Source organism: Rhinolophus hipposideros, assembly GCF_964194185.1.
Source record: "Rhinolophus hipposideros genome assembly, chromosome: 18".
NCBI classification, from domain to species: domain Eukaryota; kingdom Metazoa; phylum Chordata; class Mammalia; order Chiroptera; family Rhinolophidae; genus Rhinolophus; species Rhinolophus hipposideros.
In genome coordinates this window covers 19287493-19431671 of record NC_138064.1, presented here as the reverse complement: position 1 = coordinate 19431671, position 144179 = coordinate 19287493, and the positions used below count along the sequence as shown (strand labels likewise).

The window sequence follows — 144179 nt, the reverse complement described above, 5'->3', positions numbered from 1 at the left end:
CTTTCCTGACTCTTTTCTGTTCTAGTTTTTCAGTCACTTCTCTAAGCATTCCTCATTGAATTCTCAGCATACCTCTTAAATGTTAGTGGCTCCCGGAGCTCTGCCTGTGTCTACTCTCCTTCTGTGCACTCTTTTCGAAAACCCCTCTCTACTGCCATTACTTCACCCACCCCTGCTGTACAATGACTGCCCAGTCTATAAACCTCAACCGGCAACACTCCCAAGTTTCAAAACAAGATTTTCCTTTGCCCCTCAAGTATCTCCACTTCAATGAACTATAGATACATGAATATCAATGTGCTCTTCCTCCAGTTATTTATGGATGACATTATACCACACAAGCAGGGAACAGGTAAGGCTGCTAGACTAAATATCATGGGGCTCAAAGCTCTCTTTTCCATCTGCATGGTTGCTTACTTACACACTAATTATTTCTCACTTGAATTATTGCAATCACCATCCAGGCCAAATAGCCAATACTCTCCCTTTACATCTTTATATTTTATACTCACACCTCTTTTCTTTCTGAATATTCAAGATACATAATATTTGATAAAACTTTTTAGAAATCTGAAAACCACCGAATATAAAATTTAAGAGGATACTGTCTCCTTTTAAACTGACAACAAATTTCAGTACTGCTCTTATTGGTTAATGAAAACCACATTTGTGACACAAGCCTCCTTCTATTATTCTAGTCTAAAGGAATCATTTCAGCAAAGGTCATTAGAAAATCACTTTAGAAGCCACAAGATCATTAGTACAGTTTTAAAACAAATAAATTCAAGAATGTCATAATATTGATTGATCTAACCAAACTGGAATCCTAACAATAGAAAAGGTGTTTCTAAAATAATGGTCAAGTTTATGGTGAGTTAGTGGTATAAGCAGAACATCTCCCATTAGCCCATGCAGTTCCATTACCCATTCTTCTCCACTGTTTCATCCTGGATGGCTATCAGGCCAAAGGAAAAAGAGAGGGAAGAAAAAGAAGTTGGACTACTTCTCCTCTAATTCTGCCCTGTGTGATGGTTAATTTTATGTGTCAGTTTGGCTGGGCCACAGTACCCAGATATGTGGTCAAACATTATTCTGGATGTTTCTGTAAGAGGGAGTTTTAGATGAGATTTAACTTTTAAATGGTGTACTTGAGTAAAGCAGATTGTCCTTCATCCAACCAGTTAAATGTTTGAATAGAACAAAAGGCTGACCTCCCCTGAATTGGGAGATTCAGCCAGCAAATAGCCTTGAGACTTGAATTGCAACATGTGCTCTTCTTGGTCTCCAGCCTGCAGCCTACAGCCCAACCCTGCAGAATTTGGGATTACCTCCATAATCACATGAACCAATTCTTTAATCTCTCTCTCTCTCTCTCTCTCTCTCTCTCTCTCTCTCTCTCTCTCTCTCTCTTTCTCTCTCTCTCTCTCTCCCTCTCCCTCTCCCTCTCCCTTTCTTTCTCCCTCTCTCTCTCCATATAGTTTCTCTGGAAAATCCTGACAATCATACCCTGCTTCAGAACTAAGTGTCTGGAAGCAGCTGCATTCCCCGCAATACTACAGCGCTGGTAAAATGGCCTCTCCTCCACTTCTCCTCTGTTCCAGTTCTGAATCAATCCATTGTCTCCTTTGTTCTTTGGCCATAAGGGTAGTACTGTCTACCCCCATTATTAATCTCTGGTGTCTTACCATCCTTTACTTCTTCACAGTAGCAACACATCTGAAAGTAGTCCCTTCATTTGAATCATTTGAGATGAATTTTGTTTCCAGCCACAACCCCAACCAATATGCTGTCATCATCTAAAATCCCCTTCAGTAGTTCCTCTCAAAGTTTAAAGGGGGAAAAAATGTTTCTTGAAAGCCTACAAGCACCTGTATTTTTCATATATTTATTTTCTAAACTGCCAAAGAATATTTTACTTTTAAGACTGCTATTTTACTCCTCTCATTCTTTCCAAATATTCTAATTCATTCATTTGTACTCAAAAACCTGTCTCCCAGCTATTTTTTACACAGATCCCTCTTCCCCCACTTCTTGTAGAATAATCTTTCTAATCAATGAAAGTGTGTGACCTATATGGTAAATTGAAACTTCTTGGTTAGGCATTAAAACCTCTCTACAGTCATCGCAATCTGATATTCGTAATTCTCAACAACCTTCCACCATCCCTGGTCCTTACATCCTACACTCTACCAAACTATTGTCTTCTCCTTTGACTTCCGTTTTTCCCTTCAAGCCTCCACTTCACATTAACAAAGATCAATTTTCCTGCCTGAGACTCCTTCCTGTTCTTCAGCAGCCTGACCCTTCAGTCCTTCAAAACTCAACTCAGATGTCACCTCCTCAATGAAGGCATCTCCAATCTCTCTATAATTCTCAATAAGGGGTAACTATAATTACTTAGCTCTCTTGAGGACTTGGAGAGATTTCCTGAAGGAAGGGACTTATAAACTGGGACTGGAAAAGAGTGAAGGGGCAAGGGATGGGGAGATGGGAAAGAAGGGTTCAGATGGCTTCTATAAAAGCCCAAAGATGAGACAGCACCCATAGCACACGTGTGATGAACTGAAAATATGTCTATATGGATAAACAAAGGAAACTGATAAATAATGAGCCTTATAAGGAGTTTTGTTTTAATCCTGATAGCAATGGAGTGTATAACTTTACAGTCATTCACAAAGCCACAGAGAAAAAAATTGGAGGAAAGAAAATTTAGAGACAGAGACCTCTAGAAGATTGTCACAGAAACCCAGAAGTTCCTCACCTGAGGTAGGTCAGTGGCAGTAAAAAAGAAGACATGTGCCATGTTCTATATTAACCTTAAGTATAAAAATTGTTCATTTGCATGCAGATTTGTTAAGATTCAGAGTAAGAATTGAACACTTCTCAGATTCTTTCGATGTACATAAATATTATATGCAAATGCACATTCCTTTAAAAGTTAGTCAAGTATGTTTAATGGCATATATGTAATAAATCAATTACCATCAGCCATGGAATTAAAAGTCAACCATTTCTTTGTTTTCCTTTAAAAGCAGACAAGAGCTTTTTCTCATTCCAGTACTTTTTTTTTTTTTCTATTTGACAGCCTTCCCGGTCATTTGAGTATATTTGTCTTTATAGGTACACATATAAGTCTTGAAAAATCTTTTTTCAGTGTATAAAATAGATTTTCCATGAATACAGAAAAAAATAAATATCGTTAAAATGTCGGTAACTAGGAATAAGGGTGGACTCTCCATTACTAGCTCTGCTGTTGTCATGGTAGGAGAATATAATTTGACCACAGCATAACTCAGAGTTAGAATTCTATTAAAGGATTTTTCTTTTATATATTGAAAATGTATTTACTACAAAAAAAAATGAAGAACTTAACATTCCTATTTTAAAATAATTCTAGTGAGGATATTACATCATAGGGTGTTATACACGCAGTAACACAAACCACACTCTACACATTGATGGCTGAAATGGCACGCGGTGATGTATAAAGCCAATGTCACCTGAGATAGTCACATACAAAGACCCAAATGAGTCTCATTCAAACCATCGGTTTGAGTTTGATGTGCTAAATCCTCCCTGTGAGGATTATTACCATACCTGAAAATTTCTAAGGGCTTAATTTTTTTAGGTCTCTGTTGTTTCCATTCCTAAATCCAAGCAGTCTGATGTCCTGGCATGAATTTCCATGTCACTTTTCGGGGATCTGCAAAAACCCACTCACAACAAGCATTCTGTGAGTCTAGTAACTTCAGTAGTCATGAGGAAAGTAACACTATCCATAGAACAGCTGTCTTCCATCTCCTATTGCCTCTGCTTTCTTCCCATTCCCATCCCTTCATTCTGTCCTCCTCTGCTCCTTTGTATACAAACAACCTTATCTGTATATCGCACATACACATGTGATTCCTGAACCCCTACTGTGTCCAACATCATATCTGCAAAAACTTACCTCATCTATGAACTTATCTAGAATTTTCCAAATAAAAATTGTGCTCTACATCTACTAAACAAATGAAAATTGCTCTATCTCATCGTGTGTAATACATGTGAATGTGGAAGATAATCTTTGCCTAATGGAGTCTGATATTTTATCCAGATCATAATCCATTTGGTATTTGCCATTATCTGCCACTAGTTCTCATTACTCATCTTCATAGATTTTAACACATTATATTCTATGAAGAAATGAATGACATTGAGAAGAAAATCTTTCTTTCTCTTACAAGCAAGGAAAGGGGGATGAGATGGGAAACTTGGAAAAAACAAACTATATGCTATGTGATGTATGCTATCTGAGGCATTTTACAAGTATCACCACATTCAATAGCTTTTTAGTTGAGTCTTCACAACAAATAAATAAAGGAGATATTATAATCCCTCTTTATTCAAATGAGAATCCTTAGGTTGAAAGAGACTGAGTAACTTTCTCAAGGTCACAACCACTATTAAGTAGGTAGGTGAAGTCCACATTTATTCTGCTAAAATGCTGAATTAAAGATTGGAATAGAGGTTAAGTTTTCTTTAACATCTCTTTTTATAGCTATGACATCACTTTTCAACCTCAATTCTTGTTCCTGTATGTGCAACTGACCAAAAATTAAGCGAGGAGGATGTGCCTTAGCTAGAATTTAGGCTTATTATAGATCCATGGAAGAGAATTTCAGAAACATAAGGCTTGGGATATCACCTGCTAGAAACAGTACCAGGAAATAGTTAAATTTTTATCTACTAAAGCAGTCATTCCTTGATTAATTTATCTTAACAACACCATCACCTTATTTTAAAGTCAAGATGAAATTTGAAACTGAACTTGGATCCTGTACTCTAACAAATCTGTGACCTTAACATATTTACCCAGACTTTTACCACTCACAGTCATCACCCAGACAGGGGAAATGACTCATCTTTTTTAAAAACTGGAAGTGATAAAATTAAGATAAAAATATTGCTTTAAATATGTTATAGGAAGTATATATTGTGTTTTATAAGTCTAATCCATTTGCAGGCTTTCCATTCTTGGGTACGTATGTCAACCTTTCAGTAAAAGGAAACCTATAACTGAAAAATAAATGTATTATCAGCAGAAAGGAGCACCTATTCCTGAATTTAATTCTACCAAAAATTTCATATGAAATTTTAAAACTTATTTTTAAAAGCACGTCTATTACTATACCCCCAAATGTAACAAATTTCCCCAAAATTTTGAAAATGAGAAACCATGAATTACTTCATTTGATTACAAATAATCTATGATGAATTGAAAACATGACTGTGCTAATTTTTACTTAAAGATTTAGCTATCCTAAGACTCAGTTGAAATCAAAAGACAGACTGACCTCGACACAGGCATTGAGCAGGGAAAAGCCATCTTCACAGAGATGGTACCCAGTACACAGCATATATTTTTTGATGTGCTAGAGCACAGCATCTCAGAAGACAGAGAGGATAGCTCCAGATGCATGCCTTAAAGAGAAACTCAAAAGGAAAAGAAATCTATATCAAAAGGAAGAAACAAAGGTTTGAGGTCTTGCTCAAAAAGAGAGATTTTATTTTAAACTACACCAGAAAAGGAAAATGGCTGGCAAACATCAAAAGATGAAGAAAGCTTCGGCATTCCTAATCTTGGATACCTTAATGAATGACACACAAAAAGCCGTATATAGCAAAGTCCTATTACTAAGCCCCTGTGCAAGAGGGAGGAATCACCCTGTGAGAGACAGGGTATATACAAGATAACTTCTAGGGGAAGGGTGCTGGTGTCAGGATCTGAGACACAAGGGTCCAAAATTTGAATGGATATAGTTTTCCAGAAGTGCCCAGAGTGAAACCACTGAAATAAAGACCAAAGAAAATCCTGAAGTTTAAGGTCAAGACCAAAGTACACTAGGAAAGAAAGACATAACCTAGAGTTAATGCCTGGCAGAACAGAAGGTAACCTGAGCACTCTGTAGGTGAAGCAAAGCAGTGAGACGTCAGGTTTTGTAAATAAGGTTGTTTTTAGGGCTTGCTTTTTTTTCGGCTGTATAGTAGAGATTGTGAAGGTTTATTGTGAATGATCTTAAAGTAATGGGATCTTGGAAGACAACAGGTCTAAATAAACTTTGTTGGACATCTGGTAATAATAGATATTCCCTACTCTTCGCTTTTATTCTCCTTCCTTTTGCTCTGGCTATTTTCCTGTAACTCCTATCTCATTCAATGACACTCTCATACCCGTCTTTGAGGAACCCAAAAGCCAGGGAGTCATCTCGACTCTTCTTTTTGTTACTGTACTTATCTGTTTTTAAATAGACTCAGCATTTTAAAAACTTAAGTAAATGTGTTTAAAAGGAAATCCTCATATAATTAATTAAAATGGAAAACTACTATCAGTTACTATAAAAGAAAAACTTTTTTAATAAAGCGATATCATTAAATTTTAGCAGAAATCCACTCCCTCTGTTAAAAAGGTTGATTAGCAAATACCATTTAAGACACAGATTAGTATCAACCTAAGATTTTTTCTCCTAAAATTAATTAAAGGGATTAAAAGATAATTGCCAAAATTATTTTACCTTGTATGACTTAACTATGATTTAAAGCTGCAGCCTTGTACCATCAAAACGTCATCTGTAGATGAGTCCCACAATTTGGGAAACACTAGACTAAGGGACAAAATCCAAACTCCATGGCCTGCTATAATCATACTCCTGAATACCTTTCAATTTCATTTCCTGCCACCCCATAAGCCACATACCCTGACTATATTTAGCCCCATTAATTTCCCCATTGTTTCTGCTAGGAAAATTCTGATGCCTCCCTCAGCAGGTTTCAGATGTGAAGTCCTGAGAGACCTCCCAGGTCCATTTCTCCTTAGCATTGACAACGATTTCTCTGTGACCAAACTAGTCAGCTTCTTCTGAATCCTGTTCCTGACCAGGCTTCAACCTCGGCCTATGAAGACTTCAATAACCTTCAATAAACTTGAATATAGTTTCTTACGGCTCATAACTGCATCCCTACGATGACCCTAACGCCCTTAAAGTACAAGACTGAGAAAACTAAAGGCTGTCCAAAGAATTCACTGTTTATTCTAGTCAACACCTGAAGATAAGACCCTGTCTCCCAGTCTCTTCAGAGAGGAGCCTAACTTTGATAAGTACCAGTTAGTAAACCTGAATGGATTTCACATGGACTAAATCCCCTCTTCCTGCTGTTTGTGATTCTTTTTTTAACTTCCTTGGGAAAATGTATTAAACCCTCACTGGCTCCCTTCCCTACTCCCTCATTCTCCATTTAAAACACCCGCTCACCTTTGTACTACTCAAAGTTGAGTTCACTTCACACTGGACTCTCTTCCCTATTGCAATAATTACCAATTAAGATCCATCACCACTTCCACTCGTGTCTGCCTTTGTTTATCTTTGACAGCACTTCCTACCTGATCCTAATTTACCGCACTGTAATTAATGAACTCTCATCCCTTTTATTTGCTAAGCTGTGCTCATTTTTGTACTCCAAGAGTACAGTACGTGTACAGGGTCTCCTATATTTGAAATAACCTTTTTTTTAATCACAGGTTAGTAAAGTGAAGTGATTAAATAGTATTTTGTCAGATAGATTTTTTGCACTATATGTGTACTATGTGTGAAATAACTAAACTATATTTTGTCACATAGATACCTATCCACCACTGAGGTGTAAATAACTGCAAACAGAAAGGGGAACTAAGTTACCTGACTTCTGTGAACAGGGCCACATGGAGATCTGACCTGTTGCTTTAGCTTTTATTTCAGCTTACAAATCATAAAAGGAACATCACACATCACATTAAATTTTACAGCTTACAATATTTTAAAATCTTTGATCAGCTTATTTTCTTTCTTCCTTAACTTTGTCAGTATCATTTTTTTTTTAATTCCAGTGTTTCCTTTAACCTCACATCTTCCTCTTTTGGATGTCCACTTCCTTTTAAAATAACAATTGTCTACTTCTTTTCATATCTTTTGTTTTCTATTAGTAAGAGCATTTCTATAACTATAGCATGGGGAATTTACATGAAAGTTATGGGAGACGCTGGGTTTTTACCTCAAAATTTGTTTTGTTTTATTTGCTTCTAACTTATAGGCAAAAAAACGTTACTTTATGTAGAGGCCTATTTTATTCCATAAAATTAAATGAACCATAACCCCACAGTGCAATGAGATATACAGAGCATGACCACATTGTTTCAGAAAGCTGATGAGTTGCCATCCGTTGATCCGACTTATGAACCACAGTGCAGGTCAAACTGGTTTCCCGCAGCAGCTTTGAGCTTCTGTCAAACAGCCAACTACAGGACTCTGAAAAGCGCAAGGTAAGGAGATGGCACCTAGATACATGTTATGATAATGTTGACTTTTTTACTGCAGTTTATTTTGTTACTTTTATTGAAGGGATTGGTATCATATCGTACATTTTTCTTACTTAAAGATAATACAGAAATTGTTAGGCTAGCACACTACTGAAAAGGCTAAACTGAAGGTGAGGCCTGTGTGAGTGCCCTCATTTTGCCAATGAACAGCAAATGCTTCTTCCTATACACAACTGTACCAACACCAGACAATAAATGTAGAATTCTTACCGTGGGTTGGATCTTTGGCACATCAAGTCTCTTTTTTGTTTTCAGTCGCTACCTGTTTCAGCATCACCCAGTTGCCTAAAACCTTATTGTTTCAGTTTCTGCCCCACCCCCTCTCTGAGTCAGTTCTAATGCAACCAGGCATTATCGAGTCATGAAATGGAGCCTGGAATTAACCACACATTCCTGGGCCCAGAATCCTGAGTGCCTATGGAGTGTCCCATGCATTCATGCACCCAGTGAACTGCAGCCACTCTCCCACTCATAATTCTGTTGCCTCGTCCTCGTGATTGAATGCCTGTTACTCCCTAGGCTGCAGCTGGTGACCTAAGCTAAACCACCACTGGTTTCACAGGTCAGATTAGAATCTGGCCTGGCACCTCATACCCTGTACCTAGACTGTGGCTGGAGCTCTGCTTCCAACTGAATGAGCTCTTTTGGTCCCTTGCCTAGAGCTAAACCTCTAGCACTGCCAGGAATTCCAGTTGCCATAACCTCTCTCACCAGATTCCAACCCCTTATAAATCACTCGAGGCCCAGAAGCCCAGTCCACCTTCCCTCCGAAATTGTGACTGTAACTGCTGGTCACTCACCCACCTTGGTCCCAGCATCCTTCCCCTCCCACCTTACTTCTCTTCCTTGACCGGAAGCCCGGCACACCTCACAGTAGGTGTGGTGTGGGATAGGACCACGTCAGGGTGCAAAGCACTCATCACATAAAAATATCCCGAAGCCATCTTTTTCTACTCAATGCAAACAATCACTAGAATTAATCTGTTTAGTGGTTTCTATTGTTCAACAAAAAATAAACCTTTACACTTTTTCTAATGAGAAAACAGTATAGTTTCCTTTTGTTCTATTGTTCCAAAATTTGATAAGCCATAGAATCAAATTGTTCTTTTTGAGATGTCATAATATGTTAGAAAGCCCAGCTAGTACTTGCATTAAGTAGTTAACTTTGTGTTGTGAGGAGCTTGATTCTTCCTATAAAGCTTCTGTACTATCTATATTTTGTGCTACTCAGTTTCCATGGCAACATGTTTGTTCCCATGGAGAAACAAAAATGAACACCTGAACAGAGTTAAACTTGAAGATATAAAACTTCACTCAATGGGTAGTTTGCTCAGAGGCTATTAAAGAACAAAACAACAAGACAAATAGGCAGAAAATACATCTAGGTTTCAAGTTCCAGCTCAAGGCTAAGGAACTACTTCTGACTTCTTTTGATCTGGTATCTTAGTATCCTTTAACAACAACTTTAAACAGACTGCTCCTTCCCCCAAAAGCAGTTTTTAAAACTCACTGCCTAGGCAGAGGGCCTTTTTAATGGTGATTTGATGGTTAGTTTTATTTTACAATTTGGTTCTCATAGTGGCGAATTGTATTTACATGTTTCAAGAATTACTGGGATTTTCATAAAACTGCCTCCATTTAAGTCAACTTGGTTTGAAAAAGAAAACCTATACACTAAAGTAATGAGACTGAGAACAAATGAGCATAGGATTATCTTTTAACAAAAAGTCTTTTTCTTTCTTTCTTTAATCTCCAGTATTTTCCAAGCCCATCTATTGCCAATTTATGTCATTTGAATAGAGCTTGCACACTGCAGATGGAGGGCATTTGGGGTGCTTTGGATGACTATGAAGGGAAATTGGTGGCCTCAGTTAAGCCTCACACCACAATGCCAAATTCCTAAGACTGTTACAACAAGACTTTGAATGACACCACTAAAATAATTCCCGCCCGTGTGCAAGCTGCACTGAAGAGGTATAGTCTTCACTTGTCAAAAAACAAAGCAAAATCACTGGGCTCCAGGGCTCCTTGCTCTGCCACTTCCCTCCCTCCTGCCTGCCTACTTTTCCTCCCTCTTGGTAATCTAGACACTGCTCCCTCTCCTTTTGTACCCCACTTCTTTGTTTGCTGTTCTGCAGCCTCCTTTGTGCTTCTTTTGCCCTTAAGTCTTGACCTCCTTTCCCCCAATCTGTTCTGCTTTTCCTCCTCTGCGTTTCCCTCACTTTTTTTCTGGCTTCACTCTTGTTTTACACTCTCTTCCTCCTTCAATCTTTAGCTTTTCTTGTATTATCCTTATTTTCAGTGTCCTTCCCTGCCTTTAGTTTATTTTCATTCTTGCCACCTTTTCCTCTATTTGCAGCCCTTCTCCTGGAAATTCGTGCATTTAGCTCTATCTTATAAAAAAATTCTTATGTCTCGCTTCTGCATGAATTCTTTTTTTCTGTTCTTCCATGTATTATTTTTCCTGATTGTTTGAACCCCAGTCCCACAGACTTTGTGCAAAAGATTTTGACTGGAACAATTTAAAGTATTTCTTTAATATAATAAATGTAAGCAAAAAATCAGCCTTAGAAAACAGAATCTTAAATTGTGGACTTCCTTTTTAAAAATCAGGCTCTGTGTCCCCTCTACAGATTCACAGAGAATAGAATCAATGAGATTTGTCCTCTTCTGCATTTGTCCAGATCAGGCATTATTCACCCTAATCAATCAAAGCAGTGAAGAGCAGGATTCTGAATCAGAAAGTCCAGCATGCTGAGCTGTCACCACTCAAGAGAAAGTGACTTTTGTATATTTTGTGGTCAAGTGACAAGCAGCAGGATAAAGATGTGGCCCAGGATTTATTGTAGTTTTTGAAGTAATAGTTACAAGAAAACAGGACACAAAGGTTTTTCTCTTACTTTTTTTTGTTTGTTTGTTTTTTGGCATAGTGTTTGCGGTGGGGCACTTCCATCATTTTATGTTGTTTATTCCAGAATAGCAGATAGAATAATAAAAATTCCTTGAATACAAGAGCTTTTTTTACTGGTCCCCTATCATCAAATGGGCATGCATTTGGAGTTGCTTTCTTTTTCTTTTTCTCTCTCTCTCTTTTTTTTTTTTTTGTTTTTGTTTTGGGAATTGAATGCTCGTCTTTCTTTTGTAGACTTTCACCTGATTTCCAAAAGCATGCAGTAGTGGATTGAACGTAAAGATAAATGGTCCATTCAGGTTTAAATGCATTGCTTTGAACTATGAGATATACGAGATCCTAATATCTGATTCATTCATAACCATATAGTTATGTAAATTATATGAGAGAACTATATATAACTAAATCCGTTAGCATAAGGCAGATTCTTTATTTATGCTTCAGCATACTTGAAATTAAACTTTAATGTAGATAATATTTATTAAGCACCTAAAAGTCACATTCATCATGATAAACTTTCAGTCTTTGAAATCCATGAGAAAATATTGATGCCCCATAACATCTCCTGGTTTTATAGCACTCAAGGCCTTGGTCACTCATTTTCTCTCACCTTCCTGTTTTCCTCAGTTTATTACTTTTGCATTTAAAGTTTTTATCTTGCTTAAAGACCCAGGTTCTGAAGAAAGACCATGACTGGGAAACTAAACCACTAAAATTTTTAGTGCAGAGGAACTTTCCATATCTTCTTTACTTTTGATCTAATTTTAGAGCAAACACACACAGTCATGCAAGATAAGCAATGCTAGGCAGCCATTCTTGATCTACGTGTGGGGCCCTGTATGGAGTTGGATTTATTTTGCAATTATTACTAAATTATGTCATGATCTTTTCATCTGATGGACAAATTTTTTTACTTTGATAGTGTTGAATTATGCTTTGTTTTATTCTCTAAAAATCCTGAAATTAACACTTCACAGTTAAGAGAAAACTTAGAGATCATCTGGTTCTCCTCTTTCATGTTACAGAGAAGAAAGATACTTCCAGAGAAACGATGTACAGACATATACCTTATTTTATTGCACTTTGCTTTATAGTGCTTCACATATATTGCTTTAAATATATATATACATATATATTGAAGGTTTCTGGCAAACTTGTGTCAAGAAAGTTTATCGGTGCCATGTTTCCAACAGCATTTGCTCATTTCATGTCTCTGAGTCACATTTTGGTAATTCTCACAATATTTCAGACTTTCCATTATCATTATATTTGTTACAGTCATCTGTGATCAATGTCCTTTGCTGCTATTACTGTAATTGTTTTGGGGCTCCACGAACCACACCCATGTAAGACAGTGAACCTACTCCCTAAAGGTTGCATGTGTTCTGACTGCTCCACTGACCGTCCATTCTCCCATCTCTCTCCTCTCCTATCCCTGAGGCCTCCCTATTCCCTGAGACACAACCACATTAAAATTAGGCCAGTTAATGGTTTAGTGGTCTTATAGATGATCAAACCAAGCACAACATTCCCTTCAATCAAAGCCTAATCCAGAGCAAGGCCCTGACTTCTCTTCAATTCTGTGAAGACTGAGAGAGGTGAGGAAGCTGCAGAATAAAAGGTTGAAGCTAGGAGAGGTTGGTTGAGGAGGTTTAAGGAATGAAGCCACCTCCATAACACAGGAGTACAAAGTGAAGAAGTAAGTGACGATGTAGAAGCTGCAGCAAATTATCCAGAAGACCTAGCAAAGAAAATTCATGAAGGTTACACTAAACAACAGGTTTTCAAAGTAAACAAAACAGTCTTCTACTGGAAAAAGATGCCATCTAGGACTTTCATAGCTAAAGAGGAGAAGTTAATGTCTGGCTTCAAAGCTTCAAAGGACAAGTTGACTCTCTTGTTAAAAGCTAATACAGCTGGTGACTTTAAGTTGAAGCCAATTCTCATTTACCACTCCAAAAATCCCAGGGCCCTTAAATTATGCCAAATCTATGCTTCCTGTACTCTATAAATAGCACAAAACAGCCTGGATGATATCATATCAATTTACAACATGGTTCACTGAGTATTTTAAGCCCACTATTGAGACCTAAAGCTCAGGGAAAACAAAATCCTTTCAAAATATTACTGCTCATTGACAATGCACCTCGTCACCCCAGCGCTCTGATGAAGATGGACAATGAGATGAATGTTATTTTCATGCTGCCCATATTCTATGGCTCATGGATCAAGGAGTAATTTCAACTTTCAGGTATTATTATTTAGGAAATACATTTCATAAGGCTAGAGCTACCATAGGTAGTGATTTCTCTGATGGGCAAAGTAACCTGAAAACCTTCTGGAAAGGATTCATCGTTCTAGATGCCATTAAGAACACTCATGATTCATGGGAGGTCAAAATGTAGATATTAACAGGAGTTTGGAAGAAGTGGATTCCAACCCTCATGAATGACTTCTGAGGGATTCAAGATTTCAGTGGAGGAACTAACTGCAAATGTGGTGGAAATAGCTAGAGAACTAGAATTCGACGTGGTGTCTGAAGATGAGACTGATTTTCTGCAATCTCGTGATAAAACTTTAATAGGTGAGGAGTTGCGTCTTATGAATGAGCAAAGAAAGTGGTTCCTTGAGATGGAATCTAGTCCTCGTGAGGATGCTGTGAAGACTATTAAAACAACAACAAAGGATGGAGAATGTTACATAAACTTAGTTGATAAGGCAGCAGCAGAGTTTGAGAGGACTGACTCCAATTTTGAAAGAAGTTCTAATGTGGGTAAATGCTATCAAACAGCATCGCATGCTACAGAGAAATTGTTCATGAAAGGGAGAGTCAACCCATGTGGCAAATGTCACTGCTGTCTTATTTCAAGAAATTGCCTCAGCCATACCAACCTTCTGCAACCAACCACCCTGATCAGTCAGTCACCAGACATCAAAATCAAGGCAAGTCCTTCCAATACCAAAATTATTATAACTTGCTGAAGGCTCAAATGATGGTTCATCAACAAAGTATTTTTTTTAATTAAGGTATGTATATTTTAGATATAAAGCTTTGCACACGTAATAGACTACAGTATCATTTTCATATGCACTAGGAAAACAAAAAAAAATATGTTATTTGCTTTACTGTGATATTTGTTTTATGGCAGTGGTCTGGAACTGAAACCACAATATCTCCAATATCCTGACCACAATTTTATCACTATACACATCATCAAGAGTCAGGGTTACAGGCAGCTCTCCTGATTTCTAACCTCACGAATATCATTTTGAAGAGATTCGTGGTGACATAGAAAATATTACATTCCTACCACATAAATCCCATAGGTACAACTTTCTAGATTTTTAGCCTTACTTTACTCATAGCAATTTTATATTCCAAACTGCTAGAAAACTGAGTAATTTCTGGCTAATTCTCCTTGTGCAGCTTGCTATGTAATACAGCAGCATACTAAATGGTTCTTGAGAAAGCGTGTCACCATCTCCATCGACTAGCATAATGGAGAGTACTTAGAAAAGAAGCTGTTCAATGCTGCTGTGTCATCTATATTACCACAGTATAATTTGGGAATGTTAACACTGAGTAACTGAAATAGAATTTCTTAGGAATTAGGATGTTTACTTTCCCAATAATGTATGGGAAACCACCAGTATATTTATCTTCTCCATGGAACTTTTCTTTATTAATATAGTCAACCCACACTTTTCCTTGTCTTGTTTTTTTATTACTCAACAATAACGTGTGGTTTTGCTATAGTATTTTAATTTGTTTCTGTTCTCTTGTTGCGTCTAGGAAGCCTGTTAACTCCAACAGTATCACGTTTGTCTTTTATTTGTTTTCTCTTCTCCATACAGCTGAGGTTAAATGTGTGCTATTTAAGCAGACAAGAATTGAACTAGAGAAACCATCACAGAAGTCCTGATTAATTGGAAGCAAATATCCAAATTTAGTCTTTGTTGCCAAAAATGTTGTCAAAAGGGTACATCATGAATCTAAATGCTAACAGAAATTAATCATTAATGAAAAAAACTTTTAAATGAAAATTATTATAAAACAATATCTAATAGTGATATTTAAAATTGCTATTCTTCAAGTAGACTAATGTATATTAATGACAAGAACAAGCCGGGAAGAAAAACTAGTGCTACTATCATAAAAACATGATAATTAAAAAACAAAAAAATCCATCTTTCCCTCTTTTTTTAAAACTGAAAGAAGTATATGATGAATTTGATCATAAACTTTCATTTGAGAGCAATGAAAGAAGAGAAGAAAAACACATTAGTACTCTACGAAGCGATAGCTTCTGGCAAATGTTGCAAGAATGAGTTAGATCATTGACCTTTGTTTCTGGGGCCTGTATCAACTTGGAGTGGAGTTTCCAATTGCACAATGAGCATATGGACAATTTTGACATCTTTATTACACTCTCTGAGTTCTTAAAATGCTACCATTTTGTTTAAAGATAGTTTCTGTCAAGATTAAATCAAGTATTTAACTGCCAAGCATAATTAATCTCATGGCTCAATACCAAACAATTATCTTTCCAGATCTGGTTTCCCAATATTCATAATAAGAATACCTGTTATTTAATCTGAATTAAGACTTGATTGGTTGTTTGATGCTATTAACATTCAAATTCATTTCTTTCTGGGCCTAATTCTGTTTCCTGTATTTGCTTTATACTGAAATATTGTGGCTTAAAGAGCCCGTTTAGCATGACCACTGTCAAACAAGATCATAAATTCTCATAAAAGCAGACTAAGGAATTCATAATCACAGCTCTTGGCCGCCACCTAAAGGTTTCTTTCTTGTTTTATTTTATGTAACACATACTGTACATTCTTTTTATAATAACATTGTTGCCTGTATCGTCACGTTTCTAAGTATAGGGTAAAGAGACTTATTTCAGTATGCTTTTTCACTTCTGTATATTTACATTAGCAGCCTATATAATTATAGCCACTTCTCAACCTGTTCCATATACAAAAGCAATTTAAAGTAGGTCCTCTAAGTGGTGTGAAACATTTCTATTCATTCAAGAAATAGCGTGTCCTTAGGTATTATGTACTGCCCTCAATCCTAGGCCAACCTTAGAAATAGAAAAACATTTAAGTCACCGTCTCTGGCTTCAGGAAGCATGTGACAGTTACCAATGTTGTAAGAAACTGACTTCTTCTGTGTCATAATCTGTATAGAATTATCATTAACTGGATGCCAAGGAGTAAATCTAGAAGCCTGAACAAAGACAAACGTTTCTCATTTTCAACTTCCCAAGGTAGTCAATCAAACTTATGTTTATTGAAGCATTGCTGAATGCAATGTATATGCTAAACTCTTCAAATTTCATAGAGAACATTAATAACCGGTGTAATCTCTTGATTATGCTTGAGGGTAAATGGGAAATCAGAATTAATTATTCCCTGCTCCATATCCTACTCACACTCCCTTTATTCTCCTGAAGAAACTCTTGATTAAATCAAACCAAGTATCTCCAGCCCCCTACTTGGATTCTGACAGTCATGTTTGGAGAATGAAATCAATGCAATCTATGAATCGTGGTGCAAAGTTAAATAGGAAACTCCATGAATTTTTCATTCCAAAATCTATGGCTATGAATCACCCAAATTATTATTAAGCATGTTCACATGTTATATTAACATGAACACTTTCCATTTTAGATTCCATTTATTTAGCCCTTGATTTGTTTAAAGGCTACTATTCATTTATTCATTAATTCAAGAAACGTTTATTAGGCACCTACTATGTGCCAGGCATTCACCATTGTCAGTGTTCAATGAAACAGACTGTTCTTTGCCTTCATGAGACTTGTAATGGAAACAGGAAATAAATAAAACATATAATACAAACTACAAAGAAACTTATCACACTGCCCCCTGACAGAGAATAATGTTGAGGAGAAACAGACATACATTAGGTAGGGTAATTAAGAAAGGCCTCTTGGAGGAGAAAATATTCAAACAGACCTGAAGACTAAGGACCCAGCTCTACCAAGATTGTAAAGAGGCAGAGGGAATTGCATGTGCAAAGGCCAAAATACTAAAGGAGGGCCAAGGGATCTAGAGCAGAGTGAGTGAGCAAAGGGGAGTTTCATGAGATAGGATTGGAGAAGTAGGAAGAAATGCAACTGTGCAGGACCTTGAAAGCCAGGGTAAGGACTTTTGATTTTATTTGAAATGAAATGGAAAGCCACCATAGCAGATTAGTAATTTGATCTGATGGAGTTGAGAAGGGATTAGAGACAGCCAAGAGAAGATGGAGACAGAAGTGTAGTATAGAAATACAGATGGGACAGCCGCTGGTGACATGGACAATGGTAGTGGCAGTAGAGGCAAAGAGATGTAAACACATTTGAGATGAATTTTGGAGCTAGACTCAACAGGACTTAGTGGCAGGGCAGTTGACTCTTTGGTTCTGCCCTTTCTTCCCAGGTTGTTAGCATTTGTTGATATGAATATAGTTCTGAAGCGCTGATATAGTTTTCCATATTAAATTTAAATATCTATATTAGATTTTACATCACATCTAAGCTTTTAATTTAGTAAAAAATAATTTTAAGAAAATATCTTAATAGAATGAACTATTTGTACATCAATAATGAAACACTTGTTATCTAACATCTTGTATAAATGAAGCAATCTACAAAAAAAATTATGGATAATGGTAATTTGTCTGCTAAAAGTACCAAAGCTTGTTTAATTTTAACCACTTAGAAGGATTGTTTTTACAATTGTTAAATATTTCCCCAATCTCTTAAACACAATATATTTGAAATAAGTTAAACTTTTCAAAAACTCCGACTCACATGATGAAAAATAGTTGCTGTATTTCTGTAATATAGTGGTACCCCTAAAAATAATGAGAAAAAAGGGTTTTTGCTACTCTGCAAAACTGAAAACTACTCTGCTTTGAAATAATTACATTTTTGTTGATGCTCCAGTTGCTCCTAATTCTCTTTGTGTCAGGCTGTAGCCATCACTCTGACCCTGCAACCATTAGGTTTTTCCTTTGCTGTAAGCTGGAAACCCTGTTATCATATATTCATGCAAGTTAATAGTATGTAGACTCCAAGTAAAGCATCAGCTTTTGCATTTTATTTTGATTACACAGAAGTTTTTTGCGTTGTGTTTTTGTTTTTTTTTACATGCTGTTTTCTCAAGAATATTTCAGGTCATTGATGTTGCTTTGTCAGCAAAATTGAAATCAGGGAGATGTTCTACACTAGCATTTTATTTCCCACATTTTTCATGATGCTCCTTGAAAATGGAATCCACCTTACCATATACATTATCATTTTATGTTTCTACAAAGGATCTGTTCTTATGACACAGCATTATATACAACTACAGCATTATAACTGCTGATTTTTCACTTGATGCCTAAAGTATAGTTTTCAAATATAACATAAAAGTATGTAAAATTTGACCATAAAACTACACCACAAAAAAAATCCCTAGTTTCTTGACTTGTACTATAGTGTTATCCCTTTCCTTTTTTCATTTTGACATGCATGGAAACTAAAACAAATCAAATGTCTACAAAACCCCAATCAGCAACACTACTTTCAAAGTGTCTTTTGACAAGTAACATGTGCATATTACCAACCCAAAGGCATGTTTTCAGCAGCTCTTCCAAATAGCTACATTCCCCAAAGCTCTCTCCATATCACCACCTTGTTTCATGAGAGAAAATGTGCAAATATGTAAATGAAAATGTGTAAATGATTAAAGCATCTGTATAAACAAAGAAAGTCTCAATGCACATAAGAATTATCTTGAGGATTTCTTGAAAAACCAGATACTAGATGCCTAAAGCTGAGCTGCCAAGTAACAATCTTTAAGAGAGAAGTCCAGAAATTGGCATTTGAAACAAGTATTCCCCAGCTTATTGAGATAGGTGATTCTTAGAAAAATCTTTAGATAGCGCTGTTGTAGACTCCAGGTGAGCAATCCTAAATGATCTGCCTTTTCAACTTTGTGGCAGATTGTATTTTCCAAAGATTACTGTACCAATACATACCATCCTATATGTTCTTCCTTTAAGGGGACATTGACATTTCTCCACCAAAAGATAGGGTTTATGTTCCCTCTCCTCACATCTGAGCAGACTTTTGACTACAGTACAAGTGATGTTATGTGACTTCCAAGACCAATGAATAAAATGCAATGCAAGTCCCACCTGGTTTTCTCTGGACACTTGCCCTTTGAATCGAGCGACGAGGCTATGAGACAGCCAAGCAGCCACAAGGCAAGGCCACATGTAGGTCTTTCAGCAATAGCTCCCACTGAAGCCCCCACCGACAGCTAGCCATCGACCACCAGACATGTAAGTGAGTTTTTAGATAATTCTAGCCCCCAGCATTTGGGCAAGCAGAGTAAAGCAAAAACCAAGCTCTCTCACCTAATTATGGCCAAATTTCAGATTTATGAATAAAATCAATGTTGTCACTGTTCTAAGCCACTAAGTTTGAAGCGTTGTTTTTTCTTTACCTAACAATAGATAACTAGAATAAATTCCATATACTTCTGTGGCTTCTTTGGATGAAACATAAAGCCTCAGATTAACCTTCACACATTCCATTTTGCATATAAGGATTTTTACTTCTATCCAGCCAGATTCACACTGGACCCTCTTGTTAGGTCTTCCTTTAGTTTATTGCCTGGATCTGTCATTCTCAACCAGGAGTGATTTTTCCACCCCAATCCCAACCCCTAGTGGATATCTGGCAATATCTGGAGATATTTCATGATTGTCACAACTGAAACGCAATTGGCATCCAGTAGGTAGAAGCTAAGGATGCTGGTAAACACCCTACAAAGCGCAGCACAGCCTCTTCCCCCAACAGCATAGAATTATGAAGCCTAAATAGTGTAGAGGTTGAGAAACTTGCACCTGTATCCCGTCCAGCAGTGAGGAACTCCATTCTTACCCCTGATTTTCTTCACCGAAGTATAGTTCAGAGTTCTGGACCAGAAATTGTGGAAATGGTGTGTGGGAGGGCGGGAAAGGGGGAAGTTAATCTATGAGGATTTTCTACGAGGATTTTCAAACTAAACAAGTAAGCTGTGGTGCTCAACCCTAGTGAAAAATTAGAATAATTTTTCAAGTTTTAATTTTTTCAAAAATTTTGATTTTTACCAAAATGTTTTGGTTGTTTTCAAATACCAACTCTATTTAAGTACCAGCTCAATCCCCAATGCTAGAGATTCTGATTCAAAAACTACTGGATGCCAGTTTTTAAAGGCACCTAGGTGATTCTCATGTCACTAATTAAGCAAGAGATGCAGAGATGCGAGCCCCTTTACCTGGAGATTGTGACTCTTAACTTGGGAAGAAGTGTTGGTGGAATCTGGAGAGCAACGTTGGCAAATCCTCACCCATGATTCTGTTGGCAGCCCTCTCCCCCTTCTGCCACTGAGAACCTTCATCCTACATGCTCCCCTGCACTTAGCATGCCATGTTCTGGGAAGAAAAGGACCTGTGCCAGACTCTTACTTCATTCTTCTGCACGGAAGCAAACCTTAAGGCTTAGTTAATTCTTATGAAGCCATAAACAGCACCATTTAGTAAATGCTGAACAGCCAGCTCTTGTATAATGGGCTCTGTCTGCTATGCTCCTCTCCATCAACAAAATCAGCTCTATTTATTAGACATTCCATTAATTGCTTAAGGTGGATATAAAACATCAGTCAATATGCCTAGAATTTTACCACTGGAGTGTCAAGCAAAATCAAATAATATATATAATTTACATAATCCAACATGCTGACAAAAGTTGTTGAGAGGATGTTATCCTTCTGAGGTTCAGCTCTTTCTAAATAGGACTTACCTCGTCCCCTCTCCCAGCAAAACACAACAACAAACAAAAAAAACAAAACAGTGAGGCAAATACATTGCCATCTGCTTCAGATACTAAGCAAATAAATGTCTGCTCATTAAAAAAAAAAAAATGACTTGGGTGGAGAAGGAAAAAATGTGAAATAGCCTATTATTATAATAATTACCTTGGCAAAAATGTGTTATTTCATCACGACAATAAGCTCTTCTGAACATGTCATTATTACATTTGTGTTAAAAAAAAAAGCTTGATTTTTCTTTTCAAAATGTATTTGTAGAAAAAAAAACATCAATTTAATACATTACATTTTTCAATAATCATCGAGTTGCAACTTTTCTGCTTTGCAATCTTTACCACTAAAGACAAAAACAGAAAGAATCTTTAATGCCATAATTATACTTTCTATCTGTAAGAAAAACCTGAACATCTCTAATGGCTTTGAGTACTAACTGTACAGTGTATGCCTGTATCAGCTAGAAGATCGTCATGATTAAGACAATGAGGTCTTGAGTCAGATTACCTAGGTTTAAATCGAACTCCAGTGTGATCTTGGGCATGTTATCTCATCTCTTGTGATTCAGTTTTCTCTTTTGCAAAATGTTAATAATAATAGCACTCAGCTCATAATTGCTTTTGATGATTAAAAAATAAATAGAAAATGCTTAGCATAGTGCCTGGCCTGTAAGATGTACTCAGTGAATGAAAATAAAATCTGTCAAATCTAACTGATGCTGGCTCTATCACTATTTACTTGAGCAATGTTAAGTCACTTTACCACTCTAATATTCTATTTCTCATTTGTATGAATAAAGCTTTAATTCCTAACATCTAATTCAATGATTATCCATTGTGCCAGGTTCATTCTAACTCTGAATTTCTAAGAATCTGGTCTCTAAAGCAGGTTTGGGCCTATTTTCCCATATCAGAGCTTCTAATCAATGCAAACAAAACATATGTTTTATCTGTTAACTAATGTAGTGCAAAATCAAGTTCCGTAGATTGATTTCACTTCTTAGGGCATCAAGTTAAGTATTTTTTGAAACACTGGGGTGTTTGAATTATCCTGTCAAGTGTTATTATACACATTACTAATTTTCTTTTTTAATTTTTTTAGACTGAAATTTGAAATATCAATTCCTACCCCCAGGTAAATTGTCTTATCGACATGGTTTATGTTGAAATACCAAACAAAAGTCTCCATACTGATCTTACAAAAATATAAAATACGGTGTGGTAGAAGAGAGTAAAGGGGGTCAAATATGTGGTGATGGAAAGAGAACTGACTCTGGGTGGTAAGCACACAATGTGATATATAGATGACGTATTATGGAAATGTACACTTGAAATCTATCTAATTTAACTAACCATTGTCACCCCAATAAATTAAAAAATATGGCAGCATATGTAAAGATTCTTTGAGAGATATAGAAGTCTCACTCTCTCAGGTGATTCTCTAACCCCTTTCATTCTCTTTTCATCTCAGTGTCTCAAAAGATGTCTGCAACTTGTTCTGCACTCTATTTGGATTCTAATGCACCCTTCTTGGAGGAGGCCCTCCCTAGTGGGTTCCAATTCAGTGGGGAATTGGAAGCTCTTGTGGCACTAAATTTTCTGTAGCATTTTACCTTCAAATCACTCCTTCTTTTTAGAAATGTTTCAGCTCTCTTGGTTTCTATCAGCGAGTCTCTACTATCATTGTTCTCTTGCTTCACTGACCATCCTGTTTCAGCTTTCAATTGTGAAGTTTCCCAGATTCCTCTTCTTGGTCACATTCCCATCAATGCCCATGACTTTATGAACCACCTCGAATATTTTACTTCCAAGTTTATAATTATAGTTCATACTTCTCTTTTAAGCTTCAAACATGTATTTCCAACTGCGTTCAGGATACCTCCATCTGAAATTCCTGCAGGCCATTTCTAAATTATCTTCCCCAATATATACTAGTTTTCCTCTTAAAGTTCTTAACTAATCACTAAATATATCTTAAATGTCTCTTTTTACCTCCTAAATATCTCTTGAATGTATTACCTCCTCTCTATCACCAAATACCACTTTCTTGCTCCAGGTCATTTTCACTCCCACCTAAGCCTGCTCCAATCTCATCCTCTCACATTCGTTCTTCACTCTAACACTGGTGTGATGTATCCAAAATGCCAATCTAGCCAAATCATCTGCCTGGGTAGAACTTCTCGACTCTTCTTGATCTACAGGAGAAAGTCTAAGGCCTTCACCAACAGACAGGGTTCTCCAAGGTTTATTTCTACATACTTCTCTGGCCTTATCATTGGCTACTTTCTTCCACAGTCAAACTGAAAACCACTATAAAATGTAATACTTCTGTTTCCTTCTCTTCATTACCCCAGTATCCATTCACTATTCATTCTTCAAAAGTCCAGGCTTCTCTCATGTAAAACCTTTCCTGATTCCCAGATACAGTAAATTTCTTACTCCCCTATACTACTGCACATGTTCCAAGAATATTGCTATCATTGCTCATATAATCCTGTATTGTAGTTATTTTTCAAATGACTGTCTCCCTCAATATTCTACAAAGTCTTAGGACATAGAGACTATGCCTTACATTGTATCATAGCACCAAGGAGAAAGATGGGTATACATCAGAGCTCCATATGTTTCTCAAATTATTAATAGAATAAGGATATAAATTAGTTCAGTAATGACTTAACTAAATATACAATGTATAAAGTCCTAAGATAAATATAGCATACAGTTAAAACTATTTTTCAAATTTCAGCTTTATTGAGGTATATATTTATAAGATGTTATTTATTTGTTTATATTATATACTTAAAGTGAGCATCATGGTGATTTGATGTGGACATACACTGTGAAAGGATCCCCCCATCTAATTAACACATCACCTCACATATTTATCTTTTTTTTTTTGATGAGAACATCTAAGTTCTACTTTCTTAGCAAATTTCAATTATACAAAACAGTGTTATCAACTATCGTCATCATGTTTCACATTAGATCCTCAGACCTTATTCCTCTTACTAAAACTCTGAATTTTAGTCCTTAAGCTTTTCACTCACACCTGGACTCTGCCCCCACACACATCCACCTCACCCCCACTCTGGTACCACCCTCAATCTTCCTGAGCCTGTTCGCTCAGCTGCTCTGTTCTTGTAGGTCTCGGGACGACCGAGCTCTGAGAGAACTTCTTGTGTTACACTTGAAAGACTTTAATCACTTATTTAATCTAATATGTGCTACTAAGAACTTTATCTCTTTGAATCCTGCTTAGTCCTAAGAATCTGTTTCCCGATTAGCAAAAATGATTTTTCACCTTCCTCAAAACATAAATGTATGTGCATTCTAACATGTCCTTGAATCTGCTGTCGTAGGGCCTAAAATAGATAAGAAAAAAGCAATGCAGATTAAGGTTTTGGGAATGATTTTTCAAGCTTTTGTCTCCTCTTAAACGAAAGTCATGGCAATTATGCCTCATATTGCTATTTCTCTCCTTTCTCTAGAGACATATTGCTTGATATCTTGGTAAAATATTTAAAATAAATGTTTAACAGCTTCAAACTCTTGTTACCTGTTATCCTCTCTAATACTCTAAAGAGTATTCATAGTTTCTTAAAGTTGCTAGGTTAATGTCATACTGAACACTTCACATAAATAGTGAAACCTGATGCTGCCCAGTTGTTCTACTGATACATCTTTGCTTGAGCATCATCTAATGGTGTCTTCAGCATTCATGATGGACCGTCATATTATTAAGTAGTTTCAGGACCTAAAACCAACTGGGCAGGGTCAAGTTTCATAAAAGTAAATCTGTTTTAATGGGGGAGAAGCTGCTGTAATTCTAAATGACCTTCTGCAGGCTGAATAAAACACCGAGAAGAGGTACAGCTAAGTGAGAAAGGTCAGGACACAGGACAGGTAATCACTATGGGGTAAAAGGAATTGTGAAAAAAACTATAGTTTTACTTATTCCACATCCCATTGGCTATAGTGTAGTTCCTGCTGCACTGATATTCAGTGTTTAGCTGATTCCAAGGAAACAGAGAACCAGAAGCTGGGCACCGCTCCGCCTTTGTCGGTGAGCCACTAGGGCAGGAATCACAAACTTAAACATCTACAGGACTCTCGCACGTAACATATTTGCGAACCCAACCGAGGCATATGAAAAACAGTAACTTTCATGCATAATGATCGCAGTGAAAAATGGTAACTGCCTTTCAGGAATACAACTGGAAGTGGTGAAGGCTGTGGCAACCTGGAGAGCCTGGCCCCTATGAGGTGGCAGCAGCTCCAGCTCAGTGCCCTGCACAAATACAGCGCCAGTTGTGCCCAATATTGGGATTATGCCAGAGAAGCTGAAAATAGGATTTTATGAAATCTGATTTTAAAACATTTGGCAAAAAATTTCAACAATTTTTTAAACCACTCTACAGGCAGATCACATGAGAACCAAACAAAATGTGTTCATATTTGATTCTGAAACTTACATTTAATAGTCAATGCAATAGATCCAGGAAAGCCAAGCAAACAATTAGAGGTATATTTGAGAGGAAAGGGACCTTAGCTAGCAGCAATACAAATACTTAATAATTAGGCAAAGGTGTAAAATTTAGACTAAGAAACAATTTTTATGTTTCTTTGGCTAATCTTGCCAAGATAGATTATGGCTATCTTCATCAAGCCAATCTCGTTTGCCTTGGCCATCTGATCTCCTTTAAAGCCAAATATGTCGGATGCTTTCCCTTTACCCATCCAGTTCACTTCTCTACCTTCTGTGTGTCCCAGGAAGCTGGCCAGTGTAGATGGCATTAAAGGGTTACTTTATCTCTGGCTTCCACTGGGTTTCACCCATCTGGGGCATTAGCAGGAGTTTGGAGGATAGGAAGAAACTGATGTCAGGGTTTTTATTCGCCCTGCTTTTTCCCTGCTGGTTCACTGTTTGGCTCCCTACTTCCTATCTGGAGGCCCTCTTTATATAGCTCCCCCTGACCCCCCCTTTGTTTGTTTGTGTTCCTTGAAATACTGCCTCTTCTTGACCCTTCAAGCCAGGGTGCTAAAGGCTCCCCCCCACCTCCATTATAAACCCCAGAGGGCCACATCATTTCTTGTTCCCTTCCATAAAACCTGCCCTATAGGCTTCAATTACCCAGCTTAACTCTGCTTTCCATTTCCTGCTGGGAGTCTGCCTTAAAATGCCATTTCGAAGAACACAATCATTCCCCAGGGCTGGGATGGTAACTGGGCAAAGCTTCTCATCAAGTCCTTTAATTCTTCTTTTTCTGGGTCCCTTGGAAAAGCAAAGTTATTTGGCAGGAAGTATCAGAGGCCTTGAGAACATATCTAACCTTTGACTCAGTAACTTCACCTTGAAAATTTTTCCTTAGGAAAGAATCTTAAATATTCAAGAACTTGAATAAAGATTTATACAAATATGTTTATTATTAAAATGGTCAAAAACTATAAACAACCCCCATCCCATCTTAGGTGTATGCCAGGTATCTTTTGTTTCCCCCACCAGCTTACCACTCCACTTTGCTTTCTCTCTGCCCTGAGGCACCAGATTTGCTGGACTCCAGCTATGGCACCACTACCTCTGGCTTAGAGATGGACGTTGCCAATATTGTGTCTTGATAGGAAATCAGAAAAGGGGAAAAGAATGAAGTAGGGATAGTTATTCTTTCTGTCCCTTCCCCGCAGATGACCTCAGGCTGGCTGTGACTCTTGCACCAAGGTGACAGAGCTTGTCAGGTGATATCCACACACTCAGTATCTCTGGTGTTCAGTAATTCACCCTTCTTTAGCCTTTTGAAGCCTAAGGAGAGGGACGCATCTCCCCACTATTTCTAACTCAAGGATACAGCACCATCACTGATACCCTATCCCCATGTTTATAAACAGTCTCTTTATTAACAAATTCTCCTCAACTTACCCAGTTAGAGTATGCCATCTGTTTCACTGCCACGAATCTGGTGGAATCCAGCAGCATATTTAAGTACACTGAACAACAAACTCACTAGGGAATAATATATAACGTAGAAAGATACTCATGAAGAATGCCTATTAACAAAAATGGTAAATCCAGTATGAACAAAGCTACATCAAAATAAAGCAACTGAAATCCACCACGAAAATGCAATATGTGTTTCAAATTTTCTATGATAAAACCACATTAATTTTTAAATGAAAATTTTTTATTTAAAGATTATTTAAAAGTGAAAGACACTGCAGATTATGCCTAGAAGAATTAGGAAAGACTTTACAGAAGTGGCATTATAAATGATTCTTAACAATCAAATAGGGCAAGTGAGAAGGAAAAGGGGGGGAAAAATGTTTAACTGAGGATAAACCCTATGAAAAGGCAAGTAAACATGCTTGTAGAAACTCAGGACTCTGTGCTGTAGAGCATAGAATAGATGGAGTTGGCAAGAGGGAAGGAAGATGTTATAGAAAATGGTACTGGGAATGTGAAGTGGGGCCAGAATAGCCAAGGTTTCATAGTTCATGCTAAGAGTCTTTTCCATGGCCTGGAGAAAGGTTGGGAGATGGCATAAGATGAACCATAGAAGGTGTTTTTTTTTTTTAAAGGATAAGTTCATATTTGTGTTTCGGAGGGAAAGCTTTCATAGTTCTATGGGGATGAGATGGCTGAGAATTTAAGAGAAGGAAGAGAAAAGCCTGAACTAAGGCAGCAGTAAAGACACTAAATAAAAAGGAAAAGACAGCAGATACTTCACTAATGTGGGATTAATATAATTTGTTAACTAATGAAAGACGGAGTTAGGCAGTATACGTCTCTGAGAACAATACCTGGGACACACTTAAAAAGTTGATAATCTTTCTCTACTTCAAACTTCAGTTTGAAAAGGATTTGAATGACTGAAAACATCATTTGCATTTGTTATGTTGTATATCATACTGAAATGGGCATCTTTGTAATTTTCTTGTATTTCCAAATCTTTAGAGGACTAACTTCCCAGACACGAGATTAGTGTTTCAAGTAGTCTAAGGTTTTATTTCATGTTGTCATTTGATTGCAAGAAAGTTTGAGACAATTTACCATTCTACCACATATGAGTTCCTATTTCAACCATCTATTGTTAGCATTAGGTATTGTCATTTTTAAGTCTTTGAGCATTTAATGGGTAGAAATGGCATCTCCCTTTTTAAATTGTTATTGTTTGATAACTGACAAAGCTGAACTTTTCTCATGTTTTAAGCATCTGTACTCCCTATTCTTGAATTGTATGCTGATGTTCTTTGCACATTCAACTATTATAAACTAAACGTTTTCTGATTTGTATGGACATATTCTATGGTATGTATTTTTACCCATTTCTGAGATGTTTATAAACATCAAGCTTAAAAGAAATCATCATCAAATTTGCTGATTTGTTCTTTTTAAACTGGATGTTATTTTTACATTTAGAAGAAAACTTTTTATCACTAATACTAGAAAACAAATGATATATATAGTTTTGCACTAAGCCCTTTAATCGATCAGAAATGTATTTTGGTACAAAGTAAGTTTCTAAGTTAATATTGTTTTTTTCCAAATAGCTAACAATTGTCCCAACACCATTTATTATTTCTTCCCTATCCATTGATTTCAAAGCATATTTTGTACTATATTAAATTATTGATATTAGTATATATTTCTGAGCTATTCTATTTACCAACTCAGTCATTTTTTATTATTATTGCATATTATTTCCAAATCAGATTATATCTTTGAGAAAAGAATTGGGTTTTACTAATGCTCATATTTTCCATAGGACACATACTAAATGTTCAATAAATATTTACTTATTTATTAAATGAATGTTGAAATTAAATATCCTGTGCCTAATTTACCAAGAATTTCCTCGCTATGTTAAAAGGTCACATTCTTCAAGGTGAAACATGAAGTAATTTTGAAATGGGAGAAGGGGGCTGAGAATGGAAGCATTCCAAGCATTAAAATGCCATGTGAATTTGATTAGAATAATTTAAATTTTGTAGTGATTTCATTCTCCAGAGGCGATGTGATCATGAGAAAATGCTGAAAGGGAGATGTTTAGTCGTGGGCTCACTCTGAGTTACTGAAGTTCGGAAAGGCCTTTAGCTGTGCGATGATGTGCATGCCAGTCCACACACCACTGTGACTCAACAGATGAACTATGTCAACCGTGGAATGTCTTTATAAATGTCTGCTGGTACCTTTATTTGGGAGAACCAGCCGTGGACCCTTACCATCATCATACACTTAAGAGTACGGAGCAATAAAGCAACAATATTTATAACTTATTATATATGCATTTACCCTCCTCAATATGTATGTGTTTAAACATGTTCAATTTTAAATAAAAGGCAGTATAAAGTATTTGTCACTGTCATGAACAAGTAAGTGAAGCTTTCATATAGTTTTATGTCAAACTGTACAAGGATGACAGCAGGCTGAAAATGATGTGGAACAGTTTTGTTTGATTGAGACATAAAACTAGGCTGTAATAAAGAATGCTAGGATCACAGGCTTCTATATAAAGATATGCTTGCTACATCTATTAATGTGGGTAAAGAATTGTATAGTTACCAGGAAAGGAAAGTTATGTATTCAGCAAAACCAAAGACATTTGATGTTATTTTTATGGCAAATATGCAAGTCTTGAAATAAGCATTTATGTGTATTCAATGTTGTTTGTATTGTGAAATTAAAATAATCTAAATTACCATTGCAAAAACCCTTGGGATAATATATGGTGATTTCTAAAATGTTTCATTCATGATCTCCTTTGATTCTCACGATAATCTTAGTGTGTGTGTGTGTGTGTGTGTGTGTGTGTGTGCGCGTCTGTGTTATAGACTTTATTTTTCAGAGGAGCTTTAGGTTCTAGCAAAACTGAATGGAAGTAGAGTGTTCCTATATGCCTCCTATTCCCCCCCACACACACAGCCTCTTCCACAGTCAAGATCCCATACAAGCAGTACACTTGTAGCAACAGGTGAAGCTACACGAAACATCATTATCACTCAAAGGCCATAGTTTACATTACAGTTCAGTCTCAGTGTTGTACATTCTATGGGTTTTGATAAATGTACAGTGACATATATCCACCATTGTAATATTACAGAGTAGTTTCACTGCCCTAAAAATTCCCTGTGCTCCATTAATTTATCCTTCCCTCCCCACTTACCCTGGCAACCATCTTTTTACTATCTCCATACTTTTGCCTTTTCCAGAATGTCATATAACTGGAATCACATAGCATGTAGCCATTTCATGGTGGGTTCTTTTCCTTAGCAATAGGCATTTGAGTTTTCTCCATGTCTTTTCCTGGCTTGCTAAGTCATTTCTTTTTAATGCTGAATAATATTCCATCGTCTGGATGTACATTTATTTATCCATTCACCTATGGAAGGACATCTCAGTTGCTTCCAAGTTTTGGCAATTGTGAATAAAGCTGCCATCAACATCCACATGAAGATTTTTGTGTGGACAAAGTTTTCAATTCCTTTGGGTAAACACCAAGGAGAGCAACTGCTAGATTATTACATGGGAGAGTGTTTATTTTTATAATAAACCACCAAACTCTTCCAAAGTGACATTACTATTCTGCATTCCCGCCAGCAATGAATGAGGGTCCTGCTGTTCCACATCCTCACCAGTATTTGGTGTAGCCAGTATTTTGAATCTTGGCCATCCTAATTGAAATGTAGTGGTACTTAGTTTAATTTGCAATTTTGGTAGCTATTTTAATTTCATCATTGCATAAATGAATAGTAGAAGGATCAAGGAAGTTAAATAACTTGCCCATGATTTCACAGTTACTGAGTAGCGGATCCAAACTTAGTTTTTTTCAGGCTCCAGAGCCTTAGTGCTTTATATTCTGTGGGTTGCCTTATGGTTAGACAAGAATAAAGTTCAAATTCACACATGTAGGAGACCAGGGAGTAGTTTCCGGGATTCTTCAGTCCTTGTCTTAGGGAGATGCCTCCAGAAGAGGACCCTGAGACAAGGAAATACCAGGAAGCAGTGGAGATATGAGAGAGGGAAAGGTGGCCAGTGAAGGATATGTTTGAATACGGTTATCATTGTGGGCAAGTGCACTTACTCCTACAGTGAACCTGGGACAGAGATGCTCAGTATTACTCAAACTATGGTGTGTGACAGTACCAGTCCTTGAACTATATGAGACTGGTTCAGGATAAAGAATGCATAAAAAGTAAAAGTAAGTATTTAGAAATTTTTATAACAATTCAATATTTTTGTATCCATTTTTTAAAGTAACTCATTTTATTTTTTAAAGTACAAATCCATGATGGATTGAAATTAAAAAAAAAACTTGTCCAAAAATAGTTTGAGAAGCACTGATGAGAACACAAGGCCCAATGTGATTCCACACACAGAGCAGGGAGCTGGGGTACTTACACCTGACCTCCCATCAGGTCAGTCCTTAGTTGAGAAGTGTTCAATCTCCAGCACTCTGGCTGTGTGGAATGCAACATTGTGTCTGGAGGGACACAGGAAGGTCAACAAAGCATCTGTTACACACTTGGTCAACAGAGAATTTCATAAAGCTAAGGCATTCATTCAAACACCACATCTCTATCATCATTTTGATAATGAGTTAAAGGCTAAAGAAGCAGTAGTTTGCTGCATGCTATCGAGGATAACAGAAAGCTAAGATGAAACTATGCACAGGCAAAATATCTCATTCAAAAGTACCCATGAAGATAACTAACACTGCCAACCGAAGCAGTGATTAGTGGGCAGGGGAGCTAAATTAAAGCTTCACCATTACCCAAAATCCAATGGTAATGAAAAGCAGGAGCCCATGAAAGTCAGGATATGTGAGTAATGAGCATGTGACACTCTTCAGGACTCCCTTGGTCAACCTAAGACAACTTTACGTCATCTTGTTGGGAAACAATATTAGACTTTCCACTAACAAAGCCAAAGGCAAGGGATCCTCCTCCCTGCCCTCCAACCCCAGAAAGCCAGGGGACTGACAGGTGACTAAAGTTCTGAAAGTTAGACATTCCTAACCAGATTCTGTATTTTGAGCCAGTGGTCGCAAGATGAAGGGATGATTACAAAGTCTTCTCCTTTGCTGACCACTGCTACTGCTTAATGCCTCCCATTGTTTCTGGCCCATTCAGTCCTGGTCCCTCAGCCTCCTGCTGATTCTGTAAACCCTCAATTTCCTTCCAATAAATTGCCTATTCACTTATGACAGTCACAGTGTGACTCTGTTACTTGAAACCAAAAGTCATCATGCACATGAGGTGGTAGAGAAGAATCAGAGCTCTGATTCATGCCTGCTCAGTGATTCTCTTGAAGTGAGGTCAGTCTCCTCATGGACCTGGTTCTTAGTTTCCACGTTTGTAAAACAGGATTAGTTCAGCAGTGGGCTTTGTGGAAAATAAGTCTGTGAGATGTTCCCCGAATAAAGGGTTCTTCCTTTGGAGAATCCAATTGTATGCAGGCCTATTTAAGTGTCTGGAAAATCCTCCAGTAAAGGATTTAACTTAATTTTAACCCAGCATTTTCCAAACCTCATTGTGGAAGACCTTTCTCTTGAAAACATTAACATTTCACTGAATTAAGCATCCATAGAATACCTGGGAAAGAGACATTGGCTCCAGCAGTTCATTTTTCTTTGACTTTGCATTTGATACTGGAGTTTGTCAATAAGCCCACATGCGGTCTCTGAGGAATCTCTGTATTAATCCATTATGGTTTATGTTCTTTGTCATTGGTAGAAGCTAGGTGTCATAGTCACCATAATACATCCGACTGGCTGGGCCACTCATCATCTCTTAAGAGCTATACATGAAGCGAGCTCATAGACAACCTGTGAACATCTACTTAAGATCTATGGAATATCTCCAATACCAACTTCAGAAAGATATGCAGCCGGTTCTGACTTACAAAGGCGCGAATTACAGTAATTTTACTTTATGAGGGTGTGAAAGCAATATGAATTTAGAAACCGTACTTCCAAGTCTGAACTTTGATCTTTTCTTTGACTAGTGATATATGGTGTGATACTCTCTCGTGATGCTGGGCAGCAGAAGTGATCCTCAGCTACCGGTCAGCCATGTGATCACAAGGGTAAACAACTGGTATTCTATAGTGTATTCATTGTGTTAGACGATTTTGCACAACTGTAGGCTAGTATAAGTGTTCTGAGCATGTTTAAAATAGACTAGGCTAAGCTATGATGTTCAGCAGGTTAGCTGTGCGAAATGCATTTTCAACTTATGGTATTTTCAATGTATGCTGGTTTTATCGAGATATAACTCTATCATAAATTGAGGAGCATCTCTAATATTAAAATGTGAATATGATTTTAGCGGTAACTATGAGGTCAATAATTTGGACAAAATAGAGTTAAAAGGCTGAATACACAATAAGAGGAGCAGTCTCTCAGATGTCTCTCTCATTCTTGCTTTCTATAGCTTATTCATTTCTCACCATAAACCGAGTTAGTGAGAAATTGAGGTTAAAGGAATAGAAAAGAAACTTAATTTATCTAATTTTATGTCTTGTTAGCAACTAAAAGACTCTAATGATAAAAGGCTGGAATGAATGTTATTTTTAGATGATCTGTAAATTTCATTTGCTCTGATTACCATAAATGATGAAAAATTAACTGTCAGATATTTCAAAGCAAGACAGCAGAATATGACAAAAACAGGAATTAATCAAGTCACCATCTTCAGGAACATTTTTTTTTTCCTGTTAGAATTCTTCAGGTAATATGAGGAAGATAATACCACATTTCTTCACAATATGCTGTACATCTTCTTACAGGAAAGAGAATGAGGTGTGGTGACCAATGACATTTATTGGAAACAAGGAAACTTTTTGTTCCTAGGCTCCTAATTATATTTACTGTAAGAAAACTACAGATGATTTGCAGGGCTCAAGAGAATTCACTTTTATCTTTATAGCCCAAAATGTACAGATAACTTATTTGTAAATAACTTAACAAGGATCACAGCGTCTCCGCTGGGATATTTTGTCTTATTTTATTTTGATCACCAGAATTATAACTTCTTTTCAACTGCGAAGTGATGATAAATGGTGCTGTGCTTATTCCTCAATAACTCCATAAAACTGGCATCCTGACATATCAGCCTGGGCTTCATAAAACAAAATGTGGGAAGTCTTTCTTTCCACACATCCTTATTGGTATTATGGATTGACTTTTTTTCCTTTATTGTAGCACTGCACTTTCTCGAGGGTGGCTGCATTCCTTTGGACTGTGAAATAATCTCTGGAAAATATACATGCTGCTTTATTGAAGAGTCACTAATCAGAGCTTGAATATGTTCATTTTATGCTTTAATGTCCAGTCTTCATCCCCACCCAACCACTTTTCAGGCCTTTTCTTTAAGACCACAGAAAGCAAAACTACGGTTATTCAAACTTGGAACTAAGGAAAGAAAATAAATAATGAAGCTGAGCTGGATTTCATTCTACCTTGTGTACATTGCCTATAGTGGTATTTACAAGGTGTTTTCAAGTGCCAGCTTTTCACATTCGGATCATTCATTTGGTCTCAGAAGAAGAAAAAAACAAACCTGCTTTGTAGATCCAGGGCACTTGTAATTTTCCAACTGGGTTCCCGGTTAGCTTAGCTAATTCTGTGGGCTTCAATGTGCAGTCCACACCTGAAAAGGGGGAGTTTTCAATGTTGTGGTTTATTAAACAGGTACTTTCCATTCACTCAGTTAACAATTAGAAAACAGAAAGAAAAAAGAGAGAGAAAGCCTCCTACTTGTTTTTTTATTCCAAATATGGAGATGGAAACTATTGAACAAGTAAGGAGGGAAACTCCCGCATATTTCACCTTGACCTGGCTGGACTGGTCTGATGCCTGTAAGAGGAGGCAGTTCTATGAACGAGGTCAGGCAGGCTGCTAGTGGAATAAGGAGAGGTCAGATTTTACCAGCAGGAATCACTTCTGCCCCTAGAGGGAAAAAAGAAGCATCACCGTGTGTTTCGGATTGGCAACGGCCTCGTTTTCAATCCGGGGGACTGGTTTCCCTCCCTCGGCCTAGCGTGGTAGTGACAGGACCCAAGGAGGCGTGCGGCTTCCCTGACCGTTGCTCAGCAAAACACCCGCTCCCTGCTTGCACCTAAATTTCCGATCTACATGCAGGCAAAACTGCCCTCCCACCTCCTTTCCTCGCTTCTCTCCTTGTTTCACTGCGCATTGTAACTTCTTTGTTCCGTTTATTAGGAAGGTGATGCTTAAGGTCAAAAGACTCACTGTAACTAGCAAAATCCCGGAGTCACCACCGGACCCTGGAAAGAGCAGAGCTGTTCAGCCCAGGGCTGAGGCTCCGAGTGGGGAAGCAGCGAGAAATTTCGTCCAGCAACTCTGAGTACAGCCTTTGTGGACTGGCCCAACTCTCCAAGGGTCGGGGAGACGCTGCACGGTCTTGGGGTGGGGCAAAGGGTGAACTCCTAACTCTGCAAGTAAAGTGGGCAGTGCGCTCCCGCGGATCAGAGGGTGTTGGGGGCGGGGAGAGGCCCGTGGACTCCACTTTGCACGCGGCAGCTGCCGAGCAGTGAGTCTCTGAACAAAGGAGCGCGCAGCGCCTGGGTGAAAGGCTGGGGTTTGCGCGCAGCTGCCACTCGCGCTGAGCGACTCTCTACACCCGCTAGGCGAGCGTTGGGGTGCAGGAATTCGGGGGTGGGGGGCGGACAGGGCTGCGATTCCTGTTGCGGGGCTACGCCTCAGGAGTTCTTGTGAACGACAGGAATGGCAACTATCAGAGTCAAGGGGGAGAAAACGAGCTGGAGTGAGCAAAACAAAGAGCGAGTGTGGGCCGCGGTGACTTCATGCCTCACCAATGTCCCGCCCACGCTGATCCGAGCAATGGCTGTTGCTGCCACCCCCTCGCTCGAGAGCGGCCAGAGCAAAGCGCTCGGTAGCGTGGGGCGGTTTCCTAGCAACTCCGGGCCCGGAGCGCTCCCAGCTATCGGCACTTGGAGAGCCCACCGCCCCTCCCCACCCGGGGCCAGGGCAGGACCACTCCTCCCCGCCCCCCACCGTCCGCGCAGGGTGCACCCCAGAGCGCGCCTGCAGCCTGGGCTCTGGACTGTCGGACGCCTAAGCCGAACACCGGGGCCAATAGAACGAGGGCACGAAGCTGCCGCCGGGCGAAACCGGGGTCCTGCACCCCGCGGAACCTCCCCTCCTGCGCTCGCCCCGGTGCGCTCCACTCCTAGCCAAGCAGGGAGCTGGGATGCCCAGCTCTGTGTCCGTCGGCGCCAGCGGGGGCTTCTAGGGCGCTCACGGAGCCGCCTCCCCCGGCTGCTGGCACCCGGAGCTTCCTTCCTCGCCAACCGGGACGCTGCCACTTTGACTTTGCCCGCTGTTCAGCTAACGAGGCTGCAAAGCAACTAAGTGGAGTTGGCCTCCCTGCCCACCTGTGGAAGAAGCTCGAGCTGATTGATGCCCCATCGACTTTTTTTTTTCCCCTTCAGCCTCGCCAGCGTCCCCTCCCACAGATACAGCATCACCCAGTGAATGCACCATTAGGCTGGTTTTTCCCCCTAGCTTCGGGCTTTGTTTGGGTTTGATTGTGTTTGGCTCTTCGTTAAGCTGATTTATGCAGCAGAATTCCCATCGGCTGGGGAGAAACAAAAGCTCTTTTCTTTGTCCCAGAGCGGGCTGCGGAGCCATCGCTCGCGTCGCCGCCCCAGGCCATTGGCCGTCGGAGGAGGTGCTTCTCGCGGAGATTTCGGGACCCTCTGTGCCGAACTTGGAGGGCCAAGGGGCCCTGAAATGCCGAGCGGTGCCCGGGCCAGCGTACTTGCACCGCTTGCTCCGAGCCGCGGGGTCCGCCTGCCAGGCCTCCTGGAAACGTCCTAGCGACACTTGGTCCGCGGGCCCCGAGGTGCGCCCGGGAGGCGCAAGCGCGCATCCGGAGGGCAGCCAGTTGGCGGGCGCGGTGCGGGCTGCTTTGCATTATGTGTCGCTCGGCCCTGGCTTTTTTTACTGCCGCATTTGTCTGCCTGCAAAACTGCCGGCCAGGTCCTGCCCCATTTCTCCGGGCGGCCTGGGTATTTTCAGTTGTTCTTGGACTGAGCCAAAGTGGTAAGTTTTTTGTTTTTGTATGTTTGTTTTTTTTTTTTTTCCCTTTTGTTTGTTTCTCTTCCCAAAGGTCTTGGGATGTCACGAAGAGCATCCTGACCAGGTAAGTGGCCCAGTGTCAGCCTCCCTCCATCTGTCCCGAGAACTTCAGAGGGCGGTGTGTGGCAGCGTCCACCACCGTATGTGGCCTGAGGGAGGCCAGGTGTCAAGCATTTTCCGCCCCTTAGTGACAGCAATAACTAATTAAACGAGGAGATACCGTGTTGCTCCCTGGTGTTGGGGAAGCAGTAATAGACCGGAAGTTAAGAAGGGTGGGCGCTCATAATTACAGAAGCCAGTGTAGGGGTTCTGCCCGTCTTTGAAGCCACCCTCCTTGCCGCATCCTTAAAGATGCTCCCCATCTTGCTAGCATGTAGGTCTAACCACTGGCTTGCATTTGATTCAAGGCTGACGATAAATGGGTGTAGTGGGAGTGAGTCTTCTGTTTCTGAGTTGATGGAAGAAAAGGATGATAGCATAGAAGTTTCTTCTATTCCAGTGTTCAGCCTGAATGAATTGAAGTGCAAAACTGTTTTGCATCTTTTCAATCACATGTAAATGTAAGATAGCTCTGCTGGATTGTTAGCAAACAGTAAAACATACAGTAATAGTAATAACCATCAATTTAGGATGACTTCGTATTGGTTTCATATATAAGCCAAGCACTTATTTTTGCCAAGGCAATGATTATTGCCATAGTTTTTATTTTATTTTTTTAATTTTATGTACTTTACCAATGTTTGCCCCTCCAGCCCTTAAATTCTACTAGAGACTTGCTTGCACTGACCTCTCCTGTTGAAGGAGAATTGTGATTGTTCTGTAGACTAAAATTTTCTCCTATGCTTTGAGTTGATGTGCCAAGTTTCTGCCTGCAGCTAATTAAAATGGTCAAATCATAATCTTATAAATAAGGGTTTATAATGGAAACATCCAGCTAGCTTCACTTACTTGTTGCATGTATAGTTGTTTAATATTTATTTCAAAAGGAGATTTACCTAACAGTTATGTGAAATGAGAGCAAGTAGAGTAAATTTTTACCTTGTGGTTATTTTTTGACTTATATGTTGATCTCAAAGTAAGTGAAACTTAAGGCGAAGGAAAAAGTAACATTCATTATCAATTATCTCTTAAGTGGAACGTGCACATATTTTGCAGCAGATTTTCCACTGAGCATAATTCCATTCTTTGTTAATAAATGACAAAATATTTTTCTAGATTTGGTAAACACATAAACACACATAATAGTAAAATAACCAAAACTGTCAACAGAGTATATTTTGTCTCCAATACGAAGGCAAATGAACAAGTCCTACTTGCCTCTGGAATATACTAAAAATAGTAATAATTTTAAAATAGTCATTATGCTTGTAAAGATTAGTCAAGTTCTCATGTAACATCATTGTGTTTCCATCTGGTGACTGTAACTGAGTTAAAGCAAGTATTATGAATGGGCTCCCTTGCACCTGCAGTAGTGAAAAGGGAATGCTTATCTAAAATCAGAACAAGCCATCCTTTTCCCAGTCTCTGTCAATATAGAGAGGTTTCTGATGTATAATGGTTTGCATTGCAGTTAAAACATGCAAAAAATTTAAATTATAGCCAGCATAACTCAGAAAATTAGAGATCAGCATAAACTGTTGTATTTTTGTGATATAGCTACAAGTCTCAAATTATGTGTCTTTACAGTGCAAATTAGACGCTTAAAGCAGAATAGAAATTGAGGTTATCAGTTACAAAGGAAATCTTGTTCCCTTGCTCAGTAGTTTACACCAAGGAAATGTTGAGGGCAATAAAGCTATACAAAAGAAACTATAAACTGCATAAACAACAACATAACTTTGGGTTTAATTTTTGAAGTAGAATTTAGGTCCCAAATACATAGTGAGCAAGAAGGATGTTATTAAAATCTGAATTTTTTCTGATCTAGGAAAAAAGTTACTGGAGTTCATTATTCAACTTTCCCTGCTGGAAATTACCAACAATTAGAGCAGTAACACTAAAAAATGGTTAATGAGTAACTGGAAAAGACTTAAGAATACCTAGTGGTTAATATTTACATTTGTGGTTAATATCTACATAGTGGTTATTTTTATGTTATTTAATATGTTAATATCTACATAGTGGTTATTTTTACATTTGCTAGTTTTGAATGGTTAAAAATATTTTTAACTAAATTTTTATACAACAGTATAAGAGTGGCAAATTTCAAAAATTCCTATTTCTTTTAAAAACATGGTGACTATTATTGCAATGAAATTTTATCTTCTGTGCATAATTCTTTATTTTTTAAATAACAACCAACTGGATTAGCATTGTTTTTTAACTGTAGTATTATTTGCCTGTGTATTCCATAACGTAAGTGTTCTCAGATTTCCTTATAATTACCTAGAGGATATTTAAGAGAGCCAAGCCTTCCTTTTTAGAAATCCAGTCTTACAAATTATTTGCACAATAAGCATCCAAATGAATTCTATCTTTAAGCAACTGAGACACTTTCTGATTTAAAAAAAAAAAAAAGTTTGTGTTGTATATGAAAGCAAAGTAACTGATAAGATTTGGAAAATGCCATAAAAATTCCTGTGCTCCCAAATATTCACCTGTTACAAAATTATTTGAAATTTCACCACTTAATGGATTTCTTTGGAATAAGCATGGCATTGACACTATGTTTCTTTTAATTTTTAACTTTATATTATTTTCAAATACATACAAAAGCAGAGAGAATGATTTAAGGAGTCATAACCATCACCCAGCTTCATCAACCATCAGCTCAAGGCCAGCTTCTTTCATCTCTCTCCCCACCCAGTTCATCTCTTTCCCCAACTAGATTATTTTGAAGCAAATCTCTCATATCATTTATCCTAAATATTTCAGTAAATTAAAATAATACTGGAGGAGAAACACAGTCATTAATCCCACAGCATGAATTTTTTAGCTGAACTTTAGGGCCACAAGAATGTTCAGTATCTTTGATGGGAAGAATGCGGAAGTGAGGGAGGGTAGCAAAGACAGTTTCAACCATTTACTTTTCAATGGTTCTATTATGACTCCATTAAAATTATTTTTTTCTTAAAAATATGCATATGTCAGTTTTTTGGTATGCATGTATATGAAGGATACATCTATTTCCCTAGACAAAAGTATACCTTGAGTTTGTTGGAAGGACTGCTACCTGTGTCTTGAATCATCAGTTTTTCTCCTCTCTACTGGATCACTTACAGCATTTGCATATCCATACATGCTGTAATACCTCTCCTCTATTTCTTGCTCTTCTGTATAGCCAAAATCCTTGAAAGACTTGTCCATACTGCTGCCTCCAATTCTCCTCACCTGCTCTTTGAATGCATTACCATCAGGCTGTCTTTAGCACGTCTGCAATTGTACTACTCTGTTAAAATTGCAGTGACTTCCCTATTGCTGAATCTGATGGCCAATTCAGTCTTCACCCTGCTTCATCCATTATCTGTCAGCAAGTTGGCACTGTTGACCACACCCTCCTTCAAAACACTTCTTTCCTTGGCTCCTGGACCCACATTCTCTCGGGTTAAGCTCTTTGTCCATCTCTGATATCAGTTCTTCCTCATGTTCCAAACTCTGAAAGAAGTGCCTCTGGACTCAGTCCTCGGACTTTCCTTTCCGGCTCTATACTAAGTCCTCAGGTGGACCGATCCAGGGTTGGCTGTTAAGTACCATTCTATGCTGGCAACTCCAGTCCTGATCCCTTGTCTGATCTCCAGAAGGTATAGCAAACTGCCTAGTCAACATCTCCACTGTATGTCTAGTCTAAAAGAAAAATTAACCCTAACATATTCAAAAACAGACTTCCAATTTTCTCTCTCAAGCTTACTCCTGTCATACTCTTCCTCACCTAAGTGGTAAATCAGACTTCCCGTAGTTCAGGGAAAAACTCAGGCAGCATCCTTGATGTCTCTGCTTCTCTCCTCACTAGAAATTGAACTTTAAGAAATACAGTTTTCTTTTAAAAGTGGGTTCTACACTATACAAGCTTGAACACTGTAAGACACTTGTTTCTGCCACCTCAGTCCACCTCAGAAAGCAGTCTCGTCTCTTGACCTTATAGGCAAATCTTGAGCAAAGATCAAAACAGAGACTTAGTAATTTTTAATCTACTTTTTACAAATTTGTTCTGCTTTCAAATTCTCTGTGATAATTATTTTCATTATTGGTAATTAAGTATGAAAAGTAATTCTGATCCTTTACCTCAATCTATGTTTTAAAACTGATTTCTATTTAGGCTTTACAGACTGGAATTTGCAGTCCTTTTTAACCAAACACTAAAAAAAGGTAATGAAAAGGCAAATTATTCTAATCCATTTAATTAACTATTATTCATTCAGATTTTCTTAAAAGCACCTACAGCCTTGTGTCGGGCACGGTTCTGGGTTCTACAGTTAAAATAATAACAAAAGTTAATATTTGTGAAGTATTTGCAATATGCCAGACACCCTGCTGGACATACGGTATGAAAATAAATTCTTTAATGCCCGCAACCCTCTGAGGTATACACTCTCATTATTCCCATTTTATAGGTAAGTAACTTAATTAAAGTGATGTTGAATAATGTTTTCAAGATCTCTTAGCTAATAAGTAATGGAACCAGAAGTCAGACCTGCACGGGTTTGGCTCTGGACTCGCCATCACTATTATCTTCCAGGGTAGAGGAGTCTCTACCCTGCTCTGGCCCTCCCACAGGCAAGGAATCCATGGGGCATGCCTACCCAGAGTCTTCAATCCACTTCTAGGTCATCTCCAGAAGTCTCTGTCCAAAGAACTTTCAGGGCCATCCTCTGGAATGACTATGTAGCCACCTATATGCCATCTATATGTCAAACCCTAGGAGAAGGGAAGTAAACAGAGCTTGGACATGCAGGCTGGAGAGCCCATGCAGGTAACTGACAGGCTACCTGCAATGCAGAATAAAACTAGAAGTGAGAGTAAAGAGGGCAGGTCAAGGGCTGCAGGGGCAACCCTTCACACACTGCCACGTTCCCAACCAAAAATCGAAAGAGTGTGAAATTCTAAATTCAGACCTAGCCCTCTAGGGCATTATAAATATATACTTATCAAATTAGGAAAAGGGAACTTATTTTACTTAATAATTTCTTAGCCTGGATTCTAACAGTTAAATATTTTGTCTTGTTATGTCCACCACCATTTGTACTCTTGCTTTTGGCTCTGAAAAATTAGGGATACACTTACATATTAATTTAAATATTATTGGGGGTGGGCAACAGTGAAAGCACCAGAGATCACTGCATAAGGAGAACTACCTCATGTCAAGGTGCTTTTATACGTTAGTAACTGAATGTCTTTTGGTAAACTCTAAGATGTGTACAGATTACACTGAATTCTATTTTCTTGCAAACGGTGTTATAGTGAGAGTCTAGTACAGAAATATTTTTAATATAGCTTTACTTTTTATTTCCCCTTTTTAACTTAAAACAAGTCACAGAAAATAATATTGTACTGACGTGAATTAGCCAAATTTGGTTTAATTATTTGGCTGATACATATTTAATACCTATAAGTGAATGAATATATAGAAAAAAAACACTGCCGTAATGCCTTCATGGACTAAAAGGACTTTTCCATTTAAAAACCAGTCTTAATGTGACCTCCTTTCTGTTTTCACAGTAAATTAGTATAATTTGCATATCAAAGAAAAACGTAATGAAAGTCAAAATGGTTTCCACTGGAATTTCATAATTTAATTAAAACTGTCCTACCTATCAATATTTTCTAGGAAATACTAATATTAAACATATATTAAAATTATCTTTCCTGAGTTATTTAAAAAGTTTCCCAACTAAAATTAGTTTGGGAATAAGATCATTAAATTAAAATTGCAATGTTAAATTAGGTGGTCTTATTGGCTATATACTCTTAAGATGATTTTAAAAGATGATTTCATTTTGAGTGCTATTATTCAAAGTACTAAGTGTTCATATGTTAATAGCATACAAGGTCTCAAAGAGTGGCCTTTCATGGTGACCTTATCAATAAGCCAAACATCATACTCCAGTGATTTTAGTGATGTATTGTCTCTCTTTCTCAGGTATTTTTGTTGTTTTGTTTTAATCAACAAATACTGTTACATTTGTCAAAGACAGAGTCTGTTGCCATTCCAGATCAATATTGGTGCACTTTGATTCTAGAGAATTGCCCCCCAAAAAAATCACAGTCTCCAGGTAAGGAACCAGTGTAGCTGCCAAAGGCTAGTTTACACCAAAGCCCATGGACGTAACTGAGTTTCGAAGTGTTGGGAAAAGCTAGTAATGAAGACAGGAGGATGAAGATTAGAAATATGTCAGTGCTGAAGAAATGTGCCAAATATGTGTTAAAGTACGTGAGGTATGCAGTGGCTTTTGGCAAGAGATGTTTCGATGTTTTGCGTGGTTTGGGACCTAACTTCCTTTAGAACAAAAAAAAGTTGGTATTTCAAGATACGCATATGCTGATGGTAAAATGCAGCCACAGTTGAGGTACTGTTGTTCCACATGTACGTGGGATACTAGAGTCCTTAGAACTGAACCACATTTTCCCAGGTACAAGAATTTTTTTCTGATTTCAGTGAGGGCCATATATTTAGTATAATTTCCTAGGAACTGTTACAGATACTGGGTAGGGAAGGAGGCTAGGTGGAAAGCTTCATCCTTATGAAATGAGATACTACGATTATGCTACAAATGAGCATTTGAATATTATGAGGTCAAACGAAGAAAATAATTAAAAGAAAAATTCAAAATTCTACATGATTAGGTTAACAGGAGGTTCCCTAAGGAGTGCCTCTAGGGAATGTCTTTCCTAATTGCCTGCTCAAGTGGGGCTAGGAGGCTGGCAATGCCTAGTATGTAAAGGTATTCATTAACTGCAGTAGAACAAAGAATGCAGGAAAGTTTGGGGTGTGTAGAAAATGCTGTAGAACTGGCTGTTCTAGTTGGAAACAAAGAACTCATTGTAGCAGAACTGTATTACTGGCAGAAAAATGACCTCCCTGGTTTCTTTCTTTGTACAAGGCATACCTCCCAAGGTATTGCTCTATTGTCTTTGTGTGCATTTGGTTTGGATTTTATGGTGAATTGAAGACACATAGGCCACAATTTGCAAAAGAAAATTCTCTATAAATGATATATGGGGCTCAAGTTCCAAGATAATTTATCTGGAAGACGGTAACACTGAAAAAGACGCTCAAGGAGGGAGTCAGTTTCAGGCGTCCTGAATTTTGGTTAAAAACGTCCCTTTGGATGAGTGTTTCAACCACATATAATCATAAAAGCAGAACACTAAGGTGAGGGCCAGTGTATATAGTCACAGTGCCTGACCTCTGAGGTTGGTAATGGAAATAGGACTAAATTAGCACCGTCCCTAATTACGAGGCTGTAGCATGTTTGATGCCTCTTAAGGAATCTCAGGCCACATGATGCTTGGTGGCATCTGATGACTAAGATGAGGTGGGAGAGCGGAGGGAGTTTTTGAGCAGGTACCTGTGCCCTGCTGAAGGCAGCACAACAGCTGGAGAATAAGGCCCAGAGCCCGTTTGGGTGCACGTGGTGCTGATACTCATGTCCAAGGCTGACCCTAGGCTGCTTGGAGGTCAGTACAGCATTGATGCCAGAGGTCACTGTTCTCTGAGAACAAGGTTGCAGACGAGATTATGTGGGTATAGACTTGTTGAGATAGAAACTGATTTATGGGCATTATGAAAATTCAGATATAAGGGCTTTGGGGACAAATGATGCTTCCCAGAAATGTTTGAATTTGATACTGGAAAAAAAAAAATTCCTAGTGCTACTTCCTTGAGGAATTTCCCAGGTCCTTTTATTGCATGACTGCTTCTCTATTTGGTCTGGCTCCCAAATATATGCTGTATGTTAGAAATCACACAGTATTGTTAGGTTGCCATTGAGAGTCAGCCCATTCAGCTGGATCACTAAAAGTTGGGAAAACAGCCACAACCCATTCAGAGAAATGAAATCATCCCCCAACATCCAATTGTCCAGGTCTAATCTTTGATACCTGAAGCCCTGTTTTCTATTCAGCTTCCCCTTGGACCTCAGATCTCTTTTGACTACCAACACTTCATTACCCTTTTCATGTTCACCTTCTACACTTCTGCTAAAGTCACCCAGGCTGCCTTTTTAAATATACAATCAAGTAGGATTCTCTCTGAACAGGTAAATGGGCTACTCGCTCTCCATGACTGAGGCTACAGGGTGCCTTTGTACACATGTTACAGACCCACTGAGGATGCAGAGATGGGCCAGATGGTGAGTAAAGAGTGCGGAACAGGGAGGTGTGGACACTCCTTACTTCCCCGCTGGTTTTGTTTTTCTCTACAGAAGGTGCTAGACATAAGAACCTTCCAGCCTGCTACCCATTTTATTGATTTTGTCTATGATCTCCCTTGTCCCATTAGAATGTGGAATCTGAGCCAAGTCCCTAAACCTAGAGAGAAACATGCACAGGATGGCATCTGCCCCAATGATACATTATTTTAAAGGAAGAGAGTGGCACTGAAACATATTACAATCTAATGGATTCTGTAACTTAAACTAAAATCCAATAAGTACTAATCATTAAACAAATATTTTTTCCACCAATGACTTGTGTGGAAAGCAATGTTCAAGTTATGTGAAAGACATCAGGAAACAAAAGAACAAAAACTTGTCCTCATAAATTTTATATCTTGGGGGAGGAGAAACAAAATAAAAAGTAAAAATGATTATAAGTAATTATATTGTAGGTTAAAAAGTGATAAATGCTATCGGAAGTACTGTGTTTCCCCAAAAATAAGACCTAGCCGGACAATCAGCTTTAATGCGTCTTTCGGAGCAAAAATTAATATAAGACCTGGTATTACATTATATTATATTAATTATATTACATTAATTATATTAATTAGATTAGATTCGATTAGATAGATTAGATCGGGTCTTATAGTAAAATAAGACCGGGTCTTATATTAATTTTTGCTCCAAAAGACGCATTAGAGATGACTGTCCGGTTCTGTCTTATTTTGGGGGAAACACGATAATATAGCAGGATTGGGGGAATAGGCAGGAGTTGCCATTTTAAATGGATTAGATGGGGTTGACCTCAGTAAGAAGGGATATTTGAGCAATGTTTTGAAGGAAGTGACAGTTAGCATTGTGGATAATTGAAGAAGGGATCAAGAAAAGTTAGGACATCAAGGGATGTAAGAGATGTGCCACAGATGGGAGGGCTGGAAGTGGCCGACTATTGGATCCTAGAAGTGAGTGAGGCTGGAAGACATGAGGTGGTGGGCCGGGAGGGTGATGTGGGCTGCAGTTACTGGTAATTATAAGGTCTAAAGCTATGACTGTGGAAGCGAGTAGGTAAATCAGAGTGGAGGACAACATAATTGGAGAAGAGAACAAGGAAGTGAGGCATCCAGGTATTGTGAAGATGATCTGCATATGTACTAAATTGCCAAGAACTGAAGCAGTAGTCCTGTTAGGGAGAATGATGATACACAAGGAGTCAAAATGCTCTAGAAATGAGAAGGCATCACCCAGGAGTCAGTAAATGCCTGCTGTTATTCAGGGTTCTATGTGATATAACCTGAGTTCAGAGTATGAAGGCTGAGACGGGGTTAGGGATGGGGGGAGGGGGAGAATGCTCTGGAAGTGGCAATGAGAACAGAAAGGGCAGCTCTGCCTCGAGGCTCAGCATCATGACAGCTGTGGGAGAAATATCAGCCAGTGTTCATGAACTCAGCGAGGGAAGCCCCACCCTCCGGGGAGACCCAGGTTTCCTCAGAGCGAGAAGGAAAGGGAAAAAATAATAGAATATTATATACTATTCTATACAGGGAATTCTTCTGGAAATGGACTGTGAATTTTGGACAGACAAGGAGAGTGTTTCTGGAGCTGTAAAGGAGTGCAGATGGGAAAAGAAGAGAGGTTGTGTAGAGCCTCACAGGGATTAGAGCGTCGGGGGGAAATGAGGGACATCTGCCAGTCAGACTCCTTGAAGGGGCTGGCATAAGCAGGGACAAGTGAGATGAGCCTCTGTGTACTCAGGTAGATAGGAGTAGTGAGGCTGTGAGTGGTGAGCGGAGGTGGAGGTTCTGGGCTTGCTCCTGATTGCTATGGAAGTTCTGAGGAAACCTGACTCAGGTCTGGCGTGAACTGAGGGGTTCACTTTATCCTATCTTCTGCTAAGTGGGAGACGGACTTTCTTTGTATGCCTTGGGATACCCTTGAGCCCAGATTATGAAGTTGATTGCCTGAGGAAGTGTACAGCACCTGAGAATTATACCTGAAGGTGGTACAAACAATGTTTGGAAGTGAAAGGGTTTAACAAAAGACTTTCCAAACTACCTAACATCACCTCCTCCCTGGGGATTTGCTTCTTGCTAAGTATATTTTCATATGTGTAATGTGTAAATTATATACACACTTGCAAAACACACAGCTAACTAAACACAACACAAATGACTAAAGAACATACATAATAAATAACTAATTCAATGCAGAGTGTAAGGGCCACAATGCAAATTTAATAAGGATTCGAAAGTGGAGAGATCACTCACATCTGAAGTGAACAGGAAGGAATTGATAGCAGAAATGTGTCAGATAAGTGTCTACATTAACTAAAGGACTGGAAGGATTACAGAGGGAAATGCCTGGGATGACTACTCAGGCAGAGAGAGGAAGCATACAAATTGGTCCTGACATAGGGCATGAGGGGAGAAGTGAAAGAGAGCATAGAGCAGGTATAGGTAGATTTGTTTGAACTTTACTACTCAGGTGGCAGGAAATAAATCAGTGAAAGCTTTTTATTCGATTGTTCGGTAGGGTAGTAAAGTATTACATTGAGGACAATGTATCAGGAAGTGAATCTGGCAATAATGTACAGGAAGAATCTTAGTGGTAGATGCCCAAGGAAAACGACTATGAGAAAGTTATGACAATATAGCAAATGATAAATAATGGACCTACACTAGGGTTGAAGTCCACTAAGGGAGAGACCAATGCTGAAGATACCTAGGTAAAGGCAGAGACATCGTGGTGACTGACAGGTGGGATTGTGGTAGAGAGAGGAGTCAAGGTTGAGCACAAAGACTTAAAGCAAAATAACCAGGAAAAAAATGTAAGTAACATAAATAAATCAGTCAAGTCAAGAAGAGCTATTGGTGGATAGGAAGATGATTTTTACTTGAGACTTGCAGATTTTGAAGTTCTAACAGGAGTCTAAGTGGGAAGTCCAACAGATTGTTGAAAACTCAAGACAGAAACTTGGAAGAGAGTTTGGAACTGCAGATACTATTTGGTGATCACGTGCAGGGAGGTGAGACTTAGAGTCATGTTAGTTCGTGAAGCCATCCAGGTGTAGTTTAGAGAGATGTAAAAATAGCCAAAGATGTAAAAAGGTAATTAGTTGTGAGAATGGAAGAAGTGATAGGGTGCCTACTCACTGTTAAAAGATGGAGGACATTTAAACACTGCTAAATACTAGTTGCTAAATAAAATTAGGAAATTATTGTTTGCCTTTGAGTGAGCAAGTCACTACACAGATAAAGGGAATGGTCCTGGTAAAGAGGACGCGTCTCCCTCCAAAAAGAGAAGACAATTTTGAGTTAAAAAAGGTAACTTAGATATGCTAGGTCATATAAAGGTAAGCTTAGGGTCACGTCTTAAGTATGAGGACTTTGTAGAAGTGTTTGGGGATTTGAAGAGAGAGAATTAGAATAGTGAATGTGAGGAACAATGATGGAAAGTCAACAAGAGATGAATAAAAGTAAGGTCCAGGGCTAGGTGACCTAAAAAAGGAATTTGGAAGAGACCTAATCCTTTCTACAGCACAACAGTGCCCCATAAAGGCAGCTTCAGATGTTAAGATGTAAGCTGTTGCTTAGGATACATCCCTCCGTTTGAGTCTGACCTACTTCTGTTTTTCAATTTCATGTTTAGAACTACTAGCTCAGGAGCCTGCCTTCGTCCCATCCTGTGGCTCCTCCTGAATTTGTCATTCATTCTCCTTCTCACTGGTCTTCGGGCCTAAAAACTCTTTCTTGGATTCATGATCCAGTGGCCTCTTTAGCTCATGAGAATTCCCTGCGGCAGTGCCTGGCCCCAGGGATTCCCACTGACTCTGTCCAAGGTGGATGTGGGGATGATTTGGGTGATTACATAATAATCTGGTAAGGCAGAAACCCATCAGCAAGGTGGTGAATACCTTGTAAAATTTAGAAGAGTGTCTGGTGATGATAACAAAGATGGGGAGGGGCATATTAAATAAGAGCTGTGAACTTTGAAAGAACAGAGGACAATACTGTTTGGAGGTGGGGGATGGGACCAAACTCTATAAACAGCCAGTGAAAGTGAGCAGATTAGAGTGTTGGTTGAAGATTTGCCCAAAGAATGATGAACTCTGATAAAGCTCAGTTTTGATGAAGGAGGAATAGTAGCTGGACCATTCTGAAAAGTATGAAGAATATGGAACAAGAATTTCATAGTATAATATGGACTATAAATTAGTTCATGACATGGTATCAATATTAAATGTCCTAATTAACCAACTCTATGATGATTCGTAAGAGAATATCCTTGCTTGTAGGAGCAGGATGACTGGTTATATATATATATATATATATATATATATATATATATATATATGATGCATGTATTAGGTTGGTGCAAAAGTAATTGCAGTTTAAAAGATTAAAAATAATTACAAAAACCACAATTACTTTTGCACCAACCTAATATAAAGAAGTACCTAGTCAAATTCCAACCAATGAAATTAAACTGGGCAATTATTAATTGAAACAGTTTAAGGTAATTAAAGTATTGTAGAAGATTAAATTTCTATCCTATAAGATAGTTAGGTGAAAGTCTTTTGATTATAATATAGAATTCCCCTTGCCTGAGCCCAAAAGTATAATTTATAATGCTAATTTAAATCAAGTGTATTGATATAACTTACATCAATAAACTGCATCCATTAAAAGTGTCAATAGGTGGATTTTGACAGATGTGTAGAACCTGTGAAACTACCACTATAGTCAGCATACTGAACACTTCCATCCCCCAAAAGTTTGCTTGTGCCTCTGCTGACTATGTTAAAACATGAAACAGCAAATGATTCTGCATTACTAGGCAACTGGTATACTTAACAGATAGGTTTTGGATAGCCTTGAAAAGAAATCTTTCATATAATAATATATTACACCTTAAAATATTCCCATATATTAACAGAATAATGCATGCTATGAAGCAAATGTTCTCCACCCATCATGTCATTTTAACTCATACTCTACTTTTTAAAGTGCTTTTACAGCTCAGTGGATGAATACAGCACATAAAAAGGAGGATCATTTTCCCTACCTCATCAGCAAGGAAGCAAAACCTCAGCAGAGTTACATTATGAACCCAAGGTCAGAGGATAGGCAGAGAACAGAACAAGTTGCCTGCTTCCCTAGTCCAGATTTGGCTTCCAGTGCAGAACTGGACATTCACAAGTGAAAACAGCAACTACAAATACCATTTCAAGTGCTTCTGCCTAATTAGCATGCATCCTAGAACCATTCCCTGCCAAGAGGTTGGGGAAACACAGTTGTGAAAGGAGAAGCACTCCCCCACGGTGAGACAATGCCAACCAATCTGATTCAGGCACTTGGTGCAATGTTCAGGCTGGGGCTTTGGTGTCTGGTGTTCAAACTCAGAGTTTCCTCGTGCATGGAAATAAAATGAGTTTTAAAAAAGGTACTGAAGTATTTAGGGAGGTCTTTGGCACTGGGAATAGAAAATAATTCTACCAGGGAGAATCCAACATCGTCATCTGTAAAGTGGGACTAATGATGGGAAAATAATGACATACTATTAGGTTGGTGCAAAAGTAATTGTGGTTTAAAAGGTTAAAAATAATTGCAAAAATGCAATTACTTTTGCACAAACCTAATACTTATATGATAGAATTATCTTGGCCTACATGGGAATTATTATTCAGCCATCACTTAAGGACAAATAATAGTACAATTAGCAAGGGTTTTAAATCATACTTTGGTATAATTTTTTTTATGGTATTCTCTATTGAATATATGACAGTGTTTAAGAGAAAAGATTCTCTAGTCAGCACGGGGTTAAAACTTGGTGTCTGTACTGACTAGCTGTTTGACTTTGGGATGATACCTAGCCTAAGCTTTAGTTTCCCATCTGTAAAGTGGCAGAGTCAAATATAAATATCTTTTTAGTGTTTGAAATGTAAATACAGGAAAACCAAATGCTAAGAGTGAACTAAAATTCACTTTGGGTTTTATTTTTTCATTTAGAACAAAAGTCTTTACAATACGACGTGTCTCTTTACAGCTCTAATCGCGTGCACACCTGTAATGTGACTTCAGGTTTAAAAACTATAATGTAGAAAATTCTTTCCTACTGTCCTAAGGCATCTTTTTTTACCTCCTTATCTATGGCATTTGAAGTTTTGACATGAATTGCAGTGTGATTTTTTTTTTTTTTTAGAGGGAAAGGAAATTCATACCTGCCAAGAGTTGGAGAGGAAAATAGGAAGAGCCCCTGGAACTCCAGTGTATTAGATTAAAAACATTATTTAGAGGAACAGAATGGGAAACCGGTGAATATTTTGGCTTTTATAAAAAGGGAGTGTGCCTCATAAACAGGACAGTTGGAATGTATGGAAAAGTTCCAGTTAAAACAAGACACAAAGCACATGACTAATATTGCTTTTCCAAGTTAGACAAATGCAGCTTTAACCAGAATTTGCCTCAGAGGGGCCTCGGGAGCCCTCCCCGAATCTTGAGATGTGGATACTTTTTGAAGTTCCACGTCTGAAGTAGGAAAGCTATACTGAGAGATGGTGTGTTTTGACCTCTTCTTTTTTCCTGAGTTTCTCTAGCTTTCTCACAAATTCCCACCAGGTGAGTGAGTGTCAGAAGATACACTGATGTGCTCAGGTAAAGGAGCAACTGCAAAATTAGATGTGATCCTTGTCAGGAATGATTCTTGTTTGTATGCTGAATACCTGTTTGGCCCACCAAGAAAAACTTCACTGTCTAGGAAATAACATGAACTGCAAAGTCATTTTCAAGTGCAAATGACAAATATTCTTTAGACTCTTTCATCTCTTTCGCAAATCAAAGAATATATATCAAGATGTAGATGGCATGTAATCTATTTGACCTATCTTTTAAAACCTGTCAGGCCCTCCTTAACGTGAAGAGTCCTTCATCACTCACTCACAGCATTCACTTTGTCCTTTCACATTTCCTGTCACCTCAACATGGATTGTGTGGTTTATTGTTTTTATTTCTTGTTCTACACCACCAAACTACTGTGCACTCAGGACCTCAGCTTACCTGAGGAGTTCCAGTTTATACCTGTGGCACCAGTGTAATTAATAGTGCCCTCTTTCAGGTTAAAAAGTGTTCTGATGTAGAGTGTAAGTTACACAATCATCCAACACATGCTGCAATCAGAACTTTTTCAAAGCAAAGTTGATTAAAATGTGTGTAAATGAGTAACAATGAAAGCTGTGATATGACCCCACCAGATCAGCCTCGTAATAGTCTGTTTCAACACAAATGAGTGTCATCAGTGGCTTCATGATGGTTCTTCCTGTAAACTCCATCATGAGCTATTTTTGATTTATGCCATCCAGCACACCTTAAACTCTGACTCATGTCAGATTGCCCCAAACAGGGCAGGGCAGACTAATGGAATGTGTAGCACTCCCCTAACATTTCTTAACCTGCCCAGCATTGAAAGTGGCTTTCTTCCCCTCTTTGGTTCTCCAGAAATATTTTTGTAAGCATAAAACACTATCTAACTCACCTGAACTTTTTGCTATGCAACAAAGGAGGCTGAAACTTGTCCCTGAAACACAAAAGTTACATATAATAAAAGCTGAATAAATCTGGATAATGAGAAGAAAAGATAAAGTGCTATTTCTTAACATTGGCATTACAAGGAAGTTCTGTTTAGTAAGAAATTACTCAACTTTATGGGCAGGGAGAGAGGAAGGCAAAGAACATTTGCTGAGTTGAGATTTTCTTTTTAATTAAAGTTGATTGGGGGTGACAATAGTTAGTAAAGTTACATAGGTTTCAGGTGTACAATTCTGTAATACATCATCTATCAGCCCTGAATTGAAATTTGCTTTAGATCTGAGCAATAAGAAAAAATAAGTGAATTTGGTGATTTTGCCTCAGATAATGGTACCATTAAAAAATGCTATTTCAATTCAGTATCACCCCATCACATATTCAGAGTTCTTTAAAAAGAAATTAGCCTTGCTTTAAAATAAGTCAGCAGAACTGTACAATATCAGAAGACCAAATGTAAAAAAAAAAAGTTTGAAGTTTGTCCCTATAGCTATGTTTGGTTTTTTCACACGAGGAAACATCAAGATGAGTTCATGCAGACCTGTATCATTAAATACATATAATTATATTGCCATTTGTGACAAATAGGTTTGTAAATGAAGATTATTTGAAAATGAAAATAATCAAGAGCTACACAAATCTAAGAAATTAAACTGCCAAATTGATCTCAATTTAAAATATCATTTATTTGTCACACATTTATTGAATGTGCTCCAGACACTACGCTCAGATACTGGGAATAAAAAGAAAATATAAGTAAGCACCTGTCCTCCAAGAACTGACAGCCTAGTAATCTTACTTCGTCAAGAAAAAACAAAACAGGAAAAACAAACATCTCTTCAGAGTGGATGGTCTGCTTCATGTAAAGTAGTGTTATGCTTAACATTTCTAAAAAACCATTTGCATTCATCCTGCTCTTCTTTCTCCTATTATCTTTCAAAACTCAGGTGAACTTTCCTTTTACATCAGAAACAGCTCTGAGAGATAACCCAGAATGTGGGCAGTGACTCCACCACAGTGATGTGAGCAGCCTGGGCCCCAGGCCACCTTGGCTTCCAGGAGAAAGGCTCCCTCCGGTCTAAAGATGGCTGCCGCCAAGTCTAGATATCCTTTCATAGGGCTGGTGAACCATCCCCATCAGTTTCTGGCCATTAATGGCTCATAAATGCCACCTTCTCAAAAGAAATGGCCTCCACCAAAACAAGCCACAATGCTCAGAGATGTCTGGAGGTTAACCCACCCTAACCCCCTTCCCCCTCCAGAATGCCCTCAGCCGATGATAGCCTGATGGGATGGTATAAAAGCCAGACACCCCACATCAAAATAGGACAACTCTGTAGTATCATTGGTGCTCCAAGTTCTGGGTGGAATCAGGCTAAGGCCAGACTTCAGTGCAACAATGTCTTTCTTTGCTTAGCACCTTGCCCTGTCCTGATCTCCTTACCTCACTTCCCGTCTCAATAAATCACTTGCCAATAATCGCTACCTCAGGTTCTTCCTCTGGGGAACTAAGACAACTAGTTTTTGTTATAATGTCCTCATTCCTTCAACTTCTGAGACACTACATATCAAATTGAACATTATCATACGACCACCTTTTCCTCAAAATACACCTCTAGACTATCAAGTCAAATCACTGGAACAGCTAATAGAAAAGACAAGAAAAAAGTCCAAGCTGTTTTTCACTAAACATAAATATGGGCATGTTTTTTCAAGTACATATAGAAGCAAAATTATTTAGACCAAATGGTTTTCCCCATAAAGATACTCATTTTCATTTTCATGAGCTGAATGCTCATTTGCTCCTAGTAGTCTGAAACAATATGGTAGAGGCAGAGGAGACGAATATTACTGTAGGCTGGGTATTGCTGCTAAAGGGTGCTATTTCCTCAATGTATAATTTACTAGCAAACTACAAATATTAAAGTGCATTTTTCAACTAATTGTGTATGAGCACAGTTGAAGTATGCATTTGTTGCAAAAAAGGTGAAGTTTTGACACAAATGTATTATTTTAATTCTTTTAATTATATCTGCTGCTTGTCTATTTCACCAGTAAAATTGTTTCATATATTCGGAATACTACGTAAAAGAGCAGAGGAAAATGCTAATAGATAAAGAATGCGGGTTTGGATTATGTTTATATGAAGTCCAAGGGGCAAAAAAACTAGGAGAAAGAGAAAAATGCAAGTAGTTGTGCTATTTCCTGGACCCCTCTGTTTCGAGTGCCTGGGGCGTGACCATCTCTAGCTCTTCAGAGCTTCCTACTCAGATGTACCTTTTGCAAAGAGCCCCCCATGCTTCCACCTCTTCTCCTGTGCACCTTTACTTCATCTATATCAAAAGTTAACTGACTTTGGTTTTGTTTCCCTTGCCTGCTTCTCCAAGAAGTAGCCCTAAACACCCCTTCCCTCCCTATATTTTTGTAGGGGCTTTTAAGGAAACAGTTCCTCGATCAAAACATGGAATGACTAGGTAATGGCAAGTGATTAGAACACTCACTAATCTATTCTTTTGTTTTGAATTTTATATCAAATGATAGCATATATTAAATTTCTGTGTTCAAAAGAGAGCTTCCAATAATCAGGTAATGTATTTTGAAGATATTTGTTACATTAGATGACCATGATATAAATCTAGAACAAGGAAACCCCAGTTATACAAGGAAACCCCAAAGTTATACTCCAAACTTTATGTTTTCCTAGTTCCAACTGTTATCAAAGTAGAATATGTACTCATTATAACAGTGTTTACTTTGTTGTTTTTTAAAAAGGAAGTAGCTTTTATAATTATCCAAGTTTAATTTAATTTGTACAGTAAATGCAATTAGGAAAAGGATACTTCCTGGGAAAAAAACACATTTCTACATTTTTCAAAAATCATTTTGTCTAAGAGTAACAGGAGAGTCTGGAATGACTGATTCTAAGTATCAAGGACTATAATCTTTCTCTCTTTTAGTTACTCCTTTTTTCAGGTAACTATGGACATCCTTTAAATTTTGAAAGGCATAGCAATTTTGTGGCATAGACTTAGAGGAGAAAAACATTAGAAATGTTTCCTAAAACTTTCACTTGACCTGATTACTTGATTTAGGGAAAGATCCCAATCTAAACATTAAGCCTTCCATTGTCTTCTTTGTGTTTTTTTCCTTTTTTGTTTTTAGAGGAGTCCATTCTCTTCCTCCTTTCACTTCTATAGATTAAACTTTCTCAAAAGAATATGAATAATCCCATCATCTAAAACAAAGAATAGATAAGTGAGTGTCATGAATATGTAGTTTCCTGATTTCTGTGTACTCTATCTTGTTAATGATAGATATTTATTATACTTCATGACAGACAGTTATAGAGGTCATTTCATGCGTCATAAACATTTAATTCTGGGAAATAATTCAAAAATTATTCAGATTAAGTCAATGTTCACTGCAAAATGTGACTAAAATGAAGGAGTTCTAAGAGATTTTCAGAAATCCCATTATAGTCATGCCAAAATTGTATTCGTAATAGATTGAAGTGACATGTGTATACTTGACTAAATTGACTTTCAAGAATAATTTTTAAATAACTAAAAAGTAACTTTTAACTTAACAGTTATTTTTATATATTAGCAATGAGTTTAAAACTTTGCCTTTATGACCCAAGGCACATTCATTTTAAAGACAACCAAGTGCATTTACAACAAATTTAAAGACACATAATGCCTTCCCTTTTTCAAAGCTAGAATTAAATACATACATATGTACATATGCATGTTTATATGTGCATATAAGTTATTATAATATTAGTTATAATAACATTACAATAGTCCCTTTACTAAGTGCCTACTATGCCCTAAGCACTATGTTTGTCATGGTTATACTTGCTCATTTCATCTCGTATCAATATTTTGAAGTAGGTATAGTTAGCTCTGTGGTATAGTAGGTATACTATACCTACTATAGTATAGTATACTGTGGTATACTACATATACCTACTGTGGTATAGTAGGTATAGTTCCTCTGTGGAGGAAATGGAACCTCGGAAAATTTAAGTAAGCAGACTAAGGGCACAGCTACTACAGAGCAGTGCTATATAAATTTGGAACTGCCCAGTAACCATTTAGCAATGCTACCCCATCACATCTGTAACCTCCAGTTGTAACAAAACGAGAAAAAAATAAGACTCAACCCATGTTCATAGATCAGGGAATAGAATTATTTATAACGTACACACTTATTGACAAGATGATGATAAATCCTCTGATTTCTGTCACGGCAGCCCATTTTTTAATGAAATGGGGTTTGTGAGGCACTTAGGACTAAAAAAATTTGGTACAAAAGAGGGTTCTGAGGATATGTGGTTTACAATATTATCATTCTTCTTCCATTGGCTTAAGAATTTCTATTAGAGTCCATAAAAAACCATCCTTACTGAAAACACAGTGCTAGGACATAAAGAACAAGGTGTTTAATGCCACATCACTGGACAAAAAGCTGGAAAGCAGCTACCACTATCTTAAAGGGAAGAAGAACCCCCTCAGGCACACCTTCTAATGAGGTGTCAGCACTGAGGGCTGATAGGAAACATTCTGGAAAGCAGCTTTCCTGCCATGTTGCATCAGGGATGGAAATGGACTGAGTAGACCTGGAGGCTGACGACAAATGGCCATTGTCTGTAAACAGCAGTCATACATCGATGTAAGTGCGAGGAGTGTGTGTGAGAAAGATTAACAGAGAGGAAGGGAGGGAGAGAGGGAAGAAAGGAGGGAGGGAGAGAGAGACATTCCTAACACATTGTGACAACCCCCATAGTAGCATGGCAACTCAGTGTAAAGAATTGCTATAATTGGTGTGATATTTTAGTTAGGTACTTACTTGCATGCTTTAAAATTAAAAAGGAAATCCTTAAAGTTCTGCTTACCAAAGTGTATGTGGCTTGTCTTCTGTAAAGTCTAACCATGACAATCTCCAGCAATATGTTTGACACTATTCCCATGGAGTTCAATTCATAGCCTTCCTCCAGTTCTGCAGAACTGTTAAGCCCCACCCTCTCCATATCCATTTATTTTTCTTGTAGTATGTAGACTCAGAAATGTCAGCCTCAGAACCTGGGAAGTATTGACAGAATCAAAGTCTCTATCCCTTTCAGTCATTATCCTTAGGTGTCTGAAGTTTGAGAACAGAAGTTGGCAATAGAACTTTTTAAAGAAAACACTCAGGAAGCAGAATACAAAGAAAACAGATTTTTGCTTGTAAATTCATTATTTACCACATGTAAATGGAAGTAGGAGCCTGACTTGAACTTGAATCTGGGTTAACTTAGGACAAAGTCAGAAAATCATTAGAAACAAAGACCAGAGTCATAGAATCTGCTGCTTCACTTCCAGGAGAATGCAATGTTAACTGCCAGAGAGCAAAAGTCCTACCTATTCAGTAAAAGGCTTGGTCAAGGCTGATCTGTAATAAACTTGATTCCATGTTCCAATTGGGTCAAGTTTAAGAGTCAGTAAAGGTCAAGCTAGGTCAGCAAATATGCTTGATCTCTAGACCTGAATTGGTTTTCTTTCTGGGAACAAAACTGAAAAGGTCACTTCCTCTTCTGAATGCTTTAGGAATAAGCAGGTTTTACAGTTTTGCTGGCTAAGCCAGATGGAAGGTTTCCAGGCTATGAAGTCTTCATAGTTAGGTGGCCACACTGGTAGTAAAGAGAGCAGAAAACATTAGCTCTATTTAGTCCTTGAAATTCTAAGCCAGTGAAGAAAATTCTAGGCCAGTGCATCTAGATCAGTGAAGACGTTTTGGAAAACGTATTTTAAAAGTTGATATGAAGCCAAGGACAGAGGGCACAAGGGGACACAGAAGAGATAGTAGAACAGCAGGGATGTTAGGGAAGGATGCTTTCAGCTTAATTCACCGGTATCTGGGGAAATACGGGGAAGGGTGCTCACTACCACCCCAGTGAGCACCTCTCTGCTATGATTACTCTCCTACAGTTCCTCTTTCTTTTATCCGACTGCAACCCCCATCCCATGCCACCTCCAGATCAGAACTGTTTTAACCCTGTGTTCTAGAATGTTGGCCAAGTTGGGAGAGAGAAGGAAAAGAGAGACCAATTGGATGAAGGACAGCTAGAGATTGTGTGGGCTCTATCCCCTTTCAAACTACCATGTCCATGTATGATTATGTACACAACACACAGATGGTCTTCTTTCATGCCTAGTCCATTTTAAAAAAGAGATAAACACAGATTAGAAGGAACAAAACGAAACGGCAAAGAGACAAACTAGGTATCACTGCCTCTGGGGAGCCATCCTTAAACATGCCCTCATCCCCACCCCTGCCCTTCCCTTTATAGCAGAGTGAGAAACTCCTCACCGTGTTCCCACAGTTCCTTGGTGGTATCTGTCTTGTGCTTATCACACTGTATTTTATTGGTTGAGGATATACTTCTCCTCACCTGGACTGTGAGCTACATACAACAGGGTGTGTATGTTATTTACTGTGTGCCTGAGTGAGCTGGATTGAATGCTGTGGTTTCCAGTGTCCTTGGGACATTTCATAGTAAATATTAAAGAATGGAAAGTAGGAAGCATGTAGGAAAAATATAGGAAGCATGAGATTATTCCACTGAAGACTCATAATAAAATAATTTATGACTCACTGTTTATTATATTTTATGTGTATAAGTCTATAATGATGAGCCTCTTTTTAATGGTGTAAGTAGTCAGTGGCTAGAGGGATAAAGGCAAAGTTCCCAAGCCCAATTACCGGTATATTATTAAAACGTCATGGCCAAGTGAGGGCATCTATGGAAAACTGAATTGGTCGTGATCTTAAAGTGGTCCAGTCAAAGAAACTAAATTGGGTTAACTAAAACAACTCATTCATTTTAACCACTTTACCTTTAAATTACTGAATCTTGCCATTATATCTGGTTCTCAGATTCTTCAAGCCAAAATAATCAATATTAACACAAGTTAATTACACTATACGTCCATCGAGATTATTTCTCAGAAAGTTCATTCACTATGACTCCACATAGACTTACATGTTGAGATTGAGGTCTGCATATAATTATTTTTACAGGAAAAATTCTAGAGCCAAACACACCCCACTGGTTTTGATAACAGGAAATAAGGTGAAACTGCAGCACACTCAAAAACTCAGAGGGTCCTTTACTGTTGCAGCAGAATTCAATCCAAACCCCAAAAACTAAATGAAATCACATTTTCACCGCCTTCGTTTTCCTAAACCTTTATAAAAACCAAACAGTAACTGTCCGGGAAATGTGGTATCTATTCACTGCAGTGAGCAGGTTAACTCTTCCCCAAGAGATTGTATAGGTTTTGGCGTCACATACTTAAAACTATTGGTCAGCTTACTTCAGTCTTCAGAATACGTTTTGGTCTAGAAGTGCATGTCCTTCCCCGCAGGAGAGTAAACTGTAATGCCTGGCTTGCTCCTTCGTTACAGGGAACAATAGATGCGCGTCCTCCAATGCAGCGTCCTGCGCCAGGTGCCTTGCGCTGGGTCCAGAATGTGGATGGTGTGCTCAAGAGGTGGGCCTTTTCTTTTTCTTTGCTTTATTTTCTTCTTCTCTCTTTTTCTCACATTTGACCTTCTCTTTAGCATCATTTCTTTGCCCTAACATTTCATTAAAGGTGCATCAGGAAAAAGAAAGATACTGATGAGCATCGGAGAAATTTTATTCGGTTTTATGCTTAGAAACAGCATATCTGGCTGAATATGAAGTGTAAGCTTTTTATTAGGAAAATTATGGTAATTTTGAAATGAAGTGCAAACCATTTTTATGTTTTCCATCTGTTCTATGAAAAACTTGGCAAACACAAATAGTAACTTTCGCTAGGTCAGTAGGCTGTGTGTGAAATTCTTGCTGCAGTTTGGGGCATTAGTTATATATCCAAGTAGAATCCTTGTCTTGTACTTGCTTATTAAAGAAAAGCAAGCTAATTTATCGGTCTATTTCATTCCTTTTTATTTGAAATACTTGGAGATAAGCGTTATTCCATCTCATAACGCTGTCCGTCAATTATGGAACGTGGGATGCTTTTCCTTTGACATGTGACCCGATTCATGCGGTATTTTATACATTTAACATTCTGTGGAATGGAGAATAATTCAAAAAATGTTCAGTGTTCAAAATTAGCGTTTTTATATTCTATCAAGAGAAATATATCCCAATAACAAACTTCTTAGTAAAACAATTATAAGGTATTTCTTCTTTCTTGGCTCTAAAGTTATTTTGTGAGTGTTGTTACTTTTGGTCATGGTAATATTCGATCAGAACTACCTTATGTAATAAGTTACAATGAAGAAGCCATCTGCTAATTTGTGTTTCTTTTATGAGACTGCTGAGGTACTTTTACAATTATTTATGCAGCCCCTGGGAATTGGAACAAATAGGTCTTCAATAGCCTTTTGCTTGACATGAAGAGAAATCTCTTAGCTTTGCCTCCTCTGATTTAGCGCAGAAACTGCACCTACCATCATCTTTCCAACCTTTCCTGATACTGCTTGCCCTTATGCGTCCCCCAGGAGGCAAAAGAAAGCTGAAATTCCACAAAAGATCGTGGACATTACTTTCTTCTATGAGACAAGTTAGGAAAGAGGCAGAGGAGGGGTTCATGAAACAGTAGCCATATCGGAAAGTCAGCCCCCCTCTTGCTGACCACCCAAAGGTGTCCTTAATGTAGACTTGACTTGACCAGTGAGGAAATCAGATGTCACTCAAAACTCATCAGTACTTCGCGAGAACCAAGGGAGTCAAGCAATGTTACCGAGAGGACAATACCAGAGTTACTGGGACCAATCTCATTGCTTCCATTTCCTATGGGCCAAATGACCAGACAGAATTCACCCTGTTCTCTGAGCATCCCTTTCCTCAGCTCTATAACCTTGAGTTTGGAGTTTACTGCCAAGTTTTTCTCTGTCAAGAATATTTCATGGCTTGATAGTTCTTGACCCTAATCCATACTCCATTTTAGATTTTTATTACGTCACCAAGGAAGATCCTTCGAGTTCTGAAGTGTGTGCCAACTTGACATCAGTTGATAAGAACTTTAATAAGTGTAGTTTAGAGGAACTTTCAAAAAATAGTTCAGAAACCCAGTGTCAGCTCAAGGCAATCTGCCAGCCATATAGAATGTCGGTTCCAGAGGGACCCCATCTCCATCTCATACCTCGGCTGGCAAGAAAAGTCAGAAGAGTCACAGTTATAGGAGTTGCAATGTCAGTCCTGCCATGGGAGGAGGGATTTTGATTGTTCCAAGGAATGGCTGGTCAAATGGGAGGTAAGCCAAGGGGTAAAGGTGGGGGGGCTGCCAGAACAGAGAAGGAAAACCTGTGCCTGCTGTTGGTCAGGTCTTCATAGGGGGATCTCAGAAAATATTCAGAAATGACTTGGCAGCTGCTGTCCCAAAATATTCTATGTAGTGCAGGGTGGTCTAATTTATATGCTAAAAAAGCAGGCTCTGAAATGAGATCAGCTTGGATTCAAATCCCAGTTCCATCAATTTCTAACTGTATAAATGTGGACACGTTAACCTGACCCACTCTAAACCTGTTTCCCTGAGCTCTAAAATGGAAATAACAAGTGTACCTATGACACAGTGTCGTGACGATTAAGTGAAACAGCATGTGGGAAGCATTGGGCATGTAGGCATTACTTAAGAAATGGGAGTTGTTATTACAAGAGACTCAGGAGCTTCACTCGGGCTTAGGAAACTCAGAGAATTGCCTATGTTAAGAACACACCCTCAGAGGAAGCAATCAGTGAGAGAGCTCAGCCACTAGCGACATCATTAACATAAAGAGCTGTCCACTCCCTCCAGGCTGACCTGACATCGACAGGAAGAATGGAACGGTTAATTCTGAAAGGTTGCCCACCACTTAAGCATGTATGTAACTGATGTCTTTTATTTCTCAAGCAGCAAAGGTGGAGGGACAAGGAAGGACGATGCAGTTTTTCCCTGTTCATGATTAGAAGAGATAAACAGTAAAAAAAAACATTAAGACTGGTGTGTGTAATTTTCAAAGCTGGTCAAAAGTAAAAGATCGCTAGGAACTTTACACAGGGTAAACTCAATCTGCCTACATTCTTGGGTAGCACGTTAACCTGCCATTCTATACATTCTGCCTTCCTTCTCTCCACACTACATAAAAGTAACTGAAAAATATTCCAGATAGAAGTTTACCTAGTTTATCAGAAACATTCAATACTACTTAGTCTAATGCCTCATGTTCCTTTTTGATATGTGTGAACAACCTGACAAGGTGCTCTTCCTCTCCTGCCTGATACATCCAATACAGGTTGTGATTGCACAGCGAGTTTAGAGGGCAGCCCTGGAGCCTCATTGCACTAAAATAGAATACAAAGGGCATTCACTGTCAAAGGCAATATGATAGAATTCTTTCATTTCTGTGCAGCCTGCCAAATTTCAAAGTCAGAAGGACTCAGAAATGAGTAGGAGAAAACATCTCCCCAAATTATTACATTAAATGGGTGAAAGTAACAACTGAAGAAAAGCCAACCAGGGTAACTTCAACCTGGCTGTTCATTTCATATACGTTTTAGATGTAGACAACTGAAGTATGAGTATGCTTGAGTTATTTCTTGTAGAAAAAATAAGAATTAGAAGAAATTAAAATGACACCAAATACCAAAAATTAAAAGGGTGTGGTTTCAAATTCTTTTGTTGTATACAAAGTGGAAAGTAGGCCACAGTGGGTAGGGGCAGCATTCCATTCTTTATTTTGATGCCACGGTCTTCTCTTTTCAAACCTAATTGTCAAATTGGCAGTGTTTTTCTAACTTAGTTTTTTTGTTTTTTTTCCTCAACAGAAGTTAGCTACTTTATTCCTATTATTATTATTTCTGGCCTCCACATTGGTCTCCTTATTGTTCCTTGCCCAAGCCAGACATACTTCTTTCTGCCTGGGGGCTTTTACACAGTATGTTCCCTCTCTGTGTGATTTTTTTTTTCCTCCACAAGTCCCTCGAGTTCACTCTCTGATACTTTTGTTCAAATGTCATCTGACGATCCTATTTAAAAATGCAAACGACATCCCATCCCTTTTTGACATTCTTTTTTTTTTCATTTTTAAATTATAGTTGGCATATAATATTATATTGGTTGCAGGTGTACAATATTGTTTTTACAGTGGAGTAAAAACAGCCATGCTGATTCAGACATTGCAACATGATTGAAACTGTTTTGCCTATTTCGGCAAAATCATGTGACATTTAAAGATCAAATTGCATAGCTTGATGTATAGTTGCAGTGAATTTACTATGCTTCCTCCTTTTTCATTCGGTATATACAAATAACAAAATCCCTGGCTGAAAAGAAAACTTATTTGTACTTTATTCCTTTCCTGATTCGAAGGCTTGGGGTTTTTACATCTGTGAAACACATGTGGCCCTGAGTCTGTGTCCTCTCTTGTGAGGCTTGAATGAGCATACATGTCCAAGCCTTATGCACCCTCAATATTCCCCAGGCTCTGGGACAGGTGAGACTCCCCCACACCCCCGTCATCTAGCCTGAGGCTTTCTGAAAGAAAGTTGTACATAGGACAGCAATACATACCACCTTTCTCTGTGGAACTCCAAGATGTTTATAAACCAAATTTCACATTCAGTACCTCTGTTTTATCAACAGGATAAATTTGGATACAAGAAATTAAGGCTTTGAATGTTTTAAACTTCAGGCTAAAATCTAGGTGTATGGTCAATGTCACAGCAAATTGAGTTTTTCTGTTTCCTTGAAGTCATTTACCAAATGACACCTGGAAATCTTGAAAAGGAAAAAATCTCTGCTGTGTTTTAATTATATTTATATTACAAGTATGCTCCACACCTAAGTCAGGATCAGTACTGTAAAGGGTCGCATAGTAAAAAAATTTTTTTAAGATTTGTGGGCCACATACTGTGTGCTGTACACCCTTTCTTATTGTTTCAAAGCATTTAAAAAATGTAAAGAGCATGTTTTAGCACACAAGCCATACAAAAACAGGCCAGGGGTTGTAATTGTCCCACTGTTCCTAGTTTTCTAACCCCTGTTCTAAACTGAGATAGGAATTAAATTAAAATCCTTGTATGAATGTTTTTATATTGGCCTACCACCATCCCATCTGATTACTCACCACTGCCAGCGATATCCCTGTTTATAATTAGTGACCTCATATTCAGCTGATGCCAATCTTGATCATCTCCTTTCTTCACAACCTATGACATTCTGTGCTTCCCCTAAACGTAATGCCCATGATAATTACATGTAGTTGCTTAGTGGTTGAATTCACCGATGGTCTCCTGACTCTCTGACGACAGGGACTCTTTCCATCTTGTTCCATTCTATATCCTCAGCACCTACCAAACTTCTGTCTCTGAGTAAGTATTCAGTCAACTTATATGACTGAAAGATTGACTGGACACCCAACTCTCTGAATCAGCTGAACTAAAGGAGGAATGACTGAATACCACATCAAAATAGCCACTGCCAGGAAGATCACAGAGCAAATATCTAGCTAATGTGTAAGCAAACACCCCAAATAATTCTGGCCAACATTATAGATAATGAAAAATATTTCTATATATTTCCTGTTCTTAGGAAAAAACCTGAGTGGTTCCATGAAGAATCAAAATTAATTTTTTTTCTCAGTCAAGATAAATTAAATTTTAAGGTTGTTCCATTATTTCCAAGTTTATTGGATGGCTATTGCATAACCATCAACTAACCAATGCCGAACAGTAATGAAATTTCCAGATTCAGTTGCAAAATCAGGAGAATTTGAGTTGCCACCTTGTATCTCCCTGCCTCATTATGGGCATCTTTCTTGGTTTATTGAGTTACTTACAAGCTGTTGTGTGTATAACATGTTGGTGGATTTTAGAGTCTAAGACAAGTGTATTTCCAATTCATTCTTTCATGAATTTTCTGTACCTAATTAGGCATGTGACTTCTGAGGACTTGCTCTCATATTCCAAACATAATAGTATGTAATAAACATACCAGTTGAGATCTTTGAGAACTGAGGCTTACACTTGGAACCACTGAATGGTCTGTTTTGGCTAAATTTTCTTTTGGAGCAGTCTTCACAAAGTAAAATATTTAGAAAGAATTAAGTGGGTATAATTTTACGGTGATCAGTTAACAATATTTAAAGTACTTGGTTCAAATTTCCTCTTTAATATTCATTTTCTTCTTTTTAAATAAGATTTAGAAATTAAAGCTTTATTTAAGACAAATTTGCCAGCACTCTTATTGGAAATATGCAGCTATTTTGAGTAGTTGCATAATTTGGGCAATATTAGAAGATGGCTTCTTTGCAATATTTGTTATGTGGTTTTCTTTGGTTATAATTGAGATAATATGCACTAAAAATGTCAGTGATTTTCCTTCTTTTAAACAGGATTTCACTTCAGGTGGAACAAGGAGTGAACGTTGTGATATTGTTTCCAATTTAATAAGCAAAGGCTGCTCGATTGATTCAATAGAATACCCATCTGTGCATGTAATACCAAGTGAAAATGAAATTAATACCCAGGTGACACCAGGAGAAGTGTTGATCCAGCTGCGCCCAGGTTTGATGACTTCCAAATAAATCTACAATGATTCTTAATTTGCAATTACATTTAGTTTTATTTGTTCATATTTAATATTTTGTGGTAGGCAGTACTGTTGTAGAAAAAAATAACAGTGGGCTCAGAATCAAGAAATCAGAATTCTAGTCTTTATTGTGCCTAAAACTAGCTAGCTGTGTGGCCTGAGATACTCTGCAAACCCGACCACACTATATTATAATTCTCTGTTTCCAGACTTGATCACATTGTAATGTAATTGTGTTCCTACTCTACTGCCAGCTCTGGAAGAAAGAGAACATATTTTATTCCACTCTGTTTCTCCAATGCCTAGCAGAGTGCTGGCATGTAGTAAGCATTCCATAAGTATTTGTTGAATTTATGAGTTGAATAATTAATTAGTAATTGATGTGAATTAAGCTAAGTCCTTGTGGATAACAACTTTTAGACATAAAACTACAATTCTTAATTGTCATCATTTGTATGGCCCCTGAGATTAACACACTTTCCCTCCTATATTCCCATGCACTTGCCCTTCCATCACATTATATCCCACAGTTTGACACATGTAGCAGACCACCAGAAATCATTCATTTTCCTGCAGTGCTAGAGAATCCCAGTGTACAAGCTACATATTTCAAGATAAGTTCAGGTGCACAATGCATCACTTAATTCAATGCATTTACTTTTAAGCAGTATGCAGTTGCCTTTAAGCTTTTATTATTTCATTCTGGGTGGTCTTGTCCTGTCATTAATTTTTTAAATAACCATTATGACACATGACCTCCCTATTCCAAAGCTGAACTATTTCTTCCACACTCTTGGATTACCATATCAACAAAAAACATTTCTTTCTTGGCCCTAGACATAGTCCAAGCTTCCAATTAAAACTGTGCTCTTCACCATGTAAAACAATTATAAAGCACAGTATGGACATATATGAGCAACAGTTGGAAAGGGATACACAAAAATGAAAGTAGTTAGGTTGGTAAGCTTATGACCCTTGTCACCTCTGTTGTTGCCATAACAAAATGCCATACACTAGGTGGCTTAACTGAAATTTATTTTCTCACATTTCTGGAGGCTAGGAAGTCAAGAGCAAGGTGCTAGCCAGTTCAGTTCCTGGAGGAGAGTGAGAGTGAGAGAGAGAGCTCTCTTTGTTGGCTCTTCTTATAAGGCACTAATCCCATCATGAAGGCCCCACCCTCATAAGGCACCCTTAGAATCTCATTTAAACCTACTTATCTCCCAAAGGTCCCATCTCCAAACACCATCACATTGTGGATTAGGGCTTCAAGATATAAATTAGGGGGTGGGGAGACACAATTCAGTCCATAGCACTTGATATATAAAATAATTTCAAAGGCAATGAAATATTTTCAGAAATTTACATATTTTAGACAAAACAACAAAAAACTGAATTCCAAAAAGTGAAACTGTTTTTGTAAGCCAATATATCTGAGCACTGTGCAATAAAATTTGAAATAAATACAAGAGGATAAATATTAAATAACAGAGAAACTAAGAAAAGCTTCTCCTAAGTAAATTCCAAGGACAAATCACAACTCTAGTCATACATTATTTAATAACAACAGTAATAACAACACACATCAAAATACATGGGACATGATTGAAGTTGCTCTCAGGAAAATCCAAAACTTTAAATGCTTTTATTATTGAAAAAGAATGAAGCCAAATTAACTAAGTATCCAGATAAAAATAAAGGAAAAACAAAAATGTAATTACCATAAGGAAAACAACAGGAAGGAATTCACAAGTTAAGAAAAATACAAAATTAATGAAATCCAAAATAGAAATAAAACGAATGTATAAATCCAAGAGGTGGTCCTTTATAAAGCCCAATAAAATAAATTGTTGACAAATCTAATTAAGAAAAGAGGACAAACGGCAAATAACCTAATTATATAGACTATCACCAGAGAAACAAATATTGGAGAAAAACTACTTTAACAAAATATCAAACACAAAATCTATGTTAAAAATGTGTAAATATTCATAATATAGATAATTTGTAGGAAAATATATGATTAAAATTGACTCAAGAAGAGGGGCAACCCTAAAAAACCTAATAAAGATGTGAGAAGTTAAGTACACATCAAGCTTATCGTATATAACTTGCCTCTAATAAATATGACTACACTCTTTAAAAATGTCTTGCTCTTTTTTAAATACCTGAAGATTTGAAAATGACAAGGTGCATTTTTTTCTACTGTTACACTTAAATTTATACACTTAAATGAATTTAGCTTGTTCCCTTTTGCAGATATAACAGTGGTTGAATCCTCCTGAGACTATAAAGTACCAGTTTAAATGTTGGAAAACTGTTTCAGTGCTGTTTCCGTAATGATACTAATGATAATGATAGTCATGACAGTAATGGTAATGAGGCAGGAGAAACGTGGACTTCAGCGATAATGGGGAGGTAGCATGCTCAGGGTTTGGTGATTGGTGAGCGTGGGGACATGTGGGCTCTGGCTCAAGCGACTAAGTGAGATGGGGAAGGCTGCCCTTTGTGGAGGGGGTGGTATTGAGTTCAAACTGAGACTACTTGAGTTGAGGTAGTAACTTGTCTATAAGAGACTGAAGTTCAGGAGAGAGATACAGGTTGGAGACAGACCTGGCAGATGTCAACATGAAATGGTGAATGAAGGCGGTATGGATGAGATCAGAGGTAGGAGGAAAGTGAAAAGGGAAATGCTTAATGTCTATGTTAATCATTATGGGGCATGATTTTATTCAATTTCCCATTACTATTTGAATTTCTGTATGCAAATTAGTATAATTCTCTAATGTGTGTGAGTCATCTTTACAACATAGCTATGACAGAACTATATTTCGTAACCTGCATATATAGAAAATATTTATTACATTAGATTTAATAAGTTCATCTAAAAATGCATTACGGCATCAAAGACATGCCAGCTTTGGGGCATAATATATAAAGCTGTTTTTTATCAACTCCAGATATATATAGAAACATCACTCTTCATTATGTAAAAGTTCTTTCCACATGGTACATATAAGAGTTGAGGGTTTAATATAATGCATACCTAAGTGTAAAATGTATCCCCTAATATTGATTTTGATTTATTTGATTTAGTTCTAACACTTTATTCTTTTCTGATAAAAATATATGCCCTTCAATGTAGAATCTATTAAGATTTTTTTTAATTTAATAGATATTTCTATTATATACTGACTACATTTTTAAAAGAAAATTAGGACTACATAAAAATACATACAATATATAATCAAAATATTTGAAATGAGGTTTGAAAATGGTATTTTCTTCTACGTTTCACTTCTTAAACTACGCTTCTTTTCTTATTTTTACCTATCAATCTTTTGGAAAAGTAATAACAGAATTAGGTTACTAATCCTAGTTGAAGTTCCCTAAGAACACTGAAATGAAATTTCTAGGAAGGTAGGTGAGAGAAGGGAATTCTTTAATTCTGCTTTGGAATAATACGAGGTATATGGTAAGGATCAGTATAATCGATAGCTATACTTCACTAATTCAAGAAAATATTTCAACTTGATTCATTTTAATGTTGTAAAGAAAAACATTTAATTTAGTGTAGCTTAATTTAAAATGTCAGATTTTTCAGGTATCCTTCCTAAATTCAAAATTAAAAAAAAAACACACCATAAAATATAAAAATTATGCATTTCCCCCTCTCACCCCTGGCACATATCTCCCATTTTATCTCCCACAAAAATTGAGAAATGTGCTGCTAAAGTCTGTGCCTTGCTATTTCAAACCAGTCTCATTCTTGGGCTTTCTCCTTCTCCTGCCCAAGTATAATTAATAGTAATTGGCTGCTCTTTTTACCTGCTATACTTTTACACATTTTCAGTTTCATCTGATAGGAAACATTTTAAATGATCTATTCTTAATGTCCAGCCATGTTTGTTGCAGCCAGTTCTTTAGAGATGCTCACACCATTACTTGAGTGATTCAAAATTCAGTCTAACAACTTTTAATTCTTTGGGCTACTCAATAGCAATAGCTCTAAGTAGGTCTCTACTTTCTTCCAAGTCCTCTTTCTTATTCTGTCACAGACTCACTTCTGCCCTTTGAATTGAAGGAAACAAGGATCTTTAGCATTTCCAAAGGTAGGAGGATGAGGCTTTCCTGCAGATAATACACATGGTAGCATAAACATTTTGGGGCCAGATGTTAACTCTTTTCCTCTTAAAGAGATAAGCTTCCCCTAAACTGTGAGAAAGAAGTCATAGGTATTAGCTTCTTACTGTGATAAACGGAGGTCTTTTGAAATGCTGTATAAAAATGTGCTTCAAATATAATCTCGTTAAAGAACACTTTTGAGTGACTACTCATGTAGCAAACCCAGGCTTCAAAGACGAAGAAATAGTTCTTACCCTGATGTTGCTTAGAATCTATTAACAGTAACAGCAGTAGTTACTAACATCTATATATTTACCATGTACCAAATACTGTGGTAGATATTTTACATAAATTACCTCAGTTAGTAGCTCTTAGCCAGGAAAACTCTACCCTCGCATCGCTTCTCTGTCAGAGTAACATGCATGACATGACAGCTTGCATTGATAACCTCACAATGGTGACGGCCACAGACATTGTCTTATTTTTAGATGTGTTTCTTTCTCATCTAATATATTCAAAACTTCTTTAATGTCATCTGCCCTTTGAGCCCTGTGTTGGTGGCACCCTAGTATGAACTGAATGGGAATATTATCTAGGGACATAGTATCCATTTTCCCATGGAAAGGCATTTCTACTGCCTCCAAGAGAAAGTTTCTCCCTCATGTATAATTATTCAATCCAAAGCTAACTTGAGAGCATATTGTGGGGAGCGTCTCAAGCTAATGGGCAAAGCATGGTAACCCAAGCTTGGCCCCTTCGCTGTCCTCCTCAGCAAGCAGAATGGGGTTTAGGGTCAGCCTACGTAGTGCTGCCTGCTAGAGACGACTACTTAAAGCTAGAACCTTACAGGAAACTCAAGTGCCTTGCAGTTTGAAAGTGTGATTACTATTCTCTCCAGCAGTGATTAAAAGGCCATTGTATGGAAAGATTCTCTTTTCTCCTTTATTGAAAACGTGTCTTACTGAGCTGCCAGGCCATGCTGAGGTCTTAAACTGACCCGGGTACACGGTGCTAATGCCAGCATCTATGGAATCCAAAATCAAGCTACAGCAGCCTACACCTTCCAACCCTGAGCATTTGGCAAGGCTTCTTTACAGCTCCCTTCTCTGCTGAGGCCAGTGAGACCGGGATTTGCTTGCTAGGCTATGAGCAGCTGGTGTGTGCTGAGGTTAGCTGTGTGGTTAGCTGGGGCTCCCTGAATAGCTTAGGCCTCCAAGGACTGTGTTTTTGCTGATGCTTCACAGATTCTGCCTGTTGGCTGAAAAATCAACCAACAGTGTAACAACCTGCACGATATGCTTAACTGGTTTATTTTGCAATGACTTTATAAAACTAGACAGACATTTATTTTCAGACAGAGCCACCATAAACTGCAATGATCCACCAAGATGACAATACCATGTGGCCAAGGCCTTCAGCCATATGTCCAAGTCAAAGATTAAACAAGTACACAATATGTAAAAAAAAAAAAACAAGTATGACCCACCCATTAAAAGTACATGAACCACACTACCCAATTATGCTCTATTTCTATTTTTTCATCAATCCAGCCCTTTCTACCAGATTCTATCATTCTCCTGAATTGAACTTCTCTACCCAAATTGTAGGATACTTCCATATGTGCTGCCTTTTTCACCAGACACCCGGAAAGCAGAGCCTTTAGAAGGCAGCCCCGCTCCTACAGGGAGGGAGTGAGAGAGTTGGCTGGGCTGGCTGATGCATGCCCAATTTCTCCTCCCAAACTCTAGTGACCCCAAAATTAGGACTGTTACAGTAAAGGGGTTTCCTCCATAGAATAGCAAATTAGGAATGAGTCAGTAGCTCCTTTCTCCCATAATTATTATATACCAGAAGAAAACTTACTATTTTAAATACATTCTGTAATCTTACTTAAAAACATCTGATTTATGAAATAAATTATAAGAAAATATTGCTACTTGTAAGCCCATAAAGACTGAAAATATGATTTGATAAATTAAAGGATTCCTTTAATAGGTAGATCAGGCTATCAATTATGTATGCAAATTCGTGTTTATTAAAAATGCTTTTCCACTTAAAATCTCCATGGACAAATAATTAATGACTTACAATGCATTTGTTTTATTATTTAAACAGTAAAATTCACAACCTGCCCATATTTAAATTAATAACTTTTCACCATCTACTGTTAAAAATTAAATACAGAAAGCTCAGCACATGGAAGGTAGGTCAAAATATGAGTATCTGCCTGCTAGAAACAGCCCTTTTTCTTATCATTTTGGAAGTCCGATTCTATATCAACTGTATACAGTGCCATATGCTTGTGTACAGAGACCCAGGTCCTTGTAGCAAATGCTAATGGGCAGACAATTAAATAAATGATTATTACAGATAGTTGTCTGTGGCAGACTCCCACAGTCCCCTTGTGGTGGCCCTCTCTCATGCAGTTCCTTGGCCTCTGTGATACCTCCTCAACATATGTTCACTGAGAACCCAGTATGGGTTGGACAGCTGCTGTCCTCTACATCACCCAGGTCCTTAATATGGCCCTGCTGGGGACCATTCTTCAGACCACTGTCTCACTCCTTCTCACAACTAACTGCTGGGAAGAATCTTATCAAGTAATTTGTGATGAGGTACTAATTATTTTGAATATCTTCACGTACTTCTCAGTAACAGAGTTTTTACATCTCGTATGTAAATATACCTTAACTCAAAAGTTAAGGATGATATCTGCATCCAATAAGAGGTAATTATTCTTTTTTTTTTTTTTGACCATCTACATTTTATTAATTGTTGTGTTGACAGTATGATACCTTTATATAGTGGACTGTTAAATATTGTTGGAGGTAATTATTCTTAAGATAACCTTTCTGTTTTTCTTCAAGCCTGAAAGCTACCTTCAAACAAACACAGCCACCTACGCTCTCGATATAGAATGCTCCTTGCTGTTTTATGCTGTGCTTTGTAGACACCAGAAATACAGGTTCATATGGTGGCAAATATATTCTCTATTATATTTATATGGGGCTGGTCCATTTGGTATTATCTCTGTCTGCCCTATAGAATTGTGAGAAATTCACTGTAGAAGGCGGAAACTAATACATTTGTATGGTTTTCAAATTGCCTTAAAATTATTCCAGGAAATTCCTAGTTTCATTCATTATGTCCAAATTTGTGATAATTGTTCTATATCTAAAATGTAACTGATTTATTGACAGCTTATCCTGAGACTTTTAAAATGAATACTACATGGTATTTGTCTTTCTTTGAACTAGGAGCTGAAGCTAATTTTATGTTGAAAATTCATCCTCTGAAGAAATATCCTGTGGATCTTTATTATCTGGTTGATGTCTCGGCATCAATGCACAATAATATTGAAAAATTAAATTCCGTTGGAAATGACTTATCTAGAAAAATGGCATTTTTCTCCCGTGACTTCCGTCTTGGATTTGGCTCATACGTTGATAAAACAGTTTCACCATACATTAGCATCCACCCAGAAAGGATTCATAATCAATGCAGGTATCTAGTGTTTGAGGTGGATTTCATAATGCCAAATGAAATTGCTTTCTTATAAAAATCTCACTTTGTTTTTATAGAAAGGACTAATTTTATATTTTTATTTTATTAAACGATAAGTGAAATTTTGGAGAGAAAGTATGTTCCTATCTGAAAACTTCTGAGATTATCTGTAGTTTGGACTTCTTATATTTTTTCAAATATCATTCAGTTAGTTTTTATCACAAAAACACAAATGATACTAAGTTTGGACAAACCTCCAATAATCAGGCTACCCATATATATAAATACCTCTGCCAAGTCTGTATTTCTCCTTTTCGATTGCTTCAAATTTGTTGACTTAATGTTGCATCTGTATTTCCTTTACTGCATTATGACTATATTTGTAATTATTTTATTTATGATATGATTCAAAAGAAGCTCAGCACGTGGAAGGTAGGTCAAAATATGAGCATCTACCTGCTAGAAAGAGCCCTTTTTCTCATTTTGGAAATCCGATTCTAAATAGCACATGGCCCACTATGAAACGAGAACTGACCTTAAAAATACAAGTTTCTCATACAATATTCTAATTAGCCTGTTGGATTTTCGAAGAGAAATATAAATGTGTTTAGTTCTTCCTTAATAAAACATTTCCTTTTAACACCTTCTTTCCTACTTGCACAAACTGCCCAGCTCACTTGACAGTACACACTCTCACCAAAACAACTCTGCTGTCTGTGATAGTGGAACGGGACTGACACATCTCCTCAAGGAGGGTCACGTGCCTTCTCCCGATGGGGCTGTACCTGAGGAATGATTCTCACTTTGGGGAACATCACGGAATTCTCAAAACAATTTTAATGAGTTTTAATTTTTCATCAGTAATTGCACACCAAGCATCACTTAAAAAATTAGCACCATGTTTTAAAATAATCTAATGATAGTATACTATTTTAACTAAATTCCTAAAAGAAACATTTCCCAAAAGATATTTTTCAGCTGTTCCATGCTCAAATGTGATAGGAAATCACTACAAATTCTTATCTCCTCTTAAAAAGTAACACTACATATTAACATAATAAAAGCCCTTAGGTGTCTTATATTAAAGAAACATGTTTAATTGTCTTTATTTTTCAACACCAAATGGTTATATTTCTATTTCCTACTTGCAAATAAATATTCACCAATATGTAACTTTTCTTTGATTTTATACAGTACAGATTTTCCGTTATAAAATTTCCTTGGCAAAAAAATAAACCAACGTGTTCCCTTCTCACACCACCCACACAATTGTACTGTGAGTAGTATACCTTGAATCTTTGAAGAAAGCATAGCAAAATAGAATGTGCATTTCTTCTTTACCAAACAGCGACTACAATTTAGACTGTATGCCTCCCCATGGATATATCCATGTGCTGTCTTTGACGGAGAACATCACTGAGTTTGAAAAAGCGGTTCACAGACAGAAGATCTCTGGAAATATAGATACACCTGAAGGAGGTTTTGATGCAATGCTTCAGGCAGCTGTCTGTGAGGTAAGATATTTCCCATTACTGAGTGTTTGCTTAAATGCAAAATTCCCCAAGAATTTAGGATTTTATTTTTCTCTTTGATGTATGGAGTGAAATCAGAGCATAGAAGAATACCTTCTTTTCTTTCTCATTTGTCACTAATGTTACTCATTTTGGTATGTGTTCAGGACAGAGGGGAGAGGGCTTTATATAGGAAAAGATACACTTGGAAAATCCTTTCCCAAATGGCTGTTGTGCTCACTCACCACCATCCAAGGGAAAACCAGAAGGAGCCTGTTGTCCTACTCACGTCATACTGGCTGCTCTGCACTTTGTAATCCTGGCTTGTTCTTCCTCTGGGAGAACACTAGAAATCTGTAGCCAGTGTGGTCAAATGGCTGTGGTAAAATAGAGAATATACAAATAAAAATTCATTTTATTTATGAAACAGCATTGTTTTTATGCACATCATTCTAGCCTGACTTAATGTTTGTGAACTTGAACTTAACGTTTACTTGAGATAAAGACCACAGTACAGATTTATGTTGTACAAGGTCTAATTACATGTTTATTTTAAGAGTCATATTGGATGGAGAAAAGAAGCTAAAAGATTGCTGCTGGTGATGACAGATCAGACATCTCATCTTGCTCTCGATAGCAAATTGGCAGGCATAGTGGTGCCAAATGATGGAAACTGCCATCTGAAAAACAATGTCTACGTCAGATCAACAAGCATGGTAATGTAGCTATATATAATCTTTTATTATCACTCTTTTGGTTAAAGTGTAAGTTTAAATTGGCGATTCAGCTGTTTTTGTACCAAGAAATTACCTCAAGGAACATGATACACAGTCAGTATGAGCCATGAGAGAGAACTTATGAGACAATGCAATGTATAAATGCTGGTCAATAAAATATAAGGCGAAAATACTTTGACAACATCTTGTAGCTGACTCTCTTGTGTACTACAAGGTACTATATAAATTACAAAAATAAAAGTGATGGAAGAGCTTACTTTCAAAGCAACTGAAGAACTTTGAAAGAAAAATACACACACACACACCCTAGCTTTATATAAACAAATTAGTTCTGCATGGTTGGTATATAAACACATATTAAGGATTAGTAAGAAAAGTACTTGGGATGAGGAATCCTCACAACAGGTATAATCTAAGTAGAGACAAGGAAAAAAAAAGGGTAAAACAGGGACAGCTTTCAATATTCTGTACCTCACTCCTTCCTTCTGAAGCTTGTCTATATTTAGCAGCTGATTTTTTAAATCAGTGAATATCTAGATGCTCCGAATCATATATTTACATACAATCTCCTAGAACCCTAAGCTTCCCAGCATTAGCTATTATACATGTGAAAAAATCAACCTCACAAAGCATCGTCTATTTCTGATATGGGCACACATTTATGCATTCATGCAAATGTTAGAACAGAAACGTCCAGATTTTTCTCAGATCTTTGTATCCGAGTATCTCAGTAATTTTCCCCCCTGGTGCCCCTAGACCAAAACAAACAAACAAATCACCAAAACCTGACAGTTCTGTTTATTAAGTAGTCAGGTACAAATAACTATTTCTGTCCTAAAAACGTAGCAGGCAGTTAAAAAATAATAATATACATTATAAATATTATATACCTATATTTGTGTCATTCTCAGTACATAAGTTACTAATGAGAACTTCCAAGGCGTGGAATCAGATTGGACACTGCCATCCTCACTCCCTGTTTCACACTGATCTTCATCCTGCCCAGCTTTGCAAAGATACAATGTCCTCTAAGGAACAAAGCCACATGTAATCTTAAAACGGTGAACTACTTCCAGTAGTAGTTCCTAGGTACCTGACAGATGCCCAGTCTCCCTGAATTTCCCTTGAAAATTGAAAACATTTCGAGGCACTCTGTGAGTGTACTGCCGTACTCCAAAGCACGTCATGGAACTGCAATATTTGAAGCATACAAATTATGCTGAAAAAGTGCGTGGTTCTGTGAGTAAAATTTAAATTGTTTAAATTTCATTAATCTGGAATACCACGTTAGACTTACTGAAAGTCTAGAGGAGCAACGTACAACCATGTAAAACAAGTTCAGCCCTTAGTCGGTTTAGTCTCTTGAAAGCAGCCTCAAATTTTAAAGATTTTAAAAGGCAAACTAAAGTTTGCATTGAACATTTTAGGATTTGGCATTATTCCAGCAGTGTCTTTACCCTCACTTTGCTAGACCTGCCCACTTCAATTTAGTCATTTCTTATATTTCCTTCCTTCTCATCAACCTCTTTTAATCTAAAATAGAGTCCTAATTTATTTACTGGGCAGTGGAGGAGGAGACAAGAAGAATTACTCTGTTGTGAGACAAGGAGAAGTTTGTTTTGTTTTTTTTTTAAGGAAAAATAATAATCACATTATTCTCAAATTGCATTGCTTTATTCTTTTGACGTTTTGCCAAGTCACTGAAGTCATCTCTCCAAAACTGTATTTTAGAGGGTGCTGTTGCTCATCTAGGAAGGATTCATTGAGGCAAAGGTGCTCATAATTTTAGACATACACCATGCCATAAACCCTTATGGAAATAAATTCTAATCTTGGTGGAATTTTACATAGCATTTGGGCTCTTCTGACATCAGGAATTTGGATAATCTATTATGCACTTCATTTGCCTTCTTCAACATTGCTCAATTCCTTAAAAGAATACACCTTCCACATATCACTCGTGTATTGAGTCAACCAAGGACGGTGTGTTTGTTAACACTTAAAAAGAATACTTTTATCACATCTCAGATCTGTGTGTTAAGGGATCCTCTACATAAGAATTCTCATTCCCTTCATTTCTAGGAACATGGCCCTAAAACAAAAGAAGCTGAAGCATTTTGATTGATTCCTTGACTATGCATTTATATATACAAGATATGCTACTTCTCTGAAACCTACTATATCTAAAGCTACCCTGAACTTGACCAGAAGCATATTTACCTCCTCATTTTAAAATGACCTCCATCCTGTCTTCTTTGGTCATTGTAGAGGAATTATAAAAGGTATAAATGAGACAAGTAATCAAACACTTTGCTTCTTGGCTTTATCTCCAGCAGTCAATACCAGTAATGTTGAATACTGTGTGAGCTTCTTGGTCCAAGACTCTGGTTTTTTTGTTTATAAAAAGAAATAATTGATAAAAGACGTTTTATATGTCTAAATTACACGGGCCAGAGTTCTACTGCTTGTACACATAGCTATTTCATGGGAGTCAATATGAACTCCAAGATAATAATAACTCCATATTTTCAGTATTTACTAACTGAAACCACTGTAGCAAACATTGTATACAGAATCAAATTTATATTTACAACAGCTTTATAAGGTAGTCATAATTATCCTTCTTTTACAAACAGAAAAACTAAGGGTAGAAGAAATAAGATGACTAAGGACAGTCAGCTAAAAAGCTAATAAGTAAAAAGCTGGGGCTGAGTCTAGTTCAATCCTATATTTAAATCTGTATTCTTAACCATTTTACCACAGTGTCTCGAGGGGAAAGTAGCAGAAAATACAGTAATGAATTTCTTAGTGTAATTGTTGCTTTAACTTTCTGGTTGCAGTCTCACTTATGTAAGGAATAAAGCAGATAATTTGGCTTAAATACAATTACAAAACTAGATATAATTTAAAATATTTATATTTACACATTATTACAAATTTGTATTATGGCCACTGACAAATGATATTATACTATTGAATAAATTACATTTTCCCCTGCTTTTTCTCCAAGTGCTGGAATGAAAAACTTGAGTAGTAATATAGTTTTATGATGTTTCCAGTAATAATAGCAGTTTAAAATACAGCGTTCTTTGGAAAATGTTAATGGTGTTAGAATAAAAACTGTCAATGGTGTAGAAGATAGGTTATTAACACTAAAGGGTCTGAAATTTCACCCTGTCTGCCCATCCAGCTCCTCCAGAGTAATTCCCAACCTCACTCAGAGCCCTCACAACCATTCACCCCATCCCTGACAGAGGCCAAGAATAACATCAAGGTCTCTGGAAACAATGAAAGGGGGCCAAGGAAGAGGCACACAGGTCACGCAATGAACCCTTATTAATGGGATTTTCAAATGTTGCTATGACTCTCAGTCCTGGAGGGAGGGATGTAAATAGGCAAGACACTACCAGACTTCTAATTCTAATGTGCCATATTATGATCAGTGATTCTTCACCCCTCCTATTGTGTAATATCTCAGAATTCCCTTACTGCTGCTTCATAGTTCATTCCCTCTCCTAGAGCCTCATTTGACAGATGAGCTGCTGAATTGATCACAATCATAGAGGACCCAGCTGATTTGCAGAAGGCACATTAGGCCTTACTCAAGAGTTTTGCTCCCCTGTGATAAAAACAGTTAATATTCTGCCTCTGTCTTCTTATGCCACTTCGTTTAACATGTTCTTGACTTATAGTAAGCCAATTAGGAAGCTTTCTTTTTACCATGTATCTCAACTGCTTGGAATTATGTTAAATTTTTCCAGAGGTGCAGATGCAAAAGGGAGCTTGAGAATATAATTCATTAATTTAATTCATAACTTTGAAACCTGAGTTAGCAAACTTTTCTAAAGTTATAATAACTAGATATTATATCTATCTGTGTTCTGTCTTTTTCCTGAAAGGGCTATTTCTGACATTTTGCTCTCTCTGCTGGCATCCCACAACATTCCATGCAAGTATACAATTTTCATCTTTTAGTAAAGACACAATTATTGCTGCTGCTCTGTGACTAAGAAATTGCCTCTTCAACTTCAGAAAGTATTAAATGTGTCTCTTTCTCTGCTTCTCAGCTTCTTTGTCTCAGACACATACTAATAAAAATGCTAATTCAGTGAGCACTGACTTTGTGCTGGGCACCAGGCTGAACATACTGCTCATATTATCTCATTCAGTCTTTACCACAACCCACGTTATGAGGAAACTGAAACTTAGAGACATCAGATTTCTGCAAGATTACAGAGCTACCACAATATCAGAGTGAAGATCCACACCGAAGCTATCTAACACCAGAATCCACTGATGTGCTTCAACCTGATGCTGTGCAGGCTGCCTCCATATATTACCCTTGACCCTGAGCGAGGGGGTCTTCCAGACCCTTCGCATAACTGAGCTCATTGAATCTTCGTATCACCTCGGCTTGGTCAGCATCATCATACCCATCCATAGTAAATGAAGTGGAGAGGGAGACTAAATACCTTGTCCAGGGACCTGACTCTCAGACTACGGGCTGCCCTCCAGAAAACCAGGGAATGCAACCGATTTTGAAGACACTGAAAGGAGCTATATTAGGAGTCATTTAAAAAAATATTTTAAAGAATATTCAACTCTGAAGCTGCTTCTAAAATAATTATTACTCTAAAGGTTTAAACACTTGAAAAAGATTAACTTCCTAAGCCCAAGTTTATACAGTATTCCTAATTTTGCACAATACCAAATACTACAGCTAAACAAACAAACAAACAAAAAGATCTAGAATAACTCCAAATCTACCTTTTGTCATAGATTAAGCGTTAACAGCAAAATAGCTGTTTAAAGTCAAATGAGAGGCCATTTAAACCAAACTATTATTCTAAGGGGAAAAAAGAGAAGTATTAATATTTGTTTTGTCTCATAGAAATTACTGATTTGTAATTATGAGAGTAATAACACCAGTAATTCTAATATGACTAAACTAAAGCATATAATAAAATTTTTCACCTAATTTCCTGTTTCTTACTTTGTTCTTCTCTGCTTCACACTGCATAAAAAATACAACTTTTTAAATTAACTAAGGAGATAAAATCAGTTTAGAGTGTCAGCACCTTTGGGTTTTATGAACATGTACAACTAGGAAAGTATAGGAAATGTCACCCAGGAAGAATGCCCCTAAAACGTTTTAGGTCCGTGTGCAATTGGATTTTTTTTTTTTTTTAATATTGTTACAACATTTAAAACTAACAAAATGCCTGATGGCAACTTACTGCTCGCTGAACTATCTGTTTTAAATTGTAAATGCCATGAAAACAAGAATGACTTCAATAACTTTAGAACAGACCTAATTTAAGTGCTTCTCATACTGGCAGTAAAATAGCCAGGAAATGATCTCTGCAAACAATATTTATTTTTTTTCTTTTAAATTGAAAGCAACAGTTGCACCCAGAATCACCTGGGCCAGACTCCGACTAGCCCAGCACTGCTTTTGTAATGGCTCTGATAACAAGAAACACAATGGATTGCCAAAGTCACACAATGAAAACAAAATGTGATGAAAATATGTATGAAATAGATGTTCCAATTAAATTACATGTTCATTCATATTTAAGCACAAAACTTTTTATTCCACTCTCACTGAAAAGCTTACACAAATTATTAGTCCATGCCCCTCACTTTAGTAACTAGCATATCATGATTATAATTGCTACTGTGGTGGGCAGGAGCTACAAACTCAAACACTTTTGGGGCCAGGTAGGAAGGGTAAATAAATCAGGCGAGTCAAATAAAGCACATCCCAGAGCACAACATCTCGCCTTTAGTAATGGCCTCCAAATGTCCATTATTAGGCAGTCTGTTAATGAAAGCTGTCTTTTACTAAGCAATCCTGTTGTGTTTGTCCCTTACATTACATAATACTACCCAACATCCTGGTGAGGTGTAGACATGCTGTTACCGATGTTTTATAAATAAGAAAACAGAGACACTAAAAGGATCAGGAACTTGTGTGTGGTCGCACAGCCGGATGTAGTATCATCCATGGTCAATGCCAAGCATCAGGACACGAGTCCCTACTCATCACTAGTCTGGGCATAATAATTACAGAATGGGAAGTAAAAGCCTTTACACAGATTGACCATTTAATCCCCACCACCATAACCATGAGAGGGAGATGCTAGAATTTATACCGATTTTATACATACAGAACCTGGATCGCAAAGAGGTAGACAGCCAGCCGATCAGTGCTACATAGCTAGTAACTGCAGAGCCAGGAGTTGAAGCCCCAAGTGGTCTGTTCACAGAGACCCTGCTCTTGGTATGGTTCTCAACTGAAGGGATTTTGCCCCCCTGAAGAAATTTCAATGTCCAGAGACATTTTGGTTGTTACAACTGGGGGAGGAAGGAGATACTGTCATCTAGTAGATAGAGGCCAGGGATGTTGCTAAGTATCCTCCACTGTACAGGACAGCCCCCCCACCCACAACACAGAATACCTGGCCGAAAATGTCAGTAGTGCCACTGATGAGAAACCCTGGTCTGTGCAAAAATAGGCTATTGCGATAGATGGGGACTGGCAACACATAATTTAAAGTCTTCATCTCTAAATAAATCTCTGCTATGAGATTGCTTTCATGTTATTTGTCTCTTTCCTCTAAACAGTGAACTATAAAAAAATAATCCGGGTAATTGAGTACTTTATTTAACCAAGACATTGGGGTTTCTTTTCATATCTTATTATGATATTCAATACTACATATTCTACATTATCTTATGTAAATTTTCTTATGGATCTAACTCTTTGAAGAGAAACTTAAATACTTCTTTTTTCCCCGTACATATGCACATTATTAAAATTCTCCCATACATCTCTTCACAGTTATCTCTTTAACTGAAATTGCTTTCAATGAATCTTTCTTACCTCCTCTTCCCTTCTGACATTTATAAGTTATTTCCCATAAGTCATAGAGAAGGTGTTGGTGAAGAAGAAAAATATGAAAGGAATCCTTTTGCCTTCAATTACTTAGCAGCTGTCTTGGCATGTTGCTTTCCCTTCTCCCTGAAATGCTGTTATCTGTTAATTATTTTCAGAGTTTAGAGAAACAATATGTAATGGGTTAAACAAAGGGGGCGTTAGAGATGAGGAACAGTGACGTCACCAGAACAGCTGGCTGAGAGGGAGTGTTCCTGCTAGTGAAATACAAGACATAAAAGATAAAAATACTTAAAAGTTAATGTTTCATGGAGGAAAGGGGAAGGGGCTTCAACAATGACCATTAATCCACAGCTCTCCTGTCAACAGTGGTTTATTTAAACATCTGTTACACATTTGTAATTTTAACAAATCTGCGTCAAGGTACTTGGAATTTTCTTTTAAAACAGATTTCTTTCTAGGGTTCAAAAAAATTTAAGCTTTAAAATCCAGTTGACCTTTTTAATGAGCTTCTGACCAAACTAGAACTTTCAAGATTTAAATTTTGTGTAGTTTTGGTCAATGTGACTTCCTGTTGAAAGGGGAAAGAGATTAAGAAGGCTTCGAAAGCTGCTTACATCTTGGACTGTTATTTAAATATTGATTTTATGTAAGTTAAGTATAAACTGGTTAAAAACATATGGATTAAATTTTCTTTAAGATATGAATGGTTTTAAAAATTAAGAAGGAGGAATGCCCGGTAAGCTTATTATTTTTTGTCAAAGCAAAAATATTTGAAAAGAAGTGTTGCCATTAGAAAAATACTCCCAACACAGCCACATTTACTCTTCCTTAACTTGTTCTCTTTGATTTACTAACATTAGCAAACTGTCATAAATCTATTTTAAAAGTACACATATTCCTTGCAACAAGGAATAGGAATTTATCTGGTAGAATTTATATTTTGGGGATTGTTTTTCTATATTTTAAAATTATATTTTAAAAATGGCTCTGGGCAGAATTTTTTTTTATGGAAATCCATGTGGTATTACTCTTTTAAATCTCTTCATGAACTCGTTTCGTATCATATTTAAATGTAGTTCATGAAAATTTGATTTGCTTCTATCACAGCAATTACAGATTACATAAAAAATAAAAGTGTTTTTGTTATGGTTATTATTTTAGTCTATTTGGGCTATTGTAACAAAACAAAACAAAAAACATAAACTGGGTAGCTTATAAACAACAGAAATTTATTCCTCACAGTTCTGGAGGTTTGCAAGGACAAGAACAAAGCACCGGCAGATTCAGGGTCTGGTGAGAGCCTACTTTCTGTTTCATAGATGACACTTTCTAGCTGTAACCTCACTCAGTGGAAGGGGCAAGGGAGCTTTTCCCACTGCCTCTCTTTTATAAGGGAACTAATCCCTTTCCTGAGGGCTCCACAGGCCCAACTTTCTAACACCATCACCTTGGGGGTTAGGATTTCAACATATGAATTTGGAGAGGGGGACACAAATATTTAGACCGTAGCAGTTACTCGTGCTAGTGCTAGTATTATTCAGCACAAGGTTATCTCTTATGTCTGTGTATATAAGTTTAATATGTAGGTCATAGAACCTAGGCTATAAGCAAAACTAGTAAAATTAGCTCTCTGTCACATATTTGCCAAAATACAGAAATGTTAACTAAGATGGTTTAGCAAAATTTTCCCTTAAGAAAACATGAATGGCCTTGAGGGGTGAAAGGCGGACAAAAACTACAGAGTGATTTGAACTTGAATGACGTGATAATAATTGGGCTCAGTCACATGATCCTTGGCTAATGCAACGAGGCATCAGTCAACAGGTGGGGACCACTACAGGTAAAGTCTGACATCACCTTTCTGAGAGGTGTCTAGTAAGAAGTTATTATTTGGAAGTTGAAGAAGAGCATCTATAAAAAGCAAAAAAATATCAAGGACAGTGTCTATATAACTTTAGATATAGCAATTTCCATAGTTGTCAGAATTCTTATATTTAAACTCAATTTTATTCCCCTTCCATTCATCCCAAGCTTTCTCACTACCACAAAGAATGTCACAGTTGGCTCTACATAAGTTTTATTTATCAAAGTAAAACAGATTTATAATATATATGACATTTAGGTTAAAAATAATGATAATAGGTTGAAGAGATCTGTAACTTTGTATAAGCCATTGAAAATAAAAATCATGATAATTGCTGCTAGTTTTGAGTACCTACTATATGCAAGAAACTGCACTAAATAGTTCGCATACTATTGTTATCTTTTTTATCTTGCCAGCAGTCATGGAAAGCAGATAACTATTCATATGTTACAGAGGATGGACCTGAGATAGAATTTTTATCATAAAGTGACAACCTGGGATTTGAGTACAGGGTTTTCTGCTTCTAAACAGAGTTTATAATATGTCATGTTATATATCAAATATAGTATGTGTACGTACATACGTATGTACATATGTATGCATGCATATGCAAATATTTTCATTTCAACACTTTTTACTTTGAGTCCAGTATTAATGTAAAGAGGCGCTGAACATCCTGTATTATGTTGAATTCAGCCCTCTTCGTTTTTCTGAGTTATAGGTTTTCATGGAGTTTTTGTCTATAAAATATCCTTAATACATTGATGTTGATCTTATTTTTTGAAAGAATTTAAGTGCTTCCAGTAAAACCATAACCGTACCCAATAAAGTACATTTTTATGTCAGTCATATGTTTTCCCTCCTGAGGAATGTTTGGATATGTGTGGGATCAAGCTACTAAATTTCACTCCCTTCTTTATTTCATTATCCATTAACAGGAACATCCCTCGCTAGGCCAACTTTCAGAAAAGTTAATAGAAAACAACATTAATGTCATCTTTGCAGTTCAAGGAAAACAGTTTCATTGGTATAAGGTATGTTCATTCCCAAAATATAGAAATTAAAATGTTTGCCTTCGTGGTTGACGTTAGAATACTTCCTGGAACCCCAGGTAAGGATTCTGGAGTTATTGTACTTTGTACAATCTAAATTTAATACTGTGTTAACTAATGTATATTACACAGTGTCTTAAGTTAGCGTTTAAGTATAAATTCTCTCTCTGTAATACCTAGAACCAAATGTGGGCACTGACTGATAATAATGGAAAGGACTTTCATCAGGTGACAAGCAGTTCCCACTCCAACTATACCTTTCATGTCTGGAGTCCATGGCATATCCTTATAACAGATTAGGTTGGGGAATATCAGCATAATTTTCAATAGCGTACCTAGATTTGGTCAAGGTCATCCAATACAGGAACAAGAGAAGCCATGGACGTGCCCTTCCTACATGAGAATGATCTTAGTTTTTGTCCAGAATCCTTCAGACCAGGTGAGACCCACAAGCAGAATAGACATTTAGCAGCGAGCTGTGTCACTCTGGCAGCACCACGAGACCCCCGCCAACAACATAGAACTGCTCTTCTGTGACCTTGCCATAGCTTTCTTTTTGCAGTCTTTTAGGTTCTTTCTTCTGGGAAACTCTCTTTTCTTTATTTCCATGGTGCCGTGATACCCTAGTTTTCACTGCAGGTGTCTGTTCATGGGTCTTCTTCATCTTTGTCATCTTTGCTTCGTCCTTCTACTCCCAATGTCCTTCACTTATTTTTTAATACCTCAGAGAAGCTACATTTTCATTTGTCTTCAACAAGTACTTGAACCCATTTGCATTTGCCACAAAGCTGGTGTGCCCTCCACCAGCTTCCCTAACACCCAACTACCATATCTATCGTCTGAAAGCACTACTTCATCATACCACTTCTTCCCTTGGAAATCTATAGTGAAACTTTATTTCATTGTTTTCCCAAATTTATATACCATGGAACCCCTTTTTTATTGGAACAACCGTTAATATCCATAGAAGGAGGGCTCTGGCCCAAATCAAATAAATGCCCAAACCACTTTATTAACAATAGTAACAGCTTCCACTTATTGAGAATCTACTATTGTCGAACACAAAGTTTATTAACTCATTTAATACTCTTAACAACTCATAACAATGAGGGCAGTATAAATAGTATGCCCATTTTTAAAAAATGAGGAAACTCATTTAGGGAGGTTATATACTTGCCCAACTTTTCATTAATAGCCTAAATCCTGTGCTCTTAACCTCTAAACTTAATAGTTGAATTCCAAATTATTGTGCTTTTTTGGGGGAGAGAGGTTAATTTCAATTATAGGTGACATATAGTTGACACAATATTATATTAGATTCAAGTGTACATAATATTATATTAGATTCATACTGATTAGACATTTATATACTTTACAAAGTGATTACCTCGATAAGTCTAATACCCACCTGGCACTATACATACTTAAAGTATAACAACATTATTGACTATATTCCTTATGCTGCTTTTTATTGCTTTTGTTTCCTCTTTCTCTGCTCTTTATTATTTCTTAATGGTGTAATTGATTCTAACAGTTTCTCCCTGCTCTGATAAAAAATAATTTCTGCCCACTGATAAAACATAAAACCAGGCAGTCTTAATTAACTGAATCGTGTGCAAAGTAAGAATCAACAGGTTCTGAAAACCCAACAAGCTCTGCTAAGATTCCTGTGTATGCTCTTATAATCACCTACTTTGGAAGCCCAGAGACATTTTTATCAGTCACTTCATCTGGGCTATAACAGCTTCTTAACACATCTCCAAATCCACCATCCAAGTGGCTGCAAGATGGTCTATTTAAATCACAAGTGTGACCAACATACTCCCTAGAGTAAAACATTCCCACAGTTCCCTCTGACTTAGCAGATCAAGCCTTTAATGTAGCATCAGAGACTATCTGGCCCAATTGCCTCTCTGGCCTCATTCCGCATTATTGTCTGTCTTACACTTGCCCCTCCAACCATGCTTCTAATTCTCCCGTGCACACCATTCCCCGGGCTCTTTCTCTCCTTTGTGCCACTGTTCTTGCTGCATACCCACCATGCCTGGAAGCCCACCTCCCTCACTACTTGACTAACTCTCATTCATCCTCTAAGACACATTGTTTGTTGAAATTGTTATTTATGTACCTGTGACATCATTAAGAATGCCATTGGCCTAGCAATTTAGCATCCCCAAAGTGGTATACAACAGGTGCTCAACAAAGGTTAAATGGAGTTTTAAAATCTGTGATACATTTTCCCTATTACCTCCTGAGATACCAAGTTGTTACTACTTATGTAATGGCTGGCATACGGCAGGAACTTAATGATACTTTTCAATGATAAAATGAGTGTATAAATGAATTTCAATACTTTTCATAATCTGATTCCTTAGAAATATGTACCTTAATTCCAGTCAGGCTGGTTTCGTCTCTGTTCCTACTTCATCTACAACTCAGGGAAACCTTTAAGCCCTTGCTAATTCTTTTTCTTACTGGGAATACCTAGAGTTTTCTCCGTAATTATTCAGTACCATCCATCAAAAACACCCATTCCATGAAGCTAAGCACTGTGACCATGATTGTTTTCTCCAGTCTGGACCACATGTAATAAAGTTCATTCATGGAACAGTCGTTCTGCAAAATGTTTATATGAGAAAAGTGTTTTGTAATTAAAGAAATGTTGGGACATGCATTACATAATGCTAAATTATTTCTGAATTACAGGACTTCTCTGAACTTTTAATTGCCAAGTGCACATTTTGAGTCTCTAAGTGGCAGAAACCATATGCGGAACTTCCCAAACTTATCTGCCCTTAGAACCCTTTCATGTTTAAAACCTCAAGACTATGTTCCACAGAAGATACTTTGGAAAATTCTGGTCTGTACTTTGATTAGCTTTTCAGGTCAACATGTCATGTGTGCATGCACATACACTCTTGCACACACACACACACACACACACGCTGCCATTTCAGGTGTATATGTTTTGGCTGCCCTAGTTGGTTGCTTGCTTATATTTTTCTCTTTTCTTATATTTTTTTCATTCATGTAATATCACCTTCTACAATAACTACAAGAATTTTTAATATTTGTTGATTGCTAAACCATTGCATATGACTGTCATTAAGTAAATGTCATTGGTATATTTTCTAGGACCTTCTACCCCTCTTGCCTGGAACCATTGCTGGTGAAATAGAATCAAAGGCTGCAAACCTCAACAATTTGGTAGTAGAAGCCTATCAAGTATGTATATGTTAAACACAACTTTCAAAAAATGAACTTTTAACCCCAATTTCTGTGGCAAGGTACAAACTAGTGCTCTATTCTCTTGAAAGGTGTGGTGGAAAGAACATTATGTTAGGAATTACGAACCTAAGTTGAGTCCGCTCCACCACCAACTAGCCGTGGAACCTTGGGAATTTCACTTCAGCTTTTCTGTACCTCACTGTGTCTCACTGACAATAAACCAACTTAGACTACAGGCAATCTCAGTTTCCTTCCAAATCAAATATTTGGTGAGTCACCAAATCACGGCTATAGAATATACTCTATTACCAAGAAATTTCACAATTTCCTATGTCATGAAGTAAGAAGTCCACACTCTTATTTAAAGCAGCAACCTGTCATGGAAAATGAACTATCTGGAACATAGAGATTACTAAGAGGAGTCTGTTAGGATCTCCTAGATCAATCATTTGATTGTTCAATCAGTTATTTTATCAGTTTTATAAAGCTAGTTTGATTAAAAGAATCACCTTAAGAGATGTACTATTTTCTTGAGTTGACAGTTGTATGCTGTCCCCAGTCTGTGAAGAGTAGGATCTAAATGCAAAGGTTTAAAGAAACATCTGCTCTTTCAACCTAGGTCATTCTTGGAATGAATTCTCTGTTAAGATGCTGTAATAACAGTGACTGTTACTTTAATACCACCAAGAACCAGCTACTTTCCATACATGATCTCATTTAATCTGCACAACTGACCTATAAGGCAGGTGTTAATACCCCCATTGTGTATTGTAGAACCCCAAAGAAGTGAAGCAAATTAACCAAAGGTCAAACAGCTAACAAGCAAAAGAAGCAGGAAGAGAACCCAGGTCTTCCTTAACTCCAGGCCCCAGGTTGCTTCCTCCTGTGTGATACCACCTGGTTTTGTTGTTGTTTTTTACATAGTATTCAAAGACATGCTTTATTTCACCTTGAATTTATAGACCATTAATGAAGTCTTACTTCCTCAAATTCTCTGAATCCCTTCTTGACACAGCAGAGTTGAATAGAGGAGCTCAAACATTGGGAGAAAGCTCAGGCTTCTCTTCTCATTTTTTCCATGCAGCATCTGCCTTCAACTTGGGTACAAGAAGGAAAGGCAGGATTTAGACATGGAATAGAAAATGAAGGACTTGTTTCAACTTTCTTTGTTAATAAAATAAATCTTGTGAGATTTTTTTTTTTTTTTTTTTTTGGCCAAGGAATTGTTCTGTGTCTGAAAACTACATTGAATGAAATAAAGAAGAGCATCTTTAATTATATTTCTTTCTCCCTGTTACAAAAGAACATTAGGACTGGGGATGCTTCTTATCATAGAAAATCAAACGTATGTACAATTCATTCCCATCTGTAGTTTATTCCCAGGAATAATCAAAATAAGGAAAGAGCTTACAGTGTTAGAAGCCACCCTAATTTTTATAGTAGGAACCCATTTATTATCCCAAACAAGGAATATAAATTGACAAACTTTCCTGTATGTCAGACTGCACCAAAGGGAAGGGAAAAGGCAACATTTGGTTTTATGTTCTTTATTTGCTTAGGATAGGTATGTGATGCCTTAGCTAACTGCAGTTCTGATTAACCTTAAACAATGGAAAAATACTAGTAAATCCAACAAGAACTTCCTCTGGCTAACTAATCTCCTCAAGTTGGGATCCTGTTAATATTTTATATATGTCTATGTTTTCAAAATGTTGTCTTCATAATCCAACAGAAACTATTTACATTCATTGAAGAAAAAAAGAATAAAAATATTTTTATTTTAACTTTTCATGTTTTGCACTTCATTTTTAAGAATTTCATAAGAGTACATATAAACTTGGTACATGACGAATGTGAATACATTTTATTTTATGCTTTACATAAGCATTGCCATTAGAATTAAAATTATGTATAAATTATAACTCTAATAACAAGAGCAATTTAGCTGAAATTAAGATATGAAAAATAAATTACATTGAATGAAAAAGAGAATTGTATATCATAAGAAAATTCTGCCTCTATACCTGTTAGATATTAAAAAGGAAGCTAAAGATTGTGTCTGGAGCTTGTATTGTTATAACTAGCTTAAGGTTTTAAGAAAAGCAGAATTTCAGAAGGGCAAACTGAGAACACTTTATTATTTTAGGAATTTCCTTCTGATCTATCAATCCATCATCATATCAACACCATTTGTGTATCATTAGACGTTTCTGTTGGTTTGCCAAAATTGTTCAATTAGGAGATTACAATGTATGAGCTCTTTAGGAGATTAAAAAATGTAGCTCACATAGTCTTACCTAATCCAAATAAAATTTACTAATTTGAGGAAGTATCTTACTCTAAAGATTTACTACCGTAATTCCATGACCAAATACTAATTAGTCAGCACATGTCTTTATTGATTATATAGCTGAAGAAGAAAAATTTCTCAAGTAAAGAGTTAGAAGTCACTGAAAATTACTTTTTCTTCATACCCTACTACTCATTCTCTTCCCTTAGGTACATACTTCATCTTTTCCCTTCCTTTCATTTACAAGTATATGTTAAGGACTTTTGCATGTCGTAGACTCTTAGTTGTTTGAGACAAAATGCACATGGATCTGAAATATATATTTATATATATTTAATATATTTATATATTATATATATTCATATATATAATATATAATATATACTTATATATATTTAATGCAGCTAAAACTTTTAGAACTTAAAAGATTGTGATGGAAGAAATTATGTGCTTGATACATGATAGGCTTTACATAGATGTTTCTTGAGTGATTGCATAAATGAGTGGTTTCCTGCTCAGTAAGGGGTGTTATTTCAGTATTAAGAATTGGCACAAATTTGACTGACACAATCAATCCTAGGCCATGCTTGAAGAATTTACAGGACTGTATCTGGCAGGTAATTCTTATGCCTACAGTATAGAAATGGCCTCCCAAAAATTTACCTTTCAATTCTGTCTCAAGAAGACATTTTTACTTTCATGATAGTCTAACATGTTTGAAACTGAAATGTTTCTTTAACAGCTATAAATGTCAGAAGCATGTTCCAGATTTTAAGCTGTAATGATTTACCCTCTGTGATGATATATGTGTTTTCAGTGTTTTATTTAAATTTTATCACAAAATATAAATATTATTGGATTGAAAATGGTTATTTTTGTAACGGGCTGAGTATGATTTATCTTTGAAGTGATCAAAATGCTCAGGCATGGAAATATGCAGAAGGAAAACAGAGCAATTTAATGTAGATAGTGTAATCCTTCAGTATTTCTTATGTATTTCAAATGTAATTAGATCATGATGTGGAAACACTGTTTTTATTCATCCTTTTATAGAGAGACTTTTTGATTTAGTTAAATCTGGAATGATTTCATAAGCTTGATTCTATTTAGTTTACATTTGAAAACTGCTATCGTATACAATTAAAAAATGATGTCTCTGCAGAAACTTATTTCAGAAGTGAAAGTTCAGGTGGAAAACCAGATAGAAGGCGTCTATTTAAACATTACTGCCATCTGTCCAGATGGGACCAGAAAGCCAGGCACAGACGGATGCAGAAACGTGACAAGCAATGACGAAGTATGTGGGTGCGCAGTTTTCCCATTGAAAATAAACTAAGTTGTTTGGCATGCTTTCTCACAGAAAAATCAAACCATTCTGAAAAACTTTACTTGCTACTGACTCAAAGGATCTTATTTACACTTCGAGTAACTTTTACTGTCTCTTTGTGAAGTTCCTACTTGTTTTAACACATTGACTGTTCTCTCCAACTCTAGAGTTAAAATAAATACATATTATATTTAAAACTTATTTAAAGATAATAACTTTAAACTTAGATGTTACAGCCATTATATATCACATTTCCTCAAAGAAATCTCTCCTCAAACAAGTAGTGTCTATACTTATGATGATGATAATACCATTTTGGTATCAAATCTGAAAGTTCGCCGAGTAACTAGGAAACTGAAGGTTAATAAGCCACAGAAAAAAATGGGAGTGATGAAACAGTTGATAAAGACTTAGTATTTCAAAATCTTTCATTTTCGATTATAGTGGCATCAGGAAACAGGACCAGGGGTGATAGGGATTCTCCCAGGACTAGCACAATAGAGAGGAAACACACAGAAATATGCCTTTGAAGGGAATTCTTGTTGGATGAAGACATCTTCAGTGAGTCATTTACCTCTTGAGACATCAGTTTCCTCATTTTTAACTGAATAGCTTGGACTACAAGATTTCTAATCCCTTTTCCTTCCATCTCTAAGGTTCTATGATGTTATTATTTTAATGTAATGCTATAGATAAAACTAAAAAGGGTTACTGAAAGAGATAAAACATCCTAAGATTCTAAGATTGAATACAAGAGAATCTTCCTTTCTCTTTAGTTTCAGTATATTTTTCACCAATGGATAAGTTTAGAATCTGCAGGTAGTATAGTTGTTCCAACAAGTTGTACATTTGAAATTACTTTTTGCTAGTTCCTAGTTCTTGAGGGTACTCCATAATCACTCCTTGGGTTTTGTTCAAAAGACATTATATAGTTTACAAAATATATATTTGATTCCCATTAGAGGAAACTGTACACTAACAAAAAATAGCACTAAGTTACTTTGTGAGTAAGGGTTACCTTCTTAGAAGTTGTTCTTTCAAAATCAGTTTTGGCAGAATGTTTTCCCTTATATCTTACTTTTTTTCCCTTTGTCTATATCCTTTTATTGCTCTCACATTCAACAAATAGTATAAACAGTTTAACTCTCAGGAAGAGTCATATGACCTCTAATTATATAAACCCTGAGTTTTGCAGTATTATTAATATTGGCAGTGATCACATTATCCTACACATCTGTTAATCCTTAACATTTTTAAAGACAAAAAAACATTTCAAGTACAACCCAACTGTACTAGTTTTAATATTGTGAGACTGATTCTAATTTCTAATGCATATATAACATATAAGCCTAAATTTAGATCTTTTATATCATTACGTGTGTGTGTGTGTGTGTGTGTGTGTGTGTGTGTGTGTGTTTACACACAAATATTTTTGTGCTAGGCTTTTGGTTGGGATGGATATATATCCATATATATATTATACATCCATATTATCTATTCATTTATATATCCATCCCAAGCAAAAAGCCTAGCACAAATTATTTTTAAATTGTAGTGGATCTCAGTCTAATATGGAAAATATATATAATCTTATTTGCCAAAGTACCTGAAGATCATAAGATGGAATAACAAATATAGACACATTAAATCAATCATGTTTTGCAAAAAGAAAAAAATAGAGAAAAAGAAAAAAAATTGGCAAGAGAAAGAAATTCTGTAGTTTCATGAGGAAAGCAATTCCTGCCAGCCCAGATTCTTAGTTCTGGGCTAACATCTCCACTGAGACAAATGTATGACCTTTTATTGAGTGAGATCTGAAAATCTGAGAGTGAGAGTCCTAAATATTTTTTCCTTGAGTCACTCAAAGAAAGCTTCATGTTTTCCTCCATTAACACCATATATAAACTAAAATTTAACTCTGAAACTTTACTTGACCCCTAGGAAATAGAAACAAAATAAAAGTTGTTCATTTGAACATCCCATCTCGGGGTTTTTAAGCCAGTATAGAAGAAGCCCTTTAGTTTATCTGATCTATTCCTAATGCCAAATATTCTGTAACCCTGCTTCCCCATTTTAAGGACTGAATTGAGAAAATGGTCTAGTCTCTCTGAAGTTTGCTAAGAAATCAATTAAGGATATAAATTAATTATCAAAAGTGGAATTGACATTTCAAATAGTCTTGAACCTCTCTGTCCATTTAATGGTTCAATACAGGCAAGTAGCAGTCATTGCGTCCTTTAACCTTCTAGTTTATTAATTAGGAAATAAATGAAATTAAAAAGGGATATTACATCTATATATGAAAGAGAATGCATGTGTAATTATAAATATTAATTTCTGGAAGATAGAATATTATTGATTGAAAATATCATTAACAGATATAATATTGGTAATAAAAATAATCAAGACATATATTTTCTTTTACCCCTGCCCCAAATTTAGGTTCTTTTCAATGTAACAGTTATAATGGAAAGATGTGATGTCACACGAGGAAAAAGCTATGCAATAATCAAACCTATTGGTTTCAATGAAACCACTAAAATTCATATACACAAAAACTGCAGCTGTCAGTGTGAGGACAGCAGCGGACCTAAAAGAAAGTGTGTTGACGAAACTTTTCTGGATTCCAAGTGTTTCCAGTGTGATGAGAATAAATGTCATTTTGATGAAGATCAATTTTCTTCTGAGAGTTGCAAGTCACACGAAGATCAACCTGTTTGCAGTGGTCGAGGAGTTTGTATTTGTGGGAAATGTTTGTGTCACAGAATTAAGCTTGGGAAAGTATATGGAAAATACTGTGAAAAGGATGACTTTTCTTGTCCGTATCACCACGGAAATCTTTGTGCTGGTGAGTATAAATCTATACATGCAATTTTTATTAGTCACTATTAAACTACCATATGTGGTAAAGTATCTTTAAATCACAGCTTTATAATTACTAACCCTGAATCTGAATTTAATATTCAAAGTTTCAAAGTCTGTGAAATTACAGCATGGCAAGAGATTTGTACCACATGATTCTGATACTTATATTTTAAATCATTTTGTAAATACTGAAAAATAATACAAACCAAAAATTAATTCTTATTATCAAGTGTGCCTTGACTTTGTAAAAATATATACCAGAAAAGGAAATTGCTGATGCTGTCTGACAGGTTTTCTATAAATCAGGGTATTCTTCTAGAAGGATCTGATTCATTCTCGTAAGTGGCCACTCGCTCCAATTTACTCAGAAGATAGTGAGCTACAAAAATATACTTTTCATTCACTGGAAAATTCTTAATGCATTATTATAGACAGCATAGCAAGTTTGTAGTAATTTAAACCTCTCCAGTTTATTTTTGGAACAATGCCAGTAACAGAATTGTCAAGAGAGAGCATTCATCAAGAAAATACTGGTTTTATAAGTAATCTAGAAGATTAATCCCAGAGGCCACACACAGACCAAATTTTAAAATAAAATCATTTAAAATGAAAATATCAAAACCACTTTTTGGCTAATTCAGTCTACTGCCACCTAGAGGTTAGATTCCAGGAAAATCTATGCAGCATTTAAAAATTAATACAAATTATTATTTTTAAATGAATTGATTTTTCTGTGACAGTGTGCTAAATCTACTTACTGTTAAAATGTCATTTTAGTGTTGGCCTTTTGGTAAGCAAATATTAATTAAATTATTGATGAACTGAAATTATCCCATTGTCATAAGCAGATGGAAAGTAAAAAAATCTATACAAAATTAATTTTCTGTTCTCATGTAAGCTAAAAATTTGCCCTATATCATAAATACGTGATAGAAGTTGTCTTTTTATTCGATCATATACACGAAATATTTTATATTTCAAATGTTTATTCAGCTCTACCTGATTTCATGGGCAGAATAGATTATAGATGACTTTAGAACAAATCAGTAATTATCAGCTAATGTTTTAGAGCTAACCCTGTTTGGAACAGGGAAGAGAAAGAATTCTGAGATCATTTCCCACAGCTGTCAATCTCTCAAAGAAGCGTGAAATACAGTGAGAATCCCAGTCTCTGTTTATAGTAAAATATCAAAAAGCCATGTACTAGCTCTTCTATATGACTGTGGTACTACTGACACACGGGTAGCTGAGAATCTGCTTTGAATTATTTGTGTATAAATTATAAGCGCAAACTGTAGGCTGACAAGCATTTTCTTCACTAGTCTCCTGTGAGAATAAAAACACATGTTCACAGGTCGGCTGGCTAGGATTCGACGTGCAGCCTGCTTACGGGGAACAGGGTCTGGCAGGCGTCTGTTTGGCCTGGACCTCATTAGTTTTACAGTTAGCAAATTGAGCTGATCCAACAGTAGACTCAATGGAACAGTTACCCTATGAGGTGCTCCGCAATAAAGGGAGGGAGGAGAATAGACAGGGAAGGGAGGGAGGAAGGGAAATGTCTGTGGCTAAATAAGCTGCAGAAACACTATATGACCCTGTAAAATGTACCCCCTGTTGAAGATTTGTAGTTCACATTAGCACGTTAAGTTTTGGATACTTCTGCAGTCTGAAATCCATCTAACTATATATAACCAGTGTTTTTCCTCAACTTATTTGTTCCTGATGCCAACACACACTTATCTACTGCCTCGCTTTCTCTCTGCACTTTCTCATTACCACCTGATAGTGCACAGCACACTTTCGACATGTCCCACAATCTTCAAAATAATGTCCTGAAGATGTGAAAGGATTAGTTCAACTTCCCTGGAGATTTTATCTTTAAACATGGCAGTAGCAGAACTGAAGCTCTAGAAGGGTTTGCCTCATGGACCTTTGAAGTTATCCCAGGCACTTGGCAATCACAAGAGACTAGGAGAATAAATTATAGAAGCTATTAATCCAATACCCATTTTTTTTTCGGATTTCAAGTCAGACAATTGACATTACTTCAGCCTTCGTAGCTTCTTTGTGTTTTTCATTTAAAACCGAATATGCGGTGACCTTCAAGTTGTCGGGCAGCCACTGCAGCAGGCCAGACTTCACGATTGTCCACACCACACAGCAGTCTCAGGAGTGTCTCTACAATAGGACGGCTTCGAAAACAGACACCCCTGCGTCCTGGCATTGTTTCTCTCAGACAAATAGACAATGAGGCTGTCTCCATTCACTTGACTGGCAGTGTGTTTCCATGGAGCTGGGAGCGGAATCCACGTTTGGAAACGCTTACAAAGTCCATGGCCCCGGTAACAGGTTTGGGGGTCTTTGTTGCAGGGCATGGGGAGTGTGAAGCGGGCAGATGCCGGTGCTTCAGTGGCTGGGAAGGGGATCGGTGCCAGTGCCCGTCCACATCGGCCCAGCACTGTGTCAACCCCAAGGGCCAAGTGTGCAGTGGAAGAGGCACGTGTGTCTGCGGCAGGTGTGAGTGCACCGATCCCAGGAGCATTGGCCGCTTCTGTGAACACTGCCCCACGTGTCACACAACCTGCAACGAAAACTGGTATGTGTTCTCTGATCCAAACATACATACGCAGTCTTCCATTGTAGCTTTGCTTATCCTTTTTTATTCTGCTTTCCTTAATCTTAGAAGTTACTGGATCTTCTCATAACAAATTGTTATCATCATGCTACAAACTAACTGAATGGGGGATTTGGGGATTAGAAGGCTTAGATTCCAGTGTCTGGCCACCAGATAGCTGTGGAAGTATCAGAATTTATGTAGGCAGTCTCTGCCTTAGCTTTTTTAAGCTAGTTTTTTTTTTTTTTTATAAAAAGAATAATATTCAGTGTTTGTAAAAGTTCACTGGGGATTTTTTCCCCCAGCTTTATTTGAGATATAATTGACATAAAACCTTATGCAAGTTTAAGGTATACAGTGGGATGATTTGGGGTTGCCTGCTCCTCAGCTTGATATTAATTAGCTGTTAGACTTAGGGCAAGGTGTTGAAAATCTCTGTCTCTCAGTTTCCTGATATTGAAAGTGAGGAAACTAATAATAATGACTTGCCGTAGTTCTGTGAAAGGATTAAATTAGATGATTCATGTAAAAAATAAAAAAATAAATTTAAAAAAAACTTTGTACTTGGTGCATAATCATTGAAAAAATGTTAGCTATTATTATAGTTGTATTTTTATTAAAGATAAAGAATAATGGCGGTTATTAAGCACTGTAGAAATACATGATGGATAAATAAAAGGTGATATGTTAAGTGAAGATAGCATCATTGTTTTGTGCCAAGAATTAATTGTCCAATAACAGTTTGAATCCTGCTCAAAGACCACTCTCTAAACCTCACTGTGCCTTCCAATTTGTTTTATTCAAATTTTTAAGACCTTCACTTTCTTGGATTGATTTTTTTAAATTACGTATAGCAATTTATGCTCTCTTGGAAATGCAGTAAACATAATGATGTAGTTATTTCTAATGAACTCAACATAAATTTGAACTGTTTATTCATTGCAAAACTTTTCTAGTAGTGTCTTAATATCTATCTTCTAAAACATCTATGTAGGCTAGATTTGTGTGTGGTAACAGTATCTTATTCATCTCCTAGAGATTTTCTTAAGATAAAAAAATCATTATTTTGATTATCAAACTATTTTAAATGGTTAGAAAGTAACTTTGCCATGACACTAAATTCAGCCAAGATTACGAATAAGTGTCATAGCTTTCTTTCCCAGTTTTACAAAGCTGCTGTCCCTAAAGCAGTACTCTATTTTATTTCTTGTTGAAAATATGACAGGCTACAACCTTATTAAATACTCTGTATTTTCACTTGTTTCCCCTTACAGGAATTGTGTGCAATGTCTTCACCCTCACAATCTGTCTCAAGTTATACTTGATCGATGTAAAACCTCATGTGCTTTCATGGAACAGCATTATGTGGACCAGGCGTCAGGTGAGCCAAAGCTTAATAATCGAGTCACTGAAAAAGTATCTGTAGTGAATCATGTTCTCCCAAAGGGCCCAGAATCAACTTCCTAAAGAAAGGACCAACTGCTTTGTTTGGACCAATGTTTTCCATCTCCCAGGGGTGGTATCCTACAAAACCAGCCGAGTATGTTTGCCTGGTTTGGCTGAATCATTACACCTCCCATCTGGGCTAAATTTCCATGCTGTGCCTTTCCATGGAAGTACACAAACAGATTTTCTAGACAGACCTCAGTGAGCCAGGAGTAGGAGGTTCCTATGTAAAGTCCGTTTCACCCTGAGACACAAGATCTATGGAGCCATAATTATCCTTCATAACCCAAACTTGCTTCCACCTCTAACCTTCCTCGTATCAAATCAACATTTACTTACAGGTTTCAGGTGAAGCCAAAAAATTAAGTATTTGCTTTTGCGAGATGCATAGCTTCAAAAGGGCTATTCCTTCCTGGTATTTTTCATTCTAATATAAATAAAATATAGGGTGAGTGATTATAAAGGTGGCACAACAAAAAAGGCATGGAACTTAGCTTAAGACAAGTCCCTGACACTAGTACCTAAGAAATATCAGCCCTCTTACACTATTTCCCTCAGCCTCAGTTTGTTCATCTGTAAAATGACGATCATACCAACCTCAGAGTTGTGTAAGATTAAATAAGCCAATGAACAATGGAAGAGGTACGTAAATTTAAAGATGACACATAAACAACAGAAACATGTGAGAGCTATGTCCAAAGACCATTCTAAAACAATAGTTCATTAGAACCCGAAAAGGTAGCACCCTGCTTTGTCAGATGTTAGGTGTTATGCTACTCATGACTTAGAAATAAACTTGAAATTATGCTTTCACCAAAAACATTCATACTGCTACTATTATTTCTAGTGTCTCTTCCAACCTGTAAGAATAATTCCAGCTCTTAGAGAGAGTGCACAGAAAAATAAACTTTCTCCACAGTTTTGTTTCCTTCTTCCTTCACATCTACAGTGATCTTAGCCCATAATGAATTTGGCTCTGAAAACAGCCCATGTGCTGCCAGCTGGGGCTGTAGCAATCACTCCAAAAAGCCAAGTGCCTTTTCTAATAAATAGAGCCCTTACTGTCAACATGTCATTTATTATGTTAAGTAAACAAACCTACTGTGACCTAAGTGTGGTTACAGAAAGTATTCCATTAAAGCTCCTTAGGAAAAGCCCTTGTTTGACCTAAACTATGAAGATAGTTATGGCCAGGGCTCAATGTTTGGCTATCCAAAATGACATTTAAAAATGCACACACCTTTGGGCCCTAAAATTGTCCTCTGTCCTAACACATTAGAAATATTTGTGAAATGCACTGGTAGCTAGGGTACTCCCTTCTCCTTCACAACTATTGTGCAAGGACAGGGAAAGAGCATTTGTTAGCCACCTCTATTATCTATCCACTCAATCACACTTAAAGGGTGTTCTTTGGTATTTCTGGCTAGGCTCCTACTAGGCGAGAAGCCAGTAAGTGGGATCAAGCCACGTGCCCCCTATAAGAATCTGCCTTAGCTGATTGAGTAGTTCTAAGTCAGCCAAGGAAATGACAGTCTGTCAGGATGAAAGGTGTGCATGTCACAACGATAGGGTCTGTGGAAGGCTCCAAGGGCATCCCCTTTGGATAGTGCATCTTGGATTCTCTGTGTGTGTGAGATCTGTGACAAAGGGTAACTTGTATTTGCGTTTGGTGCTTCTGTACCAAACAGTATCTTCCAGCCTCCCTTTAAGCTTTCTTTCAAGGAATCTTACCATTGACCAAAAGAAAACAGGGCTCTAAGTCTTCCCATTTGGAGAGGAGCTCTTGCCTCTGTTACTGAGTTCTCAGCTTATTCAAGAGCATGCTTGGTCATCCCTGCGAGTCAGACACAAATCACCCATGACTGGGTGATTGCTTTTCTCAGCCTTGGCAGGTCCCCTCCTGAAAGGCCCCAGGGAGACCTTCAGACATTTACGTGAAGTCCCCAAAGTTGGGAGAATACACAGAAAACACGTGCCTCTTTAGACCAGGAGGTAATTTTGTGAGTCTGGGGCAGCTGGTGAGTTCTGTGGAATACTTCCGTATTACGCAACCATGATCCTCTTGGATCTGGGTAATACCTCTGGCAGCCACAGAGTCTGTAGATTTTCCAGCTAGAGTTTACCAAAGGCCTAGTGCTAAAACAGAGACCTAGAATGCCCCCCTCTTAAGGCAGCATATCCTTTTCCAGCTAGTAATTATTTATTCCTGAAAAAATACACAGTGGAATTTTTAGAAGCAAAATAGGGTAGGTTGGATTAACAGACAAGCAAAAAATAAATTCATAAAAACTGAAGGAAGAGAATTGCTTATTGTCCTGAATTGGACGCTCCCATTTCCTGGAGAAGCTATGTATAATAATCATGAAAAGTTACACTGAAACTTCAAAGGAAATATTTATTCATCTACTACAGTAGTACTGATTTAGATTCTGCAGATGTTTACTTTATTTCCCATTACTAGTGTGCAACAAATGAAGAGCAAGCATAACAAGAGAAATATAAACTAATGAGTAGAGCTGTTAAATAATTTTTTAAATCCTATTTTCCACTAGTGATCAAGGGTACAAACTACAAAGACTATCTCTCTTCGTCATGGATAAAATTATATTTGGTTAAGGGGTTTGAACATATGCCTGTTAGTACAAAGAAAGAATCACGCTGCAAACAAATGCTCTTATAAAATACCTTAATGTGGCTATTCTCCAAAAGAGTTTTATGTTGAAAATGTTTTAATAATAAATGTTTAATAAAAATTAGAGAGCTCACTCTTTGAATCAACAGCAATGGCAGTCCTCTGTTTTAAAAATGTAGATATGCAAATATCTCTGGTCCTATTAATTGAGATGGTGAACACTGTTTACTTGTTGGAATCCTTTGATTTACTCATCGTAGATTTTAATCCTTTTCTTTTTTTTTTGCTTCATTACAGAATGTTTCTCTAGCCCAAGCTACTTGAGGATATTTTTCATCATTTTCATAGTTACATTCTTGATTGGGTTGCTTAAAGTCCTTATCATTAGACAGGTGATATTACAATGGAATAGTAATAAAATAAAGTCCTCAGCAGATTACAGGGTGTCGGCCTCAAAAAAGGTCAGTGAATTCTAAAAAAGAATTACTATCAGTATGTCATTGTCTACTTCCAATATTTAGGTCTTTAATTAATGATAATATTTCTTCTCCATCAAGGACAAATTGATTCTGCAAAGTGTTTGCACAAGAGCAGTAACCTACCGACGTGAGAAACCTGAAGAAATAAAAATGGATATCAGCAAATTAAATGCTCATGAAACTTTCAGGTGCAACTTCTAAAAAGCTAAAAAGTACTTTATGGGAAACTGGATTTTTAATAATTGCTCCTAAAAATTATAATTTTAGAAGTCACAGGAGGAGACAGATTGTTCCAGATCATGCCAGCTGCTGGTGGTCGACTTGAATGAAGACTGACAAGCATCCTCATCACCATGTGACTCACATCGCTGCTGAATTTTTCAGAGAAAAAAATGTGTCTTACTACTGTTTGAGACTGGTGTCATTGTAGCACTTTACTGTAATATATAACTTATTTAGGTCAGCATAGAATGTAGATCATCTGAAGAGCACTGATTACACTTTACAGGTACCTGCCATTCCAATGCTTCCCAGAGAGACGCAATGCTATGAGACAGTTTGGGCATTGTATCACTACAAGGGTACAGTAATCCCTGCATGGAACATGCAAAGGCAGTTATACTAATGTTGCCAAACACTTCAATAATTGGCAGTGAATAGACAAGAATAGCCAGATAAATAAATGGTTAGTGTTTCACTCATTCAAGAGGTGAAGAGATGAAACCTTAAATCTTGAGGGATATTGCTTTTGAAACTGAGTAGTTTTATGCGTGTGGTTCGTTTTCTTCTTTTGACAAGATGGATACTAAATCCAATATTCTCTCCTCTTTGCTTTTATATTTTGGTTTTCTTTCTTATAGGATAAATTTATGTCACAGATGACTGGATTAAATAAGTGCTAAGTTACTACTGCCGTAAAAACCTAATACAATGTCACTTTATTAGAATACTGGTTTTAAAAGCTGAATGTTTAATAAGGGACACTTTTATTTCACATCAAAATTTGAGCAGTTTCCTTGTTTGCAGATGTGGAGTTTTATATCTTCTTACCTGGTAAACTGGATGGACTGTTTCATCACTTCATTTAGCTAATCATCACGTTAAAATTCACAAGACATTTAGAAACTCTGCCTCAAACAAACTGCCACATTTTTTAATACATTTTCTCAGATATTTACTCCAAGTAACTATTAGCATTTTTTCAAATTAAAAGCTATATTACTTTTGCCCTTCCATGAAGCCTAAGGATATTATTTCCCTGTAAGACTTCAACACCACTTGCCAGAATTCTAAAAGCCTGCAAATGAAGGAGGACAGACAGTATCTGAGAAATAAGCTAATTAATTCACCCTTTTAGTTAGTCAGGGAAACAAGACTCAGCAAGTTTAAATGATTTCTCAAAAATCTTCCCACTGATTAAGTGGCAGCATTCAATGAGAACTCCTATCTTCTTATTGACAGACTAGTGTTCATTGTATAATATCATTCTACCTCTTGAGTCTTTGAAATATCCAATTGGCAAGTATTGTTAAATGGGATTTACTAAAGTCTTAAGTATATGGGCATGAGAAAATTTCAAAGCAAAGCAGAAAAGAGTAATTCAAACTGAATTGGCCATGACTGGCTTCCAATCTTTCCTGCTAATCAACTTCGAGGAGCTAACTACAGGAAAACCCATTCGCACCTTAGCCTGTGTGAACAGCATCCCCTAGAGTTGTGCAGAGCTCAGCCCCAGAGATTGATACAGAGACCTTGAGCTTTTTACCTTCCCCAATGGAAAATTCTTCACAGTTACCATATCCCTACAGACTTAGTCTGGTTTTACTGGCTAGAAGTCCAACAGTTCTGTGTGCAGTACAAAGCTTTGCCTATGACAACAATGTCTTCTTATAATTAACTTCCCAGATTTGCTATCTTCCAGCACTTGAGTTAATCATAGATATTTGCATTTCAATGATGACAAATCCCCACCTCATATTCTACCCTAATGAGCATTTTAAAACAGGTTGTTCTGGAGCCAACAGACAGAACAGCTCCATTAGCCAGCCCCAAAAGCCAAGCAATTAGGACTCTAAGTTGAACTGTATTTCCTTCCCTAGATGAGACTGGGGAAATAGAATTCAGTACTGTGACTCACTTGTGTAAGATGCCCTGGATCACCAAGGATAACGTAAAAATCGTATCGCAGCCTGCCTGTCACACAGAGCATCCTTTTTTAAAAGGAAAATAAGTGGATAATTGACAGACTCCCAATAGGAAAAAGAAGAAATTATCCATTTATTCAAATGCTGACAATTTAAAAAAAGAATTACGTAATTACGATGTACATAAACTAATTTTCATGTGGAATGAATTACCCAAAAAAGCATAATAAAATGAAACCCCTAAAAGTTCAGGGTTTATTACACTCTCATTAGTTTGCACTAATTTATAATGGACCGAGGCTGTTATCACAGGAAGGAACAAACTTCCTGATAGGCAGTTCAATGCTAAATGATGACTGTTATTATGCTTATGATATCTTGTGCTTTCTTTTTTTACTTAAAAATCTAATTCTAAAGGATTTTAGAGCTTATATTTTACTTGAATAATTGATATTTTCTTGTATAATGGCTTGTGAGAAGAGAATTAATATTTGTCAAGTTAGAATTAATTAAAAGGTAAGGGAAAACAGGGTATTCTTAGATTAAATAATATTTGTAAATAGAGCCTATTTTCAACTAATATGACCACAGGAGCCTTTTGAGATTCACTGACGTTAAACACAAATAATGAAATTTTAAATGGTTAACAAAGAACTTGACCACTTTTGGTACGACAGCATTTCTGTGCCCTAAAGTATGTAATGATTTAGAAATGTGCCATACACACACTACAATATAACTGTATGCATGTTATTTCTCTGGGGACATCTTTACACTGCACTGTACATGGATTTATAAGCATGAAATCTTTTTTAAATTTATGAATATTTATAAACTCATAGATATTCTCCATATAAGACTCAAAAGTTCACCAAAAATCTGATTATGTCCTAAATGTTCAATGTAGCTTTGGTTAGTAACGATTAAAGAAATCTAAAGTTAAACAGGATAGATTTCTCTAGAGGCGAATTTTTCAAAACTCACAATTAAAAATAGTGTATGCATCAGATGCAACACTTCACTGAAGAATAAATTCCCAATATTTTAAATATATACTTAATCTTCATTGAAGATATTCTTATGTATGACGACAGGTATCCATGAGACAATGAAATATTTTTATGATGAACTATGAAAATTTTTCTTCATTGAATTATATTCCTCCAGGTACCTAGTATAGCAAATTAGACTTAATGGCTTTTACTTCCTTTCCTTACTTCTTTTTTTTCCGCTCAGTTTTCTTAAGGGACTGCCCTAAAACTTCAAACTCAATAAGCCTAATTGTGAAAAAATAACCAAATGTAATGGTATGATGTTCTTCGTTTCCAAATGTCTCTTAATGATTTTAAAACTCATTTGAATCTATGCACTGAACAAAGACAGACCCTTTAAAAACTAAGAATTTAAAATTTTCACAACTCTTAGAGATTCTTTCAGTTTGAAAGCATTTGAGAGCTATATATCTTAAGAAAAGTTTCAAGTGAAATATAGCTATGTGGGAGTTCAAGCATATGCATATTGTATTCAGTATTATTTAATTTTAACATTTAATTTATGACTATCCTTATCAATATTGACCTTAAGAACTCCATTTCATACAATGCAAACCAAAATGTATTTTCAAAGAAATATAGAACTACTAGCATTCTTTCAGATCACTTCCTTTTTCTACTTTCTTTATGAAAAATACTTTATGGATAACTGATTATACATATTTCTATTTCATTGATTATGAACCATCCACTTTTTCATATGACATCTCTGAAGTTGTGATGTATCTTGAAATCATTGGCATGTTAGATGCAGTGTTGAAAGGTGTGCTTGAATAAATATTACACTAATTCATTTTTAACTAAATGTTCATGGGTATAGGCACATTCCTTTCTTACAAATCTTTGAGAATTCATTTGATAACATATGAGCCAGTTTTCAAGACAACTGAATCACATACAGTTCAACCTGGAACCTGACTCTGATTATGAGCTCAGTTCCTGCACACCTGTACGTTATTAAAGCTCTTTCAGCCTCCTGTTTACACTTTATACTAGTGTCTATGATTTCTGCAAATCCTAACTTAACTGTCAAGAATGATTTGGTTTTTCCAAGTTTTGTTAACAAATTTTTATTCTTTCTATTCCTTTGAAAAGAATACTTTTACAATATCATCTCGCTTTTAAACAAATTAACTGGAAGGATATTACAAGAAACCATTATAATTAGATTTTGCAGAATCTTGTATATTTTATGTCAATGACAGGAGAAATATATAATACAACCAATCAGTGCTGTAGAAAAAAAACCTTTCCCTTTGAGTCCTATTTTTTTATTCTTCTTTAACATTCCTGTTCTTTTTATTGTTTTCTTTGCCTCTGATAAATTTGCCTTCAGGCCCATGTAATGACTGTCATGAAACCATGTATTTAAATTATTAGATTTATATTAAACAATTGTTCAGCTATCTGGGCAGCTGTTAATGAAATACCTGACGGTAACAACACTACTCTTTTATCTACCTGTAATATTTTCCTGCATAAAATTTATCTTTGTAAGCTAACTCTATTAATCAGGTTTCTAACCTCTACAACCTACTTCAGTTAAAATTACTTAAACCAACAATAAAAAAAAAACAACAAAAGAAAAAAAAAAACACTGCATTCACCAAGGATGGAAAATGTGATTTACATCTATAAAGAACTTTTACTAACTTTACACTGTACCACAGATAAATGTGATTTGATATTAATTTCACACAATGACAAGTATGGTACATAAATCTTATTAAGAATATTGAATATAAAATATTTTAATTCTAAATTATAAGAAAATACAAATTTGCACATATTAATATAGAAATTCATTTTGTGTATATTTAACATACCTTAAAAACTATTTTACATTTACCAGCTACTTCATTAAAGTTATTTAAACCTCTGCAAAAAAATTTAGAAATGTTTTTAAATTATCAGTAATATAACCTTATTTGTTTCATTTAACAAGTCTTGCCTTTGTTAAAAAAAATTAAGTAGAGTGTATTTTTAAATTAAAATATTTGATTATAAAATAGCTCTAAGAAACAAATTCTCATTAAACAAGTTTCTTATTATTTCTGGCTTTGAATTATATATAAAATTAAATTGCCTTAACACAGACGATTGGGGTATATGATAATTTCACATAATATACTATGAAGCTGTTTATACAATTCTGACGGACTACTAAGTTGTTTTATGTATTTATTAAAGAGCTGACACTGTAGTTGTGAGATGTCTATTTTTCTGACAGAGCTTATAACAGTTATGACAAGGCATTTAATTAATGCATCATTCTGTTTAAAAGTAGATGTTAATCAATATAAACTTTTGTTTTAAAATAAAAATGTAAAGATTGAAGAATTCTCTTTTATTTAACATTGTGTGCAAGTGACCCTCAGAGCTGCCAGACAACAGCACACTGTCACATGGATAAATGTAGTAACATTGATATATTGTCACTGGTAGAGGTTGTTACATAATCCCAAAAACTACTTTTAGAAAATTGCAGGGCCAATGATAGAGGTGTGGGGCCATCCTAATTGCTCTATTTCCCTTTTGATAGCTGCTCAACAATGGAAGCAAAAGGAATATCCTAATTACAAAGAACTGAAAAATTAGCTAAAAGATAAATCAGGTTTTTTTCTACCAGCCAGAGATTTCTACCATCACCTTGATACAAATATAGTGTGTTCATAAACTCAATAGCACATTCTCCAAAGCCTTATTTAACTAAACTACTGAAATTTATGGAATATCCATGTTGTGATTTTTTTTTTTTAATTTAACCTAAGGGAGAGAGTAAAACAGATGAGGGAACACATTAAAAGTTAAATAAGACATGTAGGACGATTCCCTGTCCTGTACGAGTTTTAAGAGTTTGAAGGAAAAGGTATGTGTAGCAAATCTATAGAAAGAAGGGTGTGCTGGAGAGATCAGAGGAAAGCTATCAGAAGGTCTCACAAGGTCTTTCATGTTGAGAATTTATCCCAGCTGGGAGTGAGCTAGTCTTTGAGACTCAGAATCCTGATTTTGTTGTGACTATTGTTTGGCCCCTTTCTTCCCTTCCCCATTTAGTAATAGGACCCATCTCCTGAGTTTCAGTAGAGCACACAACTGAGACTTAACTACCCGTACTCCTTTGCAACTCAATGTAGTTATAGGACTAATGTTGGTCAGTGCAATGGGAAAAGAAATGATACGTGCAAGCCCAGATCTCATTTTCTTTTTTCCTCTTTTCGTTGTCTGGGACAACTGAAGCAGCTGTCTTAGCAAAGGAATTGTCAGAGCTTCCCTTTCAGCCATCAAATGCTCACCTCAAGACATGCCTGGGAGGGAAACAATCTCTAGCTAAACCACTATATTTGATGTTATATCAGATAATCTGTAATGATGCATTCTTTATATAATTGCCTCACTGAATCCTTAGCAATACTAAATACCATTTCCCTCAAATTTTCAAATAAGGAATACAAGGCACAGAGGTTAAGGACCTTGTATAAATGCAGCTAGTAAGTGGCCACGGCAGGATTCATACCCAGATCTGCTTTTCTCCTCATAAACGACTGATCATATATGAAGATAGATTTTACATAGTTTAACTATGTCCCCATTTCCCACCAAACATATACAATAAATAAAGTTAAGGAGCTAATAATATATGTGTACAAATACTAAACAGGAAGAAGTAAGTAGATCTTGAAAATGAAAAACAAAATGGTAAGTGCACTCAGATGCTAGAGTTAGACTAGATCAGGTCCATGGAGGACAGCATTTGGCCTAAGCCTTGGAGGAAAGGTGAGTGTGAACATGCAGAAATGTGAGGTCAAGGAAAGCTAGGGGAATGGTGAAGCAGAAAAGAATGGGGATTCCATCCAAGAACACTGAAATATTGTTGAGATGCAGCGTTGGATAATGAAAGGAAATAACATACAGGTCCTAGGTTATGGAGAGCTTGATTTCCAGTCTAAGAGATTTGAACTTTGGTTACTAGGAAAAGCAAGCCTTGAAGTTTTTGCACAGAAAAGTGATATTAGAATTATATATGATATGCATATATTTACATAAACTAAATATAATTTTTAATTAAACATTAATTTTATACCCTCTGATACTAAATGTAAATACTATCTAATACTATTAAATATTTAATGCTATTAAATGATACTTAATACTAAATTTAATTACTATTCAGTACTACTGTAAAAAAAAAATGGAAGTACACAAGCAGAAAAAGAAATTCAAAAGCCCACTTCCTACTAGCAATCACTTTCACATGAGGGCATATGTTCATTTTATTTTATTATGCCCTTTACAACTTTTATTGTGCTGATGATGCATATTTATTGTAAAATATCATAAATGCATGTTACTCCAATCCAACCACCCAGAGTTGACCATTGTGACAGATAGATAGACAGACAGACAAACAGACAGATAGACATCTGTAACTAGGAAAGACATGCTATAAATAGTTTGGTATAAAGATTTTTGATTTTCAAAAACATTTTAAACATCGTCCATGTCAAGATTTAAATAACTGTTTTAATAGGTGAATATATCCCATCCATGAATGTGCCATAATCATAGCTCATAAATTCATCGAGAAAAAGAATGCACAGGATATAATTCCAAATAAAAACACTGGTTAACAACTTTTGTATTCAAAAAGAGGAGATTGGTTAAATAAATTTTTTTGAATGGGAGAGAGTTGCATTTTATAATGGCATAGGAAAAGGAGCCAATGTAGAAAGAAACGTTTATGTTGGGAAGGTTTGGATTGGTCTAAGGTACAACAGGGGAACGTTTCAAATTGTGACAAAGAGGAGTCAGTCAAATAAGCCTGGACAATTTTCATGAGGAAGGAAAGGGAGGGAATATGGGCTACTAGTACAAGAAAGATTTGAGAGAACTTGGGGACTGCCTAGATATAGGTGATCAGAAAAAAAGCAGGTCAAAGAAAATTCTGATGCCAACTCCAAAAGACACTACAGACTTCTATCAAAATTGGATAAAACTCCCAATATGGTCTCACACATGTTCTTGCCAATCCGTGACATTTAGACTAAATTCTAACTGCATCAAAAGATTTGGCCAGACAAAACTAAAGCTGTGAATTTTTAAACCATGCCAATGATCATGCTTTCGATATTATCAAAATAAACCTATCTTCAAGACACACAGTATCTAGTTTTATCTCGTTCTTTATATACGAATATTTTGATCCTAATTAGAAGCAGTGGTGGGCTGCAGGCGAAAACCAAATGGCACCTTGGCTTTCAGCTTGGCAATCCTTTAGCATTTATTTGGACTGCTGCATCATTTAGTACTTAGGGTCCAGCACTGTTTAGACTTCTTCCAATGAATTGCTTTAAGGTCTAAAAAATTTCTCAGACTATAGTGATGAGAGGGAAACTTTCTTTATTGGGCTTTGTCATTCTCTGCGTTGTTTTTCCATTGTTCTGACCACCAAATACACTCTAATCATCCTTAAAAGTCATGAGAGATACTTATCCACTTAAGAAAACCTTAATTTGCCATTAACAACAATTTTTCTCTACATCTCCCCCTATTAAATTCAGGATAATCTATAAATCCATAGTTTTCAAAGAGGAGTCTCCAGACCCAGAGCATCAGTGTCGCATGAAAACTTGTTAGAAATGTAGATTTTTGGTCTCCACCACAAATCTTCTCAAGCAGAAACTCTGGGAATGGAGTCCAGCGATCTGTGTTTTAACAAGCTAAGCAATTCTGATGCCTGCCAAAGTCTGAGAACCGTTTCCATAAAGAGTGAAAACTAGCATCAGGAGACCACAGTTAAAGATTATGCTTCCAGTGCACCTAGGCCAGTACCTACTACTCAGTACTCAGTGCAGGTACTCAATTAGGTGTCCTGTGAGTCAATGATGTTGCTTTTACTGAGCCCTTCAGACATGTCCCTGAGAAAACACTGCACTTAAAATCTGTCTGTTCTTTCTTGTAGTTAAAATCAAAGTAATAAAACAATTGTCTGGCATGTTGTTTAAAAAAAAATAAGGTTAACTTCAATTATTTTTTATAACAAGCCTAACATCGCCAATGCCTATGGAGGCCCACATTAAATACTTTTATTAACCACAGCCAATTCTCATTTTTTTCTGTCACTGAAACTCTCTAATCTTCCCAAAGCTAAATGTGTGTAGATTTGTGTGCCTGCATGAAACAGTCGGAGGATCTTCTCCACTATCCTGAATACCAGGGAAACTTGTAACACGGAATTCCAGTTTAGTCAGAGGACTAAACCTTCGCTTCATACACTCATCTCCACCCAAGTATACAATTTCTTTCCCACCTCTGTGTGCCACACTTCCACTCCCTGGTTACTGGAGTAGAAAAGCCTTCCTCTCCCTCTCATTTTCAGGAATCACATTTGTTTACTCCTTTTCGCTCAGGTCTAAAACACCCCTTTCTCCCTTACCCGAGATCCAGTTTTATCTCATCTTGTGAGGGGGGGGGGAGGACAAAAAAAGTAGCTCTACAGGCATGTAGCTAAATCTGCCTCTAGTCCACTAAATTTAGCTTTTATTTTGGTAGTATTTCTGCTTTAATGTGAGATTAGAAAAGGGAAAAAAAGGAAATATATACATGTGAGTATGTATATGTAAGGATCAGGTAGACCAAAAGCATAAGAAACTGAGAACCTGTTCTTGGACTCCAGATCCCTCAGGCCACAGAGGATATAAAGAGGGAGCAGAGATGGGAAGGAAAGGAGATTAAAAATATATTTTTTGAGAGATTCTTGCTTTAAGTCTCTACTCCTCCTCTGTTTGTGTATAGGGGAGGCGATATTCCCTCTAACCTCCAGCCTAGTGGGGCTTCAAGGAAACCACTCGGAACTTGAAATATATTCCCTATATCTGGGGGACAGAGAAGTCTGATGCCTGGCTCATGCTAGAGAAATAGTCTTCCTCACAGATTAGTGCTGATTACAAATAAGTCTATGGTCCTATCTCCTCCCAGGAAACCGAAAGGGGATAAATGGCTAAGACTAGGTGTGTCTATCCTAACTCTAAGTGCCTATTCTCATTCTATAGGTTAGAGTATAATTTGAAACAGAATAAATAAATACCATTTTTCCTTTCAAATATCAAAACAATAATATCAGACTATGCTTAAAAATAATTTTGGATATAACAACTCCCTCTCCTCTGAAAAGAACTAAATGCGTGTATTGAAAACACGTTCAATAATACTGTTTATTATATTTTTTAAATTAATTGGAGTTTATACTTTAATGACTTTAGAATACGAGATTACTTTGCATGAAAAGCATTCACCTTAATCTACAAATTGATTTTACAAACATAGATTTACTTTTCACTTGGCAATGTCATAGCTTCCTTTTGTTTGACTAAGGGCTTTTATCTAAAAAAAATAAATAAATAAATACAGGCTGTATGCAACATTTCAAATGACCAAATTAACATTTAAAAACTGCTCTCCTTTGCTCTTGGACAAATTGTAAAGGACAAGTTATTAAGCTTCAAGATTTCATTACCTTGTCCTCTGATGGCATTGAGTCTATCTGGATAAAAAATATGTAGATCTCTTTGAGTCAAAATTGGAGGACAAGAATGGTAACCATATACATCATCTTTTAAAGTGCCTTTATTAATAAAAGATAAATATGCAATTAAAGTTTCTTCCTAGCTCCTTAGTCATTTAGTAAGAATAAGTATATTTAACTCTCAAGTCTAGCAATGGGTAGATAATGGCCTAATTAGTCAGTAATCATTTGAAAAAGAGCAGAATAAAAGAAGAAACCCATATACTTACATAGAATTAGGGAGAAAGTAATGCAGTCTTAAAAATGATGATGAGTGAAGAAGTCGGCAAGTCTTTATAATGGGTGTGGGTGGTTCAAGAATAAAGGAGAGACAAATGGGGAGGAAAATGTTAGAGCAGGAAAAATCTCCATCACTTTTCTTCTCTCTCTCTCTCTCTCTCTCTCTCTCTCTCTCTCTCTCTCTCTCTCACACACACACACACACACACACACACACACACACACACACACACAGACACACTCACATACATATACCCAGTATGAGATATTAGATCAGTCATGACACAGCTGCCCAGGGCCCCTTTAGGACTTTTTTCTTACACATAATTTACATACAATATAATACACAGATCTTATGTTTATAACTTGATGAATTTTGATAAATGTATACACCTATGTTACCACCACCCCAATTAAGACACAGATCATTTTTGTCACTTCAGAAGGTCCTTTATGCCCCTTTCCAGTTAATCAATCCTCTCCTGAGATGGTTAATTTTATGTGTCAACTTCACTGACACACAGTGCCCATATAATTGGTCAAACATTATCCTTTATGTTTCTGTGAGGGTGTTTTAGGGTCAGGTTTACATTTAAAGAAGCGGACTTTGAGTAAAGCGGATTGCTCTCCACAATGGGCCTCATCCAGTCAGTCGAAGTGGAAGTTGAATCAAACAAATGTCTGTCTGTTCTATTACTGAGTAGAACAAAAGGCTGACTTCCCTCGAGCAAGACAGAATTCTCCAGAAGACTACTTTTGGAGCAACCTTAGCTCTTTTGACTTCATCTGCAACATCAGCTCTTCCCACTTCTCAGGCAGACTGCCTCTGAACTCCAACTGCAACTCTTTCCTGACTCTCTAGTTTCCCCTATCAGATTTTGTACTTACCAAATCTCCAGGATTACTTGAGCCAGTTTCTGCAAATAAATCTCTACTTACTCTCTCTCTCTCTCTCTCTCTCTCTCTCTCTCTCTCTCTCTCTCTCTCTCTCTCACACACACACACACACTCACACACACACACATATCCCTATGGGTTCTGTTCCTCTGGTGAACCTAATACACCTCCCCTTCAATGCAATCACTGACTTATCTTATCATAACCAAACAGCTTTCTTGGAATTTCTCTCAGAATTAATAGCACTAACCTGACATTTTTCCAAATCCAACCTTCTCCTAGCGATACTAAAATATGGAAGTTAACATAGTACTTATATAAATTACATTTGTTTTTTTTAAAGTCAGGCGTATTGTAGTATAATTTACCCTATAGAAAAATACACTCTTTTCAAGTGGATCTTGACAAATGTATACATATAATTGTATAACCACTACTGCAATCAAGATATAGAACATTTCCCTCAGGCCCTCAAGTTTCCAATGTGCCATTATAGTCAATTCTCTCTCCCTATCCTCAGCCCCAACAACCACTAATCTGATTTCTGTCCCCATAGTCTTCTTTCCCCAGAGTGTCATAAAAATGGAATTATACTATATATAGCCTTTTGTGCATGGCTTCTTTCACTTAGCATAGTGCTTTTGAAATTCAACCATGTTGGCATGTATAAAGATTCCTTTTTATCACTGAGCTGTAAGTCTATTGTATGGATGGTCCACGATTTGATGATCCACTCACTGGTTGAAGGGCATCCAGACTGTGTCCAGTTTTTGGTGATTTTGAGTAAAACTGTAATAAGCATTCTCATAAAGGCCTTTGTGCAGACCTATGTTTTTATTTATCTTGTTTAAATACATAAGAGTAGAATTGCTAGGTTAAATGGTAAGGGTATGACTAACTTTATCAGAAATCACCAAACTGTTCTGCAAAGTGGCTGTGCCATTTCACATTCCCAGCTGCAGTGTGAGTGATCCAGTTGTACTGCATCTTTGTTAGGACTTTGTAGTGTTGGGTTTTTAAGAGCCATTTTAGTAGATGTGTACTGCTGTGTCTTTGTGGTTTCAATCTGCACTTCCCTAATGACTACAGAGGTGAAGTTATTCACGTGCTTCATTGCTATCTGTAGTGGTCAGCATTCAAGATGGCCCCCGGAACAATCCCTAGATACTGGTATTCACACCTCTGTGTAGCTCCCTTCTACATTTAATAGGACTGAGTAACAGATGGTATTGTGGAAATGATGGTGTGACTTCTACAGCTAAGTCATAAAAGCCATTGCTGCTTCCTCTTTAACTTCTCTCGAGTCATTCACTTTGAGGCAAGCCAGCTGCCACATAATGAAGACATTCAAAAAACCCTATGGAGCCACTGGGTAAAGAACTCAGGCTTCCTGACAATAACCAGCACCAACTTGCCAGCCATGTGAGTGAGCCGTTTTGAAGGCAGATACTCAAGCCCCAGTTAAGGCCTCTGATGACTGCTACCCCAGCCCACATCTTGGCTACAACTTCAGGGAAAACCAGAAAAACCCCAGTTACACTACTCCTGCTTTCCTAACCTACCAAACCTGTGAGATAAATGATTATCATTATTTTAAGCCACCAAGTCATTTAGTGAATTGTTATGCAATAATAGATAGCTAACACATAATTCATATATTTTCTTTGTTCAAACCTTCAGTCTATTTTTTAAAAATGGGTTATTTTTCTTCTTGTTGAGTTAAAAGAGTTCTTTATATACTTTGTGTATACGTTCTTTATATTATAAGAAAGGTGTTTTTCTAATTTTTTTCTCCCAGGTTTTGGCTTGTTTTCCATTTGAACAGAAATCGTTCAAGAGAAGATATTTTATATTTTTATGAAGTTCAATTTGTCTTTTTTTTCTTTTGTGGTTCATGCTTTTGGTCATCTCTAAGAAATCTTGGCCTAATGAAAGGTCAAAGGATTTTTTTCCCTATGTTTCCTTCTAGAAGTTTTATAAATTCAGATTTTACTTTTAGATATATGGTACACTTTTGAGGTTTTCAAAATTATACTCTAAGTTCATTTTTTGAAAGTCTAATTGTTTCAGCATCATTTCTTAGAAAGACTATTTTTTTTCCATTAAATAAACTTGGCAACTTTGTTTTAAAAAAAAAAACAATTGACCATATGTGTATGGTTCTATTTCCAGACTTTTTTTACTCCATTGACTTATTTGTCGATCCTTATGCCAATATTAAATTAGCTTTGTTACTCATATTTATAGTATAAATCTTTAGATCATGTAGTATGAATTCTCCAGCTTTGTTTTACATTGTCAAAATTTATTTGGCTATTCTGGGTACTTTGCTTTCTATACACATTTTAAAATACATTTTTCAGTTTCTATAAAAATGCTTGTTGAGTTTTTGATTGGGACTGCTGAATATAGGTCAATATGGGGAGAATCAACATCTTAATAATTTTGATTCCTCTGGTCCATGAACAATATATATTTCCATTTAGTTAGATGTTCTTTGATTTCTCCCATTAGTGAGTTACAGTTTTCATCATATAAATCTTATATATTTTTTTTTAGCTTGATCCCTATGTATTTTATATTTTAATGAAATTTTAATGGTACTGTTTTATTAATTTCAATTTTTAATTTTCCATTGTCAATTTAGAGAAATGCAATTAATTGTTGTACATTGACCTTTTATCTTTTGACCTTGTTAAACTCACTTATTAGTTTTAGTATCTTTTTCATAGATTTTAGGAGGGTTTCCTATTTAGACAATCATGTCACGGGTAAATAAAAATATTATTTCTTCCTTTCCAATCTACTTTTATTTCTTTATCTTGCCCGACCACACTGGCTAGGACCTCCAGTACAATGTTGAATAGGAATGACGTGAGCAGACACTTTGCACTGTCTCCAACTCTTGGATAAAGGTATTCAGTCTTTCACCATTAAGTTATGAGCTGTAGACTTTTATATTTATACCCTTTATCAAACTGAGGAAATTCCTTTCTATTCCTCATTTTCTGAGAGTTATTTTATGATAGAATATGAAGTGTATTTACTGTATTTATTCACATGATCATTTCTTTTCTTTTTTAGCTTATTGATATGGTGATTTACATTCACTGATTTTTTTTTAATGTTGGACTAACCTAGCTGCTTTTAAAGACCCTCCACCATACAATCTCACTTCATATAGTCAACCATATTTGCACAAGGTGCAATCACAAACACTAAGCTGTGGTACCTCGTTATCTTGCTTGACTGATGCTCATCCTTTGACCCATAGTGCTCTTTTCCCTTCACCTATCTGGAACACTGCCTTCAAGGTCTAATTCTACTTCCTCCATGAACCTTTCTCAAGTTATCTAAATTCCCTCTTCATAGGCCAATCATTTGGACATGAGCACTCTTCCAATCCACTTTTTATTAGCAAGAAGCCATGTCAAGGAGAGGGAGAAATTTCTGGGGTCAGTGGATGGAGATAGTAGTTAATGGGGGAGAATACTGGGAAGACAGGGTAGCATAATATCTGAGTATCACAATTGGTATTTTTCTCCTAGTACAATAACACAGGGAATTTCTTGTTCTAGTTCTGGGGAGATTCCGGTAATGTTATGCTCATAGATAATCTTCCTCCCACCCTTACTGCTCTTGGAACAATTCTGGAAGACTGTGCTCATTTCTTTCTGATAGAACTGCAGAGATAAAGAGAACCTCCTGCTTCTCTGAAAATCCTTTGTAAAAATATGGATAAAAGAATAAGATAAAATGTTACATTTATTTATTCAATAAATGCTACCCATTGTTAAACTTTGTAGGGGATACAAAAATAAAACCTATTTGACATTTCTAAATTTATATTACCCGTAACATGCTGTATATTATTCTTTCTTGTGTTGAAATCCCTATTTCTTTGTAGTCCGCTACCTCAGACACACAAACTCAGCTGCTATTCAATAGGCAAATACTAAAACACAAGATTACATAAACATATAATTAACTTCAATTTAGCACTATTTTGCATAGTTTTACACGACCAATTTCATTATCAAACAATTACGGAATATAATCCTTAATATGTAAAAATCATTTTGAATATTTTCTTATCTTTGAATAAAAAACCCATTAACATATAGAAAACTGGTTTTCATTAAAAATTAAAAATAAAAACATCTTGGTTAAAGCCAGCTTTTAGAATTAAAACTATATGGGATCTCTAAACAATGCAGCTTTTGGCACTGCCAGGATGAACTGTGATGAAACTGGCACTTGTTTTCATGGAAGTAATTTGCCACCTAGGCTTTTGGACATTTTCAGTTTTGGCCTTAATAATAGTCTCCAGATGATTATTAAATTACCTGGGTAAGAAACTGAAAATTGCTAAATATTCCTTTTTGAAATTTATTTGTCTTAGTGTGGCAACCAGTACAAAGTAACTGTCTGGGTAAACAGAAATTGCCAAATGTTGGATTCACACTATCCCCCACACATACACACTCGATCATAATCTTAAAACACAATAGTAAAACTTTGGTGATTTCCATGATCCAAGATGAAAAACAAAGAAGAAAGTCTTATACTGTAAATGACAGTGGGGATTTTTCTCCCTTATATTAGAACTCAGCTAATTAAAGTTCAGCTGGAATTTATAGCACTCAATGATCACAAATGTATAACTTGAACTACAAACAAAAGTCAATGGCAACAGGAATTATAGATTAGAATAATCCTAGTTTTACGTGTTACCCACCATCACATTCATTCTGTGTGCAAGTCTTAATTCTACCTTGCATAATTTATAATAGAAGCCATCTGCTTAAGAAAGTCTGTGTATTCCCCTTTTCTTATATTCTCTGATACTCTGATTTTTGGTTTGTTTTTCTAGCTAAGGCTGGTCAACTTAAAGTAAATAATTTATTGTTTTTAGTTAAGACGTGATGGTAGAAGAATAAACAGCATGAAACAGTTTATAAAAGGAATGTTTATAAAGCCTACAGCTATGTGAAGTCTTCTCGAAGATTTCTATAAATCACTCGTGAAAACCAGTATAGACCATCCACAGTATTTGAGCTGAGAGAGAATGTAGGAAGTATCCAAGGGAAGAGGAGAACAGCTCCTGCAGAGCCACTCTGAGGAATTAATCTCCACAAACTCACAGAAGTCTTCTCTCTGTATATCCCCTGATCCCTTTGTCCCTCTCTTCACAAAAATCCCCTTTGTGAGGTGTGTTTGCAGTATTATTTGAGAATATTAAGTTCTACTATAGAAGAGAAGCAAATGGAGTCAATGAAACACATAAGAAACATTAAATATTGATAGTAAGTATACAAGTAGCTTGTGAAGCACAGGAGAATCTCATAATATGTGTTAAGCACAGATAGTAAGTTTATAACCACTGAGGTTAGATATCGATAAAATTAACAGAGCGTAAGTGATAAACATTATGTGGGGATGGAAAGATGAAAGGCACCAAATAATCGTAGGGCACATGAGACACCAAAACTTTATGTTCTACTAAATATTTATGAGGCAAAAGAGATGTCAAATATTCATGATACTCAATATTCATGAAACTTTAATTCGTCCCACCCATTGGTGTTACCCGTTCAGCCTGAGGCATGCAGATAAAATCTACAACTGCTCACTCAGCAACCTACAGCTGTGGCCAGACATGCTTGCCTGTGTCTCTTCTACAGCACAAACATTTATTGACTCAGGCACCTTCCACTGGCTGAGTGCCTTGCCCTCTCAACTCTAGTCCTTGTAATTACACTGATGGTGGGGCTGGCCGATAAGGTTGAGAGAAAGACGAGACATAGGAACAACACTGTGCAACGCAAAATTCACATAGTGTGGTCCTTCTAACCTTCTTCCCTTTTCTAAGTATGTTAACCTACTCCATGTCTTTTCCTTACTTCTCACTCTGTTTTATGTTGATTCAATCAACCACAAGCTTTGATGATTTTAGTTTCTGAGTCTTTCTGTTCTGTGGCCTGTGGGAAAGCTTCTCTTACTGTGTACTTGCAGGTTTCATTGCAACAAGGCAATTTCCCATATGAACGCCCATCCCTGCCACCGCCAGTGCTGACTCTCAGCCTTGCGTTCCTGGTTGGTGTAAAATGACCGAAAGCTTGAGATGATGCTGTTAGAACTTCTTGCTGGCACCTAAGTCTAAACAGTGAAGTGCCTCCCTATACTTGAGATTTTTTTTATATGAGTAGGTTAATTTTCCTTACATAACCTCCCATTTTTTCTGACCTTTAGGTTGCCAGTTTTCCACTGTATTAGTTATATCATATTTTTTCTATTTTAGACCATTATTGGAAATTTTTTTAAGTTAGTCAGCATCTCTCCCACTCCTGTCCTCAGTCACCCAGTTTCCTTCTCCATATACACCAAATATTTTCAGTTTTTGAATAGGAGAAAGGAGATAAAATAGAATGATACAAGTCAGTCAAAATTTTTATACTACTTGCAATTCTTGTGAGGATGCGAGGAAATAATTTAACCAATATCCACCAAGAAAATATTTTAATAATTTTATTATTAATAAGAAAATAATTATAAAAATAGTTTAAAGTTTTTTGGTACTTTGCATTATATAAAGGAATTTTCAAATTATATTGCTGAAACTCCTTGAGGAATAAGTATAATACTACCATATGTGTGATCATAGGCAAGTTGCTTAACCTCTCTGTGCTTCAGTTTCCTCATCCATTAAAATACAAATAAAAATAGTACTTATCTTATAAGACTTATAAGTATTAAAATAACAAATGCATGTAAAGTGCTTACAGTAAATGCCTAGCATTTAATCATTTTAATAACTTCTTTTGTAAAATGTTCATGTCCTTTTTTGATTTCTCTATGACACGTTCATCTTTTTTTAATGTTGCAAGGATTCACTAATTATAAAAGATGTAAACCAGTTGTAAAGATAATACTTAGAATTAGACTTTACTGAACTCTTGCCATGTTCCAGGCATTCTGCAAAGTACTGTATCTCGGCAATCTCATTTACTCAAAACAATATCATGAATAGATATGTTATTATCGCTCTTTAAAAAACAAGAAAATGAAGATTTATTATGATTAATTAGGTCACACAGCTATAAAATATAGTTAAATCTTAAACTAATGAATTTATTCATTTGTCTCTAAAGTCCATAATGTTAACATTGTGTTTTAGTGCCCTTTGTCAAAACTTCTTAAAATATTTCCCCACTGTATAATTGGCCTTTTAGCTTTGTTTATGTTAATTATAACACAGAAACATTTTATTTTTACATATTAATAACTAAAACTGTTTTGAATTTTCTTTTATTACGTTCATAGTTAAAAAGTCATTTCCCAGACCAAGATAAGATATTCTGCAATATTTTCTAGTTGCTTTAGAGTACTTTTTTTATTTGCATTTAATTCATTGATCAATTTAGTATTTTAGTATTCACTTTTGTTTTGAATATGAGGTTAGGCATAACTTTATTTTTGCCCCAAATAATTAGCTAATTTTTCCAGCACCGTTTATTGCATAATTCTTTCTTTTACTAATATGAGAATTTACTGTAATCACACAAACTGAAAATGCATTCTTGCTTATAAATTTGAATTATGGGAATTGGAAAACATACACTACTATGATGTTAGTAAAGCATCACTTTGTGTAGGAAATTTAATGCCTGCACTCTAAATTAAAATTCTCTCAAGAATATGCTAATTCCAAAACCAGAAGTAGAAAAAAATGACAGACCATCTGTGACCCTGTGTTGCATAATCTGATGGTGGCACCTGTAGCACAGCATTGTGTATTCTAGTAAATGATGACTCTGGTCTGTGCAGCCTGATCTGTGAAGCAGCAATGGTAACTCAGATGGGTGGGTTAGTTTGGGCTCCCCCAGAAGACACTTCCTCCACCCCCAAAGATCTAAGTGGAGGTACTTTATTTGGGAGATTATCTGCGGAAACACTGATAGGGGAATGGGGAATTGAAAGACAAAGGGGAAACGGCCAAAAAAGAGTGGCCTATCAAAGTCTACCACTGTGGGCAACTGGATTTTAAGTCTGAGTGGGTGTAGACCTCAGGAAGCTGGAGATTTTTTTTTTAAGTGTGTGTGTGTGTGTGTGTGTGTGTGTGTGTGCAGTAATATTTTGAATATAACTGCCGTTTTTATCAATTGCATTTTTTTCTTTTTACCGTTGACCCCTTTCATCCATTCCTCCCACCCCCACGCCTTGTCTCACAAACACCAATCTGTTCTCTGTATGTATGAGCTTGTATTTTTTGCTTGTTTTAAGACTCCAATATAAGAGAGATCATGGGTATTTGTCTTTCTCTATTACTCTGACTTATTTCACTCTAGCGTAATGCCCTCAAGATCCATCCATGTTGTTGCAAATGGCAAGATTTCATTTTTCTTTATGGTTTACTAATATTCCATTACACACACACACAGACACACACACACACACACACACACACACACACACACACACACACACACCCCTTTTACCCATTCATCCATCAGTAGACACTTAGGTTGTTTCCATATCTTGGCTGAACATGAAGGTGAACATGGGATGTTGATCCACTAACATGGGGGTGAATATCTTTTTGAGTTAGTGTTTTCATTTTTTTCAAATAAATACCCCAAAGTGAAACTGATGGAGTATATAGTAGTTCTATTTCAAATTTTTTTTGGAAACCTCCACGCTGTTTTCCATAGTGGCTGCACCAATTTACATTCCCACAAACAGTGTACAAGTGTTCCTTTTCTCCAAGTGCTCACCTACACTTCTTATTTTTTGTCTTTTTGATAACAGCCATTCTAACAGGTGTGAGGTGACAGCGCACTGTGGTTTTGATTTGCATTTCCTTGGTGATTACAGATGTTGAGCATCTTTGCATGTACTTTTTGTCAATCTGTATTTCTTTTCTGGAAAAATGTCTATTCAGATCTTCTTTCATTTTTTAATCAGGTTGTTTACTTTTTGTTATTGAGTTCTTTGAGTTCTTTATATATTTTGGATACTAACCCCATATTAGATATATGATTTGCAAATATTTTTCTCCCATTCAGTAGGTTGTCTTGCATTTTGTTGATGATTTCCTTTACTGTGCAGAAGCTTTTTAGTATGATGTAGTCCCACTTATTCATTTTTGCTTCTCTTCAGTTGCTTTTACTTTTGGTGTCAGATTCAAAAAATCATCACCAAGACTTACGTGAAGGAGCTTACCACCTATGTTTTCTTCTAGGAGTTTTATAGTTTCAGATGTTATATTCAAGTTTTTAATCCATTTTAAGTTAATTTTTGTGTATGTTGTAAGACAGTGGTTGAGTTTTATTCTTTTGCATGTGGCTGTCCAGTTTCCCAAATACCAGTTGTTGATGAGACTGTCTTTCCCCCTTGTACATTCTTGGTTCATTTATCATAAATTTATTGTCCATATATGTGTGGGTTTATTACTGGGGTATCCATTCTGTTTCATTATCTATGTGTCTGGTTTTAGGACAATTACATACTATTGTAATTACTATAACTTTGTAATACAATTTCAAATCAGGAAGCGTGATGTCTCCAGCTTTGTACATCTTTCTCAAGATTGTTTTGGCTATTCACAGGCTTTTTGTGGTACCATAGAAATTTTAGGATTATCTGTTCTATTTCTTTGAAGAATGCCATTAGAATTTTGATGGGGATTGTACGGAATCTGTAGATTGCTTTGGGTAGAACAGGCATTTTAACAATATTGATTCTTTCAATCTATGAGCAAGAAATATCTTTCCACTTATTTTTGTCTTCTTCAATTTCTTCATTAATGTCTTATAGTTTTTAATATACAGGTTTTTCACCTCTTTGGTTAAATTTAGTCCTAAGTATTTTATCCTTTTTGATGCAATTGCAAATGAGATTGTTTTCTTTAGATCTTTTTCTGACAGTTCTATATAAGTGTATAGAAACACAACAGATTTTTATATATTGCATGTATGTCCTGAAACTTTATTGAATTTGTTTATTCTAACACGCTTTTGATGGAGCACTTAGGATTTTTTATATATAATATTATGTCATATGCAAATAGTGCCAGTTTTACATCTTCCTTTCCAATTTGGATGCCTTTTATTTCTTTTTCTTGCCTAAATGCTCTGGATAATACATTCAATACTATGTTGAATAGAAGTGGTAAGAGTGGGTATCCTTGTCTTATTCCTGATCTCAAAGGAAAGGCTGTCAGCTTTACACCATTGAATATGATGTTTGCTGTGAGCTTCTCATATATGGCTGTTTGTATGTTGAAGTACATTCTTGAGTCAGTTTAAGCCTGAGTAAGTATAGATATCTTTTCTCGGAGATGTCCACCCTAGGGATGAAGGAGCTGGAGATCTTATGCAGCAACTCCCATCAGTTTACCACTGAAAGTTTCTGGCCTCGCTGCTAATTCTCCAGCACTCCCAGCCACTCTGCAGGTGAACTTGGCTTCAACGGAGGACTGAGGGAAATATACTTCAATAGTGAGGCCTAGGGAATTGACATTTTCTGCTCACTCAGTAAATGGAAATGGCATAAATCAGGATTCATCTTGAATGAGTTGCTAAATTAATGGGAAGTCTTCAGGAATGAGTTCCTTATGATTGCTGTGAATGAAGTGATGATCTATCATCTACTCTATCTATTCTAGGGTGATTATCTGACCTATTACACTGTCAATCTACTCTTGCACTACTGCAATATTTTAATCAAGAGAGTTATGCACTTTAGGGCAAATATGTCCATTTTATAATTTACTTCAGAATGTTTTTAGCTAATTTCATTCTTCCAAATGAAATTCAGAATTTTGCATCAATTCCCATACCCACCCAAGAAATAAATCCTATTAGTAATTACATTTGAATTTCAAAAATTATTTTAGTAAGAACTGACCTCTTTAGAAACAAATGTTTATACAAATCTGCAAGTTCAATTCTTTTTTCATACCTCTCAATATGTTCTTGTAGCTTTAGTCACAGGCCGCACAAATGTTTTGAAGGATTATTGCTGTATATGTTATAAGGTTTTCTTTTTTGCTATTCAATAAAATATACCCCACCCACTCCCTTCATTATATCTTTTAAGTAGATATACATTGAATATAAGAAAGTTATTGATTTTTTAAAAATTTTCCATTATATTCGATCTACTTTTGAAATTCTAACCATTTATTATTTTCTTGTGCTAGCTAGTTTATAACCAAATCATTTGCAAAAAATATCATCTCTTCCTCCTTCATAAAATTCTTTCATTAAACATTTGTTCCTTTGAATCTAAGCATCATCTCTAAGGCACAATATCCTTCTGAGAGACTAAAAACATATTTGGCTCTTATCAATCATTATTATCAGTGTGAATTCACTAATCAGATCCTCTATAAGAGGACATTTAACTGATATAATTAACAGGGAAGTGAGAGAATGTACTGGTAGAAAGAAATAGCTGGGGGTTGTTTCTAGGCCTCTGGAGGTACGATATATGAACAAAGCTATTAATCTTGACTGGGGAAATACCAAAAACTGCCCTCTCTTCTGCAGTCATGATTAGGGAACGCCCTGCTCTCCAGTGGCCTTTCCACTTGGCAACCTGGCCCTTTTCCAGGTCTCCATCTAGCTACTGCTTCCACTCTACTCGATGACAAGAAAGAACAAAGTGAGAAATGCTTTCACAAGAAGCTTGGCTCAATATCAACACATTTTCTGAATTACCTAGGGCTGCATGCTTGGGATATGAATAGTAGAATATTCTGGACTTGATTATTGCATAGCTGGATTATGAAGCATTTTGGTAAGTTTCTGAAAGTATGTTAGCATATACAAAAATAAAGAGCTCCATTACTCTATTCTAGGACCCTAAGATATTATTTTTTCCAAAAGTGCTGAAATTTAACATGATAAAGAGACAATCTCATGTAGAATATTAGCAAAATTTTAAATAACTAACTACCTAACTACCAGGTAGGTTCTTTCTTCCTAACTACCAGGAAGTTCTTTCTTCCTAACTACCAGGAAGAAAGTCTCTATTTATAAATTCAAAACTTTTCTCTCACCAAGCATTGCATTATTAAAAATAAGAAAGAAAGGAAAAAAGGGAAGGAGGAAAAAAAAAGTAGAAGAAAGTCTTACATGACTAGTAACTCAAGTGATTTTTCCAATGAAAGAATCAGATCTAACTCTATATTTTAATTTCTTTTTCTTTAATCAGTATGCCTTTCTGCAAACTATCTTCCAGAATATCTTTGAGGGAAATGATTGTGGGGCTTCTTCAGATGGAAATACCTTTCTGAAAACTAGAAAAGTCTGAGAAAATTATTACCTTTAGGAAATAGAAAGCCTTTGGGTGTGAAAAGACTGAAGTTCAAAACTTGTTTTCAGATCCAGTCAGCTAAGACTGTACAAAATCATTTAAATGAAATAAGATTAACAGAGTTTAATGTTCTGGAAATCATTAGGTAGAAAATGAAATATCCTAAAATGTAAAGCTAGAAGGACATATTTCTTAATTGGAGCTAAGAAGTGAACACCATCTGTTATTTTCTTATCCAGCAAAATCAAACCCTTAAAATCTCATATACTGTAATGTAGGTTAGGTCATTATAAAATAATAATAATAATAATAATAATAATAATAATATATAAGTATTTAATTACAAGCATTTAAATACAAAACTCAGTGAATAAATATCATTAAGTCTTAATTGAAGTTGGAATATATTAGTTTTTGAGTAACTTTTAATGGACCACTTCTTGTGCAAAATGTTGATTAACACAAAATAATTGTAATCTTGATTTGCTTTTGAAAAATCAAATTAACTTACACAATGGATTTTAAATCAATATGAAAGTTTTTTAATATTTTTCCAAAAAATTGCCATATTCTGTATCACATAAAGTTATCTAACACTATCAGTATTTTGTGCTGTCCTGGTAATTTACATCACTCTTTGTATAATGAAAATAGACGTTGGATACTTGAAACTCTCAGAAATAGAAGAGGTCTTAAAAATGCATTTTGCTACCAGTCAGTGCACGAGATGCCTAGCAATACCTTCGCCTTGTAGCTGGATTCATTACACACAAACACCATTTATGCCCCAGAATATCTTATATATTACACAAATACTCTAAAAATTCAAGTGCAATATCACATTTTCATCTTCTGTTCTTTACAAGGCCACTCTCCTACAATATTTTGGTTACCCTTTGTTTAATAATGAATTTGTCTGGCCTTTGTCCCTGATTACTGGGAGTTGATAGGAGTGTCTTTGCTATTCATGCTGGGCCTTTGGAATCACACTTGAGTTTTTGCTAATGAGGTAGCAAATGTTCGTCCCTTTGATAATTTATGCCAAAAAGAAGACTCAGGATGGAGGCTGGCCATGCCAGAAAAGACTAACCATGTGATCAGAGGGTTAGGGCTTTGAGCCAAGTGGTATCTGCTCAACCTCTGAGGAGGAGAGAGGGACTGGAGACAGAGTTCAATCGTGTGGCCAATGATTCCATCAATCCTAAGAATGTGATGAAACCCCAGTGAAAACTCTGGACACCAAAGCTGGGGTGAATCCTGGTTGGCAATACATATGTTGTCATACACTGATGTGCTGGGAAGGTCACATGTCCTGACTCCACAGGGAGAGGACACTGAAGCTCAATGCACGCATCTCTCCCTTTGGCTGGAAGTGATTTTTATCTTTTGCTATGATAAAACAATAATCATATCTCTTTCCTGAGTTCTGTGAATCATTCTAGCAAACTGTCATTCCTGAGAGGATAACGGGAACCCCAAAAGTGTTGCTAGCTTGTTAGAAGTGAGGGTGGCCAGAGTCCCCTTGCAGCTGGTGTCTGAAATGAAGGCAGTCTTGTGGAGGATGGTACTCATGATCTGGGAAGTTAGACCTAGTTAGTGTCAGAAGCGACTGCAGGCCTTTCTTCATTGAAATCATGTCACATTCAGATGACATTCTGTAGCTCTTAGAAAAGAGCTTCTAAGTCTTTCCTTTTTTGCTTTCCATTCTCTATTAGTGAGTCCACCTACAATGTTACAGACAAACTGTAAGCCTGAGATACAATTTTTTAAAAGTATAATTGGATGAAGGAGGTCACAACTTTTACTGTCACTTTTTTCCTGTTATCTTCTTAGGGGATAGGGTGATGTTCTTACATCAGAATTAATTTCTCCAAGCCATGTTTCTGCACCATCTTAATTCTGCTAAGAAATTATCTTAACCTCCCAAAGACTTTTTTAATAATCTTTATTTCTAAGAGGCTACATTCTTTAAGATGATTATCAGAATACACATATTTAAAAAAAACAGTTTTTTTTAATGAGTTAGCATTTTGCCAACTTATTAGATCAGCTCTATTTTGAAAGAGAAATTCTTCTGCCTGATAGTTAAAATAAATTTTTAACTATATTTTCTATTATTTGTATAAACAGATTTTAATTTGTATTCATACTATAGAGTAATAAACAAGTTAACAAATAGTCTGACGCTCTAGAATTACTTCATCTCTTTTCTCTGTTAGGGCACTCAGATTTTACCAATGTGAGTATTCAAGTTATAACGGTCTCTGAAGTCTACATTAAACATCATATGTGAACTCATAGCTGAAAGAAGTAATTTCCTGTTGATGGGAAATGCACTAGATTTAATGTTCCTTAGTTACATAAAAGGTTCCCTTACCAAGGGATGTAGTGCTAAAGAGAAATCTTCTTAAGGAAGACTGTAATTGTAAGAAAAAATAGAGATCCTGGCATTTCCCCCACTGTTATCAAAGAAGTTCATGTGTCTTATTTCATTTATTGAGATGAAATTTCAAATGAGGAAATAGGATCAGAAAATGCAAATGTCTTTGATATGGGCACAAAGAGCAGTCTATCAGGAATGTTAGCAGAGCACAGAGTTCACTTACCCAATCCAAAATACAGTGTCGAAAGCTTCGTTTTCTACTAACTAAGAATGATGAACCTATCAGATTCGTGTACTTGAACTGAATGACTGTATTAGTAAATGTTTCTGTTATTCTCATGCTATTTTTGTGTCTGCTAACTTTGGTTACAACAAGGGTTTAAAAAATGAGGAACTGAGAAGGCAACACATACCCACTTTATAAAAACAATTTAACATCGCACAATGCTGCATTTCTCAGGTGATAATTGATTTGAAGTAGTACATAACTGAGACATTATGATGAAGGTTATTTAAGGACAACTGTCTAAGAGAAGGATAATGTGGAAGGCTGACTGAACCGTGGACCACCTGAATTTCTTATTTTATGGCTAGCTTTTCTTTTCTCCCAGCTTCCTTCTTAGGCAATAAGTTTTAAGGAATATACAAATACACTCAAACCTCCTTTTTCTGCCCAGCTGACTTTTACTTCGGTCATAACTGTATCCTACTGGCAGAACACTCCAGGGAAACACAATCAAAAGGCCCAATATTTGAGCATATTTATCTCCCTATAGTAAAAGAAATTTCAATACGCCCAAGGCAAACCTCAATCTCTGTGCTTAGTGTTTATTGTGTCTCCCAGGCTATATTCCTATTTGGTTTGTTTGCTCATTGAAATCCTTCTTTTTCATCAAAGTCGGGACACTTTAAAATTAGAGTGTGCTCAATAATAGTAATTATATAATATGCATAAAAAGAGAGAATCTGGACAGACATCAATGTAAACAGACAACCTAGACCAAATTGATTAATTTGTAGATCACCCTAGCTTCTTCAGTTGGGTTTCTGAGTTTCTAAGTGAAGTAAAAGGGGAATATAATCACTCAATTCTGCTTCTGCAGAAAGATGTCATTAGTCAGGTTCTTTAGAAAGGAGACTTCTAGGCAGAGATTTGCATTCAAGAAGCTTACTACAGAGGGCTCTTGGGATTAACTCCTGTGGGGGAGCGATGGAAGTCTGAGGAGCAGAGAGAGGAGTTGTGCTATGAAGTCAACAAACAAAGGCTCCTATACAGGGAGGACTGAAGCTGGGTAGCTCTGCAGAGTTGTTTCACTTGGATAACACAAGTCTTTATACCTCTCACCCAACCCTCTCCCCAGATTGGGCGGTCATTGATATAGGCTGTTTCTGAAAACTGGAGTAATGTTGGGCCAGGTGGCTCTCTTCAGCACAGAGAAATCGGGGGGGGGGGGGGTGGAGGGGGCATTCTTAGCTGCAAGTCATCAGCTGTCAATTCTCCCAGGAGCTTTGTTGTGCATGTTTCATACTGAAGACTGCGGATTTGGGCTGCACCCCTAACTTTCAAAAGAAAGAAAACAAGATTACTCTCTCTGGGAAAGTAAAGTTATTCCAAAACAGGATGAAAAAATATATGTTTTCATTATTTGGTATATAGAAAACTGAGTAATATGATGGAAAAAATTCTCATCAACAGTCCTCCAGGAAACACAGTTAACAGATTTCATGGGGCTGTTTTCTATTGTATTTTTGATAAGAGAATAACATTAAAATGCCTCTCCATGAAAATGATTGTATAAGGGGCTAACCAGAAACAACCCTGGGACCCAGTCTTCTCTGGTGGTCCAGCTTCATTCATTTGTTCTTTTATTCAACAAGTGTTTACTGAGTGCCTACCATTTGCCAGGCATTAGGCTAGGCATAAGAAATATTATGATATGGGAAAGACACCACAGAGGTTACAGATTTTAATCAAAAGAATCACATGGACAAATGTGAAATCAAACCTTTGATAACTGCACACCAAGAGAGGCTCACTCTCCAGTGGTATCAAAGATTCCAATAGTAGAAAATGACCTGGTTATAGAGGTGTGGGGACAGAGCCCCAGAGAGCAGTTTCCAGGCTCTCGGCCTCATGTGGAGAGGTGCTGGCTCGGTGGTGGATGGCCGTCAGCTGTGGCTGGTTGGCCATCAGCTGTAACCATTGGGCGACTAATATAACTGCCACGGCTATGGAGGAAGGTCAAGGAGGGTGGAAGAGAGTGAAGGAGAGTGAAGGAGAGTGAAGGAGAGTGAAGGAGAGTCAGCCGGTTGGCAGCAAAGCGGACAACAGGTCGCACATCGTGTGAACCCAGCCTCCAGTGAGAACATAGTGGTATGACTTCCCTACCTATGGCTCCGTGGGTGTTCCTTTTTGGCCTCACCATGTCCTGCGTTCTTATGTGGGGAGCGGGAGCAGAGACCCCGCAGGCCGCCCCGCATGACAAGAGGTCAGAGATGCTTCCTTGAGGAAGTGATCATTTTTCCAAAGGTTGATGGGAGAGTAGGAGCTAGCCAACAGAAGCAGAAAGGGACGAGCAACCTGGTGTTAGAAAGGCCCATCTGCCTGCCCAGGTATGGCTCAAGGGCAGGCAGATGCTGAGGGAGAATTTGGAAGAAGATGAGACCATAGAGTTAGGAAAAGGGAGTCCAGGCAGAGCCTTAAAGATTACATTAAGGAATGTGGTCTTCATCTTAAGCAGAATAGGAAAATCACTCAAATGTTTAACACAAAAGGACTGCGTGGGGAGGTCCTGCTGATGAGATTCATTGGGAAGATGTATTAGTTTTCTATGGCTGCTATAAAAAATTAGCACAAACTTAGTGACTTAAACCATGCAAATGTATTAGCTTAAAGTTCTATTGCTCCGAAGTTTATAATGGGTCTCATTGGGCTAAAATCAAGTTGCCGACCGAGGTGAATTTCTCTCTGGAGGCTCTAGGGTAGGATCTGCTTCCTTGCCTTTTCCAGCTTCTAGAGGCTGCCTACATTCCTGGGCTCATGTCCCCTCACCATCTTCAAAGCTAGCAATGGCTGGTCAAGTCTTTCTCACATCACATCCCTCTGCTGCTGACTTTTCTAACTTACGGATCCTTTGATTATACTAGGTCCACCAGATCGGCCAGGAGAATCTCCCCATCTCAGGCCAACCTTAATTCCATCTGCAGCCTGAATTCCCCTTTGCTTTACAACCTAATATAGTCACCCCAGAGACAAGAACATAGACATCTTTGGGAACTGCCATTGCGGGGACCAAAGTGGAGGCAGGTGTAGAGGCTATAGGAGTTGGTAGTGGTCAATATGGAGAGCTGTGGACATATTTGAAAGTCACTTAGGAACAAAAACTAAGATGACCAGATCATGACTGTCCTAGGAATGAGATCTATACAAGTTACAATACAGGACATCTGACTGTACTCATTCATTCCATATTTCTTTGTGTCCAGATACTTGGTGAACGGATACTGTTCTAGTTTCTGGGGATAGAGCACTGAGCAATTCATCAAAGCCCCTGCCTTCATGGAGCTTACTTTCAAGATGAGCCACTTAGGTCAAGAATTATCTATAATTATCCTTTTTCTCAAGCAGACATTTGTTGGGTGCTAAATAGAGAAATACTTCCTTCTGATATGGATATGATTCACACCTTCCCCTGTGTTCTTTGTCGGCTGCAGACACAGGCTACCTGAAGTTTAATTACAGTTTTGATATGAGTGTATACCTGTATGTTAAAACTGGAAATTGTGCAGTTTAAGCAAATATTGTCCTCAATTTGCCAGAGTTGAATTCTTCGTCTTTCTAAGAGATAGGGAAATTTGCTACAAACTTGCTTCTTAATTCTGATTGTCACGTGGCATATGAAGGTTTTAGGAGAACTAAAAGATGTCTTTTGGTATTCATACTAAGGAGTACCACATTATACCAGAATTCTCAGATTTTTTATCATAGCGGAAATATTTTATACCTTGTAGGACTTGGTTACTTTCATAGTCTTTTTTAAATAAGAAATTCCCCTTACAGATTTTGAGAGTAAGAGCAAATAGAAATTATCTTTGACTAGAAAGTAGTTACCTGGTTGAAAAGGGTGAAATAGCACTAAATAAAAGGTTTTCTGCAGTACTGAATGTCTTCTAGGTTATCTAATGCTTGTATTTTATATTGCATGATTTAGTCCTTAGCTATTAAAGCAGATATGGGATTAGTTTCATACATATCACTAACCCTTTTCCTTTTAACTAAATAATCCTGTTATAAATTAAGAAATACTTAACAGCAGGTTGCATACTTGCATTTATCAAGTTTTATAAACTAAAAATATCTAACCTCTAATTTAAGCAGTATTATTTTTCTTCTCTCCTTTTAGAAAAACATTTATCGAAAAATACCAAAACTGACATCAGTTTCTGAAAGGAAGAAAGACTGGAGAGGCAACTCCTACATCTTAAAATTTTATCCCCATATTCCGTTTTAGATAGTTGCCAAAACTTTCAAATAGAGTCATTAGGACTAAAATTATACAAAACCATTAACTCCCATGCCTTTTTCTGCATGGAGTTTGTGGTTCTTTGGCAATATATTTCTAGGAATTTGTTTGTTAGCTACAAATAATATGGGAAAACTACATTTTTTTCTTCAGAAAATCATTTATGGGAATTAATCCAAACAAAAATGTGAAATCTGTTCATCACACGTTTTAAACACACACACACATCAGATGTTTTAGTTTAACATGAATCATGAAGAAGTAATTGTGGCAAATGGTCCTAAACATTTGTCTTTCTTAGAGGACCATCTGGCTTAAACATTTACCTCATAATTTGCGATTGCTCATTTCTATTTTTCAAAAGTAAACTGGTGTCTAAATTTGCAATGAGCTGAGAAAAATAGAGACTGGCTTTTACATAGTTGGGGCAGTGTTCTTTTCTGGAATCATTTACAATTAGTTAGCCATTCATAAGAATGGGTATCAATGAATATGACAAGAGCAATACAGATGGTGTTCAAATCCCATATAAGCCTCATCTTAAAAGTTATCAAAGTACCATGGAGTACAAAATGGCATGGGTAGGATGGCATAAAGAACGTGCATTCTTGTAAGAATGGGTGAAATTCATTCCTTGGAGGAGAGAGAAGGAGGGGTTAAAGCAATCTTCATGTACACCCGTGTTATAGTAGCACTATTCATAATAACCCAAAGGTGGAAGTAACCCAAATGCCCATCAACAGATGAACAGATAAAGAGAATGTGGTGTATACACACACAATGGAAGAGTATTCAGCCTTAAAAATGAAGGAAATTCTGCTACATGCTACATTATGTATGGATCAACTTTAAAACGTTATGCTAAGTAAAATAAGCCATTTACAAAAACACAAATACATTATGATTCCACTTATATGAGGTATCTAAAATAGTCAAATTCATAGACATAGAAAGTAGAATGGTGGTTACCAGGGGCTAGGGATAGGGAGAAATGGGCAGTTGTTGTTTAATGTGTACAGCGTTTCAGTTTTGTAAGATGCAAAACTTCTGGAGATTGGTGTTTCACAGAAATATGAATATATTTATCATTAATGAACTGTATGCTTAGAAACGATTAAAATGGTAACTTTCATGTTACGTGTTTTTTTTACCACAACTTTCAAAAAAGAAGGCTTCAGAGAAGATCATTTGAATTGAACATTAACATGAATGATTACAGTAAGTTCACAGGAGTAGGGAACAATTCTAGGGAGAATTGTTAAACCAAGAGAATACCTTAGGAAAAGAGATAGAATTGGAAAGGTACAGAATAGTCACACCTTAGCAACTAGTTCAGGGTGGGACATACTCCATTGAGTCAAACTCTGAGACTATGGTGGACATATATTTGCCTGCACAATACCACCTCCCAGCTTTAAATGACTTGGCGCCCCCACTTTTCCATTTAATCTTCCTCAATTCATATGGTGTGGGTAGAATTAATCCCAGGTTTCAATAATCAAAGTATCCCTTCCCCTGAAACAATACACATATAGGAATGGGCCATTTAGATTGCTCTCTAGAATTCTATTGGCACTATCAGAGACAGAGACTCTCTTCCATTTATATTTAAGATTTAAGGACCATGGAGACCTGAAGAGGCCCCTGGATATCTTCTCCCAGGTAGAGAATTCTACTGAAAATATATAGAAAAATCAGAGTTGAAATTTAAAAAAAAATTTTTTTTTTAATAAATTAAGAAATAGAGTAGGGGGGAGGAAGGGAGGGAGGGAGATAGTGAAGGAGGGAGCAAAGAGGAAAACTTCATAGCTGACAATATTGTTTGAACATTTGAATCCACCTACGCCTTGAATCAGAAAAACCCTAGACTGTCCTGTCCAAAAATTCCCTTCTTTGGCATGAGCTGGTTAAGATGAGCTTTTGTCACTTGAAATCACAAGAGCGCTGACTAATCCAGGGATAGATTATGGGGAGCCCAGAATAAGGCAATTCAAAATATTTTATGAGTATTCACTTTGTAGACACTATTGTAAATCCTTTAGATATTGCAATGAACAAAGCAACTTTGGTCCCTGCCTTCATGGAGGTAACAATTTCTTAGGTCACTGATAGATAGCTGGTTAGGCCTCCCGTTTATAGGCATCTCTGTTTTTTGTTTTTGTTTTTAACAAGTCCTACTGCGATAATAAAGCACATCGATATCACTGATCTAGAACAGCATGTACAAATTTTCCTAAAAAAAAACAAAAAAAAAAAGTTTAGGCTACCCCCTAGAGCCATCTAATTAGAAGCTCTAAAGTATTTTTAAACATTACCTGACCAGGTGACTTGTACCATGAGAGAAGTCTGTGAAATGCTAATCTTACTATTCAGTGTGGTTCCTTGGGTCAGTGGCAATGAAATTACCTGAAACTTGTTAAAAATGGAGCATCTCAAGCCGTTCCCAGATCCAGTGAATCAAGATCTTCCTATAATATTTTAACATGAAAAGTTTGTATTATATGAAAATGTTTAATGTGAAAATCAGAGACAAGGAGAAAGAAATCTGAAAGAGAGAGCTCAGAAGTGCTTTCCAACAAAATCCTTCAAAGTCAAGTAAACTTCAAAGTCAAGATGACATTAACTAAACATTAGCTATTACCTGCACTGTGTTTCTAAGTCCATTACCAGTGATGTTGCTCTTTGTGAACTGTATCAAAGGTTAAATAACACTCCTGTAATCTCACAACTCTAAAAGGGACTGTTCATTTTGTGTGTCTATGAATGGCACTATCAGGAACTGTATAAAGTAGTGGCCCTGGGTTCAAGCACAACTAGAGATACACTCAGAGTCAAATTCTGAAAATTGAACCTGGTAACTGCTTGGAGGTGATAAGGAGACTCACCACCGGTTATGATAACCAAGGTAATTGAAAGTGACGATGTCCAAATATAAGGATGCCCTGTCTCTTTGCAGAAGGCTTCTTCTAAGTCATTAACAGAGAGATAGTACAAAATAGCAAACACACAATAACAAAATGCAAAATATGAAATGATAAAATAGTTCCTGATTTAATCCCACCCACTTGTTTTTACATTTTGTTTATCTTACAGGTATAGAGGGACCAATGATTTGCTTTCCCCGGTTCTTATAATGACACTTTGCCACATTCATACATTTGTAGATGAAGGAAGCATCATCATACGGCAACTCTTAAGACCCCTTGGCCTTATTTAGCAGGACTGCCAACTGCGTGGGGCAGTTGGTAGACATCTGACCTCTCAAGGTACCTAATTTCAGCTGCTATAAAGTAACAGTCTTAGTTAATTAAGAGCCTAGACACTGGAGCCCGTCTACCAGGTTCATGTCTGACTCCACCACTTACTAGCTATATAAACTAAAGCTAGTTCCTTAACCTCTCTGTGTCTCTCTTTTCTCATCTATATAATGGGGATAATAATGGGAATTCGTGAAGACTGTAAAGAGTCTTAGATTTCACCTTACTAGCAAGCTCACAAATGAACTTGCCACAGTTTCATGTATACTGACAGAAGACAGAAGACTCCTGGACCAGAGACAACAACACTTTATTACTCACAGCAGAAGCAGTAGCCACAGTGTGAGCACTGCTGTGTCTATTCCCTGAACCCAAGTTCCTAGTAGCACTGCAGGTTTGCCAGGATGAATGCCTGCACACAGTGTACTGTGTTACAGAAGAGGCATGCTGGGCCTGGGGAAGTTGCTGCTTTATAGTCTAGACTTTGTCCCAGAGTGAGATAGTAACTCATCTCCCAAGGTTGTCATTGCAAACACAACCCTAAAAAGAGACCTGGGTAAAGAGCTGCCAGGGCCTTGCGTTCTTGGCATTGCCAGCAAGATAGGTAGCAGTTCAAGAGACCCATGGAGAACTGTCTCTAACAGGTTGTTGGAAGGGTTGAGTGAGTCAACTCATGCAAGGTGCTAAGAAAAAGAATAACTCTGTATAAGTGCTAGTTATTATTAGTAGCAGTAGCAGCAGTATTAGTGGTGGTAGTAGTACATGGATGTTTGCTGCCTATTTCTTTAAAGTAGGCCCTCAGTACTATGTGCTGGGGGTGCCAAGCAAACGTATACACATGACTTGTATTCATCTTTTGCTATTGGTGTACTATATTGAGTATTATAATTTTAATACTTTTTTCCTTTCTTAAAATGTGTATAAATTTTTTTGTACCCTCTGTATATATGTAACATACATATATTAAATATTTTGTACATATACATTAGAATAGATATATTTGATATAATAGACATATAATGTATATTAGAAAATTCAAGAAATTCAAATAAAGAAATTATTAAAATCTCTAGTAATACCACTATCAATTCTTATCCACTATTTTATTTTTTGTTTTTCTATGCATAAACATATTTTTATTTGCCTAAATTGATATCCAAGTCCATTTACCATTTGTATATTTTCTACTTTTTATCTCACCATGAGCATTTTCCATTTAGCAAATAGTAGTCTAAAATTAATTAATTTTAATAATATGTCATCATATGTATCATAAATTATTTACTCATTCCCTTACTATTAGATAGTTTAGCTGTTTCTCATTTTCTGCTAGATGCTTAAATCCTACCACAAATGATTAACTACTTATAAGTGGAATTCCAATTAAAAATAACCTAAAACATAGTTACATAAATCTAATTCCTGGACTTTGAACTGGAAATAGTTCCTTAATTGGCATTGAGTTAGTTGGTTTTTTTCTTTGAACCACATGAAACAGCATCTAATTTATCCCAAGTTCCCTCATCTGAGCTGTACACTTTTTGCATTAATAGAGGACCACTGTGGCAGTGAGTTTTGGCCAGGGTAGAGTACTAATTCAGCATTGTCATAGACACTTACATAATTTAGGAAAACCTACTCAAAATCAACATTTTGTTGATTCCCTGTGGAAATATATCCCATCTTTCACCCATTTACAAACTGAAAAAGTAACCAATTTTAAAAAAAGCAAAATACGTATAAAAAAAATCCACACATAAAACTTACATATTTTACCCATACAAAAACCCTCAAAAGCAGCCTAACTTTCACTCCACATCTAATTTAAACAACTTCTATCTCAGAAATTAACATTTATCCTTTAACATACCAGGCACATTTGTTAGACATGTTACATGTCTCATTTTAGTCTCTGCAAACTGGGAAACATATATTAGTATTGGAGAGAAAACTAAGGAGAAAGAGAAGATTTATGAAAAGGAGGTCTGAGTTCTAAAAACATAACCATCTTAGCCCATTTAGTGTAGTGGCTACTCTATACAAACACAATAAAAAAAAACCTAAAAAGATTCATAAATATTCCCTCAAGTTATGAAAAAAAATTTCATTGAAGTTTATAATGTGAAAAGATGCATTTATTCAAGATATATTTAACAAATATTGCCACTAATGTGCTAAAAACAGTTTTCTTCAATTTTTTGAAAAAATGTGTTTATGTAAAACCAATTAATCTTTGGTATCAAATATGTAGAACTTTTAGTCATTACTTTGCTGAAGGGGCCACCTATATCATTCCTTCTTTCCACTTTGCTTTCATTTCATCTGATGATTTTTCCTTCTCTGGAATTTACCATAATGGAAGATATAACATTAGCTAACCAAATAAAATGTAAAGAATAACAAGGAAGAATGAAAACATAGATCACAAACGATATTCTAACCAGAGGATACAGAAATGGGAAAAAATGTGTGCTATGAGATGTGAACATATATTTCCTTTGTTTATAAGCCAAATAGGATTAAGCTAGCCTTCCAGAATTTTTGGAAAGAAAATCAAAATAATGGAAGTTTGTTTATCTGATTGGTGTCTTGTTTTTTTTAGTACTTTCTCTTCTGCTTATCTAAGTTTGTTTTAATGCTTTAGTGCTACAACAGTTCTGTTGGCCTAAGTTCCCTGCTAATGCAAAAAGCCAGTTAATTTAACTTTATTGCGATTCAGATTTGTTAAGACAAAAGAAGCTTAACCTTGTTTTGGTTCTATTAAACTTCTGTTTATCTAGTTCTTCCTGTAAGAGGCAATTAAAATCCAACAAGTTTTTAATGGGGATCGAAGCAGAAAAGCAACTGTAAAGGGAGAGACACAATGACCAGAAGCTGAAAGGTCTCAGAAGAGGTGAGGAGAATCTAAATGCCTCCCAAAGAAGAGTAACTGTCTTTTTGCAAAGCCTTTCAACCATACCAAGATGAGAAAGAACACAGACAGTGAGTATGGTGGCTAGAGAAGGTAGTCTCTACGGACCCCACAGGGAAGGCACAAAAAAGATGTGGTTGGGGGTGAATCGATCAAATTTTTTTTTGTGAGCAGGCCCCAGGGATCACCCTCTCCATGGCAGGTCCTGACAAACTGGAGGGAAGCCAAGGAACAGTAGCAATGAGAGGCTTAAAATGGCCTCTACAGACTACAAAAATCTAAAATTCTGATGGATTTAAATGCTCTAATTTTTCCAGTTAAAAGAAAATATTCATCATAAATACCAATTTGCAAATAGAAGGTACAATACCAAGACATGTGCTCTTATTGGTTCTAATACAAATAAAGAACCCTATACTGTACAGTTACATCTGAGGGGAAAGTCCTTAGTTTTGATAAGAAACAGCTCACTCAACGGAGGTCAGAGAAGCCAAATTGACTCTTTCAGCATACTATTTTAATGTTTAGCCAGGAAAAAACAAGTACCCTAAGAATCCCTGGTTTGATTTCAATGTATGACTTTCAATCTTTTTTTTAATACAATCACTCAGTTGTATCATTACAGGTATCATTAAAATGATGCAGAAATTGTAAGCTCCCCAAGAAAAAAATAGGATATGACCAAGTCGCTATGGGTCAGGCACTTTATAAAGGGTATCTCATTTGATTCCCAGAACAAATCAGAAAAGTTGAGCAATTTACCACTTGCCCAAGTAGATACAGCTTGCAGGGGAAGAAGCCAGGATCTGATTTTAAGATAGTCTGGCTTCGTGGTACACGCTCTGTCCGTTACACCGTACTACCTTCTATCACTTCTTTAAATAAGAAGCTAAAGGAATGATCCAACAGATAGACATGAACCATGAATTATTTTCCCAGTTGAGCCAAAAAATGCATTGTCATGTTACAGACACATTAGGAAGTACTTTAAAGGAAGTGAAAAAACAGCCCTATCAACTGGAAAACTTTCTTAATATTCTAAATATTTCCAAATTACTGGGGATTCCTCTCCCAGTCAGCAGGGACTAGACACGAATGAATTCATTGTACATATGACAGGGGATTCCCCATCCATCACCTTTATTTTTCCCATTGCAGCACAAAGAAATATTACACCACAGAAGAAATAGCCACCTCCTGCCCCATTACTCACCCCCCAACACAGTCTTTAAAAATATAGAGAGAATATTTAAGACATATGAAATGTGTGTAAAATAATATAACACACAGCCAGATACTCATCTCCCAACTTAAGAAATAGCATATTAATCACATCAGATTTGAAGACACAAATATGATTAGGCAAAAATGAAAATTCAAAAGAAGGGTTTCCTTATAAGTTTTATTACATATAATGGGGAAAACCCATTTAAAGGCCAAGATACATTTTTGTCCTGAAGCATATTAAAAATTATGTGAGATGCTTAACATGTGTAAACAATAAGTATGCATAATAGAAAATGTACAGCAAAAGAAGAGGGCTGCTTCTGTGTAGACCTCTGTGGCGTCAGAACTGCAGCTTTGAAGCTCAGAGCTGTGCAGTCGAAGCAGACAGCAGGCACAATGACATGTTAAATTACCCACATGATGTATAGCTTAATGAACCCCCTTGTGTTGATCACGCTTGGCATTAATCAAGAGCCATGAACAGATTCTCTTATTTTCTCAATGCTGCTCTGATAAACTGCAATTTCATTTAACCTTGGACAGCAACTTTAATAGCTTCCACGGGACAACTGTCGATATCTTCCTGGGTATACAGTGATTAAACTGCAACCCAAGATGCAGGTCATGAATTTTCTTCATTTGAGATTAGAATTTTAATTCTTAACAACTATTTGTATAAAATATGCTGAGGACACTGAGATGTGTAAAGATTTGCATTTATCCCAAGTCTAGATTTGTCATGCTGTTACAAAATATTAATTAATATCATATTCATGAAAAAGAAAATAGCACATTACCAAAACTTTGGAAGCCACTGAGAACTGGTCCCTAATCACATGCCGCTCACTCCCTCACAGCATAACTACTATTCTGAATATAATGCTTATTTCCATAAATTTTTATACTTTTACTCCATCTGTATGCATTCCTAAACAACATATATCTTTTCATGTTTCCAAAACTAAATGTCAATGATTTTATATAGTATGAACACTTCTGCAACTTTCTTTTTCTTTCCTTTTTCTTTTTGATGATCATTATGTCTGTGAGACTCACCCATCTTGATATAAAAGGATTTGTAATAACATTTCCACTGCATGACTATTTTATCAACATAAAACCATTTTCCTACTGACAAATGGGATTGCTTTTCCATTACAAATAACACTGTTCTAAATGTTTTTATACCTGTGTTTACATGAGAGTTTCCCTGCGCTATGCTGAGAAGTAAAATTTCTGGATCAAAACGTACATGCACCTTTAATTAAACTAGATATCAAAAAACTGTTTTGAAAGAGATTTGACAAATTTACAACCTCTCTCTCAACTTTTTTAACAGACATTATCAAATATAAATTTCAACTCCAACAACGCTTAATTTTAGGTGGATCTCCATTCCAGTAGACATTAACAAAACTTTGGTTTTTATTCATGATTATGTTCCATTTCCTCAACCCAAGTAATTAGCTAAGGTAATGAGACACAAGTCCGAGCTGATTATCACTGATTAAATGTGGCCTTTCTTATCTTCGCTATGCCCATTCAGCAAAATAGCTTTCACCTCTTGAGAACAATTTGGCAAAATCTATCAAAAGCCTTAAAAACTGACTAGTCTTGATTCAGGAGTATCTGAAATTTACTATAAGGACATATTCAGAGGTATATCAATACATAAAAATTTGTATATTAAGATATTTGCCTTAGTGTTAAATATGATATCACTTGCAATATTGTTGGTGCAAACAAGCAACATATAAGGTAGAAATTAAACAAATGGCTGTATATTCACATAATTTGCACACTAAGTGGAAATTAAAAATAAGAGGTGGATGATGAACTAATATATTATTGTTTCAGTTATTGTTTGATACATAAGAAACCATTCAAATATAAAGCAATTATTTATTATTTCTCAGGATATTGTGCACTGACTGAAGATATTCTTTTCCTTTTTCTGGTGTTGGCTGGGGCCACTCATAGTGCTGCGTACAGCTGGAGGGTGAACTGGGACTGGAACATCCAAAAATACCTCATTTACACATGTCATTTGGTGCTGTCACGTGGAACACTTTGGTTCCCTTTCATGAAGCTTCTCTTCATCCAGAAGTCTAGATCAGCTACCTTAGAACATGGTAGCTGGGTTCTAAGACGGAGGGACCCAAAAAGACAAGCCCCACTGTGTAAGTTCTTATCAAGCCTATACTTTGCATCAACCTGTTAATGTCCCTTTGGCCAAAGCAAGACAATGTCTCTTTGGCCAAAGCAGACACAATGCAAAAGAGTAGCACACAAGGGTGTGAATTCCAGGAAG

General features: G+C 36.7%; 1 protein-coding gene across 4 annotated transcripts; it reads left to right on the top strand.

The window, feature by feature from the left end:
• The first annotated feature begins 36067 nt into the window (after nt 1-36067).
• Nucleotides 36068-108107, top strand: ITGB8 (integrin subunit beta 8). 4 transcript variants are annotated; one of them, XM_081079864.1, is made up of 15 exons: nt 36068-37254; nt 60629-60714; nt 66584-66755; nt 74160-74406; nt 75755-75920; nt 76475-76633; nt 86358-86453; nt 89607-89696; nt 93152-93286; nt 95759-96164; nt 98552-98777; nt 100070-100176; nt 103171-103334; nt 103431-103540; nt 103620-108107. In XM_081079864.1, the coding sequence occupies exons 1-15, from the start codon at nt 37128-37130 to the stop codon at nt 103675-103677; spliced, it is 2349 nt and encodes a 782-aa protein (XP_080935990.1). In that variant the 5' UTR covers nt 36068-37127; the 3' UTR covers nt 103678-108107. The 4 variants fall into 4 exon arrangements, with proteins under 4 accessions (XP_080935990.1, XP_080935992.1, XP_080935993.1 ...); XM_081079866.1 differs by lacking the exon at nt 86358-86453 and having other exon boundaries at nt 36248-37254; XM_081079867.1 differs by lacking the exon at nt 93152-93286 and having other exon boundaries at nt 36248-37254.
• Nucleotides 108108-144179: the final 36072 nt, after the last annotated feature.

Excerpts from the sequence above, each read along its gene's own strand:
- ITGB8 (XM_081079864.1), top strand. The coding sequence starts at position 37,128 with ATGTGTCGCTCGGCCCTGGCTTTTTTTACTGCCGCATTTGTCTGCCTG. Across the intron at positions 74,407-75,754 it reads AGGATTCATAATCAATGCAG|CGACTACAATTTAGACTGTA; the intron begins GTATCTAGTGTT and ends TTTACCAAACAG. Across the intron at positions 98,778-100,069 it reads ACAACCTGCAACGAAAACTG|GAATTGTGTGCAATGTCTTC; the intron begins GTATGTGTTCTC and ends TTCCCCTTACAG.